This window comes from Achroia grisella, unplaced genomic scaffold (assembly GCF_030625045.1).
Source record: "Achroia grisella isolate CSIRO2021 unplaced genomic scaffold, CSIRO_AGI_Agris_v1 utg487, whole genome shotgun sequence".
Lineage (NCBI taxonomy): Eukaryota > Metazoa > Arthropoda > Insecta > Lepidoptera > Pyralidae > Achroia > Achroia grisella.
Window position 1 is genome coordinate 5,866,088 of NW_026712891.1, and position 144,179 is coordinate 6,010,266.

Consider the following 144,179-nt stretch of genomic DNA (forward strand, 5'->3'; position numbering starts at 1 on the left):
CAAACGCATTGTGCATCCAGTCACTTCAAAAAAGAAAAAATATCAGACTTGTGCAAGCAACCACCATGCACGCGGCATTAATCTCGAATTTGGATAATATTTTGGTGTTTGTGCTCTATATCTTGGTGAACAATGCGATATCCATTTAGAGGTGATCTCCAGGAGTACGTGCCCAATAAATTGTAGGCTTGTTACCTATTGCCTTGGATGATATTAATCAGTCAGCGAAATAACATCATATTTCTGAATTAGCGACCGCTCCCTAACGCATAGTGGTGAAACAAAATTTTTATACACGAGGTCCTGTAAGTTGTTCGAAATTTAAATTACGAATAACGTCGCGAAGGAATGGCGCGCGTGATGCGGGGCGACCAACAGTCTTTCGGAATTCAGTCGCCATATTGAGCGTTTCACCTGATCGGACTGTAATTTTTATGTCCAAGAGTTTTACTGCAAAGGATTTTATAGTACACCTGTTTATTTCCGCCGTTTCCCACCACCTCAAAAAAATTGTTTTCCAACTGCATTATAACTTATTTAGTATTCATAAGTTTCCAGTGTTTAAATACTAACGGTTTTGAACTTATTTACAATAGATAGATCATAATTAAGCTACATCATAATAATACAAAGCAAATTGGATTTTAGCTGCGAACAGGCTTTCACATGCTATTATTTTTTTTTTATTATTGAATTATTTACTTCTTTAAAGAAGACTATGCGGAAGATCATAAATTCACAAGTCTTATTATTTTGTCTCACTATAACGGAATAACTGTGCAATGTATATATATAATGCATAAATTTTCATATACTTTACCGAATTAGGTGTTATTTTACGGAAGTTCATTTTTTTCTTAATGGATTTTATATATTACGCAGAAAGACTCACTTATGAACGACTGTTATGATTAGATACAACGGCTTTTTTTCGAATTATTCTAATGCTGTTGGCTGCAGCTGGCCTTTACAGCTTCAGTGAACGATAGGGGCAAATGCAGATGGTACTCTAAACCCGCGGATGAACTTACACAGTGGCTGAAGGCCAACTCCTGCCCGACGGAAGCATGAACAAGCAAGAGGTATGAACCTCGACTCAGGCCATCATATTTTCAATCCCCGTTTGAATTCGACGAAGGATCTATCGGAAGGGAAATTCAACAGCATATTTTTTGTTTTAATAGCTTGTCTATTAATTCAAGCAAATAGCTTTAACAGTATTGTAATAGACATACCATGTGACTGATTGTTCTATCAGTAGTATAATTATTTTACGAATCTACAAGAGTTATTGCGCATAAATTTTTGTTTGTTTTTTCGGCAATTTTTAGCATTAATTATAGGTATATAAGTCTTATATACTAGACACATTTAAAATCACTAACACAGCGATAATAATATTGTCTAATTATTTTCATTCAATCGTTTCAATCATTTGCATCCAGTATTTACCCTTTAAATAACTTTTAGACTAGTATTTTAGTACCACGTGACTCGCGCAACAATACTTCGCAAATTCTTTTGTCTTGATTTAAATGGCCAGTAATTTATGAAAATAATTGTTCAATTATATTTGTTGTTCAATTATTATGTGTTCTGCTGCAAACTATACTGATGTTAATTTTTAACATTCTATTAATGTTTCCATTTAGTTTTAAATAGACACTACAAATTCTCTAATTTTAAAGTTACCAAGTCTTCTTTAAACCTAAATTTTATTTCATTGAAAGCAAATTAATATACAATATTTAGGAGTAACGTACAGCTCTCCCGAGCTTATTATAAAAACGCAGTGTTAAATTAACCAGAGATGTCATATACTTATTGGCCTATTAAAGAAATTACCAACTGATTTTAAAATGTAATATATATATTCATTTACTATTCCGATCATACTGCTTTCTGGACATAGATAATAATAATAAATAAACGGTTTTCAATAGACAATAATATTTCAATAACGACTACTTTTGTCGACTGTTACAGTAATGTACAAGAATATTAACTAGGTATCTACTCTAATTTATTTTCTATACAGGATTACAAAAAGCGATGCTATAAGTAGGTATTATATAGATTGTTTTTATATTATATGTATATCGATAAAATCGAAACACTACTTTTTAGTAGTGTGATTTTATAACGATATAAACTAAACATGTAATACTTACATTAAATACCATTTTATTACATATATGTATACTATTTATGAAGACCTCACGTTCGAATTAAATAATCATTTTATAATTATATTTTATAAATATACGACTTATTTATAGCATTATTACATCAACGTAGTGATTATTTACTCAGTGATTACAACTACATAAAGCATTTTATGCTTGTCATTAATATTCGAATTTCAAAAATATTATTTTAATATTATTGTGATATTTTTTTTAATTATCACAAAGCAGATATTTGTCTCTAAATTTTGAAATTAATAATTTGAATATTAAAATAATATACAGACAGCAGTGGCATAACACTATGAGTGCAACGAGGACAAAATACCTAAATACATGTCCTTTGTTTCTTTCTCATTTTTTTTTTATTATAAAGATAACATTTTTTTTAATAAAATTAGTTCTCTATCCGTCGATTTGGCATGGGCATAAGATTATAGACACGACTTATACACGGCACTAACATCAGGGACTGTATTTAAGTATTACGCCATTGACTGAAAATAATAAACCGTCCTTTTCTATTATAAATCCACTAGTATTCGCTAAACAGCTAGCCAAAGTCGTATAAATGTTAGTTATGAAATGCAAATGTTACCAATCTATTGGGCCAATATTATGATAGCGCCTTGCTGCTTGGCCTTAGCACAGTTAAGCAACGAAACAACACCAACTACATCTACTTACTTGTATTAATGCGACAGATATTGCAATAAACACATATAAATTATTTTTGTCTAATCATAATTCCCATTTTCCTGAGTCTTGTACAATGTAATAAAAAAGTTTAAATTCCATTTTTAAAAAGTCGATTGGAATAGGCAGTATGTTATTTTTATACAATTAAGTAATCTATAATCACGGTATAAAATATAAATATTTTAAGATTTTAATTATATTATTTGAGTAAAATATTTCTTTAATAAATAAAAACAAGTATATTTAGACAAATCCTCAAAAAAGTATTTATTATTTTTTTGTTTTACGTCAAAGTATGTGGTTATTTTTAATTTTATTTCGAGAATTAAAATGTTATGTAAATGCAATAAAAAGAACCTAATACATACTAATCTTGAAGAAAACTGTGAAAAGAACATCGAAATCATATAATTAGAATTAAACTTTCTAGACATCCCATTAAAACTACAATATTTTTTTAATAAGTACTTAATATAATTATGTATAATTTGTCGCTTCATTTTCTTCATTAGGCACCAAAAGTACAATTAAATAATGATCATTTGGTCTACATATATCTAACTGCCTATAATATAATATTCTTTCTTCCTTCTCCATTTCCCGAATCCCGATTATTCTTTTTCCACTGAATTACATACAATGTGTTTCTTGCAATATCTACCACTAATTTATATGACAAATATTATTATTACGTAATAATTGACCTCACGATTGAAAAGCCTAGTTGCTTTCTGATTTTATACTTTAATACTAATTGAATACATATTATACTCCATTATCTACCATAAATATATCCGTATATTTCTACAGAACTAATTGAAAAAAAGTTTCTAAGTAGTTGATTTCTGCGAGATGCTTACTAATATATAAATATCATAGCATACATATTCAATATCATATCCACTTAATATCTCTATTAGATCTACTGTAATTATTTGAAGTATGCTTACTTATTTTCCTTATGCTAATAATTATGGAGGGAACTTAAAACTTAATATACAAACAAATTGGAATCATAAATTAGGATATGAATAAATATATATAATACAATATTAAGTAAAGAATGTCTTAGTTATCAATTTATATCGTCGACCTGATGAGGCTACAGGCGTATGGGATAGAGGCAAAGAAATATACTTATATAAAGGTCATAATCGTCATTCCGGGTTGCATTCGGCTCAAAATTCTCCTGTAATTTAGCGCAGAAATTCTGTCAGCGTCATGGGAACCTTTGGGCCGGATACGAGACGAAATAATTTTGATTAGTCATTCTATTAATTATATCGGAAGACTTTTTCAGAAACAAAAATCATGCATGTAACTCAGAAAATATGGCAAAAACATTCCACATTTCATTTTGTGGATAACGAAACGTCTATGGACATATTCCTATTTTTTTATTTTATTAATCATTTAACCACAGACTACTTAGCCAACGCAGTTCTCTAAGTATTCTGTGATTAAATGCGTAATAAATTACTCTGTGGTTATTGCGAATAGGTCACTTAAGGAAAAGGATTTCTTGGTCAATTGTAAGTAAATTGTAAAAAAATATAATCTAAAATATTTTTTTTTAACAAAAGACATAATAAGAACTTTTTAAATCAAATTGCTTTCATATTTCGATTATGCCATATTTTTTCGGTACTGTTATTAATGTTTGTTAGTGTCTTCCGCTATATGTCAGTATTTTATATATTAATTAATTTAACTGTATTATTATTACATTATAATTATTATATTTATATTTAAACTAAAACTAAACATATTATAATTTATTAAACATATGATGTTGCTATTAGATATATAATTTGCAGTAAAAAATATAATTTATTTCTCACTAATTTGAACTTGATAGCTTGAGCTCAGCTTGTAGGTAGACGAGTGAGGCTATATAGTTAGTTATATAAATTATACTTTACTTAATTCTATATTTTATATATATATACTTATATACTTACATCTACACATTGCTTACGATCTCGTTGGTTATATTTTTATACTTTCTTTCTTACGCTGGTCCTTCCTAATTTTTTTTTGTTATTTTTAAATTTTTATTGTATACACCAGTCCATTTAAATATATTTTTTGAAGTATCAGTGAGATTTAAGTGAGGTAAGTTGTTTTTCTATTTTTAAGAATCTTCCTAAAACAGGAGTCGCAGCAGAAAGGATATCTTTAGTCCTTGATTTATAGCATTTTGTATGTACCTATATATATTATGCAATAGTGATCATACAAATCTAATAATCTAATTTTGCAGCATGTTTCTGCTTGTCATACATATCCATTTGGGGCCATTATAACTACCTTATATAATAAATATAATATAGAAATATTTCAGACTTAATAATAAACTGCATTATCTTAAGAAAATTATTACATTGGAAATCGACTTTATTATTGTAATTTTAAAGTTGTATTCCCATAATTTCTAAATTGTAACTTATTGCAGTTTATTAATAAGAATATTATGTAAATGTATATAAACTAGAAGGTAAGCTCAAAGCTTTCTCGTATAGAGTTTGTTTCATTATTAGACATACGAACTGTGAGAAGGTTTAGATGATACTTAAATTCCTATCAAATCCATAATTGCAATTAGTTCTTTTTTTGCAAGAAAATTGGTATGCTCAATGTTTTTTAAACATACAGATAAAATACTAGTAGTTTTACAGTACGGATTAGATATTAATTATAAATTAGAATAATTTTTGTTTTTTTCATATAGTATTTTCAATTAAAAAATAAAAAAAAAAGAACTGAGGCTGGTTTTGTGCCTAACAATTTTCTTCTCCATTAAATCTTTAATAAAATTGTCATCATGCTTATTTGCAACAGTTAAAGTTATCACTGCGAACTAGAGATGACTTCGTGGTTGAAAAGGTAACCAGTATTCACAAGTTTTTGTGGTTTAATAAAATTTATTTCCTCTCTCTATTTTACTAGTTCTATGTAGAATTAAAAAAAAAAACAATGTGGGACACTGCATATTGAATAAATATATGGCAAACCTAGGCATGTGCACAACAAAAATCTGCAAATTTAGCCAAGCTGAAGAGGAAACGCTACTACACATCTTATGTGGTTGTAGCCCACTTATGCATAAACAAAATATCTCCTTTGGAAAGTTTGCACTCTATCATGAGCAGAAAAACCATCGCTCCTAAGAATATTCTTCAATTCTTACCCCTAATGGGTTTAGGTAGCGAACTCTGAAAAAGAGCAAGCACAATAGATCTATGTAAGTCGTAGTGCTACAGGTCCAAGCACCTAACAATAGCCAAAACCTCCTAATAAAAAAAAGTATAAATGTCATAATAATACATTACTTATTTATATTAATTATGAAATATTATGGTAATCAAACATAAATTAATTCATTTTAAACTCGCAATGATAACTCATAAAATATTCAATATACAGGATCGCTTCTTTACGTATGGCTGTATATAATTCTTTCCGAATGCCATTGTGAAATATTAAAATATGTCGACATCTTTCAAATGTTGGTAGTTACGATCCCAGTATCCGCCGTTGTAGAGCCAATCCTCCTGTTTAGTGTACGGGTTTGTTCCCTGGCTGAACCATCTGGAAGTTATTTATTTTGATAACTTTAATATTATTTATGTTTTATGTAACAATATTGGTCCATATTATATATCTATATATATATACTAGAGTGTTAAAATACAGCAGGGGTTAAATATTGTCTACCTTAAATTAGGTATTGTAAACTAAAAGCATATTTAAAAAATAACATACAGACTGTGCGAATTGAACCTGCGACCATCGGGTATAAAGAGTGCTGAACTGTTACACCACTGAGGACGTCAATAACATATTTACCTGGCCTGCCAGCTCTTCTTGAGAGCTGCGTCGATGTCGCCCTGCTCCAGCAGCCTCACGTCGGGACGCAGCCGGCTGTCCGTCGGACACAGCTGGCCCTTCATGTCGCGCTCCAGCTCGTTCAGGGACATTGCGAATTGAAAAGCAAAAGATTTGGAGTTTACCGGATGAGCGAGATATTAAAAAAATGAGTATGAATATTCAAAATGGGTTAATATTAAGTTTTTTTGATTAATTAATTTTTATTATTATATTTTTTGTTACTAGCTTTTGAAACAAGAATGATAAAGACTTTCAGTATTCGTCTCGTCACTATTTTCTTTTATTCTACTCTATTCCATACTGCGTCTGTTCTACCTACTTTATTCTTCTATGAATTAAGGGGGTCTTCCTATGTGATGGGTTGAAAAAATCGATTTTTTTTTCATAAATTGCTCCCTTAACATTTCTAGAATACGGTAGTAAAGCGATTTTAGAAAATTCGAAGTCGTTTTAAAGATACAGCAGGTAAAAGTCAGTTAGAGACCGGGCCTATTGTGTACCGTCGGCTTTATACCTGGCCTCCCTTTTATTAATATATTTGTTTATACAAGTTTAGACACGTTTCTACAGACTTAAACAGAAATTTCTATTGTTATAATATTTTACCGAAGTTATTTTAGTCTTGGTTGAACTCGAAGAGAGCCTGCCAAATTATTTTTTTTCATAATGAGTGGACGGAAAGGAAGTACGAGTGGAAATGTTCATCCTGGTCGTAGTAAAAAAAGAAAGTTTGAGCATCAATTTTGTCCAGAAGGTGAAGACAGTTGGTGTAAATGGCGTAAGGCTGAAGCTAATAATGAACTGGACCAATTTCATCACGATAAACCACCTCTAATTCCGCAAGTCCAAGAAGCTATCAAACCGGTTTTCGAAGATTTATCGAAAGACGAATTATTAATTCGTTGTTTAGGAGCAGAGACACAAAACAATAACGAATCTTTGAATTCTTTGATTTGGACTTTCGCACCTAAACATCTTCATTCTGGTCCCAAAGTTGTTGAAATTGCTAGCTACTTAGCAGTTATTATCTTTAATGAAGGTTTTCAAGGTATTTTAAAAGTTATGTCGATTATGGGATGCCCTGTTGGTCGTGAAGCCCAAGCGTATGTTGAGAAACGGGATGAAAAGCGAATCTTACGCTCTGAGCGGCGCGTAAGTGATGTCGTTAAACAAGCCAGGATTGACTCAAGAGCTGAACAATCTGCTTTAAAAGAGTTTCACGAGGAAGAGGAAGGAATTCTATGGACCAGGCATCGCCGATTGAGAGTAAGTTGATATTTTAATAGTTTAGACTTGAAACTTTAAACGGTTTTTCTCAAAACTGTGTTTTTTGTTTATTTCAGAAACGGCTGGATGAAGCGAGCACACTCAATATATTAAAAAATGAACTATTATCAATCGAAAATATTCAAAATGATTTTTTTTAGCAAAAAACAAAAAAAAAAATAATTTAACTTTTTTTTGATCAAAAATAATTTTTTTTATATTTTTATTATTATATTTTTTGTTACTAAAAGCGTTTTTTTTTTTTGGATAACAAGAATGATAGACTTTTTTTCGAGTATTCTGTCTCGTCACTGAATATTTTTCTGAAATTTTATATTTATACTGTCCAAATATGTGTTAATAAATGATTCTACTCTAAATATTTATGGTCGTAGAAAAAAAAATCTATGAATTAATTTGCCAACCAGCAACATTTGTATAGAAAAAATAAAGTTTGGTTTTTATGAGCACAGTTCTTCCAATTATTCTTTTCATAATAACCTTTGTGAAACTTAATATAATACAAAACAAAAATATTTAATTTCGTCTCGTTCTCGCTTTTGCGCTTGCCTCTGCCTATCACAACTGGGATTGTGAAGATATATTTATTACTAGCTGCGTCCGCGGTTATAAGTTATTCTAATGTATAAGCTATACTACTAGTAAAGTTTCATTAAAATCCGTTAAGTAGTTTTGTGGTGAAAGAGTAACAAACATCCACCCATACTCACAAACTTTCGCGTTTATAATATTAATAAGATATATTATTATTCACAAAAAAAATTAATTGCCTAATATTTAGATAATAGGCATATGATTTTCTTACTTGTGCACTACTGCTGGGCCTGGGCCTGGCCTCCCACAGAGTGACAGAGCTCGGTATCTCGATGTTGAACGTGTCATCTGACTTGGGTACATCATCTGAGTTCTCAGGTTCATCCGACTAGAAAACGTAATTAATATTAATTATATTACAAAAAAATATATGCTGTCGAAGTGGAAATGAGAGGTATAGCAGCGAAATCTCTACAATCTTCTAAAAGATCTTGGCCTGTATAGAACTGCAGTAAGTTCTATACTAGAACGTGTATCTAAAGCTGCACTAGATGTTCCTATCAGATTTATCTGGGCAGGGAAAAAAATATTATCTATCTATCTATCTGTTTAAAAAAAACAGCTTCAAAAACCGTCGCGTAATTTTAAAGATTTAAACATACATAGGGACGGACAGACAGCGACAGCGACTTTGTTTTATACTCTAAATATAATAATAATAATGATATACATTTCATTCAAATGATTAAATTAACATGTGAATCAACATATGGCAGTGAAATTACAAGGTATGAAGTCATGATATCTTAGTCGCCTGGAATGATTGATTGACTGGCGTTGTATGATAACATGATATCCGTAGTGCTATTCATGTATATGGGAGATAATTGCCTCTTACTATAATGTGGGTCAGATTGTTTACCATTTCAAATCTATACGAAAAATAAAAAATAAAATAATGAGTAAAAATAAAGGGGCTTTTTTTGGCAGGCTGTAGACTCAATAGAGATCGTAACGCTTCCAGTAGCGGAATTAATAAACCTAATATAAATCCATTACGTAATGAAATAGACTTTCGCAAAATGAGATCTAAGATCTAATTTAATAATATATTAACACTTACGTCCTGTACTGACATGGAGCGTAGCGCCCCTACTTTGAAACTGTTTAGTTTGGCGAGCACTTTCTTGGGAGTGTGGGACGGAGTTTGTTGTGCGCTCGCTTCCTCTCCACGTTCTTTTGCCCATTGTTCATAAGCAGCCGCATTACAGCACTTTATGTATTCCGTCCACTTACCATATAGGAATCGAATGCGTTTCTTACTGTAAACACAATAAATTCTACCATATCACCAGTGTAAGACTGCGTCAGTAGTAGAGTTGCAATAGTTAAATTATACTACATATTAATATAGTTAAAAAATATTAACATGCAGTGAAGATAGGTGAAATGAAATTATTTCTCCATTATCCTTATGTTTTCCTAACTCCTTCACCCAATCCGGAGTAGCTCCTTAAATGTTGGTGTGATTAAAATTAATTTGGTATAAATTTAAAGTTAACAGATTAACCTTTTAAATGGTATATATGGTATTTTTATTATTCTTAACTAGTTATTAAGTACTCAAGATCGCGCGAAATGAATACCATACGTTTGCTTGCGAGCGTATATTTATTTTATACCAAAATTTAAAAACCTAAGTTTCTGCTTAAAACCTTTCAAGGACTTCCCTGGACTAAAAAATCTAGGACATGTCCAGGCAAAACAGGGTTGGCAACTCTATAGTACGATATAAATTAATATATTGCATTTATTTAAAAGAGCAACACGCTAGTTTCTTGACGTTCTTCTTGTGATGAATCTGCGTTCCATGTGAGAGGTAAAATAAAAAAATATGTTAATTAAAAAATGCTTATATTAAGTTTATTTCAATTTCTATATACTCTTAGTACTCACTTGGAGTCCACTATAAAGCCGTCAACTCTATGCAAGTCTCGATTGTTGAAGCCGGCCGGCTTGAAGGACAGGTTGGCCTTCAGTCCAGACCCACCATGGCACACCACTTCCATGGGACCATACTGCTCGATCCATAGCTTACCAACAATAACATTATGAACGCAGCAGTTTACGTTACTCCACGTGTAGGCTTCACCCCATCTAGAAGTTACATAGAATAAAATTAAATGTATTTATTTGCTTGAAATATGGTATACATATGAAAATAAGCTATAGAATTCAAAATTAAAAAATCATTTATGTATTATTCATGTAGAATATATTAGCAACTTCTGAACGTCAATTTTTTTTCATTATAATTTTAATTTTTTCCCTACCGTCCAGTTTATATATGTATGTATATTATATATGTTTGTACGTACTAACATTAACTATAAGAAAACTATAATACAAACAAAATAGGCAAGAAAACCTGATAATAAATTAATCATAAATAAATAAATTATAGGGTATAGTTTATTATACATTAAACATACGGCTTAATGTATGGTATGGTAGTGTTTTTCGTCATTACAAAGCGATCTAAATAAAAATGTAAGTGGTTATTTATGGTGTTTATGTAATGATGAATGAAATAAATTAATATTAAAAGAACGTCAGTATTATAAAGTAATCGACCTATTTCCCCATTGTTTAAACAATAACCCTATAATTGTCAACATTTTATACAATTTTTTTCTTTACTTTTCATTTATTTCTTAATTTGAAAGTGAGTTACAAACAATCGATTTAAAATAGCATAAGATGTTAGAGGGTATATACTTTTACTTTTCGATAATTAAAACTAAACAGTATGGTAGAAATTATAACAATCTTTCTAAAAGGATTGTTGCGGGTAAATGCTACTATGTTTGGTTGAGACGATGTATATTAAAGATGATAATCGACTGACCATATGCAGATAAAAATATTGATCATATATACTACATGACAATAGGAAAATGTAAGGTGGCGTGACATAGTTTAGACTCGGCAGTGCTTAGTACACAATGTTGGATTTCTCTTACTAGCCATTATTAAATGTAATTATTATTTTGATGTATCTTGGTAACTGTGTCCCATAAGGACCGATGTTGTTTCTAGAAAGATTAGCAAAATTTCAAGTACCGGAGCGGCGTAATCTTACAACATAACAAGATTACTCTTCAGGTAATTTCAGATGTGTATCCAATTAGATACTGCTCTAAATTACCGTAACTCGTAAATTATTACCTGGGCAGCTCCACAGTGACATGTCCCTTGGGTTGTATTTCGACGCTTTTGCCACAAAATTTGAGTTTGGGGTGAACGGACCCGTGAAACACGAAGTGAGGACTGTCCGCATGGAACGCTGATACTGGGGGATGGTGGGAAACCTGAAATACAAGGAAATATTTTTAATTAATAATTACAAACTATGTACATAATACTAATAGCAATTAATAATAATATTAATAATATAAACTACCTACATTTGTATAAAACTTGAAACCTAAAATATAAGAAAAGATATAACGCTTTTGCTTTATCCTATGATACTTTAATATTTAGTAGGTATTTGGTGTTAGTATTTATTTTATATTAATTTATCTATGGACGACCTCGGTGGTATAGTGGTTTAGCACACGCCTTACTTGGTCGCGGGTTCGATTCCTCACATTGCACAAACTTTTATATTCATGAGTATGATTGTTTGTATCGGTTTGGGTATTTTCTATGTGTAATATATATGTACTCATGAAAAAAAAACATATATGAATGATAGTGAAATGGTATTTTTGGCGTGGCACCAGTGGAGGATGACAAGATGAGCATGAGGTCAGGTCAGTTAGCCCATCGTTATGTCAACCTGACATAGTACATTGCTAGTTATGTGGTCATGAGTCCACATTACTAACAATCCCCTTTCCACCACCTATAGATATTAGATAACTGATACTAATATATATACATTTGTATCAGTTATATAATACCCACAACACAAGCTTTAGCTAGCTTAACTTGGGTCTAGATGGCGCTGTGAATGAATACACCTGAGATTATTATTTATTAGTGTAACGCCACAAATATCACAATATTACTTTTTGCGGCTACAACCTAAGCAGATCTTGTGTTATGTGTAGGTAGTGGACAACTGAATGATATAGTTAGATACTTTGTTTTTTGTAAAAACATTATATACATAGAAAATACTTGGACCAATACAAACAATCATACTCATGAATACAAATGTTTTTACTGTACGAGGAATTGCACCCACGCCCATCGGAAATAAAGCGATGTTTCAAACAGCTAGATCACTGACGCTGTCAGAACAGGCAGTGAAATTACAGGATAAGAGGACACCTACCCTCTGAAATGACAACGATTTCACCCTATTCGAACTTACGATTTTGTGACGTTTTGGTTTCTTACCTGTTCACAGACTGCTCTAAACTCTGGTCTCTCGAGCTCGTAAGTTTCACCAAGCAGTGGGTTGAAAGGTTTACCCAGGCGTTCCCAATTCGACGCCAACGCACTTACAGCAAAAGCTGCAATATAAAATATACAATATACCATTGGAAAAACATATTTAGATAGTTATATAAATTCATTATTCATCAATTACAATTAAAGATAAAGAAGAAGCACTTGATGATGAACAAGGTACAATTATTTACAAATTGTAGTGCTACACCTTAAACCTACCAGCTATGTACTCCATCCTGGCGACTGGATCAGTTTGTTCGGAGGCCATTCTGAGCAGATGCGCGTACTCCAGGTACTCGAGCATCCGCTGGAGGAAGGAGAGCGGCTCATTGAACACCACCGGCATCGTGATCTTGGACAGCTCCTTGCCCACGCAGTTCTTCAGCACCGACCACAGGGAGAAGTCGCCGCGGCTGAATTGGGCAACTGGCAGAGAGCTCCTGGTGAAGAAGATAAAATATGGTGAACTTCTAGATTTTCCTTTTTATTTACTTATTTATTAGGTACTACTTTGATATAGAACCATAGATCGCGAATTCAAATGTCGTCGTAATAGAAAAATGTGTCTGAATTTATATTTCTGATTCTCCGGTGATGACAAAACCTATATATAACAAACAAAATTATTCGAAAAGAGCGGCGGTAGGCCTGAGAAATATGGAGTTGTCACTACAACGTTAAACGATAAACGTCGTGAAGGATTCCCTCTGACCGATCCCCCGTCCAGTTCAAACGGGGATCGAAATCACAACGACCTGAGCCGAAGTTCGAATCCTTAGCGGTACCCTCAGTCTAACATCATATCCGTCATACGAGTTGGCTATCAGCCACTCCATAAGTTCTTCCACAGGTTTGGACTGTCATTTGCAGTCGCTCCCTATCGTTCAGTAAAGCTATAAAGGCCAGTTATTAGACTAGTTAAAAAACGTCGCGAAAACACTATTAATATTTAGTTACGACAATTACCTGCTTTAAATACTTACGTTTATTTTAAAATAAATTTTGTATATTCACTAAACGAAGACAAACATTGTTATAAGGTTTTATCTTGAAACATAATTTCCATTACAATTTTCGACACAAATTCTCACTACATCTCCAGACATTCTCAGATTCAAATTAGCAATAGTCTTCGTGAATAACGTATGAACCTGACTGAATCTGGTAGCTTAGTAGACGAAAATACTCATATTCACTACATTAGGCAGTGATTTGTCTATAAAACCTATTTTATTGTTAACATCATCATTACGACTAATAAAATCAACGACAGCACATTCAAACGACGATAAACTCTACGTGATAATAATTCCAAGCTTACGACCTTGGGTATCTCAATGTAATCTGGGGCCCGAAATGAGGGGTAGGTCCTATCGACCCGCCGAATTGGGCCAAGGCCGACCGTCTTCCAACTCTGTTCTTAATCCTGTTGGTTTCCTTTTGTTAATCTGTGACAAATGATAATAGGGCTATCATTTGTTGATTTAAACGGCATTTAAACAATTGTTTTATAGCTCAATTTGTTTGTGTGTTTTACTAATATAATACTTAAGCAAATTCCAGAATTACCTTTTATGTTCTAATTTTAAAACACACTTATTATACAAAACCTGTTAAGTATTCATTACTTATTACTTAATTGACAAGTATTCTCGCTAGATATAAAGAGATTAGAGTTTTTCTATATTATTTCTTTTTGGTGTATTTTATATGTATAATTTAATCCTTATATTTGGATTGATAAATTCTTTTGCTTGCAGGTTTCTGTTGTAATTTAATACAACGGAAATGTTATTATTAGAATATTTTAGAATGTTCACTGTACCTATGGTACTTAAATAGATAAACAATAGTAACATATTGACTTTAAAAAATATCAGTTGGGTTTCTTAAAATTATAATAGAATTAAAAAAATAAGACATACATAAAAATTATATATGTACTAATAAGTCCTCCACCAATTAGTAATGATAGTGTTTGTTACTAATCCTAAGTAATGGCTAAATTGTTAAGAATTTCTTCTCTGTCAGCCCGGTAACCATGCTGCCCCTTCTAAAAATTATCGTGGCTAATTTATGGGAATTCCACATGAAATTAATGTAAAATTAATTCATATAATACTGTAAAAGATTTACTTATTTACTTCCAACATATATACCCAGTTATATGTTGGAACAGCGAGGGCGGCATAACTAAGAGGGAAAATATAATTACATATTATGTACATAGTACATTAAAGCAAATATATGTTGTTTAGACACGCTTAGAATTTTGCTGGAAATAACTTGGCAGCAATTTAATCAAATTTCCTTCAAGCCAGAGTAGGTACTTATATCAAAGTTTAAATTCGCTAACCGGACTTTGAACGTTTCAAATTCTGTTTCAGGGCGGATTCGAGAGGTTGGATCGCGTTGGGAATAAATTACAAACATAAATAAAAAGTATTTTAACTTTCAAACTGTATTAAATTTACTTAAAAAATTATATCTCACCTTTTCGCCTGTACTAATTAAATGATCATTTATAATATTAAAATTATTGAGTAATTTTTATCTGCTTTTGTTTAGATGAAAGATAGACAACATTCGGGTAACGTAACTTCTCATTTATATTATTATAGTTAATAGTGTAGAAATAAGGTTTAATTTTCTGTACAAGTATAAAAAAATTTCACTGGGTAATTAGAAGAAATTACAGAAAAATGAAATGGTTCTTTTTTTACTTTTAATGCATTAATGAAGTTAGTCTAATGTTATTGAATAATAATTACGTTTATTCACTAACAATATCAGTTAGATCATGTATAGAGTCCAAATGTAATCAATATTTTAAAACACAATTATTATTGATCACCATATATTTTTATCGTTACTACTATTTATTACTGTACTAGTTTTTTTCGGAGACTTCGTCTGCATTTCTTGCCTACGTCTGCCATTGGGATATCAGTCTTCACATCTTCACGCAAAATTCAAGCATTTATACATACTGACATAAATAAACACTTGTGTTTATAATATTAATTTAGATTTATACTTTACTAGCTACTCGCCCCGGCTTCGGACTGATGTACATGTATTATTAACCTTCATCTATTGCTAAAAACTCTATTAAAATCCATTTAAAAGATCTAAACGAACAGACAGCAGAATCGACTTCATTTTATACTATGTAAAGATATTGTCAATAAAAACTGTGTTCCTACCGATATGCGACATATACAAATGAACGTATAATATATGACCAACAATCCAGTATTTCCCCGGACGAAACTTTCCCAGCTTGTAGACGAGACGAGACCGCACGGTATTGATCGAGTCTCGGTGACCTTGAACGAGTGTACACCCTACTCCAGCCAGAACGTACCCGCTCTAAAATTCCAACGGATTTGGATAGCACCTGTTGAAACGTAGGACTTATTTGAAATATATATTTCATGTAGGTGATATGTATCTTTTTTTGTTATTTAAATGGAACGCCAAACGAGTTGACGGACGGTGAGCGTCGTATATGTACCTATATAATAGCGTTTTTTTTATTATTTTAATTTTATTTTGGTAAAAAAAGTCATTATAATATATGTATACATAATAGGTAGACGAGAACCGAAAAGTATTTAATAGGATTAATAAGTGGTGTTCACATAATGAACTTATAAGATTTTTTTCTACATATTGTACTACAAACAGACAATACAACAATATGAAATATAACATAAAACAGGTATAACATAGAGAGTGAAGAAAATAGTGCGTGAAGAAAACATAACTATTATTAAGCAAACAAAGAATACATTACAATATCCAGAAAATAGTTAAGTACTTACCTACATTTCATTACGCAAAACAATAAATTGTCAACTGAGTTATCTGTGCGTTAAAGACATCATGATATCATGTGATACACATGCGTTTAATTTTTGCAGCCCGATAGTAGGAAAATCCAATTTGCATGAGATCACACCAACACACATACACACGTGTATTTTACATTTTCATACACCACAATCAATATAGAAAAAGCGTATCTTCTTTTTGTTTTGTGTGTGTTTATTTTATATTAAGTAAATTGTAATTATATTAAGTGAGTGTCGTGTGTTTAAGTGGATATCTATCTAATAAATACCATTCCTTAATTTCTTTTTTTACAGCTTACCTACCGCGAAAATACTGAAAATATTTACATAGTATAAAACAAAGTCGTCTGTTCGTTTATATCTTTTAAATTACTCAACAGATTTTAATATAGTTTTTAGCAGGGATGTTAGGGAGCTCCGTAACCGTAACCGAAACCATCGGATGTCCGATATAAAAAATATCCGTAACCGTAACGGAATCCGAAATAAAAGTTTCGGACAATATCAGATAGGAGCGAAGCCTAATTGAGATACGTTATGTAATAATTTTATTACCTGTTTGTATTTTACTTTTGAAATTCCTTAAAAGATTAATATCCGAAACCGAAATTATCCGAAACTAACGGATAATCCGAAATAATTTCATATCCGCATCCGTATCCGTATCCAGTATAATAATCATTCCTATATCCGAAACCTATCCGTATCCGAAATTTGACATTAATAACATCCCTGATTTTTATATAGGGTGATTGAAGATAAAGGTTTATATGTACCTATATGTATAATACATGCGTGTTATAGTATAGAACAATATATATTATTTATATCACTAATAATCTATGTATTAATATAAGAACTTAACATTATATCAATTTGAAATGGTCTTCTTTCTTTGAGAATATAGATTTAATCTAATTATATTACACTACCTACTGTTGATAATCTAATTTATTTTTCTGTATTCAGCTGTATTCATTTCTAATCTCCTAACTGAATCTACATTGAAAGCTTGGGATTTCCGTCGGTAGGTATTGATCGGCTGTTTGGTCAGACCACATTTCACTTCATTCTTGTTGATAAATCTATACCAATGTTGATCCAGCTGTAACAATCTATACTCTATACATATAAATAAAATTGGAGTGTCTGTTTGTAATATTGAAATAATCATTTTTTACTACATGCATATGAATATAAATACGATACTTACACGAAAATAACATTTTTTACAATTTTTGTCTGTCTGTCTGTTTGTTCCGGCTAATTTCTGAAATGGCAGGACCGATTTTGACGAGACTTTTAAACATTTATGAAGACATTGCAAACTGGAATATTGAAACACACTACAAACATATTCAAGTAAATAGTTGCATACATGATGATGATCACAATGATGATGATCTTTATTGTGATTCATAGGTCATATAAAGTTGTTCAAAAAATATATAGCGAAGTATCTACCTCTATTAACTTAATCATTAGTCATATTATATACAGTTGTGCTTGTTTTTAATTAAATATTACTTACACTGATGACTAAGATTTCTTCAATTATAAGCATACAATAATTGTTAAAATTAAATGTTAGTCACCAATAATAATTAAAAACAATTACAACTGTGCACAATATGAGTAATGATTATATTTGTCATTAAAATATTAATTAATATTGCAATACCATTAATAATAAATCATGAGGGCGATTTTTAAAAACATTTTTAATAAGTTTTCACACTTTGATTTTTGTATAATTTTACGTCAAGATAGACTTTTTTATGTATGATAATGGCATGATGCACCCGCCTGCGCTAACGGCTTACGCTGGCGGCGCACCAGTGGAGGGTGATAAGATGAGCGTGAGGTCGGGTCAGTTAGCCCAGCGCGACAAATTCACCAAGAATTTATCACGATGGTTTCCAGGGAACGGCGTGGAGGTCAACTTGCTAGCAATAAGATCATCAGTTCAGATTACTAACAATCCCCTTTACCCCCGTCAAGGTAGATTGCACCTACCTATCACGAAGACGTCATATATATGTATATATTATACTAGCTGTCCCGGCAAACGTTGTTTTGCCATATAAATTAATAACGCTATAAAAGAATAGGGGTTGATGATAGACGGGTGAAAATTTAGGATTGTATGTATTTTTGTATGTTGTATCATAAAAAAATAGAAACTAAAAATTTTGTCTAAAAAATAAAAAAAAAATTAGGGGGATGAAAAATAGATGTTTGCCGATTCTCAGACCTACTCAATACGCTCACAAAATTTCATGAGAATCGGTCAAGCCGTTTCGGAGGAGTATGGGAACGAAAACTGTGACACGAGAATTTTATATATAAGATATATAAGACGTCTTCGTATATATTTGCTGTCTTTTATATAAAAAAAGCAAACAAATTCGGGAAATCAGCCAAAACCAAACCAAACTCGACTTGTAATTTTAAAGATCAGCATGCAAACAAACCGTTTTTTTTTCTGATGTCAATTTAATTAACACAGAGACATCTTGGGAATAACTATGCACAGCTAGTGTTGTACGTTGTAGAAGTTTAGCGGGCACTATATCTTTGCTTATATGTAAATATATTATAAGGATAAACTATATATATTGTGTATGTATTTACAGAAAAAATGAAACTATATGTACTTAGATATATCAGTTGTCAAGTATCGTTTACTTGAAAACTTTATACTTATATATGTATGTGCATAACGTACCTTTTTTACATGGTAATTATATTTTTTAATACGATTTTTTCTTTGTTCTTTTATTATTCTCAATTTCGAAGTATATGTTTTACCATCATACCTTACTTTCTCTTAATACTAAAAATAAAATATACTAAAAATTATCTATATATTATTGTATATACTATATATAAACCTCAGTCTTTAAAAATATATATTTACATATAAGCAAAGATATAGTGCCCGTTAAACTTCCAGATGGGCAACAGCTCGGCCTGTACACATAATAACTTCCGTACAGATCGGCCAAGGGCGCGCTTAAAATTTAATTTCCTACTCAAAGTGGGTGGCCCCTATCCCCCCCTCCTACAGGTGAGAGGGGTGGGCGTCCCGCAACAGATGACTTGAACAGCTCTATATATTTACCTCATTTCAGCGCTTATAAAAATGAAGAGTTTAAAGTCGTGTGAAGATGAGTGACTCTTAAGTATTATAGATGCTGTGCCCGCGGTTTTACTCGTGTTAAATTTATAGCCTATATGTTATTTTGATGTATAAGCTATATTACTGTAAAGGATTTTGATAAAACAAAATCCGTTCAGTAGTTTTTGCGTGAAAGAATAACAAACATCTATCCATACTCACAAACTTTAGCGTTTATAATATTTCTTGTTGCCGTTTGATTTATCATCAACAGTGATTCATAACCTTTTTGTGCTATACGACATCTTTCTAAAGCCCCTAGGTATGTATGTAGCACACATATAATTTAATATTTATTAATGTAAATGAATGTAAAGTCATAAGAAACTTAAATGATATATTTTACAAAGAAATCACTAGGAAATTGTCAACGAAACACAGTAAGTACATTTTCAAAATACACAATGAAAAACTGGAATTAAAATTCTGACTAACTTCTAAAGATTCTCCTAATATAGGATTCTCATAATTTAGTTATGAAACAATTAATTAAGAATTTGCTTTTTCGTTAAATTTGGCATCGAAATCTAGTATTGCATTTAGACAGCCCAGAGCGAAAGAGTTAACCTCGTGTCGAGTCCATTTTCGAATTGCTCTCCTTAACAATCAAATTGACTCCCTATTGGGCATGGGCCCCAGATTTGAAAACACTGGCATAGACAAATGTACAGGCGGTGTCAAGTGAAGTCGCAAGAACACGTAGTTATTATATGAAAATTATAATAATATTGTTTCGCAGAGTTGGCTTCTGACAAACTATTAAACTAATTTATGTAGGCGAGAACTCGTGGGAGCTGGCTCTAATTTTAAGGTTAGAAATGAATGGATCTCGTTGGGAGATATTAAAACTACAACATTAATTTGATAAAGCATACCTACACAGAGGATTTTTATAAGAACACAATGAAGGTAAATGAGCGAAGAAAAATGGGCTTATTCTTTTTGTAAGTATCCAATTTCGCTTACGCCTACGTACGTAGGTACCTACGGCGCTATTTTCTCAAGTAAATTCTCAAATATATTTAACATACATATATCTGCTATATGTATATATCTGCAATCACACGCTGATTAATAAATTGCATCAACGTAATGAATAGTTTTTTTGTAGATGATAATGGAATTGTGTTCCTGCCTACGCTGGCGGAGTACCAGTGGAGCATGAGGTCAGGTCTTTTAGCCCATCGTGGCAACCACGTGGAGGTCAATCTGATATAGTAAATTGCTAGCAATGGGGTTATTAATCCACATTACCAACAATCCCTTTCACCCCTATTATCAGATGTTTAAACCTGTAGCACTGCGAGCTATGGAGATATAATGCAGGCAGACATATAGACTCAATTTATAATATTAGTATGGATTTTTCCCCCATTTGTAATATATAGTTACAATTTTTTTTTCTCTCTTCTTATCTGCAATCAGTCCCAGAACTATGAGCAGATTTTTTGGGTGTGGGATCTAAGAATGGAGTGTCCACCCCAGCGGGAGAATCTACTCCTTAAGCATGTTACAATTTTTAAAAAATATTCTTTAATGTTTTGTTTCAAGATCGATTTTTCATAATTTTTAATTGGTCATATTTTTTTCGTCTCAAGATGCAATAATTAGTTTGAAATATTTTAGTGTATAGGGATCTACCATCGTTTTGTATATAACTCAGGGGTCTCTAAACTATGGCCCATGAGCCAAATCCGCCTCACGCATTTTAACACTAGTGTCCGCTTAAATCTTCCATTTTGCGACTAGTCTTCAGAAATATTGTTAAGAGCAGAAATATTAAAACTCTTCTGGCACTAGAAACATACTGAAAAGTGAAATTATTTACTTAATATACATAGCTAATAATTAACATACTAAAACTTACCTGTATTTATACTGCCCGTCAGCATTATCTTCCATCTTACTCCTTCACGCCAGTGACTGCAGTTCCGGCTCCGCGCCCGAACACACGCGAACAACCCCAAACACACCCGCCGTTAAAATCACACCCCGAGCACACAAACGTCCCAAAATAACTCTCGTACGTCCAAAAGTCACGTTTAATGAGTTTGTATTCACTATTTGATATCCATTATTCTCGTGTGATTTACTATTTTCTATTTTCTTTTAGGTAGGATACTTAAAAAAGGCTTGTTTATGACATGGCTAGTTAATCCATTCATACATTTTATTTTATTTTATTTATATCTTAATCACTACAGATAAATAAAATAAAATTACATGTTTAATGTAGATATGTTTAATGCTTAATTTCCTTTTTAGCTATTAATAGTTTGAATTTACGTCTAATATCGTAATATTTTTTTACGTAATTGAAATGACAGACAAGCTGATGGTACACAGCTTCCTCACAGTAGAAAAATTGCATTTCAGAAAACTATAGTACCATACCTGTGGTCAGGAAGGGAAAAGTAATTTCAGCGATAGATAATAAATATTTTAAACATAGGCGAGGAAAAATGTCGGGACAATTGATACGACACGATGAAATTATTAAATATTATCGAAAGAAAAATAGAAGGAAGAAAAGGAAGGAGGCAAGGAAAGACCAAGATACAGTTATATCAAGCAGATCAAGGAAAAATAAAAGTCATGCCGTATTCTAATTAAAGATATTATGGGAAAATCGTGGGAAATTGCAAGAGCTCCGCAGACAAGAGCACGACTTAAATTACGAATACATTAATATAAGCCTTATAAAGACGCAGACTTACGGTCTTATTCATAAAAAAACTTATTGAAGGTTTATAGAGCTCATTAGTTAAAACATTCATTAGCGCTATTGAAGGTTTATAGAAGTGCGTTATTCATAAACCTATTATAAAGCCTCGCTAACTAATAGAGGTTTATAGGACTGTTTTTATCATTATGTTGCAATCTTGACGTTGGACTGTTTTACCATATACGCAGGTGACGTAATCAGTGTTGCTATTTTAGTTGCTTCACCACTAAATCTAGCAGAATTAACTCCTCCAGTATTGAACAAATTATGTAAATTAATACATTTTTATACATTTTCCTATTGAATATATATAAAATTGTATTTTATTATTGTAATTGTATTTCTATTTAATAAAGTTAAGGGAAGATAGAAGTATTTTTTCATAGTTTTTAAATATTACAATGATTTTTGGTTTAAATATGCATGTATTTTTAAAAATTTTTAATATAATGGTTTCAAGTAGTTTTATTAATTCATTAATATTGATTTAAATATTTTGTAAAACTCGAGGTTTCTTTGCTATATAGTGGATTCAATAAAACATCGTTGGCAACACTGGTTCTGTCAAAACGATTGTTTTATTTAAAATTGCATGTTATAATTTACGATTGTTTTAATATAGTTACAATTCGTTAGAATTAGAATTAACGGATTTATTACATATTACGGATTTTCATTGTCTAGTAAATTTTAAAATGGATAAACAAAAGAGAGCACGAAGCGAAAATTGGTTGGAAGACGACAAGGTAAGATTGTGTTTACTTATCAATATTTGTTATTTTTGTCCAGTTTTGGATCAAGTAAATTATTTTTTATGTACGACTTTGAATTTCACTTGTTTTAACTTTTTATTACATTCATTTAATGCATACCTTATTTTTGATAGAATTTATTGTTGGAATTGATCCGCGATCGTGTCGCCGTACTAGAGAATAAGAATACGGATACGAATACCAACAACTGTAAAAAGAAAGGATGGCTGGAAGTTATGGATAGGTTATTTATTATTTGTAGAAGCTAGCCCGTAGATTAGAGTAACTTGCATGCTTAGTATAATTTTATATGTGAATTGTTATTGCTCATGTACTTACACTTCAATATATTTTTCAGTTTTAATGCAATGTGCAAAGGTAGCAGACGTGACATTGCAACAAATAAAAACTCAGTGGGGAGTCATCAAAGTAAGTAAAAAGAAAAATTTAGCAGACCAGAGGCGATCTCTGAATAAAACTGGTGGAGGACCACCTACTGTGACTGTTCCAGTGGACAGTACAGACATATTGGCATGGTTACCGCAGGAGTTTTACGTGGACACCAATCTATATGACTCTGACGCTAAAACAGGAATTCCAGATGATCATGTAACCTATTTTTTATTTTTTCATTGCATATAATATAAAAAGTAAAGGTAGTAAGTGTAGGTTCATTAATCATTGTGTTCATATTTCAGATAAATGAAATAGATGTACCTGTTAGCGCTGTAAGTAATATATAATATGTAGTATCTATTATATCATGACATAAATGAACTCAGCATAATGTATATTATATAACATATATATATTATTTTTATAAAAGTACATGTTGTAATTAAAAGATTCCAGACAAACCTAGAGAACCAAAACTGAATGAAAAAGCACCGGAGATGCCAGAAATTATTTTGGAGATTGATGAAATTATTGAAAATGTAAGTAATATAGAACTTTTAAATATATTTTTGTGTGCTAAATGACTGGGACCAAAGATTATAAAGAGATGTTTGATATGATTGATTAAATTGGTTGGTATAATATGGTGTTTAATATACATAAATTTTGTTATTTCTTTTGTAGTCTCAAAGTGGCAGCACAAAAGAATATATTTCAAATGAAGGAAAGAAATGTAATGTTCGGGTTGTACCGAAACTATAAAGATTCTGATAGGTAAAACTGATAAATGATACTGATAGAAACTTGATTAAAACTGTATATTGAAACTTAAAATATAACTGATTAATGAATGTAATGAGTACGCGCGGCGTCCTTGATGACCGAATGCGAACTGATTTTAATGAAATGTGAAATGTAAAATAAAATGTTAATGTTGCGAAATAATGTACGATGCTAGCTCGTACATATTCCCGGGCGCGAAAGAAGATGTGAATGGGGATGCTGTGGTTGTGACCTTAATTACTACTTACAAGATGATGTACAATTGTTTCTTACAGATAGCATGCTAATGATTTTGTTAGTAAGTCGAATGATTTAACAAGATGATATAATACAATACACGAAGGCTTATTCTACACACACACGCGTTAGGGATGACGTACACTGATCTTAGCACAGACGATGTGCTTCTGTTTTGCTCTAAGACACGCGCACTTTCTCTCGTATTCACTGATATCACGGGCACTACACTTATTTTCTACACAGACACACACACTAACACTAACACTAACACTGATCGATGGCGGGGGAGCGCCCGGCTCCACCGCCGCTGGCACCATAGGCGCCCGCTTGCAGCGCCACCATCCAAGAACTGGAAATCCGGTCACTATCATAGCAACTGAAGCCATCCTAATTTAATTACTAAATTGAGGACGAAAATGTGGTGAAGTTGCTTTATTTTCCACGCACAATTTAGGACGTCCAAATGTCTTTTTGACAGTTTGATAGACTACACTGTCACATTCACTAACACTATCATTGTTTGCTGTTTCCATCGCACGGGGTTGGGGCGCGGGAGAGCTGGCCATGCCAACCGCCACAGTCGGCGATGCTGTGCTCGTCGAAGGGACCTTCCAATTGCGTAATCGACGCAATGTATAGATTACGCCGACTAACACCATCACGGCGATAATTATATAAATTAAAGTATAGTGATGTACGTCATGATAAGTTATGTGATCTGATAGTACGGGTTCGTTCTCTTTCATGAACTTAATTCTTTCTCCAATTTCTGTGAGTTGCTGACTTTCCGAATTCGATATGTCATTCCACTCGTGATGAGGAATATATATGTTAATGATGTGGTTTATCGGTGCGACTGTGGGTGAGTATATATCTGGTGATATCTTTAATTTATTTGAATGCTGATAATGTGATGTAACAGTGAAATTATCGGTTTTGATGATGCATCCACTGTCTATAGTGCTCAATCCCGCATAAGTGAGCATATGTACGGTAACCTGATCTCCACACATTGCTCGTACTTGACACTGATTGCAACAAAAATAAATATAATTATTAAGTTCATTGCTTTCTTCCCACATATTTTCGCATTTGCTAGTGATCGTTTTGCAAGTGGAATTTTCTGATTCACAAAATTCTTGATTTGTATTAATTTGATATATAGGTTTTTTAATATAACATAAATGTGCATCTACAATAAGGCATGATTTTATATCGAATTCCGACATTGTGATATATGTATCTTTCTTCAAATTTATAGCTATGTATTTTGAGATGGGTATAATTCTGATCATTTTGTTTCCTGTAACTTTCGGTATTGAGAATAAACTGAAAATCTCGAATGAATCTCTGCTAATTAGCGGTAGTCTTATTTCAAATATGAGGTATGATTGTAACATTCTTGCTTTAACTTTAAGTAATTTATATATTTGAGTGAGGTCAGTATGTATGCTTTCTGTTGGTAATATGACGTCATTAGACAAATGACTCGCTATAATGCTTAGTTCTTTCTGTAATTGTTCTGGTTGTAGAATATGAGGGTTAAATCGGCCATGATAGAGATCTGTCACTGTATCTAAGATAGTACCTTGTAAGGTTTTCATATTGCTGAGTAAGTTGCTTGCAATGACTGATGCTAAGGTAAACTGATTTACTATGAAATTATCTTGTGTCTCACTTTTTATGGTACTAATTTCGCGTTCTAAACTTATAATATGTTGATTTATCATTTTATGTTGCTGAGTCATAGTATTTTCTGTTCGCTTTAAGATGTTATACTCAGCCTCCATGATCGATGTTTGATTTTTCCAGAATGATGTTAATTTTTTCTGATTGTCTCGTAGTAAAGTAATGTCCATCTCATACTTTTCGGCGAATCTTTGATCCAATACTCCGAATAGGGAACTGGCGATGTAACCGACACCGTCGATAAGACCGCGGCGACGCCGCCTTGCGGATTGCACCTGCTCGTTATAATGCTGACTGAGCAACATATGATTGTAGTAATCGAGTTCATTGGACCCGTGACGTAACTGTAGTAGTAATGTGTCGCAGTGAATTTGATATCGTATTGTTTTGCATGTTTCTTCCAGCGACTTTGTATATTTTTCAAGAGCACTTATTCCTTCCCAATAAGGTTCCATGTTGTAGTAGATAATGAGTTTCCATTCATCTCGTATGATTTTCATGCTATTTAATTTATCGAAGAATAAAGCTTGATTTTTAGAAAATGTGGTAAAGTTGAATGTTGCATGTATATAATATTACAATTATTAAGACCTGATTTGATTTTTGTAATTAATTTGGAAAGTAAGACGGTGGCGCATAACTCTAATCGAGGTAGAGATGTGTTTTTATTTAAAGGTACTACTTTCGCCTTTCCGGCTACCAAAATAATTGTTTTATTTACTCGGCAATAAACAACGCAGGCGTATGCTTTTGTGCTCGCATCACAAAATCCATGTAACTCTATGCACTCATTTTCCTCTGTATGTAGCCACCTAGGCACCTTACAATGCTCTATCGAGTTTATATCTTCTTTGAATTTACACCATCTCTCCCAAATTTCATTAGGTACCTGTTCATCCCACTTTATGTTTGATTGCCATACATCTTGAAATAATATTTTTAGTGTTGTAGTGACAGGTGACAACCATCCTAATGGGTCGTACAGTTTAGATATATTTGATAAAAGAGTGCGCTTCGTGCGTTTCAAAGATGTCGCTTGTAATAAACTTGCTGAATTAAAAGTAAAAGTATCTTCTCCCGGGGTCCATTGAAGCCCAAGGGTCTTTGTTGACTCCGCTTGTTTGAAGTTAAAACTCTCCTGATTTTTGCTGTTGTTTTCTTGATCTAATAACTCAGACAAGTTTGACTTCCACTTCCTTAAATTAAATCCACCTGCTTTTAAGAGATTAATCATATCTTGTTTCAATTGTACTGCTTTCTGTTTAGAATGAGTGCCATGAAGAAGATCATCCATATAGAAAGATTCTTCTAGAATTTGTGGAGCGGAACTGTTGGGGTAGTGTATTTTTTCATCTTGCGCTAGACGTTTAAGTGTCATCATGGCGAGAAATGGCGCGGCCTTAGTCCCGTATGTGACAGTTGCTAAATTATATTCCTTTAACTCTTCTGTTTTGTTCTCCCTCCAAATTATTTTTTGTAAATTCTGATCTTTTAAATTTAACCAGATTTGCCTGAACATCTTTTCTATATCTGCTGTAAATGCGTATTTATATTGACGCCACTTAATTATAAGGCTTTGTAAGTCTTGTTGTAAATTTGGACCTCTATACATCACATCATTTAAACTGTAGTTACTTGTAGTTTTAGCGGAGGCATTAAAAACTACTCTTAATTGAGTTGTAATTGAATCCCGTAATATGCAAAAGTGAGGTAAATAATTAGCGATACTCATATTACCGACTGTGGTGGTCGCCGGTGTCATGTGACCGAGCGATAAATACTCGTTAATAAATAATTTATAATTGGATGCAATTTGAGTGTTATTATTGAATTTTCTTTCCAGTTGATAAAATTGTGCAATAGATTTATTTTTAGAATTTCCTAACTTTTCTTGATAATTTGATTTTAATGGTAATCGCACTTCATATTTTCCATCCTCCCGCCTCTTAGTTGTCGACTGATAATATTTTATACAGTTTTGATCCTCAATCGTCATATCTGACCGGTCTGAGATATCTTCTATCTCCCAAAAACGACTGATGTCCTCACTGTTGTGTAATATAACATTACATTGTTTATGATATGTTGTAGTATGGCCACTTAAAATCCACCCTAGTTGTGTTTGTTGTGCTACTGGCAATGTCGACTCAGACCGACATAAACCATCCATAATTATATTTGAATAAACGTCTGCTCCCAGCAATAAGTCCACTGGTTTACTGATAAAAAACTCGGGGTCTGCTAACTTGATATGATCTAAATACTGCCAACTTGGTTTGGTGAAAGTATAACTTGGTAAATTCTTGATTAGATTTTTCATAATATATACTTCTGTTTGAAATGTATAATCGCTGTTTAGTGAGGAACAATTTACTGTGGTTGCTCCTCTACAACTGTTTTCCTTATCACCTATTCCTGAAATTACCCCCTTGCATCTTTGACGTGGTATTTTTAATATCTGTGCCGCGTTTTCAGTTATTAATGATGTTTGAGAGCCCTGATCGAGAAGAGCACGCATTCTGTGGTATGTACCATCTGCAGCCTGTACCTTGATTGCTACAGTGGCAAGCAAAATTTCGGAAGTATCACGTTCTAGTGTCGCGTGTGACCTGCTTTGCACATAATTCGGTGCAGTCGTTGAACTCGATGGAGTAATGTTCGCGTCGGGTGTCTTGTTGCTATAGGTAAACGCGTGATGCAATAATGTATTGTGATCTTTTTTGCAATCACGGCATCTATTATTTGAAAAACATAATTTTCCATTATGATTATAAAGGCAATTATTACATAGATTTAATTTGGCAGCTGTTTTCCTTCTCATGTAACCAGGCATTTCTAAAAATTTCCGACAATAATAAATTCCATGGTCACTGGAATTACAGACTGGACAGTTGTATTTAGTATTTAAACTAACATGTAGGTTTTTATTTGATGAGGAATTTTGTACACTTGATGAAAAGGTATTTTTGTTAAAATTATGTTTCTGATTAAATGGATTTTTATAATATGCACCTCCTTGATTTGTGAATTGACTATTAGGTTTTGATGTATAGTTGTCTTGTTTTTTACGTGCGGTCTCCTTTTGTTTTTATATAAATAGCACAATAAAAATGTTGTGAATTTAGTTTCCAAAAATTTCAAAAATTCTTTTAATATAGGTAATTCTCTAGGGTTTTTTAATGACTCCATATAGTCATTGTATGTGTCACTATCCAACTTTTGTGCTAATATATGTACCAACAATGGGTCCCATGTTCCAGTATCTATTCCTAAATTTTTAATGGCATTCAAGCATTCCATCGATGTGTCATGAATGCGTTTAATATGGTTTAATGATTGCTGCTGCATCAATGGAATGTTCATCAATGTATTAATATGCGATGTAAATATTAATTTTGTATTATTATATCTATGGTTGAGTATATCCCAACACACAGAATAATTATCAGAACTGATCTGAAGATGTTGAATAAGCCTTTCTGCTTCCCCTTTTACTTTTCCCTTCAGGTACTGCATTTTTTGTGCGTTGGACATGGAGGGATTATTATGAATACTCTCCGTAAAGAGATCTTTAAAGGAAACCCAACTATTATAATTTCCTTGGAACGTAGGTATGTCCAACTGAGGGGTTGAATTTGCTGTGTGTACCATCGCCCACATTTTCTTGTTTAGTGCCTTCTTTATTTTATTAAACTCCCCTTCATAATTGTAAAAAGTCTGTTCATATTCCTGGTTAGACCCCTCTAACTCGCTTTCCAGTTCCCAGTGTAACGAGTCTATAGTAGCCCAACGACTCTGCAAGGTGCGTAATAAGTCGTCGAACTCCCATTTCTCTGTTATTGAACTTAAGTCTATGTTTGATATTGTACGTTGGAACGCTTTAAAATTAGCACATTGTTTTTTCAGCATATCTTCTGTTCTGCTGTTCGTTCCACGTGAAGATGTCGATGGTTGGTGCGACTGACCAGTAAAAATTGGTGCCTTTAATACCGGAGTTCTTGGTCTATCTGCTGTCGTTGGCTGATAATCTTGAATATACGTTTTGATTAGCTCATACCTGCCCCTCACCCTTTCATATTCTTTTTTAATAACATATACATGATTCTCTATACCCAACTCTAATAGCTTCTGATGGTTATTGTCAAATTCTGCCCAATAACTACTTAAAATATCTAGCCGACGTTGCAAATAATCTGGAGATTTTCTTTCAGTACTGTCTTTTTTAAAATTACTGTAAAGCTGTTCAATTGCGTTGGCGATCTGCTGTTGGTTGGTAAGGATGTCTTCCATTACGCCCATGATTAAAATAAAATAAAATGATAAATCTTACTTGAGAGATGCTGCTTACTAATTGGTATTTGCGTGAGCTTGTTCTCACGATACCTGATGACCACGATGCTTGCTGTCTCTGTGATACTTAACTGATGACTCAAAACCTTGTTGTTGTTCTGAGTTGAAGCTGTTCTTGATAGTTCTGCGTGGTGAAGTTATCTGGAACCTTGCTATTCCAGAACTTAGTACACAACACGTGTAGCAATGTACTTTGTCCAATAGGTTGCTGCGCGGAACCACTGACACGAATAAAGTTCACCGAACTAATCACGTGTAAAGGTCCCGCTTTTTCTAAAAGCTCGAAGGACCAATGTTCGGGTTGTACCGAAACTATAAAGATTCTGATAGGTAAAACTGATAAATGATACTGATAGAAACTTGATTAAAACTGTATATTGAAACTTAAAATATAACTGATTAATGAATGTAATGAGTACGCGCGGCGTCCTTGATGACCGAATGCGAACTGATTTTAATGAAATGTGAAATGTAAAATAAAATGTTAATGTTGCGAAATAATGTACGATGCTAGCTCGTACATGTAATAAAAAAAGAAAGGTACCCAAATAAATTTATACACCATAAAATACAAATATTTTTTATAATTAAATAATTGTTTTTTTTTTATTATACAGCTCACAAATACAAACAATTATATACAAAAAATAGCTGATACAGAGATCAAGAACAAAAATGAATTACATAATATACAAATGGATAATGAAAGAAAGAAAGCAAGAAATTTAGACTTGGAGTATGAAATTCTCCAACAAAAATTGATATTTTCTAGAAAGAAAAACAATCCAAGTATGTAGACAACTTGTAACAAGTTAAATATAAAATATAGTAAACAAAGTAAATTAACATAATTTATTTTATTAAAAATTATTTTGTATAAATGTATCCAAAATATATCGAGAGTGTCTTCTTACAGCACCATTGCCCATTCCTTCATCAATTTGATGTTGTGATTGAATGGTAACCTCTTCAAGATTCTCATATTCTGAAATTAATAATATTATTACTTTACAGGCCCATAATTTATTGAAAAATATAATGTATTGATACTTATCAAAATACAGCTTAAACAACAAGGATTAGAAACATGTCTGTATAACTATATTCAATGGATGACTGTGACTGCATCATATATCAGAAGATATAAATAACAACAATGTATAAACTACATTAAAACTTTGTCCTTTACACATAATCTGGATAAATAGTTTGAAAGTTACATATTCATAGCAGACCTGTGAGGCTTCAAAAATAATTAATTCTGGAAGATTTTTACAAAAATACATTTTCATATGAAGTCACAGGCAACCGCTAGTTGTAATAATTGTGTAACAGTGCAAATTATGAATGCACTGAAGTTGATAATCAAATATAGTAAACAAATTAGTGTTTGTACAAAAACTTGTATTGTAAATTTTTTGTAAAAATTGTGTTTATTAAATAATATTGAAATAAATAAAGTAGTGTTTCATTAAAAGAATTACCTAATATATCGTCATTCCTACTCATAGCGATATTGTGGAGCACAGCTAAAGCCACTATAACTGCCTTTCCATTTTCCAGCGATACACTTAATCCATGTAGTAAACATTGGAATCTCTGTTTCCACACTCCAAAACATCTTTCCACACTATTCCGTGTTTTGATATGGGCAGAGTTATACCTTTCTTCCTTTCTACATACAGGATGCAAAATTGGTGTAAAAAGGTAGGGCAGAAGTGGATACCCTGAGTCACCGAGTAAACATCCTCTAAAGTGACCATTATTAAACCTTTCTTTTATAATTGACTCAGTAAATATTCTACTGTCATGAGTACTGCCCCTCCATCTTGCTACAACATCTCTTATTACAAGTTTTGCATCACAGACAACCTAAAATCAAAATAATTAAGTACTTTATACATTACTAGTACATATATATATATATATAAACCTTCCTCTTGAATCTATTATAACCCCCCTTCAACATGCATTGTATAGTTTTAATGTGACTTTGTTTTATACTATGTAATGATAATTAGTTAATCAAACAATATAGATATGTTTTACACATAATACATAATTTTATCACCTGCACATTCAAAGAATAATATCCTTTCCTATTTATGTAATATTGGGCTGCATCACCACCTGTTTTTTTAATTTTAATATGGGTACAGTCTATAGCCCCTGTAACCCCTGGAAAACCAGCCAGACTTTCAAAATTTGTCATACAAGACCGTTCCTCTGTGACAGTTTCTGGCATTTTTATAAAAGTGGAAGCAAGCTGAGCAATTGCCTTTGCCACCCTACTACATATCCTACTAACTGTGGGTTGACTGAGTCCATGAAGATCAGCACAATCATCCTGAACCTATGAAATGAAAGATATCAAGATTAATTATGAGTTTGAATTGTATGAAAACTTACATATAAAAACTTACATTATCCTATATATATATAAATATATGATTGATGAATGTATTGTAAAAAAAACTTACCTCTCTTCGTCCCCAACACCTCAAAGCAGTTAACACTTGCAACTCTGGAGAAACGGCACCACCTCTGGGATCTTGTTTTAGTTGATCGTATACCAAGGAAATTATATATCGAGCAGTACTTTTATTGAATCGGTATTTATATTTAAAGCACTTATCTGGTAAAAGAAATGGATTGACTTTTTTTTTAAATGTTTTTTTTTGACGTATTCTTGACATATCAATTAAATTAATTGTAGAAATGGTCGTAATTGCTTCCATTTTATTAATTAACGGAATAATTATTTCACAATTTTTAGGTTAAAATGCCGCTAAAGTAGGGAGTCGGCTCTGTTAACTTTATAGGCTCGCTATTTGACGTTTTGACTTTATCGGACCGCTATAGAGCGTTTATGAATAACGTTTTTCACTATCAGAGGTTTATCATAGGTTTATAGAGGGTTTATAGAACTGATTGCTAATGAACAGTTATAAGAGCTTTATAGAGCGTTTATAAATAGAGATTTTTATAAAGCCTTTATAGCACTGTTATAGTGGGCTTATAAAGGCTTCTTAAGTTTTATGAATAACACTGTTAATGTTCTGTATTCCATACATTATATTATATAACCGACATACCTATATAAAAAATAACGAAAGAAAAAAGGCATGATTATAATACGCTACAGATACTAACAGAAAAATAAAACATAGGTAACTAATATTTTATTTTTTAATACTACGTAACTTGCTCCATAATAGACGCCGGTTTCATTGTCTATAGTTTCAAAGTAGTTTTAAAAATAAAACTATAATTGTGTTCTAGTTATTTACCACAAAAGTTGCGAGGTTTGCAACAATTTCTCGAAGGAATGGAACGAGGTAATACAATGAACAACTAGGCTACAATACCCGCAAGGTTTGTGTCTGAATAAATTACATTCTAATTTAACATAGAGGTTGGTGTATAAGTAAAATATATGATAAGAACTCGCATGTACCTACTTCGTTTGTCCTGTGTATAGGAAAGATAATATCTACTAAGGTAAACTGTTTACGATGAAGTCGATTGATGCCTTAAGATATATTTTAAAAATAAAACTATTCAATTTGAAAATAAACGTTACGCATAGAACATCGAATTTGTTTTGTTTCTTTTTTTAATCTATACATAATTTTCGAACATTCCGCGGCGTCATCAATACCTATTTAGAAAGATAGGTCACCATCTTTAGTGTACAAAATTATATTATATTACATACGAATATTTTTTTTTATTATGATACTAGCTATCCGCCCTGGCTTCATAGGGCTGTACTTGTATTATCCATATAAACCTTCCGCTTGAATCACTCTATCTATTGCTAAAAGCTGCATTAAAATCTATTGCGTAATTTAAAAGATCTAAGCGAATGGACAGCGGAAGCGTCTTCATTTTATACTGCAATATTTCTCCATGAAACATAAATATTACAATTAAACATTAATCAATTGTAATAAATAAGATTTTTATAATAAAAGTAGCCTAAGATATTCCTTATAAAATTAGCTAACTAATTAGCGGAACTCAGTCATAATATGTCCAGCCGTTTTAGAGATAAGCAAGACAAACATACAGACAGACAAATATTTTTAAACAATTTTTTTTATAAGTACCGTATATACTTTCATATACATTTAGTGAAAAGTTAATGTGAAATTGCACATAAATCAATCATCAATTTTACTTATTTGCAAAGATAGATGTATAGATATTGCGTTACGTTTGTACATACTTGTCCTAATAAAAATAATATTCCATCAACTCTATATCCCAGATAAGCTGTCAGTTATGGATTCTTTGCGTCACTATTAACTTGTAGATTGGCTGTATGCCAACTAAGTAGCGGGTCGATACTCAGTCGGTGTGTTTATTGAGATTCTATTGTATTCACAAACACACATATTAAAAATGTTATAATATTTCATTATTTAGTAAAAAACTAATTGTTATCAAATTCAAAATATTCATGTCAAATCTATCGTCAGTTCGGAGTGCTTTCGAGGTGAGAAGAACAGACATGAAACTCAGCTCTTATTCTTTTCGAATAAATATTGTAGGTACATGTTTACGATAACATAGATTCATTTTACATTTGGAAGAATAGAGTGACCACCAGCATATGGTATATTGTGTAAAATTTACTTAAAATTAAAGCTTAAGGTATACTTTATTATACATTAAGCATAATAAATAAGGCTTAATGTATGGTATGGTAGTGTTTTTGGTCATTAAAAAGCGATCTAAATAAGAATGTAATTGCTTATCTGTGGTGCTTATATAATGAAAAGAATGTATATTAAAAAATGATAGTTCACATATTTCGCCATTGTTTTGCAATGCAAAATTATAGTAAGCTAATGTAATTATTGAAGATTAATTGAGAGCCAAATATTATATTTATCTATCAAAATTAGGTACTCTGGAATACAGTTCACTTAGTCTATTGTAAGGTTTATATTTCGAATACCAAATTTTATATTGTAACTTCTTTCTATTGTTCCCCTCGGTTTCCCTTCCTGGCTCTAGTTAGAGGTGTTTCTTAGTATGATATATGTATATAATATACATATTACGACAAATCCCTGGTTTCCTTCATCGTCCACAGCTACAGAACACTTATTTCGTGTCTTTGTAGAATACAAATGTACTTTTCGTGGCTTGCTTCGGCATATCGAGAAACATCAGATCTCACAAATCTCACCCCCGGACAGATGGTCGAATCCACAGATAACCCAATATTACATACAGATACCCCATCCCATACAAGAAAATGGTTCCTTCCTGACTCGGGCTATTCTTCGGGCTATATTATTTCGCCGCCGTAGGCGCTAGATGTCGCTATATTTGAAGCAGTTCGGATTACTAGTGGGTGATTAGTAATAAAGCATGAAAATAGATGGCAGGGAATTCGGGAATTTTGTCCACGTTAAAAAAAGGTGTGGATTTGAATTATTTGAAGATTATTATTAATTTTATTAATAAATAATTTCCTTACTTTTAACGTAAAATTCATTGATTGTATAAAAAAAATTTAAATTAGTCAACTTCGGAATTGGTATTCAGAATTCATAGTGAATTCTTTAGTAACGGAGGTTTTTATCATATTTTTATAAGCATTAAATAACAACGCAATGAATGTATCTATCATCGTTAAAATAAATATATCATATGTTCTTGTGTTTTATATATGAGTACATAATATATTAATACACAAACTTGGCATGTATTTTTTTAACGAAATGAATACGTGTGATATAAGCGAGTAGGCAGAATGTAATTGGAACGTTGTACCGCTGGAGGCAAACATCACCAAATAGCTAATAAAACATAATATACCTTCAAGATTGATGTTCCACATGAGGTAGTCAGTTACTGAATTGAGGACGTCCCTTTGTCATGAACATAACACTGGACAAGCCCACATTAAAACTAAAAATACCTATCTTCATTCATGTAGGTCTACTACCTTATGATATGTCAAATCTACCGTCAGTTCGGAATGATTTTAAGATGAGAAAAACTGACGAGAAACTCGGCTCGTATTCTTTTCAAATGTATGTTGTAAATGTTTACAGTAATACAGATTCATTTTTAAATTCAAATTTGGGAGTATAGAGTGATCACCAGCATATGCTATTGCAAAAGCAAATAGTCTAATCAGTGTTCGTAACCTAAGGCGTTATGCCTTAGTTGTTAGGGAAGGAAAGGTATTAGAGATACAAGGGGTAGGTACTATACAATAACTTGATGTCATTAGGACGATTCGTCTATACGACGATTAGCATTTTTTTTCTAAACTAGGTACGTCGTTAAATTGCTAGGTATTTTAGTTATATAAAAACATAGGTCACATAAAAATCATAACTAATATTGGTCCTTCCACTAGGTACGCTAGGTATTTCAGTTATATAAAAACGTAGGTTATCTAAAAATCACAACTATTATAGTTTTTTCTCTACCAGTCAACCTTTGATGTTTATCCACTATGTCTTAGACGCCTTAAAATTGTAAGGTATAGTTATATAAATTATTAGGTTCAGTTATATAAAAAATCTAGGTTATATAAAAATCATAACTAGTTTTATTTTTATGGCTGACATAATAGCAAGCTGAACTTTCAAGGGCGGGCAAGATTTGTTTTTATTGTTGCCTCGCCTTTATTGATCCGACTGGAGGTCGCCTGTCCATGCCTGAATGTCTACCTATACAAATAGGTGTATATACCAATGTACAGGTTAGCCTGATAGCTAGGTATCTAGGTACCATAGACACAGATTGAAAGTCTATTTCTATTACTCTGTAAACAATGACAGTCGAGACGAGAGGTCGTGTTTTTATTATCGTTGTGTCTAGTGTTGGTTGCTTTTACGGCAATTTAATTTTTATTTATATTAAGAAGAATGTGTGAGTAATAATATTACGATGTAGGTATCCTTCAGTATTCATTCTATTTCTATTCAGAGACCTTGTAATTCCCCTTATGCGCGTTATCAATACTTTCAATAAAAATTTTGCCGTAAATATTTATATTCCGCGCTACACGGCTTACTCTATTGTTACAGTAAATATAAAAGTGTTTTATCGGTATTCTGCAAGTCCAATGATTTGCACATTTTTTCAATTTCATATAATGCCTTGGATTGTTCATACGAATGAGCTAAAGATAGATTCCTTTTTGTTGAAAATAAACAAATTAATTATCGGCTGATATTTGTTGACTGTTCATTTGAAATCATAGGAGCAAATCTATCGCCTTCTCTCGACTTAATTTGATTTGGTATCTATGTTTTTATGCCAAGTAGAAATGACGGACAAAGTTTGTAATGTCGATCAGATTAGAACTTATGACCTTTAAGTTTAAGATGGGATTATAAACCACAAGGCGAGGGCGCTTTCTATATAATTAAAAGATGTAAATGAATGTACATTTCACTTGGGAAATTCCGAATAACAGCCCGAGGTGACCAAGTAGGCATCTACCTAAATGTTAATAAAACATAACTTGATTTGCTTACCTACTCGTGAAATTTATAGCAGCAATTTGTTTGAGGGGAGAAAACAGTTCTCAGATTTGTAATGCGCCCATTTTCTACGAAATTACGCTCAGAAATAAATATGAATGAAATTCACAGAAATTCCAAACATTTCTCTAAGAATAATAGTAGGTAGACATTTTGTATATTGTACCTATGTTATTTGACATGCGACATAGGTGTAGTATATGTGGGAAAGAGATGAAAGCATTGTCGTCTCTAGCGCAAACTACTGGCGTCATGCTGGCATTAAGCTGTGAACGTCGAGTGAGAACAGTTATGTTTGAGACCCGATAAATTAGGAAGTCAAATAGTACAGTATCTATGTATTATTATTTATATATGACTATTTGAATGGCAAAAGAACTTGGGGGGAAAGCGGTAACCTACTACTGTTTAAAAACAACGATATGCCCGTTAAAATAAGAACAGATTATCATATTATAGTCCTTTAGTTTTTATCTCTCTCTTTTGCTATGACAATACGGACCACCTCGATATGGGCGCGCACGTTTCCTAGTTGACCTTAATGATTAAAGAAAGAAGGCGAGAACGTCACCTGGACCCTGGCTCGTGTTGAGGAGCCCAGAAAACCTCTGTGAGCATTGAGGTACTTGACTGTCCCTTCTTACCTCACGCTTGCACACATAGTATTTTGCCTGTCGCTTATATAGGAAAAGCACAACGGACATCACGATATCATAACTCTGATACAATTTCATTCTTGAGGACTAAGATCTCATGTTTCTTATACTTTATCATTTTTAGTTCATTGTGATATGTAGATATAGAAATAATCTTTATTCAAATAAATACAAACACTTAGGAATAGTCATATTTTTTATTCTACCATTCATTCGAACGCAGGCTCATTAAATGAAGAATCAGCAAGAAATATGTGTATTGCTCTTTTGAATAGATGTTTTTTTATATAAATATTTGCACAATAAAAAGAGGCATGCGATAATCAACACAGAAACCGCTACGCACTCATTCTTAGTGCAATCAGATAATATTGTTAGCGCTATGAATTTTAATTTTGTTAATGTTGATTGAATGAATTTTAAACAGTTAAATTCTTTATTAGTTTTCTATAAGCGATTATTGTTCTGTTTTGTGTTGTAATAAATTTATTCTATATTATTGGATACTCTACATAGTGTCCCAGATTTGAATTTAAAAATGAATCAGTATTATTACTAACATGTACCTACAACATTTATTTGAAAAGAATACGAACTCATTTCGAAATTCGAAATCATTCCGAACTGACGGTAGTTTTGACATATAAGGTTTTATCAGGATTATAATAAATTACTTTGTATATAGATATTTTCCGGTTTAATGTTGTCTACTTAAGAATGTCATTATAATGTTCCGCCATATTGCCGCTGGTCTCATTTTTACTTCAATGCAATGAGGAAAATATTACGACGGTTTGCTGAAAAAAGCTATTACGTTGCTGTGTAGATACGTAGGTATAAAAGACACTTAAACGTAAGTTTATTTGAATTAACTAACGTTATATTCTATTCCAATTAGCTTTATAAAATTTATTTCTGTTGGACAGTGGGATACAACAGTTAAGTTACAAGGTGTAGTCAATATAAAAATAGATATATATGTGAAAAACGTATATTGAGATATGTCAACGTAATGTTTTTTTTTTATTAGGAGATTTGGGCTATTGTCAGGTGCTTGGACCTGTAGCACTGCGACCTACAAAGATCTATTATGCTCGCCCTTTTCAAAGTTCGCTACCTAGACCCATCAGGGACAAGAATTCAATGATATATAGACGAAGACTTATCACATAATGTAACGTAAGACAATAATTCAAGTATTTTTTATTGTATTGTCTGTGTATTTGTGCATTAATCTTAGAAACGGCTTAACCGATTTGGGAGTGGTTTCCATTTATGTACCGTGGTAAGTTTTGCTTTGATGTTTATTTTAATACAAACGATTTACAATTAAAATGTAATAAATAGACTATTGTTATTCCGAAGACCACGACGAAAACGTACGGGGCTGTGGGTTCAGCTAGTTAAATAAATAAACAAGCCCATACAGATTCTTAACTTTCCTCTTCAAAGCGATTTATAAGTAATATTTATAGTCTCTTGTTTCTTGCCAAAGCGTAGGACGAATCCTACGCAATAGATTCCATAAACTTTTATGAAATTAATATCTTATGAGGAAAATATAAAAAAAAAACCTTAGGGATCGTATCTATGGTATTTCTAGGCAAATACCAATACTAAATTACAGAAGACGAATTTAAAACTATTTCCAGGTAGCATGCACAATATTTTTGTATTTTCGCTTATAATAATGAAACTAAATAGTTTAAACTCATGCTTTTTAAAGCGTGAAGGTATTTAAATATTTACCTACTGACTAAAAATTACTGTCATTGATTATACCATAGGAGTACATATATATATATATATATATATATATCTTTATAATAATAATAATAATCTTTATTTGTCTCAAACATAAACTTTTTACACAATACAACTATTGCCCATAGAATAATATCATTTAAAAACTAATTAATGAGAGTTTTATTACGTTAATTGTTGTTAATTAGGTAATTACGTTGTTTGTCCGTGATGGACTCTTAAACTACTGAACCGATTGCAAATTCGATTTGCACATTGTGTGCAATTTGATCCAACTTGAAAGATAGGATAGCTTACATCTCAATTTATAGTCGCAATATCATCTCATTCAAGAACCTTAGCTACAGCAACGTGTGACCGGGTCTGCTAGTATACATTATATATACTCAACTGTCAGTTGTATATACCAGGCGAATTGCTATCATATAATAACAATTATATGATAGCAATTCCTATATATATATTTATTTATGAACGTAAGATTCGTACGTAACTTTTGACGACGACCTCGGTGTTCTAGCGGTTTAGCACACCGCCTTACTTCCGATGGTCGCAAGTTGGATTCCTCGCACGGCACAAACATTTATATTCATGAGATTGTCTGTATCGGTCTGGTTGTTTTCTATGTATGTATGTACCTATGTACGAAAAAAATATATATGTATGTATTTGTATCAGTTATCAACTATCCATGACACGAGCTTTAGCTAGCTTAATTTGAGTCTAAATGACGCTGAGATTATTATTAAAAAAACTCTTACTAATCCATAAATTATACGACGTTTCTATTTTCATACCTAAGCAGCTTAAATTCATTATTCTAAATGCGTAGCAATCCTACAGAACGTAGTATTAAAAATAATTTCAAAATCGTATAAGTATGTCATTTGGATATAAGGTTAATTATATAAGCCTGTAGACCACTCACGATTCAACCGGTCCTTGAGTCATGTGTGGACAATTGTCAATCTACGCGAGAGCAACGCAGACGTGCTAACGCGACGAACGCTGCGGCGCAACTGGCGTTCATCGTTCTCGGTATATTGGACGACGCTACCCCCGCCCCTCACCCCGTCCGCGCCGCCGCATAGAGATGTGCAAGTTGGCGTATTGGCGCCCAACGTGGGACAATAGTGGTTACAAATATTGGAATAACTACAAACTAGTTCTTAATAAAATAGTTAGCTCTGTCTGTGATATTATGTATATATTAGTCAAGAATAAAAATAAAATTAGCCAAAATATTAATAAAACTGTATATGATTCTCGAACTGGTCTGTATTGCATTCGCTGAACTAAAAGTTCTTGTGCGTAATTTCTAGATATTTGTCGTCGATACATTTTATGAATATTTTGTACAGGCAACGACTGTAGTAAAATTATGTATGTATCAGTCTTAAAGCTGAAACTAAGTAGGTTGGCATATGGTGGGGATCAGTGTTATCCTATATATAATTATAATATTCTCAGATTTTTCTAATGAATACTACTCCACTAAAACACTAAATAAAGTTTTATAAATAATAAAGAGGACTTAACTAAAACTATACAATATAAAAATGTATTTTAATATTTAAAACAGTTATAATACAAAAATATACTTAGGTACAATAAATAAGTATCATTTATCACATTCGTTATACATTAACACTTTTAAAAGTCACTTTTGTAAACACAAAAACATTCAGTCAAATTATATTTTTTGGAATAAATTATTTGGTATTAATTTGTCATCACCAATAATACATTATTAAAGAAAATAGAAATAAAAATATAACTAGGAAGAATATAACTAGTAGATTATATATTTGCAGTCAATAGAATATACTGAATGGTTGAAGTAAAGATTAATAATAAAAAAATCAGTAGAGCATATAACTAAAAAAAAATTAAAGCAACATGTTTTGTCATTACAGCCTTACAATAATATAAAATTTGAACATAAATTTGTACGTCCTTTAAAAATGCATACCATTGTACTTTTTTAAGGAATGTTCAAAGTTTTTCGACATTCACGTCTTTGATGTATTTATTAATAGATTAATACTTGCTTTTATATTATATTTGTAATTAAATAAAGATTACTATTTATTATAAAAAAAAAATATAAAGTCCTTAAATTACAAAATTTGTAAAAAAAAATCACACGCATTAGTAAAAAATAAAATAAAAAATCTTATGGACTCTGCACACATTTTTTCTATCAAAGTAGAAAATCCAAACAAATTAGAACTCTAAATATACGTAGACAAATGTTTAAAATTAATAAATATTGTATATTCGTATACATCTGTACAATAATTATTATGCATAACTGTGTAACTAATAACTAGCCGAGCTATCGTCAGACCAATTCGAACTGAAACAAAAACAATAAAATTAATTAAACAAACAAAATAAAATAAATAATGATGATGAAACTTAAAACATAACACATTTATGAAAAGTAATAAAATAATAATAAATGAAATAAACTTAGAAAGTAAAATACAATTAAAAAAAAATCTTTACAGGTACACTCATTCAGTCTCTTTAGATTTTATCACTATACAATACAGCCCATCTGATGGTAAATATGTACCGTAGTCTACGGACTCCTGAAACACCAGGGGTGTTACGTGCGCGTTGTCGACCCTTAAGAAACCTTAATATAAAGGTTTAATTACCTTAATATAGAGATAGATAGATATATCTATCTCTATGTTACGGTTTCTTAAGGGTCGGTCTTGAGAAACCACATGCTGTAGTCCCGGGAGAAAACCTCGGCAGGTAGTTCATTCCACGATCTAATAGTACGCCATTTCCACAATCTCTTTCCGATATTAGGTCAATCGTAAAAATACGATAACACCGTTAAAATCTCATTAATTTGCCAGTTTATCTGTTTTACGATAAAACTAAAGACTTTATTAACCTTGTATAAGCTGTTAGCTGTTAGAATATTGCAGAGTCTTAATTGTCAATGGAGAATTTACTCACACGAGATTTTATTTTTATCAACGAATTTACTTAGATTGGAAGAACTGATTGCATAATAAATAAATAAAAAAAGGTATTTTGTCTTTGATATTACGGTTATTAGACATTTTCAGATACTAAGTTTTATTTTTTATTTTGCTAAGTTTATCTATAATTTTGAATACGCATCCTATTTAAAGTTTAAAGTTCAGGTCGAAGGTAAGGCTAAAACTACTATGTTAGTGATTGGAGATGCAGAAATAATAAATAACTCTGTTGTGATGGGGTTCTTTTTTGTTGAGATGGTGAATTTACTAATAAATAATATATACGTTTACAGCAAAATATGTATTGTCTCTTTTTATAATATATTTACACAGATGTCAATCTATATTTTGTATTTTGACAACTAAGCTATTATAAAATCGTAATCGGTGAGGAGGCCGTATATACTCGTAACATCCTCCCACAGACATGAAGTGCTCTTCAGGTAGCCTACAGTAAATGAGCTTTGAATACATTAGAGTTTATCTTATTTTGCCCACTCTCTCTATCCCGTCCCACCAGGGGTACCATCTTTCCCACCAAGCGTACCACGTTTCCACCCAACCTCCCCTCCGCCAAGTAGGGTCCGGTGGCTTAAATTTCCAGCTGATATGCTTGTCTTGAACTAGACGAAATAGAATTACACTGCTCCATGGCAATATTATTAAACATCTCATATATCTATTTTCTTCTTGGCTTAGAATTAGTTTAGTTTTCATTCTTATCATACCCTTTTCATCTGTAAAAATAGTCTTGTTTTTCAATTTCTTAAACTCGTCATTCACTTGAAAATATTTTCTTTGTATAATCATTACTAATTTATTTTCCACTTCTTCATAATCATAGTACGTCAAAATTGTATCTAGTTTTTGTTCTTCCTTCTTTTGTTTATAGTCGTAACTAGTCTTTTCATACATCAAAGAATGTTTCCTTACGTCTTTTTCTATCTTTTTATCTCCCTCGTATTTCTTACTCATACCCGATGAAATATATTCCATTGTCGGTTCATTTACTTCTTTCATATAATCTATAAACCCTGACATGGCTAACTCGACTCTTTCAACTCTTTCTTTATTTATCGAGTCTCTACTGACACTCACATCGTGTGAATTCTTTAGAATTCTCGTACATTTATAATTATTCACACTCTGTTCATTGTCATCTCTACTTGAAGTTCTTGGACTTATATCCTGTCTCTCAGGTGATACGACTGGTAACTGAGAGGCAGGTTGATGTTTATTCTGCTGTTGTATTAGTTCTTGGTACATATTATCTAGGGTAATCCATTTAATCAAAAATTCATCGGCCGTTTCACAATCTGCGTAAAATTCATCTTCATTTGTTTCGTCGTCATTCACCCATTCATTGTAAATATCTTTATCTATTTTAAATAATTCATCTGCTTTACCTTTAAATATTGAATGACACACCTTTATTTCCGCAGTATTTAGTATGGGTTCCATTAATAATTCTGATAACTGGTTCCCAGTCTTTGTGAATAGTCGGCGTAAATTAGTTCTTGATTTTTTTAATCTCAACATTTTAGTACGAAGTCACGGTCGCCAGATGTTGTGATGGGGTTCTTTTTTGTTGAGATGGTGAATTTACTAATAAATAATATATACGTTTACAGCAGAATATGTATTGTCTCTTTTTATAATATATTTACACAGATGTCAATCTATATTTTGTATTTTGACAACTAAGCTATTATAAAATCGTAATCGGTGAGGAGGCCGTATATACTCGTAACAAACTCTGTTCTTAATCGACAGGCAACTAAACACTGATCGAAACTTGGAATGAAAATAAAAAAGATTTGTATATGTATTTTGTTTGTAATGTTTTCAAATAAAACTTGTAATTCTTTTATTCTTTGAACTATAGAAAGATACATTATCAATGACTGAAATCACTTTATTTAATAAAAATAGATAATTCTGCATTATGGAGGGATGTTCCTTGCGACTCAACATAATAATCAGTTTAAAAAATCTTTCTTTTATACAAAGCTATTTCGTCAGCGAGTAACACAGGCGTATACAATGATAACCGTGGAGACGTCAACAACACTAACCTGACCTGACATACGCGGGTCCTGGGGGCCCCGCATAGACTGTACTTCACGTGAACTATAAAAAAAATCCAAGCTTACCTGAGTTTAGTAGTCTTCCTGTAGGGTCTGGCGTTTCTATACACGTGGCCACCTTGTGAGACCAGCGTGCCGCGGGAGCTGGCCGGACTGATGGCGGTGTGCAGGGATTGGGGGGAGCCGGTGGAGCCTGATCTTCGTCGGCAGAACTCCTGCTCTTCGTTTGTCGGCGTCTTATCTCCTGCAGGAAAAGCATTTGTACTAATACATATACATGAATGTATGTATGTATGTATTGTTCTTCTTCCACTCATATCTCAGAAATATATTCAGTTGAGTTTCTTGGTAGTTCTTCTCAATTGAACCTGTATACTGAACTGTACGATAGGGGAAAAAGTATTAATATAAAAAACTTGACGTTCATAAGCTCCTGAAATGTCGTACATGATAAATATTTATTTTATTTTATTTGGCGTTAACAACTGAGGCTGCACTATGCCCGGGGTACGGAGCATATGGCCGAGGCCCGCAATCACCGCTGTAAGGGCCTCCGGATGACCAGAAGCCTATAGAAGTTTCAGTTCAAAATATCAGACTTTGACTTTAGGTGACATGTGATGACAACGGGTATAACATAAGTGAGTGGTGTGGTCACCGTCGAGGCTGCCGATGGGCGTGAGGCGGGCGAGGTCTGGACTGCTGCCCCACGGACTGAGCGCGCCCAGCGGACTCGACAGCCCCGCCGTCACCAGCGTGTCGTCTTCGTCCTCCCCATCGCACTCGTCCCCTGACTCTGTCGTCACAACCGACAACAATTATTTTTTAGCAAACAAGCATACGGCCCATCTGATGGTAAACGGTTACCATTGCCTATAGTATAAAATATATGAATCTTCTTGAAATTCCCCTTGTGTTCCGGGTGGTCATTTGCAGTTATCACTTAGCAACGGTGAGCCGTAAATTCGTTTGTTACTTATACTAAAAAAAATGTCCTCTCAATTGAATTGTTTTTTTTTCTTATTACACCGTGATTAAATCAATTTGAAATCAGCTTAGGCTCTTTGTCTTTCATATAAGAAGAAATATAACTAAAAAAAATCAAACACAGCGTAGAGTAGGATTTTTTTGTACAAATGTTAGCATTTTTCACCGGTTCAATATACTTATTTATAGTTATCTGTCTCATGCTATACTCAGTTGTTTTTTAACACACTCAGTTGTTTTTTTAAGAACAACACAGAAGTTTCTTGCTTATTCTTCTTGTGATGAATAAGCGGTAGAATAAAAAAAACTTGACTATACAAAAATGCTTATATTAAGTTTATTTGAATAAAGATTATTTCTATTTTATTCTATAACCTTACTCATTGCATTGATATATTGATTGAGGTAAATATTTACCGCTAAATACATCAAAGAAATTTTCTTTCGAATCATTTTGGGAGGACGTCGCCTTCTTTTTTCTTTTACTCTGTAACAAAATTTTACCTTTTAATCTTTTAATGATTGGCTATCAATCTTATCAGATGTGAGTTAAATGAAAATATTTATATGTGATTGTTTTTGACTGAATTAAAATAGGTTAGTATAAGGAACAATTCACTTGTTCCACTAACAAGGCGTATTTAATTCATACAATTTTGTTCGTTAGTTAATTAACCATAGTTAAACTAAGTTAACCTTAGTGAGCTCCTCGGCGACGGACATCTCGAGGGCATGGTGCGTTCGAGCGAGCGCTGCCAGGGCTTCTTCCAACACGCGGTTGCGTTCAATCTGTAACAATATCCATGTTTATTTATTTACCTGTATATTTTTATGTAATTGGAATATCAAATAAGCTGATGGTCGACTGGATGGTAAATATAGCATAGCATACCATGAACAGCACTACGAATATTATATAACGCCAGCGATACCACTTTTGCGTTGCAAGTTTGGATGACTAAATTGGATAGCTTCTTAACTTGTAATTACATTGCTTTAACTTACCCTTCAACCAAAATGCTAAAATACAGAGGACGAAGACAGAGACAGAGGTACCTGCGTAGACGACTCTCTATCTGGATTGAACTTTTCCATTCTAATTGGAAATATACTCCAACCAATATAAACAGTCATCTTTGTGGTATGGTATAACTAGTGATCATTAGAAACCTCCCTGCTCAGTCTGGCGGAGTCTGCGAAGATGGCTACATGTCGGAACCTGTAGGTGCGGTGTACAGACCGCCCTGCTGACTCTGGAGGAGTCTGCAAAGATGGCTACATGTCGGAACCTGTAGGTGCGGTGTACAGACCTCCCTGCTGAGTCTGGTGGAGTCTGCGGAGACGGCTACATGTCGGAACCTGTAGGTGCGGTATACAGACCGCCCTGCTCAGTCTGGCGGAGTCTGCGGAGATGGCTACATGTCGGAACCTGTAGGTGCGGTGTACAGACCGCCCTGATCAGTCTGGCGGAGTCTGCGAAGATGGCTACATGTCGGGACCTGCAGGTGCAGTGTACAGACCTCCCTGCTGAGTCTGGTGGAGTCTGCGGAGACGGCTACATGTCGGAACCTGTAGGTGCGGTGTACAGACATGTTGGGACCTGCAGGTGTGGTATACAGACCTCTCTGCTCAGTGTGGTGGAGTCTGCGGAGATAGCTACATGTCGAGACCTGCAGGAGCAGTGTACAGACCTCTCTGCTGAGTCTGGTGGAGTCTGCGGAGACAGCTACATGTCGGAACCTGTAGGTGCGGTGTACAGACCTCCCTGCTCAGTCTGGCGGAGTCTGCGGAGATAACTACATGTCGGGACCTGCAGGTGCGGTGTACAGACCTCCCTGCTCAGTGTGGTGGAGTCTGCGGAGATAGCGTATCTGCACACCTCTCTCCTGCTCAGTGTGGTGGAGTCTGCAGAGATAGCTACATGATCTGCGGACAGGCCTCCCTGCTCAGTGTGGTGGAGTCTGCAGAGATAGCTACAGATCTGCACCTCCCTGCTCAGTGTGGTGGAGTCTGCAGAGATAGCTACATGTCGGGATCTGCAGGTGCGGTATACAGGCCTCCCTGCTCAGTGTGGTGGAGTCTGCGGAGATAGCTACATGTCGGGATCTGCAGGTGCGGTATACAGGCCTCCCTGCTCAGTGTGGTGGAGTCTGCAGAGATAGCTACATGTCGGGATCTGCAGGTGCGGTATACAGACCTCCCTGCTCAGTGTGGTGGAGTCTGCGGACATAGCTACATGTCGGGATCTGCAGGTGCGGTATACAGACCTCCCTGCTCAGTGTGGTGGAGTCTGCGGACATAGCTACATGTCGGGATCTGCAGGTGCGGTATACAGACCTCCCTGCTCAGTGTGGTGGAGTCTGCAGAGATAGCTACATGTCGGGATCTGCAGGTGCGGTATACAGGCCTCCCTGCTCAGTGTGGTGGAGTCTGCAGAGATAGCTACATGTCGGGATCTGCAGGTGCGGTATACAGACCTCTCTGCTGAGTCTGGCAGAGTCAGCGTCGCGTGCCTGCGCCACGAGCGCGGCGCAGTGCCTCAGTGCTGACAGTGCTTCCGCGCCCGACCCGCACGCGTGCTGGAACCGCTGCAACCGACACGTTTCTTTATATACACATAGGCACACACCCTTCCAATTGATTCCTCGTCAAATTCAAACGGGGATCGAAATTCGACATACTGAACTGAGGTTCAAACCCCTAGCCGTGCCTTTAGACTAAAGTCGTTTCAGTCAGGAATAAGTTGACCTTCAACCGCTCTATAAGTCCTTCTGCGAATTTGGGGTGCCATCTGCACTCGGCTGCTATCGTTTAGTAAAGTTGTAAAGACCTATTGTGTTGCCCTCGGCAGGTTAGTTCGAAAATAAAATTGAGTATCTAGTAAGAAATATGAAGTCTAAATGTGTGAAATAAGGAGAATGCCCTTATAGTGGAGAAACTCTTTACTGAAATGGTTAAAGGCTCTCTCTCCCCGAACCAAGACCGGCAATACCAGCAATTCCAAGACAGCTTTGCAATTACAGTACGTACCATGTACGCGGAGTGGTGCAGAGAATTGCCAACATTAACACTCTTGTCCAGAGCGGCGACAATGGCGGAGCACTCGCGTAACTGTGTGTCCAATAATGCTAAGCTATTTGTAGCCGCTGTTAAAGCATCTTGCATTGATCCTACAAATAATTTTATATAATTATTAGATGACCCAGTTATACGATAAACCTACCTATCTTTATATATATCATTTTCAGTATGTGTTTTGTCATCTTGTTCTACCCCATTTTATGACGTTCTGCCCATTTTATTTTATTCTTTTATTATCATCAGTTCAGCCTTTGTCTATCTACTGTTGGATATAGGCCTTCTACCTTCCAATACCATCTCCACCGACTACCTTCGCGATCTTCCAGGTATCTCTTTTTGGTAATAAATGGTACCACCATCTACCAGGAACAATTTAGTCCATATTCTTCAAAAATGAAATGTTTAAATTGAACTTTAAAACGTCTAGATATTGTTTTTCTAAATTGTTTCAAACTAGCAGCACTATCCTATACCTACCTAAAGGCTTGCATTCATCTTCGAGGTCTTCGGTGGCTTCTCTCGCAGTGTCAGGCGATGCCCCCGCCCACAGATAATGTCCCGAGTATTCTATATGCTCGTTGAATGCCGTTATCCACGACTGAAATACAATATTAAAAACATATTCTTTGTTAATCAAATGAATAGTAATTTTAATTAAAATACTGCTGAATAACTAAATCGAGACCAAATCGTCTCGGATGGCAAGTGTAGGAACCTGGTGGTGCAGTCATTTACCTGGCTCGTGTGTATAGCGTGGCCAGCAGGCGGCATGGGCGCAGGGGGCGCTGGCAGCGTGGCCAGCAGGCGGCACACTCACCTGGCGGGCGGCGGCGGGCGCGGGGGGCGCGGGCAGCGTGGCCAGCAGGCGGCACACTCACCTGGCGGGCGGCGGCGGGCGCGGGGGCGCGGGCAGCGTGGCCAGCAGGCGGCACACTCACCTGGCGGGCGGCGGCGGGCGCGGGCAGCGTGGCCAGCAGGCGGCACACTCACCTGGCGGGCGGCGGCGGGCGCGGGCAGCGTGGCCAGCAGGCGGCACACTCACCTGGCGGGCGGCGGCGGGCGCGGGCAGCGTGGCCAGCAGGCGGCACACTCACCTGGCGGGCGGCGGCGGGCGCGGCGGGCGCGGGCAGCGTGGCCAGCAGGCGGCACACTCACCTGGCGGGCGGCGGCGGGCGCGGCGGGCGCGGGCAGCGTGGCCAGCAGGCGGCACACTCACCTGGCGGGCGGCGGCGGGCGCGGGCAGCGTGGCCAGCAGGCGGCACACTCACCTGGCGGGCGGCGGCGGGCGCGGGCAGCGTGGCCAGCAGGCGGCACACTCACCTGGCGGGCGGCGGCGGGCGCGGGGGCGCGGGCAGCGTGGCCAGCAGGCGGCACACTCACCTGGCGGGCGGCGGCGGGCGCGGGCAGCGTGGCCAGCAGGCGGCACACTCACCTGGCGGGCGGCGGCGGGCGCGGGCAGCGTGGCCAGCAGGCGGCACACTCACCTGGCGGGCGGCGGCGGGCGCGGGGGGCGCGGGCAGCGTGGCCAGCAGGCGGCACACTCACCTGGCGGGCGGCGGCGGGCGCGGGCAGCGTGGCCAGCAGGCGGCACACTCACCTGGCGGGCGGCGGCGGGCGCGGGGGGCGCGGGCAGCGTGGCCAGCAGGCGGCACACTCACCTGGCGGGCGGCGGCGGGCGCGGGGGCGCGGGCGCGGCCAGCAGGCGGCACACTCACCTGGCGGGCGGCGGCGGGCGCGGGCAGCGTGGCCAGCAGGCGGCACACTCACCTGGCGGGCGGCGGCGGGCGCGGGCCGCGTGGCCAGCAGGCGGCACACTCACCTGGCGGGCGGCGGCGGGCGCGGGCAGCGTGGCCAGCAGGCGGCACACTCACCTGGCGGGCGGCGGCGGGCGCGGGGGGCGCGGGCAGCGTGGCCAGCAGGCGGCACACTCACCTGGCGGGCGGCGGCGGGCGCGGGGGGCGCGGGCAGCGTGGCCAGCAGGCGGCACACTCACCTGGCGGGCGGCGGCGGGCGCGGGGGCGCGGGCAGCGTGGCCAGCAGGCGGCACACTCACCTGGCGGGCGGCGGCGGGCGCGGCGGGCGCGGGCAGCGTGGCCAGCAGGCGGCACACTCACCTGGCGGGCGGCGGCGGGCGCGGGCGCGCGGGCAGCGTGGCCAGCAGGCGGCACACTCACCTGGCGGGCGGCGGCGGGCGCGGGCCCGCGGGCAGCGTGGCCAGCAGGCGGCACACTCACCTGGCGGGCGGCGGCGGGCGCGGCGGGCGCGGGCAGCGTGGCCAGCAGGCGGCACACTCACCTGGCGGGCGGCGGCGGGCGCGGGGGGCGCGGGCAGCGTGGCCAGCAGGCGGCACACTCACCTGGCGGGCGGCGGCGGGCGCGGGGGGCGCGGGCAGCGTGGCCAGCAGGCGGCACACTCACCTGGCGGGCGGCGGCGGGCGCGGCGGGCGCGGGCAGCGTGGCCAGCAGGCGGCACACTCACCTGGCGGGCGGCGGCGGGCGCGGCGGGCGCGGGCAGCGTGGCCAGCAGGCGGCACACTCACCTGGCGGGCGGCGGCGGGCGCGGCGGGCGCGGGCAGCGTGGCCAGCAGGCGGCACACTCACCTGGCGGGCGGCGGCGGGCGCGGGGGGCGCGGGCAGCGTGGCCAGCAGGCGGCACACTCACCTGGCGGGCGGCGGCGGGCGCGGGGGACGCGGGCAGCGCGAGGCGGTGCGTGTCTCCGTCGCTGAGCCGCAGCAGTAGCAGCGCGCGCTCAGCTGCGGGCGCGTGCAGCGTGGCCCCGTCGAGGTAGCAGCGCGCGCGCCACCGCCCGTCCGCACGCGCCGCCTCCGCTCGCGACGCGTAGTACAGCAGTACGCCGCGCTGCAGCACCGCCTGCCACACCATATTCACTGCCTAATTTTTAACTAACGATCCGCTACGACTACGCCAGGTGAAGTGACTGCTCATAAATTTGTCAGTTTTATTTAACTGTCTAAAATATTTAATGCGATCACTCTCTATTGCTGATCGCGCGTGATTCTTTCACGCGCCATTTCACTAGCGATCGATCGTGTCGTGTAAAGGATCTCGCATAGCCGTCTTTGAATCTGCGGCTATGACTAATGTTATAGATATCCGAAAGCTGCCAACCCAGCGTGGTTATCATACCTATTTAGTTCAGTTTTTGTAAGTAAACAAATGACCAAAAGAAATTATATAGCTCACCCATACTGGTCTCCAGCCCAAGAACCTGGACTTCTTCAGCAGTGGCCCTTCGAACCTGGTCGCTGTTCTCTTCAACCGCTGCACTGGCCTCACGCTCAACACTTCCCGCATGTCATTATCTTTGGCCAGATCTATGGCCAGTTGACCTTATCCAAGATAATATAGCTTTTAAACATTTTTATTAAGTAAAATCCACAATTTATATTATGTTGCTATCGCTCTTAATTCGTTACTCAACCAGTTGGTTGTATATTTAATATTTTCTCTATTTAAGTATTTAATTGAATTCTTAAATAGAGAAAATATAAATCTTCAATTTAAAACTGTAAAGAAACTTACGTATTGCTCTTTTAAATAATTCAGTTAAATTATTTAAAAGAGCAACACGCAAGTTTCTTCTTCATTATTCTTGTGCTGAGATAGCTTTCCAAATGAGCAGTAGATTGAAAAAAAAATGTGATAAATATTCAAAAGTGCATCAATGTAAGTTTATTTGAATATATGATTTTCTATTCTTTTCATACACTTGCACTAACCACTATTATTTCTGAGCGTTGTATCAACGCCGTTCTGTAGCAGGAGAACTGCGAGCCTCGCGTGACCTCTGTATGCCGCGCAGTGGAGACATGTATTCCCTTGAGCATCCGCACAGTTGATATTCGGGGGATATGGACTGCTCAGCTGGAAAAAATGTATGTTTAGATTTATACATTGTAAAACATTATATGGGACACAGTAACCTAGATACATCAAAATAATAATTGCATTTAATAATGTCTAGTAAGACAAATTCAATACTGTCTTACTAGACATTATATTTTCCTATTGTTATTTAGTATATAAGATCATTATTTCTATGTACCATATTGTCTAAACTGTGTCTCTCCATATATTTTCCTACAAAGTTGTATTGTTATTTAGACCCTATAGTTTGATGATAAGTCTATTTACACTATATTTTTATTCATATAAACATTCAACTTAAAGAAAAAAATATTTTCCACTTTCATCTGCTTACCAATTCTTGTATATCATCAATCTTGCCTTCTTTTGCAGCTGTGAGTAATCTCCTTTCCCTCTCTTGCCTTTCCACCCTCTGTGCTGCCTCGAGCAATCTCTGCACATCTCTTGTCTTGCACACATCACAAGCAGTTCTGCCCTCTCCATTCATAATATTCACATCAGCTTTGTGCTTGAGTAGGAGAATCACCAGCTCCTGTAGAAATAGGTTTTAATTGCAAATTATTTGTGGAAAATTATAAAGAACTATACCAGTAATTGTTGTATACCCTTCTATCAGTATGTATAATACTAAATTTATTATATTGAATATCTTTAGTTGCACCAATATAAAAATAAACTATATGAAATGCTGAAATAACTCTCTTATTATTGACATCATTATAATGTTAGTACTGTACTTATAGTTTTTTTTATTGTTATTAGTATATATTATCACATTTTTATTTCAATTTTAAAATTTGTAGTTAGTATTTTACTCCACTAGGCTCACTCTATGTTATTATCTAAAAAAGTTCTGCACTCAATGTCTATTGTAAAAACACATTTTTCTCTACTGTAGGGTGCTAAAACTCTTCTGCTAAATATGCAATTTTTTACTAAAGTAAGTAACTCTATATTATATTCAAATTATTGTTTGTTATTACTATAGTTAGTTATTATTATTGTTTTATTTAAACAGCTGACTCTTTCACTTATCTACAATAGTTGTTATGTAAATGTGCTTAAATTATATTTATATTTATTAAAATAACCATTATTTATATTGAATAGGTACTTAACCTCATTTCCAATAAAGGATGCCTTATGCAGTGGAGTATCACCAGTTTCATTGACTTCATCCACATTGGCTCCAGCTTCCAATAAAGCTTCTACAACATCTACATGTCCAAAATATGTTGCTAGGTGTAGTGGTGTCCATCCCAAGTTACTCTTACTTTTACCTAAAAGCATACAATTGTTTTCTTCTTATGGCTTCGGAATACAATTGTTTTAAGCAACTTAAATGGTAGGAACCATGACCTATCAATTCTAATATTAGAAATGTTAAAGTATGTATAGTTGTCTAGTTGTCTGTTTGTTAATTATTCATGTGACTAACTTTGATAACAGAAATCATGATAATAAAAGCAGATCATGGGTAATAGCTAGTAAAATATGAACAGCATCCTGGACATCAAAAAGTATAACTCATATACTCTTAATGCATTTTTTTAATGATTCCAATGGACTGGTGCACCTATCTGCATCTGTCTAAGCTGACAGAGCACCAATGAAGTATGGTAGCATCAACATGAAGTCACTTCATTTTAACTATTGTGGTGTCATTTGATTACAATGGTTTCCAGGGTTTCCACAATGGTTACAATGGTTTCCTGTTGGAGGTGGATCGGACATGGTATATCACCAGCAATTAGGCTATCTTCATTATTAACCATACTCCACCCCTATCCCTTAATGCATTGCCATTCCTATGACTAAGTTGCTATGCTACCACTCACTCATCAGACCAGTACACCGTTTATAAAAGGAAAAATGATGGCTTAAAATTAAAACGTAATTTATATAAACCACAATTCATATTTAGATGCATAACAACGCCCTTCTATTTATAGACTTTAAATTTACTTCGTTTTATCTTAGGTCACAAGTTTTTACACCATCCAAGATTATATAAAATTTGTAAAATACTAATTTAGACATACTCGTCGCAAGTTTATTCCCTACAGCCTAGGGGTTTTTAAAATATTCAGTATTTCGGTTATAAAAAGCAACGCCTTTTCGTGCAAAACATGAAAATACATTCTTACCTTTGCAATTGATATTTAAAGTTAGCTTTCCGTCCGATGATGCTTGTAATAAGGCTTTCACAACCGATAGCTCTCCGTGTCTCGCTGAATACAGCAGAGATTCCTGAGCTTCCATACCAGGAAGATCTTCTTGAGACATTTTAGAAGCAATATTTATATGTGCATTTAACACAAACTCACAACACGCGTAATACGGTCTTGCTCCAAAACCTTTCAAATGTATATTTTAACTTGAAATTTTACGAACTATTTTCCTCCTTGATCTATATGCATTGTTTATTTATTTTTTTAGTATACAATATTATCACTTCCATAATATTTATTTATCACCACAGACTACTTAGATTAGAGAACTACGTTCTTATCACTGGCTATAACATCAGTCAACTGTCATTTTTTCTTCATTCACAAAATATATTGCACATTAGTCAAGTGCTGATTCAAAACAGAAGTAATTATATAATCATATTTATCATCTAAGCTCTATTCATGATAAGATAAAAGACAGAAATAAGTAACCAAATAAAAGTTCAAAAATTGGTTTTAACCTGTAAGCAATCTTTTCTCATTCACTACAAACTGTATTTTATAAGTTATAAAACGTGACAAATATAATTTTAATTACTTTAATCAATTTTCTTAGTTCTTGATTTTAGCCTACTGATGACACTTAATTATTTGGAAGTCAATGTCTTGTCGACAATTTGATATGGAATTAACAGCATCAGTCAGCCGTCAATCAAGTCATATGTTTTATTTTTTGTTTATGTTTACATTGAAGTTTAATTTGAAAATTTTTAGACTATATATTTGAAATATATCCTAATTGTTAGAATTATTTAAATCAATTGTGCTATGCTTACTAGCTATTATAATTTTTTCTAGTTTCATCACTGTAACCTATTTATTTAAACTCTCAAAAATGGATGACGATATACAAAACTGTTGCAGAATATGTCTAGACGTTGAATCCGACCATGTACCCGTACTGGGAGATCCTACAATCCACTTGCATATGAAATCGTGCCTCGATATAACAATTTCTCAAAGCGATGAACTTCCTAAAGTTATTTGCCGGCGTTGTGAGTCTCAACTGAGCGATTTTTATAATTTCCAACTGAACGCTCGCTGTTCCCAAGACTGGTTAGAATCTTCAATTCAGGAGAAATCGAAGAAGCCAACAGAAAAAACGCAGTTGCAGCCTCTCCCCGACTCGGAGTACAACTCCGATTCTCTTCTGGAGTTCTTGAACAATACGGCAAATATAGAGGAATATTTAAATAACCTAGGCAAAGAAGATATACCATCTATAGTACATTTACTCGATAGAAATGCAAGTGAACTGGACGTGACGAATAAATCTTTTAGTGGGAAATTAAAAAAAATAACTACACCAAAGAAAAAGGAGCTAAAATCGAATTGTGTGAAAATGGAAATAGATGTTCTAGATTCGGATATTGAAATTGTTAAGGAGATACTAATGAAGGAGACTGAACCGAAAAGCAAAACAAGGAGTACGGATAAAAGTCCTTTGGTATGTTTTGGTTGTAAAACTAAGTTCGACAATGCACATAGAGTCTCACAGCATGTCAGTACATGTGATACTGCATCCCGTACATGCATAAATTGTAATATGTTATTTGATTCGAGACAAAAAATGTTACAACATGCCATTGTACATAATACATCTCTTACATGCAACTGCGGGAAACAGTTTGCTAATAAAGAAAAGTTGTTGTTACATCATAAAACATGTCTAATTGATTACGGAGCTGTCATGGGCTGTGTGTACCGTTGTAAGCAGTGTGGGGAAACTTACAATGAACGATTTCAACTGTACAAACATGTGAAGGAACATGTGGTGAAATCGGAAGAGAGGAGTTGTGATGTATGCGGTCACAAGTTCAATGGTGATGAAGCATTATTGAAACATAAAAAGGAGGAACATAAAACTGGTGATTTATACAGGTAACTATAATAGTTATTGCACTGCATAGTTATCTATTAATATTTTTTTAATAGGTGGTTATGCATTGGTCTTGTTTGTGATAATGGTATATGCTGGTGTGGCCCCAGTGGAGGAAATAGAAATAGAAATAATCTTTATTCAAATGAACTTAATATATATAAGTATATAGCACTTTTGAATAGTCAAGTTTTTTTTATTCTACCGCTTATTCTGAATGCAGATTTATCACAAGAAGAAGAAGGATGATAAAATGAGCATAAGTTTAGGACAGTTGTAAGAAAGTCACTGTTCTTTAAATATAATAAGTAGTTTATAATACATGGTGTATATAATTAGAGTAAAAAGTGTAATATTTATAAAGAAAATAAAAAATAAAGGTACACATATAGAAATATGATATGGCCAAATAGATGTCGCCACAAAATAGAGACAAAAAAAAGCTGTAGTGATTTCCTGGGCAGACTATGTGGAGGTCGACCTTCCATGGTACTTTGATAGTGATGAGATAATTTCATTAACAATTTCCTATTGATATCTTCCTAAAACCTATTATTTAAGTTTCTTAAGTGTAATTTTTTTTTTATATTATATATTATGTACGTGTATATGGAGGGGAGCATAAGAACTTTAGAAAGACTAAGTCGGGTATTGACACTAAAAAGTTTGGGAAACACCGCTGTAGACTGTCAACAACTGATAGTTATGATGTAATAACATTAAAGTTCTTATTCCAGGTGTAAAGTATGCAATTTAACATCAGCTGATCGCAAAGAAATATACCTCCATGTTAAAAACCACATGACGCTCCCTGAGACCAGTCGACATCTATGCGAATCATGCGGTCGCAGTTTCGCAACGCGAAATACACTGGCACGTCACTCCATGCAGCATGCCAAGTTAAAACACTGCAAATGTAACATCTGTGGTGAAACATTCTGTGATATTAAATCTAGAGATCAACACTTGTCCGAACATGTTAATATTGTGATGTGTGACCGATGCGGGCAAAATGTTGACAGTGGTAAATTGGATTTACACAAATGTGTATAAGTGTATTTAATTTGAATATAACTTTTGAGTTGTTTGTCGAATTTAATTTTGAAATTATGTTAAATACCGTTACCCATATCATTAATTGGGATGGAATGGGAGGGGATAAAAAAAATCATCTCGTTTCAGTAGTATACGGCCCACTATCCCCTTGTACTCAATAAGTTACGTACAGCCTTTGTCGGGGCTGCTTTGAACCCGAAGAAACGGCCGCTCACGTAATCCTAAAGTGGGGAGCAGTAGCCACACAACGAACACAAATCATCCAATCCTTGCAACGATGAGGTCGCTCCGTAAAGCCTTTTAAGACACCAGGAGGCTGCGCTTCTGGGAAGAGCTTGGCTTGGCTCAACACGTATACCATTATATGTCAAACTAGCTCTACCCGCGCTTCATTCGCGTGGAATTTTACACACTTTATATTTCTAAAATAAAAAAAAATCTAAAATAAAATTCCTCCTTATTACATCAGCTATTTGCCAATAAAAGACTCGTCAAAATCGGTCCAGCCATTTCAGAGATTAGCAGGAACAAACAGACAGACAAACAAAATACCAAAATAACATTTTTTACAACAAAAATTGTAAAAAATGTTATTTTGTTATTTATATTCATATGCATGTAGTAAAAACCGGTTATTTCAATATTACCAACAGACACTCCAATGTTATTTATATGTGTAGACGTGAGGGTAAACAATACAATACAATATATAGGTACCAGTACATACATACAGTACAATACAATACCATTTATATACACCGTAACATACCACACAAGTTATGCTACAGGAGCTAATGTTTTAATTAAATAAAACACTATTAACCTAAAATAATTTATTATTAAAATTAAACCTAAATTCAATTACTAAAAAGCAAAATAGTATAAACTTTTATCTAATGCATTCTGACCATGTGAGTATAAAAATATTTAAAATACATATTAGTCAATTATCGTCTATTGGGCAAAGAGTTAAAATTATGAATTAGCTTTCCTTCATACAGCTTGATTTTTTTAATGTTTACTTATGTTCATTTTTGCACTAAAATATTTGTAACAATGTACGGGAATTTAAAAGTTTTTAAAAGTTTTTTTTAACACCTGGACCAACTACTAGTTCCGAGCTAAGCACAACTTGTGTTATGGGTATTAAACAACTGATATGAATACATAAATGTATTTTCTTGTAGGTATAAACATACATAATATACATAGAAAACACCTAAACCGATAGAAACAATCATATTCCTGAATACAAATGCTTACACTGTGCGAGGAATTGAACCTGCGGCTATCGGAAGTAAAGCGGTGTAAACTAAACCTATATACTTCTGATGGAAGAATTCAATTATAAACCGCTACACCACCGAGGCCGTCAACTTTCTCTATTTCATCCTGAACTCTTCTCCAGGCTGAAAATTCGTCATGGCTTCCCGTCAAACACATAGTTTGATAATTAAAAAAAGATGAATACTAAGTAAGTTCATTAACTTCCAGTACCTAGTCTTCTAAATATATATAACTCAAAGGTAACTGACATAGTGATCTATGTGCGCACAGCCCAAACCACTGGACGGATCGGGCTGAAATTTGGCATGCAGGTAGATGTTATGATGTAGGCATCCGATAAGAAAGGAGTTTGATTAATTCTACCCCCAAGGGGATAAAATAGGGGTTGAAAGTTTGTGTGAAACTTTGTCAATTTAAACCGATCGGGCTGAGACTTTGCATGCATAAAGCTACTATGATGTAGGCATCCCCTAAGAAAGGATTTTGATAAATTCCACTCCTAATAAAATAGAGGATGAAAGTTTTTAGAAAAATAAAGTTAATTTCCACGCGGACGAAGTCGCGGCAACAGCTAGTTATAAAAATATTACTGCTATATTTATTTAATCCGTAATTAAAAAAAAAGTAAAATTATTGAGATAAGTAAACAAATTGGATCACAAATCGAAAATGTTAGTAATCTTTTTTATCAATAGCTGAAAATTGACTAATTTCCATAAAAGCGTCGTCTAAATTATTTTAACCATTAACAGAAACAAAACCATCCCCTGTGACCGAAGTTGAAGAAATCGGTGAAAATGATCCTTATTCTATACGGCATTAGGTTGTGGATATTGACGAATGCTTTCATAAGGGACGGTATGCATATTGTTTTGTGATTCTTCCGTATTCCTGTAACAAACCGACTGAATAATAACGTATTTCCTTTTCGTGTATAATGCTATTAGAAAAAAAATAAGCAAATAGTCTCTGGTCTAGTGTTGGCGCCAAACAATTGTATTCTCAGTAGATTTTTTTATTAACAAAATGTCGCTTTATAATACGAAAAAAGAAAAGCTAGGTACCGTAATGGGTATCACATCATCACTGTAACTCTATGTATTATATATGAGATGAGCCACTTATTTTGTTACAAATTAAATGAATATTTCGTCGATTAAATAGAAAAATGACATTTTTCAAAATTAGAAGCAAGAATTGCCTCCTTTTATATAAGTCAATTAAATTAACCACGCCGTCCTAATCAATATCTAAATACTTTTAAAATGATATATAATACTTCCGTATAAATTTAAAACTTTAAAGGGAAAAAAAATAAATAAATTTAAAAATTTTAAAGACAAAATGTACATTTTGAATACTACCATTTTTCTATTTAAACTACTATTTGTATTCCTGACTATTATTGTTTCGGTATCGATTGTATTGGTCTCGATGTTTGCTTTGTATATTACACCTATATGTATTTACTTATTTAAAAAATATATAAAGTATTAGAGTATTATGTTATCTGTGGTATTAGTATCAGCTGTCTAGTACCCATGGTACAAGCTCTGCTTAGCTTGGGACTAGATGGCGCTGCGGGAATCGTCCATAGCTATTATTATGTCTCTATAATTGTTCCTCTGTAATTTCACTGCTTTATCTCAGCCTACAATTAAATAAATAAATAATCCTGGACAACTAACACACCATCTAGTCCCATGGTAAGCAGAGCTTGTGTTACGGATACTAGATAACTGATATAAATACTTCGATATTTTGTTTTTGTTAATACATATATAATATATGTACGTAGAAAACTGGGTGTTTTCTATGTATATTATACCGATATAAACAATCATGCTCATGCATACAAATGTTTGAATCGTATGAGGAATCGAATCCGTGACCATCAGAAGTGTTAACCGCTGGACCACCGAGGCCGTTTAATATACACCATATACTGAAAAATATATACCATCTATGATCACGCTCGCAGCTTCTGCAGCTGTGACCTCGGAGTACCACGAGGTAAATCTATGGGACGGCATAGGGTACAGGCCTGTGGATACCGTAGCGAGGTATACAGACGTGGTGTTGATGTTCTTCGTCCAGGTGTCCAGCCTCAACTCTTCAGTTATGGATTCCATTAGCCCTGAAAATATCCATGGCTATCCTAAGTTACTCGTTATAGTATTACTTATCTAAGAGTGAAAGTCCCGTCAAAATCGGTCCATCCGTTTCAGAGATTAGCAAGAAGAAATAGCCAGACAATTTTTTTCAATTTATTTTATATTCAAATTATTTCAAAATTTTATTGACCGCCGATCTGATTATATACATATATTAATTAAAATGCTGTTAATTTGAAATTACGGACACATACATTTTATCTAAATGACGACCTCGGTGGCTAGCTGTATAGGACACTGCTTTTCTTCAGATGGTCGCGGGTTCGATTCCTCGCATGGTGCAAACATTTGCTTTCATGAATATTATTGCTTCCATCGGTCTGGGTGTTTTCTATGCATATTATATAATATATGTATTTACACAAAAAAATCTAAGTATATATATCAGTTGTCCAGTACCCTTAACATAACCGTCTGCTTACCGTGGGATTAGACAGCGCTGTGTTAATTGTCCAGGGTTATTTATTATATTTATTTATTTGTTTGTATAGATTACAAGTGTAATTAAAAGAATTTACACATGTCATGATTTCAATGGTGTACCTCTCAGTCCAAACTTCGCAGCGCAGTATGTTACCATATCAGCGCACGGCACCAAGCCTGCACTCGAGTTGATTGCTACGATGTGCCCGTGACGCCTCTCTATCATACTCGGCAGGAATGCTTGGATTATCTAGTCAAAGTAGGTCATTACATTAAAATAAATCACCACAAAATATTAGGATTCTAGCACTTGACTGCCTAAAGAATCTTTTGTAGGGGTAGAATGCACAGCGGCAGTAAATATAGTAAAGTAAGAAAGTAAAATATATATATTTGGTAAAAGTAACAAGGCTCACATACGATATGTCAATAGAAAATCTTACGAACAATAGAAGATATTTTCTTTATACAAAATTCAAATTATCTTCTACCAATAACGGCCAGATATAAATTTAAGTTCCAACATCTTTTACGCCCTAGCGATATTTTTTATGTTAATGGCTCCTTATTTAATTAAATTCACTATGACAACATTAAAATTAGTTAAAAAATGTCTCTGCTATATTTTATAGCATAGAGTAATTCGGCGTTCATGAAAATAATTGAAAATAATTTCTAAAATACCTAGTTTTTAAAGAATACTTTAAAAATTTCCGCCATTTTCTTTTACTTTGACATTACCATGTCATTCAAATAAAAAAAAAGTTTTGTTTATATCATCATCATCGGCTTCTTCCTTATCCCATAATATGTTTTTATTCATACAAGAATGAGAATGGTTTGATTATAATAATACAATAAATATCAAATATAAATAGAGTTACCCACCCAAAAATGTGCCAATAAATTGATTTCGATTAACCTCGTGACCCCATCAGGTCTGAGGTGGCTTATAGGGGCGCAGGTGAGTGCTCCAGCATTACTAATGACCATGGAGATGTCAGTCAATTGGCGGCGCATACGAGCTGCAAGGGTGCTGACCTGATCTCGTGCTGTTACGTCAATGGTGTACCCGAAGCACTGAAATGAATGATACGTATTTTAAAATGGTAGATTCTATACAAAGTCGTATATGTGGGTATCTCATTCCCATCTATGTCAATGAGCTTAAGTTTTTTTTTCACTGGATGATAATGAAATGATGTACCCTCTTGCGCTAACGGTTTACACTGGCGGGGCACCAGTGAGGGACGATAGAATGAGCATGAAGTAAGGTTAGTTAGCCCATCATGACAAATTTATCACGGTGGTTTCGAGGGGGAACCGCGTGGAGCTCAACCTGACATGGTACATTGTTAGCAAGGGGGCTACCGTTCCCCATTACTAACAATCCCTTTCCTCCTCCCCCCTCCCCCAATTGTCAGGTTAGAAAATGAGGTAGACATTCAAATTACAGGGTAATTAATTTAGTCCATCAAAAAATTATCATTTTGTTAAAAATTGACGGTCTAGCTAGTTTAGCACACCGCTTTACTTTCTATGGTTGCGGGTTCGATTCTTCGCACGATGTAAACATTTATATTCATGAGTATGATTGTTTTTATGATGTTTTCTGTATACCCCTACCAATACCACCAGACCACCGAGTCCATCAGTATAAGGCTAATACCTCTCCATCTTTCTTTCTGATCTCATCTATAACTGCATTGTTGCGTCCAGGGTCGACGTCCCAACACACCACAGTAGCTCCAAGCTCCGCCAACTGTAACGCCAGCTCTCTACCAATTCCGTGACCCGCTCCTGTTATCTGTACAAAAAAAAATCAATTAGAAGAATTTATTACGAGAAAATTTGGTTATGACAGTTTTGAACAATTTCTAGTTGCTCGATCGAGTTCCGCATTTGTTGTTAGTAGGTATTAGTTGTAAGGAAATAAATACAAAACTAACCTAGTATTTCTTACAATATTTTAAGATTTTAAGATAATTACTATAAGGTAGACTTATATTTATATACATCGTAAATAAAAATAGATTTATATCTGTTATAGTCAAGACTCTACTTTCGTTAGCTTATATTATAATAACGGGCGGAATTCTAATATTATCATTTCTACACAAATATGATATCCTAAATTAACACAAGAGATACTTTTTACTTGATTAACGGGGCCATGGGCTGTAACTTGTAAAATGCGTTTCTCATTTTAGTTCAATCATTTTGTTAATATAACATGTAACCCAGGGTTTTATAAAAATACTAGCTGTCCCGGCAAACGTTGTTTTGCCTTAAAATAAAAAAAAATTTAGGGGTGGACTACCCCTAACATTTAGGGGGATGAACAATAGATGCTGGCCGATTCTCAGACCTACTCAATAAGCTCACAAAATTTCATGAGAATCGGTCAAGCCGTTTCGGAGGAGTATGGGAACGAAAACTGTGACACGAGAATTTTATATATAAGATTCATAGATCATCATTACCAATACAACTCTCTTACAACACATAAGATGTGAGGGGAAAGGATCTCTTAGTAATGTGAACTAATGACCCCATTGCTAGCAATGCACCAAATAACATTGATTTCCACGCCACGGTTTCCACGGTTTCCAAGGGGACCCCCCTTGGAAACCATCGTATTAAATTCCTGGTAACATTTATACGGTGTGCTAACTGATCTGACTTTATGCTCATCTTATCATTCTCCACTGGTGCTCCGCCAGCGTAAACCTAGCGCAGGAGAGTGCAATATTCCATTATCGTCAATGAAAAAAAATACATTAGTCTATTTACTAACTAGCACAGTTTCTCCATGCAAACTCTTCATAACAGGCGGTATCAGTAGCCTGACAAGAGCTACAGCACACGTGGAAAACAACTTCACAACAAGCACCAATGTATCTAACGCCCAGAAGGGTGCGTTCGCTACACCTCCACTACCCCACCACGGCAGAATCCAAACCTCTTGGACAGCCCGAAATCTCCTCGCCGCACTTCGTATAGATCTTATAAAAATATTTTTTCTAGGCATTATCATAAAGTAAAATGATTACAAATCAAACAATAGTCATCGATACGTCGAAATGTCATGTTATAATACAACAAATTTTTAAATTATAATGTCTATGGATTCAATAAATCTTTATTCATTTGAAAAAGGTCTAAAGAAATAAAATCTACCTTTTATAGAGGTAGATTGTGGTCAAATGGAACTGAGAGATTATCGTCCACAAACTATAAACAAATTATATATTATTTTTGCAGGAACATATGACAAGAATACAGAAAATATAATTTAATATGTTTCATGATATTATCTGTAACTTGATAATTATTATTTAATAAAATATAATTAATTTCCGAACCTCCTTTTTTAAGTAAAGGACGAAATTCTTAATAGACAGATAAAACAATGTAGGTATTTTATTCTCTATGTTATCATTAATTGTTTTAGCTGAATATTTGATCTAATATTATAATATTGTTGGATTATAAATCGTTATGGCTAAACCGCTACAAAAAGAAAGAGAGAATAGGTCTGCAGACAAAAAAGATTTCAGTTTCCATCCTTATACAATCACGCCTGAAAGCGCCCACACTTCGATACTCCTATTAGAGTCTTCCGAACCTGAAATACTATGTCAGGTATGAAATTTAACTATATGCTAGAATATATTGTATCGAAGTAGGTGTTATTTTGCGCAAGTCCATTTCATTACTTAATGATTTTATATTTTTATTTTTAAGAATGGAGCTCGGATATAGTAGCCTTGCAGTCTAGTGTTAACTGTTCGGCGACCAAACTGCGAATAGTCGAACCTAGTGTTGCCTACATTAGGCTTCCAAGCTATATCCGAGCTCTATTCAATGCCTGATATGCCTAGAGGCGAAACATGTGTGTAGAGTCAATAACAGTCGGAGTTTGATCATCAATAAAGAAGGTCGTAATGCTTCCAGTAGCGGTGGTCAGGTTTCCAAACCAAATATTTGTAGTCTCACATATGCTAATGGTAGGGGAATTAAATAAAATAATATAAGTTCATTTAGTATACATCAGTATTTTTAATATGATAATGGAATGGCGCAGCTGCCTGCGCTAACGAAGAGCGATTTACGCTGTCGGGGCAGCAGTGGAGGATGATATAAAGGCAGAGTTCAGGTCAGTTAGGCCGATTAAGCTTTTATTTACCATCTACCTGCTGCTGTTCAGTTTGCCCGTTATCATGGCAGTTGTACCACAGAACTCGGTAATAATAAATAAAATGTAGTAAGATATCCTGTTTTTATCTTCGTTTTACGTACAGTTTGATTTGTTATCGGTATTTCTATCACCGGAATGTGATATGTATTATGATTTCCAATTTTTTTCTCTATCGTTCCATAGACATTACGAGCTATAACCAAATTCTCGGCACAAGAATTGCAGAATCGTCATGTCCTATTCAACTTGAACGCCATTCATTACATAATACCCCACGTGGAGCATCCTGAGATGAACATAAAAAGGTTTGCCTTAAAGGCCTTAGCACAACTGTGTCAGTTGCCACGCGGACCGGAGCAAGTGCTAGCAAATCCACAGAATCTCAGGAAAATTGCTTACATGTTGGTGAAGGTAAAGTAAAAGTAACTAAAAACTATTTAGATGACTCCGGAAAATTGCGTTATGCATCCATTTGTTTAGGAGCTTCAATGCCAAAAACTCGTGGATCAAAAATGGCTTTAGTTAACGATTCTAATATGCAAATTTAGTTTCAATAAAAAATCATGGAGTTTAATTATACATTAACCATGTTTTAATCATTAATTTAGCGATCATGTACATATGAACGATTTGAGGTAGACTGGTATAAATCTTCTGCTTTAAAAAAAAATAAACGGATAATTTGGAATACTGATGTGATCTATTAAATAGGTCTTTGCTTAGCATATGCCATGTCGATTGGCCTATTATCAAGAGTTAGTACGAGGAAATGTCACGAGCCCGCACATTATGGGGGACGCTAGCTCTTGTCTCTCTCAATTGTGCCCTCATCTTACATCCCTCAATTATCCAAAGATTCTGTTTTTACTTTTACTTTGTGTAATTTATAAATCGAATGTTTGTAAATGTTATTAAATAATTACTTATGTAATTGCTGAAATGAAAAATTCAATTTTGCTATAGACTCCGTGCTGTTAAGCATATTTATCATTATTTGTGTATTCTACAGATACTTTTTAGAATAGTACTATAATACTAACATACTACTTGTATGTAAAGGACTTTTAATTGTAGATAGAAGACATATTTGTACTCGAGTTCGCGTCTTTAGTCTTATCGGAACTGACAAGGGAGCCGCTCGGTTGCGAACAGCTAGTCTCGGCAAACATACTGAACAGTCTCTTCTCAAGAATGAAGAATAGTCTAGATCCTGATGTACAGAAAAATTGTTTGCAGGTATTTTTATTATAGTTAAATGATAGATACGACATTTTAAATTATGCATATAGGTAATATTATGGACGGCCTCGTTGGTCTAGTGGTTTAGTTCACCGCCTCACCTCCTATAGTGCGAGTTCGATTCCTCGCACGGTATATAAACTATAAAGAGGACAATTAAATATTGTAATGTTTGTTTTTTTAATTGTTAAATTAACAAAAAATGCTCTATATTATATCACCCTTACAAATATGTTGTTTCAGCAATACAACACTGGATTATATTTTCAAAATAAACTCGCAATTTTTCAGACATTAAGCAACTTACTGGATGATCCAGTTTGTGCGTCGGAAGTGACAAAAAACCACCAGTTTAGTTGGCCATCACTCCTCGCTCTGATGCAAAGCAAATATCTGGCTATTCAACACGCGGCGCTTAGAACTGTTGACCAGTTGATCTGCCGATACAAGGACCAAGTTGTTCAGAGGACTTTCAGAGCCTCCACTGGGGTATTGGATCTCTGCGATATTCTTGAGGTAAATTATATGCTTCCAAGATTCATTACGCCTCATCTCCATCAGATGAGGCGTAATGAATCTTGGAAGCAAATAATTAAACGGTTAAATCTGATAATAATCTGAAGCAACCAGATTTGCCAACGCTTAGGAAACCTTAATATACCCTTATTGAAAAACTCCGTGTTGTAGTCTCTCGAGAAAACCTCGGCAGATAGTTCATTCCATAACCCAAGTACATTCGGAAGGAAGCTTCTCTGAAGCCGCATTCTCCGAGAGTTGCGATTTAAGTTCCAGCATCTGGAGATGAATTCCCTGTGGATGGCGAGCGGTGTGATGGCATCATGTCGAACAATTCCTCAGAATACATTCCGTTGTATATTTGGTAGTACACATAAAGCGATACGAAGTCTCGCCTCAACAATATGGGAGTCATATTGTTGAGAAGAGACTTCGCATCGCTCCTCGCATACCGCTTCCCGCAACCCCAAGAGATCGGGATCCACCTAAATCAATACAATTGACACAGTATTATATAAACCCAAACTAAGCTATGAGTATTAAACAACTGATAGAAATAATGAAATACATTTATATATGTAAATCCTTACATAATAAAACATTATTATGAACTAATAAGACTAGAATCTAAAACCATTGTGCTAGCGGGGTAACATACCAAATAATCAGAGACAAGTCAATAGGGACGCCCACTGGAATGTCAACTATACAGGAAACGCGATGTGGTCTTCCTATCCCCATGGACAATCGACAAAATGGCTTTCTTGGACCGGTCTTCTCTAGTTTCTTGTGTGCTGTGCCACTTTACTTGTACCAATTTTGTTCTCAGTCGTACGAATTTCGTGACGTCCACACGCAAGTGTTGGGAGTTTTACGAAATTACGTCGAAACAGAAGAGAACGCAGCGCATTTGTACCAGTCCGGTTGTATTTTAAGGCTACTGGCGTACTTGGAAATGGCACTGCCTGCAATGAAGCCCCATTGTCTTGCGGTGCTGACCAAAATGTCGTTCACGTCCAATGGAAGAGATGTAAGCTATTTTTGCTGTTGAATGTCACGAATATGAAGTATTTTATTTTCATTTAGAATTAATTTCGGCGATAAACATCATCATATAATTATTATCAGATATACTTTCTTTTGAGTCGTATTTATGAATAAACGCATCAACAGCTAATAATGTTTTATAAATAATGCAATTGGGTTTTGAAGCATGGTCTCTTACATTTCAGGCACTGTTTGAAACAGGAACAGATTTAGTGTTTTGTCATCAACTTCTGAGTTCAAACGTGGAACTGCTCGCTGATGCAGCTATGGGTGTTGCCAACATGACAAAACTACTGCCTGCTGCAGTTCGTATGTCTGATACCAACATTATAGAAGCATTATGTGGTAAGAATCCTAGTTGTTTTAAATGATATTGAAGTTTTTGTGTCGTGCCGGAGTAATAATAAGGATAGAATGTATCTCAATGTATACTAAAATATATAGAATATATCTTATATATATATATATAATAATTAATACAAAAACAAATTTAGGTATATATAATAATCTTAAATAGTCCTAAATAATCTTCTGCCATCCTACAAAAATGCAGCAAATTACATGTAAATGTGTTCAGGTCTAGAAATCGACTAACTACACCGTTGAGTAGACTCAGTGCAAGATAAATAGGAGTCTGCTTGGCCAATTCTGTTCTTCCCTATGGAACATCAAACAAATTAATGTCTTCTGCGTACACTTTTGCTAAGGTTCTATCGTCTTTTTTAACTATGAAGACATACATAGATATGTAACCAAATAACAAATGTAATCTCTAGTTCATTTTTCTACTCTACTGCTTTGGTTCTCGCAATGCTTGAGGAGAATTACCTACCTTGTCTATTAATGGTCTATACTCTGATGCCTACGGTATGACTTATCTATACAAGCCATGGTTACCCACTCATCTGTTTGACACTGTCTGTGTGTAGCTCATTTTTCTAGAAAAATGCAACTGAAACGTTAGACCTGTTACAGTAATTGCATGAATCATTAATATTTTGCAGCAATTCTGGGTGATGACGCTGCAGTCTGGTTCTATAGTCGAATGAATGCTCTGAGAGCATTAGCTGAATTATGCCGCATTATACCCAAAGCTGCTTTCAGTCTTGTTGATCCGAAGACCTTTGCTTCCTTACGAAATATTAATAAGAAATGTAAGTGTAAAAACATTTAATGAATAAAATATTTACTGTACTCTGCAGCGACGGAGTTACTGAAAATAGCGAGTTCTACCACACATTATTATGTCGTTGTGAACGCAACACTTGTTCTCATTTCGTCCGGTATATTTGAATCCTACGTGGAAGGGGCGAGCCTACCACTGTCTCCTGGATAAATTATTGGTCCTACATTGGAGAGTCATTCAGTAATACAAATTGACACAAAATTTTTCTTTTACACCAAAAGATTTGTGCTCAAGACCTCTTGAGCGTAAGTCACGTTATTATAAAATCTCTGAATTCTCTATACCACCTATGCCACTGTTTTGGATCGACTGGAGGAGATCTCTTCTAGGTATAAGTCTACATTTGCTTACATTGTCTCTAAATTATATTATTAATGTATTATCTTTGCAATACAGAATATAGATTAATGCTAATATAACAATATTATTCTCAGTCAAAGATACACCAATAGAGGCACAACGATTGGCTGTCCAGTGTTATATTAATTTACAAAACTATCACGTCAGTACAAGAGCTATGCTTAATTCGGATTTTATGGAGGAATTAATAAATATACTACAGGTTTGTCAACAGAATTAAAAAAAAGATATACTCGTATTTATAAAATAAAATGTTTTTTTGTAACGTAATTGTTAATTTTGAACAATTTCAAACTTATCTAGAACTTAACGATGTCCATTAGTACAATTTTTTTTTTATTTCAATTTAAAATTATTGAAGGGTCTCGAATCACTTTTGGTCTTATGGTCGTTAAATCACGTTGCCCTGCAGCCAGGCAATCTCAGAAGCATTTTTGGGATAGTATAAAATGGTGCACCCGTCTGCGCTATAGTATACGATAGAGGGGTATCTGTAGAAGATGAGATGTGACAAATGAAGTCAGATCAGTTAGCCCATTGTGATGACGGTATGGTACATGTCATAAATGAGATCATTAGACTCCATTATTCATTATTAATAATACCCTCCCCAAGTAATTTGTAATTATACTGCCCTATTTCACCGAAACACACTTTAAATACAAGCTGCTTGACATCCAAATAGGCGAGATTCATTTTTAAGCCAATTAGCAACTTACATAGCAAGAACTTTGGAGATCTACATGTATATACGTGTTACCTTAATACCAACAGTATAAATACAATAGTTATTTAAATTAATGATTACGATTTAATAATTTCAACCTTCATTATGTTTAATTAATCGTTTATCAAACCTTTTATTATGAATTTTAATCATTACTTTTAATCGTTAATCAAATTAATTTTGGACCAATACTAGGCGATTGAGAAGTGCATACACATATTAAATTGATGTGTCATTTTTGCAGCGTATTGACACAAATTTGAAGATCATGACGTGTACTGTTCTCAATGGGTTGATGGTGGAAGAAGTGGCACGTGAACTGTTTACTCAAAAAAGAGGAGAATCGGTAGGCTTCTCTCTCTAGTCTCTATCAGCACAGTTCCTTGTTTTTATCGCGTACGTAGGTATTAACAACTGCTCTACGTAGACTCAACGTTCCTATAGGCCATTCGAGAACCAAGAAAGATCCTTAGTTCTTACCATTTTTAATACTTAACTTTTTTACTCCAAAAATGCCAAAAACTCCAAAATCATGCCTCAATGCTCCTACAGTCTGGTTTTATATGTTTTGTAGGTGGTATCTGATAATTTGCGAATCGAACATATCGGCCTGCGGACTGCTCTTTGTACATTGATTACGTGCAGCGTCACCGACGAGGGCGCTGATGTTTACTTGGAATTAGGAACTATACATTAGTGAGTTGTTTTATATAAAAGTTCTAGTGTTCCAGTTCCAGCTATTTACTGCGATTTCGTATGCTTGTTTGAAATAAATAGTAGTCTACGGATGTACTCGTATTAGGTACATCTATTTTTACGCCAAATTTCATTAAATTTCGTTCAGCAACATATAACGCGAGTGTGACCTACGCGTGATTCCCCCTGAAATCAGCATTATTAAATTATGGTGAATTTAGCTCGGTTAGCTAACGGACCTAACTTTAGGCTCATCCAATCATCCTGTATTTACTTATTTTTTATTTAAATCTTCTTATCTCTTCTTAACTCTGCGCCATTCACACGGGAAATCTCCCCTGACAATTCATGGTCCGTATGCACTCGGCGCTAAACAACAGTCGATCGAACTCTCTACTAGTAGTGTTACACATACACTACACTATACATCCTCCACTAGTTCTGGCATCCACCATAAGTGCAAACCGGAAAAAACTGTTACATTTGTCTCCATTACGAAAATCCTAATTCTAGACGGCAGATATATATTATTATATTTGATCCCGTCCGGCAGCTTTTACGTGAAAGAGCCACAAACATCCATTGATAGGGGGAAGAGAATTGTTAGGAATGTGAATTATAAAACTTATTGCTAGCAATGTACAATATCAGATTGATCTCCATGCGGTTCCTGGAAACCATCGTGACAAATTTCTGGTGAATTTTCCACGATGGGCTAACTGACCTTACCTCATGCTCATCTCATCTTCCACTAGTGCCCCGTTAGCGTAAACCGTTAGCGCAGGCGGGTGCATGATACCATTATCATCCATTAAAAATAGTCCATCAATCCATCGTCACATTCGTGTTTATAATATTGTAGGTTATAAATAATCTGTTTGCAGCATGGTTGAAAATAAATTAGCCAGATACGTTGTCGGCGCTTGGGAGCCCGCCATAGAAGCTATATTCCGACACCATCCATCTGCAAAGTTTGCCTACACCGGGAAATTGGATATTAACGATTTTACGCAGGTAACAACAGCGACTGGTGTCGTCATGACCTCGCTAGTAGACGTAGCTTTAGCATATGGCGACTTAATGAGAAGACTGCAATTTGATAGTATTCTTGGTATATATAGATCTCTGCCGGTGGCAATATTACAGATTTAAAGCACCTAGTTATACCCCAAACCCCTTTACAAATATCCCTTGAATAATATTTATTATGCATTTATATATGCGAATCTGTCAGGCCGATTATCCGGGATTGAGTTAAAATCTTTCAAATCTATTTACAGAGACTAGGCTCGTTTTGAGGTACTTTGTAAATGCGTTGTCATTATTTTCTGAAAGGCATATCTAATTACAAAGTTGTGTATGTGTGTGTGTGCTCCAGGAAGGATTCTACGTACAGAAAAGACTGGGCGACAGATTCTTAACAATTGAAGAGATAATGTCCCAGAAGCCCCCACACCGGTACCCTGTTTTTATATGCATGTTCCACCCACACGCCTCGTTTGATGCTACTTCTGGTTTGGATATAAGATCGCCACGTTAGTATCTATGTATATCCAGGGATAGTAGTGGATTCGATTCTTCACAAGATACAAACATTTGTATTACTGGCTGAAAACTATGATACGCATTTTCAAACAATACAAATTGATACTATATAAAGCAATTTATCCGGCTCGAATGACCAATGTTCACATCCCAAAATTGGACGTGAAACAAAAATGTTCTGCGAATTTAATTAAATTGAATAATGTCAATAATGGGACATTCTATCCCTGTGTCTCTGTCAAAACGCCATATAGTGGTAGAAAAATTAACACAAATGCATATTATAATGTTTCACAACAGACAAATCCTCAGTTGACTCAAAGCCGGCGATATCTCTATCTGGTCGGTTCCACCTGCCTCAGCTTCCAGACGATACAAATTTGCGCGCGTATATGCTGAAATTACGCATCTGGTTTGGTGATCAGTAAGTATACATTTTTTTTTCTTTTTCTACTGTTACCGTCAACGGCAACCGTGCCTCGCTAAAGCAGATTTCTGTGACTACACCGCCATCTAGTTTGAGTGAGGTAACCACCACAATATATTTTTCATTATTTGTATGATTATTATTATTTATATGATTTATGCTTATTAACTTGAAGTAAATATGTAAATAGTAAAGATTAAATCTAACTATAATTATATTATAAAATGTATGTTCTAGAAGTCTGATATAATCATATTTATTTTTGAATACAAGATATAAGTTCTGATTTGACCATAACAGTCCTACCTACCTACTGACTTTAAAAATAGAACCGCCATATTGTGTAGACAGCCCAGTTAGGTTTAAGTGCTCTAAATGAAAAGTACATACAATTGAATATATAAATGAATAATCTTTGTATATCTTTGCTGCTGTCGCTATATAAAACTACACATTTGCAAATTCTATATAAATATACATACACTTTGAGGATTTATTTTTGTAATTCTGATGTTTTGTAATAAAAATGTTTATTTACTAATCATAAGAATTCTTAGCTTATTTTATATGAAACTTTCGAGTAAAACATGTTACTCCTGGGAGTCCTGAGTGGAAACCTGTACTACAGATCACTGTTTAAAAGGTACCTATAGTATTTCGGAGTGAAGTATAATAGGATATAGTGAAGTATATACATAATACTATGATAGTATTAGTGAATCTGACAGAGGACGACCACCAGAAAAGTAGCGCCATCTACCGGGTCCAATAGTATTTTCAAACTGTCTAGGAATCTTAGTATATGTAAAATGAAGTCTGTTCGCTTAGATCTTTTAAACTACGCAAAGGATTCTACTAACTTTGTGCTTTATATATTAATATAAACATATGTATAATTCAGTAATATATTGTACTGTATTTAAATAAATAAAATATAAAATTCATTTAATTAATATATCCCGCCATTTTTACAATCAGGCTCTGTCAACTGCACAGAGTACGTTGTGAACAATATTAATAATGCCAAAGACTATATATACTACATATATACATAAGCATCTGGGCAAAGCTAGTGCGTTCCACTAGCATAGAATAGAATAGAAAATACTTTATTTACATAAACGTAAATTTAATTTATAAATATGCTTTTCGTTACAGTGCCAAATCTTTACTTTACTTTGAAATTGATGACGCGCATTATGAAGTGAGGTGACTATTTTTTTTAGTGTAGTTTTAAATTTAAGGTACTTAGCCTGGCGTTGTGTAAATTGTCCTCGTTTATTATCTTACTAATATTATAAACTCGGAAGTTTATGAGTGTGGGTAGATGGATAGACGGATGTTACTCTTTCATGGAATACCTGCTAAATGGATTTTAATGAAACTTTACAAAAATATACATCAGAATAACATACACGCTATGAACTTCATGCAGTTGAAACCGCGGGCACCGCTAGTTAATAATAACATTGTGATGCAGATATCGCGAGAAATGCAAAGAAGTATCGTCATCGCTGAAGCAAAAAGCCCAGCTGTTGGCAGAGTTTGTGGCGGAGCAAATGTCCGGGTTGTCCCAGGACCGTGACTGTACCATGCCGAGCGTTGACTTGCATTTGGCTGACTTAATGGTGACTACCATCGCAAAGGGAATTATATTTGTGACTAGCCGACCTGTGCCATTCCGTCTCTCTTCACACAACTCTTTCTTATGTGGCACAGACGAAGTTTTTTTTTTTGGATATGATAATGAAATGGTGCACCCGCCTGCGCTAACGGTTTACGCTGGCGGGGCACCAGAGGAGGATGATAAGATGAGCATGAGGTCAGGTCAGTTAGCCCATCGTGACAAATTCACCAAGAATTTATCACGATGGTTTCCAGGGGGAACCGCGTGGAGGTCAACCTGACCTGGTGCATTGCTAGTATGGGATCATTAATCCACATTACTAACAATCCCCTTCCCCCCGCACAGACGAAGTTCTCAAAATGCAGATAGATAAATAAGAAGTTTATTAAAATTAGAATAGAAAATCCTTTATTAAAGTAAACAACGAGGGTAATAATAGTAATATTATAAATACGAAAACGTATGTCTGTTTTTTGGTTTTTTACGAAGTAATGAACTTGACTATCTCGGTAGGTTGTTTTTATTTAGACAAAATGCAGATGATGTCATGGGTAACAGCAAGAGAATTAATATATTTTGTTACCAGATGGATTTAAACTCAAAGGTGATAGGGCTTGGCTGGGTGCGGTGTGGCGGAGCCCTAGAGCGTGCACTCTTGTACAAGGTGCTGGCGGACCGCGTGGGCCTGCCTTGTGCTTTGCGTAGGAGGAGTAGCGCGCATGCGTGGTGCGAGGTTGCAGTGCCGGAACCGAGCGTGGTATGTACTACCATTAATTATGGGAACGTTGAGGGCAATGTTGGGCACAATGGGAGAAATGGCGTGCTGGAACCAAGCGCGGTATGTACTACTGTTGATTATTCTCATTTCACCATGTAAGATGGGGTACCCATCACCACCTGTAAGCGTAATATTCTCATAATTGATTTGCCTTTATCCCATTTTTAGGGCTCGGCACAGACAGGCGGCCTTAGCCATTGCGAGGCTCTTTGTCCTAGGTGAAAAGTATGTGATACGAACAATTATGCGGATTTTTCCATTCATTCAAGAAAACTAGGTATTAAGCGACGCACCGGGCGATTGTTCTGTCCGCTACCCTCTAAGGTCTACACTGGGCGCAGTACGACCTCTTCTTCCACTGATCCCTATCAACTGTATCTCACTTTCCTCTCCATTTTTCCATCCTTCGTACTCTCATCATAATATCAATCTCTGTTTGTTTACTTGTCAGGGAGAAGTAGAAAACAAAGAAGAGAGTTACCCAGCGGGGTTACTGCGCGTCAACTACGTTGTAGATCTCATGAACCCTCCTGGTCAATTGTTGCCATTGGGTAGCTTCGAGGCGCAGCGGGTGTGCGGTCCCGTTTGTGCACCGCCTTATACCGCGAGAAAAATGCCCGAAGTTTGCAGATGTGAAAAATAAAACATTTTCTTTCTTGTCCAGACCTATCTAATGTACGACCGTTTGTTTGTGTTTTGAGTAGATACTCGTTTAGTTCTTTCACATACAACTATTTACCTTCAATTAGATTTGAGGTCTGGTCAGTTAGCCCATCGTGCTAATTTCACCAAAAATTTATCATGATGGTTTCTAGGGGGAACCGCGTGGAGATCAACCTGACCTAAGGTTATTAGTCCATTATCATTATTCCATTACTAACAATCCTTTCACCCCCTTTCAAATGGATTCTAGCTGCTAACTAAAAATGTAATAAAATCTGTACATTATTCTAATTATTTTGATTCTAACAAGAAAAACTATTTAAGAGTTATTATTTGATTTAATCTCATTAAAAAGTATAATGTAGGTACAAAGGCAGTTTCGTTTTACACTTCGTCACAATTTATTTTATAATAAAATATAATACTTATAATAACTTAATTGTAGGCACATTTTAAGACAGTGCACAATGCACGGACGGATGGACGATCACAACATTTATACTTATACACATAACCTATTTTTTAAATAGTACTTATCCAAATATTTTTAAATACTCGACCAAAAAAACATTTACTTTAATTAAGCAAAAAAATAAACATTTATAAAATTAAGAGCGTTTATAGAAAATTACAGTAGGTACATACAGAAAATACACTTTATTATAAAGCAACATCTTCTATTTTTTACTTATCGTATTGTTAAAATGAACTAAATATAAATTTTGGAAAATAATCTTTAAATTTTATACATTAAGGTACTTTTTCCAATTATTTACATTGCTTAATAAATCAATATCAATAAAGTAAAAAAATATTGAGAAATAAACTCTAAATTTTTAACCTTAAGGCAGATTTTCCAATGTTAATGTTAATTCACCGTATTTTAATAAAGCTGTCACCTGAATACACTTTAGCTGCAATAAAATAATAAAAAAAAAATATGGTATAGATATTTTTCTGGTCGAGTTTCATTTAATTATAATTTTTAATATTGCCAATAAATTTATCTAATTATACAATAATTTTAAATTTGTTCAGACTTGGTTATAACCAATTTCAATAATTGACTAATGTTATAAATGATGATAATGTAGAGTACATAGCTACTATTTTATACCCGACTGACTGTGCGCGATTCAGAGTAGGGTAATGTGTTTGTTTTTATATGCTAGATTATTCACTAAAACTATACATATATAATAACTGTATGACAATAGTATTGTCGAGAAAATGACCATAGATTAAAAAAAAAATAGTGAGCATTTGATTGGTCTATTACTCCATACACTGAAAAAGTAAACATATACAATGTTTATGATACCAGAATATATAGTAGGTAAGTCGAATAATCCTACAGATTATAATTGACAAACAATTGTTGTCTATTACACACAAAAATACTTTAAATTAAAATCATTCACCATAGACAATATTGTCATATAAAAAAATATATTTGAAGTCGATTGCAAATCATAAATACTATGATACTTGGTATAGTATACATAATATAATACTTATGTTTAAACACCTCAAAGGTAACGAAAAAATCCTAATAATAAAAAATCATATTGATAAACTATAACTAAAGGATATGCTTAGTTATCGAGAATTATTAGCCGAAAACGAAAAAGGAAATATTTGTAGTTTAACAGTACAGACTTCCTATTCCCACATGCTGCCAAAAGCGTTGCAAATGAATATTTGCAAATTATATAACGCATGTATTTTATAAGTTAGACTGAATCAGTCTAACTTAAAAAATACATGCGTTATATAATTTCAATTTAAAAAAATTATTTAATGTAATGATTAAAAAAAGGCGAATTTATTTAATCTTTGTTTATATTAATCAGGTATCATTATAATAATATACAATTAACATAATGCTACATATCCCGTAAAAATACAATTAAAGAATTTATAAGGAGAGAAAATTTTAAATGTATAAACATTTTCGGCTAACAATAAGCGATATCCACATATAACATTTAGACAAAATATGTCGCGTATATTCGACAATTTCAAACATATCTTGTCTTATGTAAAAATCAGTCTAATACGTAACTCGGTATCCAATATATGGCATTTACAAATAGTCAGACATCAGAGAAATAATCGAAAACTTTACGAATAAATCTGAAATATATATACTAGCTGTTGCTGTATATATATGCAATTTAGCAACTGTACTGCATTTTAATAAGTCGTAGAACAGAAATTCATTTTCATTCACCCTGTATAATATAAAATGGTGGTAATATACAGCTATTAATGTACATAAATATAATTCCTACTATTTTAATTAATAAAAAATATAAGGTACTATTACCAATATTAAGATATAGTTTTTAAATTAACATTACATATCACCAGTTTAAATGGATGGAATGTGTACTTTCTTATGTATATACTGCTATAGATATATATGTATATATATATTTAAGATGCACTTATTGAGCGCCGTTTTATGTGTAAATTCATATATAAAAAAAATCGGCGTTACAGCTTACGGCATTGTAAGTCTTTTCGGCAAGTATTATATTTAATAAGCTAAGTATTAAAAAACTTTAATGTTTATAGCCCAAAAATTAAAATTTTTGAGTTAATATTAACTAGTGATATATTTATCAATACATACGAAAACCATGCGCTTCAATGGACATAATTTCACAAACCAACAAATATTAGTTTGACTATTAAACATACATAATAAAAATAAGAATATCTAACCTTCATAGAGGTCTTAACATCCTCCGATGTCTATAGAAAAGCTTAGCAAGTCCTAAAGATCCACAGGTTAAAAACAAAGACTTAGGAAAAAGAAAATAATTTATATACTTACTTTTTCTTTGTCTGCTGCCAAATTTTCAAATCGTAATGTGTGCCGTAACAAAAAAATGGTTGACAATCACTGGCTTAGCAAAACCCGAAGATCACAGCTAAATTTTCATTGGTTTAGATGAAAGTAAATAATTTTTAACTTCTTTTTCGTGTATCAAATTTTTAAATCGTTAAACCGCAAGCGAAAAAAAAGTTTCACAATTAGGCTTAGTAGGTCTACAAGATTCTTGATATCGTTAAGTGTGCTGCACCAAAGGCTGAGAATCAATGGCTTAGCCTGTCCTGAGTCCTGAAGACAACAGGTTAAAAATATAGATTTAAACGGTAGTCTGTGGCACGCCCCGCACGATTTGCGTGCGACTGCGGGCGCGTGGCAGAGGCTCTGGTGCTCGAGACACTGTGGACTCCTTCAAAGACAGTGCAGAATCTGTGGACGCTCGCGATGTCGGTCTTGGTTGCAGAATAGACGGCTGGCTCGCCTGTAACACATTTATTTAACTTATTATATAATAACTAACTGGCCCGCGTAACATCATATGCATCGCACTTACTTGTTGTGTATTTACTATATTTCTCCCAATTCACATATCTGTTTAAATTATGGCCTATGTGTTAATCTAATGTATAAACTATATTACTGTAAAGTTTCGTCAGAACTGAACGGATCTGTAATTTTTCATGAAACTTTCAGGTTCATAATATTAGTAAGATGTGCCAAAGAAAAAAAAAAGAAAATAGAAGCATGCCAGGACTAAAAGTATCCAATCGAATCAGAAATAAAACTATAAGAAAGAGAACAAAATTAATAGAGATTTATTGAACAGAGTCAACCTTGCATGTTACTCTGGTAAATAAATGTTTGTTACACATTAACAAGTAAGTGGCATGCGAAAATCAACATATAAGCCGCTACGCACTCAATCATTTTTCAATCAGATAATATTGTCAGCACTAAGAATTTTTATAAGACATTTGATTCTATTTTCTGGGAGATTGGGGACAGATTCTCTTTGTTATAAAATCTTATGCAATTCCCATAAAACGAATTACTAACTTTCGTCGAACGGCACTTCGTTACAACCAGTTTGTTATTACGTAAGCTTTTATTAGTGTAATATAACATATTAATTTTCGGTAAATTATATCCATCTAAAACTGTCAAATTATTACATGACTACCCTGTGGACCAATCGCCTGTTTGCCATTTACGTAACATAAAAAAATACTAACCGCTTTACTGATTGTCTGTGGTGTAATCGGCCGCTTGATGGGCAGGTCTCTATACTCGTAGATGTTGTCTCTGGACGGCATTGTATTCTCTATGCCCGTGTCGTCGCCGCCCCGTAACGTGTAGATATCATCGTTGTAGTATCTATCTGTTTCTCTATACGATACAAAAACTATGATTAGGTTTTATTGCTACCGTTTCTTACTTCTTCTAAAACAAACATATGATATACACATAGTACAATAGCATGACAATCCAAAATATCTTTATTCAATTAAACATTTATTATAAGACACTTCCTTTTCGACGGCCTGTTTGATCTAGCGTGTAGCAGTGTTTTACTTCCGATGGTCTCGGGTTCAGTATAATTCTTTGCATTGTTCTGGGTGTTTTCTATGTATATTATATGTGTATTTACAATAAAAATATCTAAGTACATCTATCAGTTGTCTAGTACCCAAAGGACAAGCTCTGCTTATCTTGAGACTAGATGGTGTTGTGTGAATTTTTTGAGAAATAATATTAATTTATTTTACTGGACTTAAAAAATATATAATTAGTATAAACTGTGGAAAACAGATTAATGCGAGAGAATATTATTATTATTATCTTTTTAATTTATTGTTTTTTTAGATTTCAATTTCAATTTCTTAATGCACCGCCTACATGAATGTCTGTTTGCCCAATGGTTGACTGGGAGAAAATGCCTCAAGGTGTTAAGTCCGCCATGTGTACCTGTTATTTATGTATTTGTGCATTAAAGTTTTAATAAATAAATAAATATTAGCCTCCAAGTATCTTACTTTGTATGATGTTTCAAGCATTTTCCTTTGGAATGGGAATGCATAAGCGGTACTGGCTTCACATGATAACGTGATACCGTAGTGTTCATGTATATGGACGACGGTTACCAATTACCATCAGCTGGACCGTCTGCATGTGTTCCATTATTTATATTGTTAACAGGGTCTTAACACGAATAATGTTATAATAAACTAGCTGTATTGGCGACTTACAGTCTCCGCGTGGATTTAAGTTTATTATTCTAAAATAAAAGTAGCCTACATCAGCTACCTGCCAATAAAAGTCCCGTCAAAATCAGTTCAGCCATTTCAGAGATTAGCCAGAACAAACAGACAGACAAAAATTTACAAAAATGTTTTCTTTGGTGTACGTACAGTATTTATATTCATATGCATGTAGTAAAAAACGGTTATTTCAATATTACAAACAGACACTCCAATTTTATTTATATGTATGGATATAGTTATTTATCTCTTTCGACGTTTCGACTAGGTTGCATTAACCGTGGTTACGAGGTCACATAAAATTCTTCGTGTTAACACTCGGTTAACAATATAAATATGATAGTTTAAAATTAACTATTGCATTCCACTATAATTAATAAAAACCAACATATGCTACTACATATAAAAAATGGCAATCCACTTAAAAGATAAAACTTAAAATATAACAAAAGCGTACACAAACTAAAAAGAAAATGCAACTAAAGAAACGTATCTAGAAGCGTTTACGAACGAACGATCCCACAAACAATCGCTAAATTAACCGAAGCAATGTATATAATAATCCGTTAGTTGCACATACATTGCTGGTATCATTTTCCATTTCGGTGGTGCAGCCCTGTGGTAGAAAGAATTTTATCAATATTTAGAAGATAAGCTGTGCTCGTGGTTTCGACCGTATGAAATTTATAGCCTAAATATTACTCTTATACACAACATATATGACCAATAGGTCTATGCATCCCCTTCGATCGCCCCACTCCCCTGTCCATTACGACGGCCTGGACCGAGGTTCGAATCCCTAGCGGTGCTCTCAGTCTAAAGTCGTTTCTGTTAGGCGGGAGTTAGCCTTCAGCAGCTCCATAAGTCCTTCCGCAGGAGTGTCATCTGCACTCGCCCCCTATCGTCCGGTGAAGCTGTAAAGGCCAGATGCGGCCAACAGCATTAGAGTAGTCCGAAAAAAAAAGGTGCATATACCTTTTTTTTGGTCGGAGTGCCCAAAATTCTTAATAAATACAATACTCTGATGTATATGCTATATTACTGTAAAGTTTCATTAAAATCTGTTCACTAGTTTTTGCGTGAAAGAGTAACAAACATCCATTCATCTCTATACATACTCAAAACTTTCGCGTTTATAATATTAGTAAGGTAATAACAACATATTATCTCGGATAGAGTAGGCAGAGAAATTATCAATCAGTCAAGGAAAATCCCAGTGAACCCTTTTAGGTTTTTTTGATCCAATGTGATAGGGAACGGTTTACGCTGCCGGAGCACGGAGTGGAGCAGTCAGGTCTGGTAGGCCATCGTGACAAATTCACCAGGAATCACTAGTATCCAGGGGGAAAAGCGTGGGGGCAACCTGACATGATATACTTCTACCAAATCGGTCATCAGTCCACATTACTAGTAATGTGGTGTGGTGTGATGACCGATCCGAAACCCACTTAGTTGATTTTTTTTGTTGACTAAAATTTTTATTTTGTGTTGACTAGTTTTTAACTCACTAAAATTTGGGTTATAAATGACAGTAATAATAATTGCATTATCCTGTTAGTTTATTTTGTTAGTTAAGCTTGTTATTATTAGTAGAATACCAGCGCTGCGTCAGTTAGCTGTTAACCAGAAATTAAATATGTATTTGTAATTGTTGTATGTATTACTATGTATATGAGTGTGTGTGTATGTATATATACATATATAATATATATGCATATATATACATATCTTAATGTTTAGTTTATATAAATATGTGTATGCTCTGGTTGTCAATGTTTTTATTTTCTCTCTTTGTTTATTTGTACAGCAGGATAGTATTACCTCTTGGCATTCCTCCACAGCATGCAGCAGACCACCAGCAGTACTATGAGGACCAGGCAGGCGCTGCTCACCGTCCAGAATGCTATTTGCAGCGGCTGCTTCGGCTCCCACCAGTACTAGAAATATATTTTATTTATTTATTACTCTTTATTGCAACTTTAAAAATTACAAAAAAAAAAACAAAATATATAGTATGATCTCTTCCAGATAACTTTTGGGTAGAGAAGAAAAGATAGAATGTGGTGGTGGAAATACATATACATTATAAACACGTCTATGTGTTTGTAATGTATATGTATGACATACATTATACATAATATATAATAATCTATCTATTTATATATAAATGAATTGCTGTTCGTTAGTTTCAAAATTCGAGAACGCCTGAACCGATTTAGCTAATTTTAGTCTTGATATATTCGTGGAACTCCAGGGAAGGTTTAAACGGTGATAAAATATGAAGAAATTGCATAGAGAATAATAACATTTAATTTTATGTTCCTATACAAACTGTCAAGCAGGGTGCGTTCAGAAATTTATTACGTAACTAAACTTGAAAACTCCTTTGATTCTGAGGCGAAACAGAGTTCGCGGTATCAACTAGTATAATATAAAATTAAGAAATATTTATACTGACCTATATGGCTGTAGGGAATAAAAATAAGTGTAACATTTACCTCAGTTATAGGTGGGTAAGTGGGCACTAGACGTCCGATCACAGTTGGCAGGTACATGGTCCAGAACGCGAGCTCCGTCTGCCGGTAGTTGAGTTGTATCGTCGAGTTGTAGGTCGTATTTAGGTTCAAATACCGAAGTTGTCCCGCTTTCGCCATTTCGAAATGGACCCCGAGGATGCGTGATCTTGACGGGTTACTGAAACATACAGTTATTATAGGAGAGTCTACAATGGACGCTAAAATTATGTCACTGCTCTTAGTTGAAGTAATCAGAGGCATATAATTACGTTACGTACGACGTTATGGTTGATATAAACATGTATTATATATATATATCTTATATATAAAATTCTCGTGTCACAGTTTTCGTTCCCATACTCCTCTGAGACGGCTTGACCGATTCTCATGAAAATTTGTGAGCGTATTGAGTAGGTCTGAGAATCGGCCAACATTTATTTTTCATCCCCCTAAATGTTAGGGGTAGTCCACCCCTAATTTTTTTTTTTTATTTTAAGGTAAAACAACGTTTGCCGGGACAGCTACTATTATTTTAAATTGTTGACAATGGAATTGGTGCATCCGCCTGCACTAACGCTATATGAAGGATGATAAGAAGAACATGAGGTCAAGTCAGTTAGCCCATCAAGTTATATTTAGGAATTAGGTTAAGTTTAGGTTAACCTCCACGTGGTTCCTCATGGAAACTATCGTAATCATTTTATCATTATCTACTTGTGTTTTTGTTCAATTTTCAATTGATGAGTATAAAATACTAAAATTTAAGAAACACTTACCCAAACCTTGCGAAGTCAGAATACGCCTTCATAAAGAAATGGCTCATGTTCCGGTCGTTGGGCAGCCACTGTTGTCTGTCGATTCTCTGCTTCACGGGGAAGAACTCCTGGTCCATGAAGGGGGCGCCCGTGAGGAAGTACCGTTCGTTATCGTGCGCGTACAGCCGCCACTCCGGCCACTTGTACGCCTCCACCGTCGTGTTCAGTACGTACATGTAGACGGGCACGTTCTGTTCTAGTAGTGACTTCACCATTTTGTCGGTGGGTGCTCGGTACAGGAAGTCGGAGAGTAACTGCGAATGGTTTTATTTTATAATTTATTACAAGATCCGGTTTGGCGTAGATAGGTAGAAAGATAGAAGGTACGGACACCTTCTACGTTGTTGCAATGCCGACCACATTTATTCACATTTATTTACTCAATGGATTATAGTCTCTTTTGAAACTCGGAGACTAAATTCACAGGTGTAAATTACAAATTATGAAATAAAGTTACCTTTAGCTGCAGGGCATAGCTTACCTGTGATTCCGATTTATTGAATCGACATATGCATAGTTTATAAAATTTATGTACGTACACTACTGTTTCCATTAATGTCTTTGTATTAAACAACACAAAAATTATTGTTTGTGGTTTCGTTTCTTTCTCTCAAATAGCTAAATATTAAAAAATATGGTACAGTTTAGTTAAAAAAATATCGTGTTGGAATATGTCGCAGTCAGACTTTAAAGCTTCAGCAAACGATAGCGGGCGAGTGCAGTGGCACTCGTAACCCGCTAAAGGACTTATGGAGCGGGTAAAGGCCAACTCTTGCCTGACGTATGCGACTTCAGTCTGAGGGCAATGCTAAGGATTCGAACCTCGGCTCAGTCAGTCCTAATATCGATCCCGTTTGATTTAGACGAGCGATCGATCGGAGGAGAGAAAAGAGCGTAATACTCACATGTATGTACTGGTCCCTGATGGCGCTGATATTGTGTGGCTCTGGATGGTACGTGTACATATACCGGATGGCTTCGTAAACGCCGCGCGGGTTCAACGTGTAGTTGTACCGGAGTACTAATTCGGCTACTTTCTGGTTGAACCAGCCTTCGTTGATTTCGTATCTAGGTGCTAAAGATTGATTGTTATCTGCAAACACAGGCAAGAAAAGTTAAGAAGGGATCCTTACTAATATTGTCCTAGTTTATGCTTGATTACATTGTAACTGCTATTTAGTTTAATTTAATTATTTATTGCGTTGTGTGAGAAAGTAAAAATGAGAAAACGGGTAGGGTATGTAACAAAAATGAATCTAAAAATATACATATTAACATATATATAATAACAACATACTAATACCCAATAGTGCACATGCGGGGGGAAAGGGGATTGTTAGTAATGTAGAGTAATTACCCCATTGCTAGCAATGTACCATGTTAGGTTGACCTCCACGCGGTTTCCCCTGGAAACCATCGTGATAATTTCTTAGTGAATTTGTTACGATGGGCTAACTGACCTGACCTCATGCTCATCTTATCCTCCACTGGTGGCCCGCCAGCGTAATCCGTTAGTGCAGTCGGGTCCATTTCATTATCATATACAAAAAAAAAAATAGTGCACATGCATACATTTGGAAATAATGAAGGAATAGTTAGTTAAAAGGACAATAAGAAATTAAAGGAAGAATACTGTTTATAAGGTTAAAATTCGCTTACAAATATAATAGGCAGCCTCTTGAGTGGTCACCCCCGTCATATACTGCAAAGCGGGGTTGAACTGTCTCCGCTGGATGAGATCTTCCGCAGTTAAATCGAGGAAGTGCCAGTCTCGTTCCCTCCATCCCTCGTACCACTCATCGCCCGGGAATGTGAAATTGTTCTCGAGCACCGGACCCCATGGTATGAAGCCGACTTGTGGCTGCAAAACATATTGTTAGTTACTTTTGTGGTTTTATTAGCAACATTTTTTGCTAATTTAGCAACTTATTTGATATTTTGGCAACTTCAGAAATTTTTTGGCCTAATTGATTAAGTTGATTAAGTGCAGTAAGTAACTGCATATTAAGCTCACTATACTGTTTTATTTGGGTGGCAAAAAAAAGTGAGACTGTTCATTTTGCTTCAGGAAACTTCATATTGTTTATATAATAATATTGACCCATTTCACATATATCTTAAGGACTAACATATACATAAAATAAAAATAAATCCATAATATTGCCTTTGTGGTTACGACACTTAATATGGTAATCTACCACGGTAGCGCTGATAGACTCCCTTCGGCCAGTTGTCTTCTTAGTTTAGCAACATTTTTGCTTTTTAAACAATTTTAGACACTTCTTAACCTAATTGACAATGCAGTAAGCACTACATACTTACTGCACTGTCTTTTATTTGCTTGGCGGCAAAAAAAAGACAACTTGCTAAAAATGGTATTGTATTCGGTCACCACGATGGTAGTTAGTTCACTGCATATCAGTTAAGACCCAACTCTCAAAGGTATTATTTATTCCTTATTTCATTTCTTTCTTTCTATATAAAAAGACAATACGATCCGATTTGCTACGTCACATAGATGATATTATATGATAGTATTCGCATAAAGCGGTTCGAGTAGTAAATTTTAATATGCACTGCCAAAGAGAAATAGAAATTACTTCCAGCTTTCATGTTCCTGGAGAAATACAACCTCGGAGTGTATTGTGAATAGATGTTGATGTGAGGAACGCTACGTCCTAGGTCAGGCTATCATTTCCCATCGGATGAGGTAAGGCCAAGGGGAAACCCACTTATAATAAAAAAATAAGATGCTATATTTTTTTAAAAACAAATATTACCTGAAACTCTGCATTGCCGAGGTCATAAAAGCTCCTACTCTGACGGAGGCAGTTGACCAGTTTCCACGAGGAGTCTATAGGGCAGCCGAGTAACCGTCCGAAGACTAGTGAAGTGTTTTGTACACGAAATTTGTCCTCTATTAACGCCCAGTCAGCCATCGCCGAGCCACTCTGATGGGATAAAATAGTATTATCTTATTAATATTATAAACGTGAAAGTTTGTGAGCATGAATGGGTGGAAGTTTGTTATTCTTCAAGCAAAAACTACTGAACGGATTTTTATGAAACTTTACAGTAATACAGCTTATACATTAGAATAATACACAGGCTTTAATTTAAAAGGATATTATGTAAAGTGTGCGAATTACAATGATAAATAATGCAGACGAAGTTGTGCGTGTCAACTAGTCTGATATATTTTTTTATGGATGATAATGGAAGGGTGCACTCGCCTGCGCAAACGCTGGCAGAGCATCAGTAGAGGATGGTAGGTTTTATTTCCTCTTCTTTGTTAAAATCCATTCATATTTATTTGTGTAGAGGAGTAATACTCCAAACTTTCCAAAAAATCCATACTCACAAACTTTCGCATTTATAATACTACAGTTATAAGATGATTAATCATTACACTATAGTAATATTCCACTCACTTGAGCAATAACCCTAGTCACAATATCCCTGGTTTTCGGCGCGACAGCCAGCAGCCCCGCTGATGCTGCACCAGCTCCAGCACCGAAGAGTGTAATCGAAGACGGATCGCCATTGAACGGGGCGATATTATCGTACACCCATCGGAGGGCCATAGCTTGGTCGAGGAGCCCATAGTTTCCTGGCGAATTCTCATCACCCGTTGACAGAAAACCTATGAATGAACAGAGAAATTTACTTTTTTGATGGACTAAGGAGATTAGCCTGCATACCCAGTAATTACTGTAATTTTTTTATGGATGCTAATGGAATGGTGCACCCGACTGCGCTAACGGTTTATCTTGGCGGGGCACTAGTGGATGATAAGATGAGTATGAGGTCAGGTCAGTTAGCCCATCATGGTAAATGGTAAATACACCATGAGTTTATCACGATGGTTTCCAGAGGGAACCTCGTGGAGGGCAATCTAACACAAAACAAAATCTATTTACAAAACATATTTTTATTAGGTTTTATATTTTTATTAGGTTTCATTTTTAGAACGCATGTTCTTAATTAATCTATCTAGGGGGCAGTTTACCTACCCTCTTTACTCTGTATATTTTTATAAATTTTATTATAAAAACTGGCAATCATCTGAACGCATCAATAAAAAATATATGGACACTAAACAACTAAAAGGTAAATAACAGTCTTACCTAGGGCTCCGAGCCTGTAGTTTATTGAGACCACCACCACATTGTAGAAGGCTGCGAGCATGTGCCCCGGGAACAGGTTCGAGGCCCCGGACATGAATTGACCGCCGTGGATGTAGACCATCACGGGGTACTTCTGGGCGGTGGAGCCGGCCTCCGCCTGGATTAAAAAAATTATAATGTTAGGATATCATTCATCATCACTTCAGGTTACATTTATCCACTGTTGGATGTAGGATTTTCCTAAGGATTTAGTGCGTAGCGATTTCTATGTTGATTGTCGCATGCCTCCACATGGTATGATAATGTATTAGTATTTTTAGTTGTGACGTGGTCTGTTATGAGTTAGTCATGCTCACTTAAATGTCCGGAAAGGCGGTGGTATCGAGACAGATCATTGGATCATCCCTAAAATATGGTTCACTATGATAGAAACCGCGATCAACGGAAGTGAGACGTACTGAAAATACATAAAAATCGGTTGTATAATGCCCTTCCGATCGATCCCCCGTCCAATTGAAACGGGGATCGAAATTACTACGGCCGTGGTTCGAATCCCTAGCGGTGCCCTCATACTAAAGTCGCATCCGTCAGGCGGGAGTTCGCCTTCAGCCGCTCTATAAGTCCTTCCGCAGGTTTCGAGTGCCATCTGCACTCTCCCCCTATCGGCGAAGCTGTAAAGGCCAGCTATGACCAACAGTATTAGAGTAGTCCGAAAAAAAAATAAAAAATAAATATACCACTAAATTTTCTTACTTGTATGTAGCTCCTAAAGGAATGAACCAATAATGATGCGTTGTGATTTTATAAATGTTAATTTGATTAAAATAAAACTTTATTATAGAGTGATAAAGTTTATTAATACATGTCATGCATGGAAAAGCTATCGTTATGTAAATCACGTATGTATAGAGGCCATCACAATTAGGTCCGGCCATAAATATATAAAATAGTTGGAGAGCCTCGCTCGGCTGTTCTCCCAAGGGTGTTGGCGCCAGTTTACCAGATAATGACTGGAATAACAAATTGCAGGCCTTGTTAGTTGAATTATATAAACGTTTTATTGTATTAAATAACACGTGTTAATGTTTTATAGTAACAAGTTCCTTCAGAGTAGCTCCTATTGTAGAAATAGTGAGAGGAAATGGCTTGCGTTGATATGGATATATGCAAAGACGCGAAGTGGCCTATGTGGTTAAAAGTATACTTAAAATACCAAAATCGACCAGGAGTAGAGACAGGCCATCCGCTACTTAGTAGAAGAACATTTAGAAATAGATGGATCAGGACAATCTTAGTATTCAGGCCCAGGAGTTCTCAGGTCGGGTCTCACGCTCCGTAAACTGGGAACATGGGTTTTTTTATGGATGATAATGGAATGGTGCACCCGCCTGCGCTAACGGTTTACGCTAGCGGGGTACCAGTGGAGTATGATAAGATGAGCATGAGATCAGGTTAGTTAGCCCATCATGACATATTCATCAAAAATTTATCATGATGGTCTCCAGGGAGAACCGCGTGGAGGTCAACCTGACCATGGTACATTGCTAGCAATGGAGTCAACAGTCCTCATTACTAACAATCTCCTTCCCCCGGGAACATGGGTTGGACAAAGAAGAATATACTATAATAACACACGACATTTCGCTGGATATATTTTAATCCAAAGTATTTAATTTACGTGAAGCTGTAAGGATTTTAGGAGCTAGTGCCAAAAATGGATATACCACAAACTTTATAAAAGAAGGATGATTCGAACTCAATTCTAAACTTCATAAATTCCCTTCACAATCTGGACACAACTGGACTATTTTAATGTACACACGTGAAAAACATTATAAAATCCCATATTCCTATATTCGAAAAAATTAAACATGTAAGAGCTCACTGTACCATGGGAAATATATATACCTAATGACCATGCAATGAAAACAAATATTACGAACTATTAAACGAAAAAGCGAAAAATGGCCATGTGATTAATTTATATGCGGTCGAAGTGGGAGCGAGAGGTAATAAAGGTAACCAGTGAAATTTCTCTACGATCTTCTAAAAAGATCTTGGCCTGTCAAGTACTGAAGTGGGTTCTGTACTAGAACGTGTATCTAAAGCAGCATTAGTGGGCCAGACTTGGCTGGGCAGGGAGAGAAACACGGGCGGTGTAGGTGGATGACTTACGTTGGCACAGAGGCCATTTAAACCTACACCCGGGAACTGCCCTGACTGACAATTTGCCACCGACAAGGCCGCTTCCTGACATTTTGAGCAATGAGCTCACTTATCCCCATTTTTGCGATCCTTCCCCCCATATTTTTTAATGGATAATAATGGAATCGAACACCCTCGGCGGTTTATTCGATTGGCATGAAACAAATTCAAATATACATATTTATATTTTACATATTATACACATATACATGTATATATAGTAATGTACAATAAATACATATTGTTCAGTACATATATATATATAAATTTAATGAAGAACGCAAACAATATATATAAAGTACAGACAGAGTAATACGATGTAAATAAAAAAAAAATGCTGGCAGGGCATCAGAGGATGTAAAATGAGCATAGAAATAGAAATAATCTTTATTCAAATAAACTTTAACTTATTTTGACAAATACATTTTCTAATTCTACCACTCATTCGGAACGCAGACTCATTACAAAAAGACCGAGAAAGAAACTTGCGTGTTGCTCTTTAAAATAAATGTTCTGAGAGGTAAGTTATCCCAAAGTAGTAAATACACTATTCAACATATTTAATCATCTGTAATCGGGTCGAGTAGGTAATAATAGTTACAATTAAACTTGCAATCTCAATCAAGCAATGATTGCACAGGTCACTAGCCTGCAACGATTCATTAGTCAGCGTCATAATGGGTTTAATTGGCGGAATTCGTCATAGGCCGCTTGCATTTTGGCTAAAATGACATTTGTTGCTCAGATACTAAAGTCAAAAGTCAAATATGTTTTCTATATTCGACCTTATGGGGTTATCTATAGAATCTACATTGTGCACTGGCGAAGCTTCAATGGGAACGTGCTGGCCGGTGTAGCAACTATGTTATCGAGTAATTGGTGCGGGTTGATTGAGGTCTCGTTAATTATTAACAAAGACAAAGCCTGGTTGTTATTCAGATGGTTAAATATTCAAAATAGATGGAATATGTAGTACTTATAATGGTAAAACTGTTATTATATATTATACATACAGCTGAGGAATGAATTTAGAATTAAAGTCAATAATTTTTTTTTATATTAATTTTAAAGTTCTAAGGAATCTCAATATTCACAGACTATTAAAAGTATTATTCTACTTTTACTATTATATAAACTATAGGCTACTTATAATTTAGAAATTTTATTTATTTTAACAAAAAAAAAGAAAAGTCTATGCAAATGATGTCGCGGGTCACAGCTAGTAATTAATAAAAATAATGGTAAATATCCCGTTTATATAATGTGAGGTTTTAAACAACCATGAAAAACAGTTTAAAATCGAGTACTCATAATGAGTACTCGAATTTAAATTGTTTTTAAAAAAAAAATTCAAATCGAGTAATCATTATATGATTAAGCGAATCAAAAACTTTCGGAAAAAGGGGTCCTTTTACGAAAATTACGCGGACGAACGGTAATTTAAGACATTTCACACATTTATAGCTACTAGCTGTCCCGGCAAACATTGTTTTGCGTTAAAATAAAGAAAAAAAAATTTAGGGGTGGACTACCCCTAACATTTAGGGGGATGAAAAATAGATGTTGGCCGATTCTCAGAGCTACTCAATACGCTCACAAAATTTCATGAGAATCGGTCAAGCCGTTTCGGAGGAGTATGGGAACGAAAACTGTGACACGAGAATTTTATATATAAGATATAGATGAGTATAGAAAACTATTTTTTCATATTTATGCGAAATTAAAAAAAAACTATACATTACCAGAATAAAAAAAACCAAAAAATACCAAAACCATATATTTGACAGCCACACGTATACGTAGAAGACGTATACGTGTGGGTGTCAAATATATGGTAGTGTATGTGTATTTTTTTTTATTCTGGTAATGTATAGTTTTTTTTCGTTGTTCCTTGACAATAGAACCGTATAATGTTCAAACTTACGAGTTTCCACGAACGTGCGATATTAATATATACAGTAAAATATAATATTGGTCTATAATTTAAATATGATAAAGAAAGAATGGTATGGCCATACAATATATATACATATATATATGTACGTTTCTTCTTTTTATATACTCTGTTCTTTTGAAATTTATACTGTGTTGTAATATGTGTGTGTATCTATTGATGTAAATAATGTAAATATCTATCTATCTATAACTTACATTGGGCGAGAATATGTTCAAGTATAGACAATCCTCATCCATGTCCCGGACGCCCTTTGTGGCCCCTGTATAGCGCACGGGCTGGGGACATGCCGGGCCATAGTCCACCGCTTGTATTAACTGCCAACCGGGGTGCTGCCGTGGGGGCTAGAACAAAGATTATCATATTAGTATGACATATATCAGCTATGGCACAGAGGTCAATCGTAGAAGCCAACTCGGATGGGCAGCGTTCGGGAAACTCTGATATATCTTTCGTCCAAATTACCCCAGTATCTCAAGACGAAGATTTACGACTAATGTGTGTTCTCAGTGATGACTTACGACAGAGAGAAGTGGTCGCTAACTATTGGCTTCATGGATAAGCTCAGAGTCACGTAAAGAGCAATGGAGAGTGCTATGGTTGGAGTTTATCTGCGTGAATGAATCAGAAATGAGAAGATCCGCGAACCAGAGTGACCGACATAGCCCGAAGAATTGCGAAACTGAAGTGGTCGTTTGATCGTCGTGGGGATGCCTTTGTTCAGCAGTGGACGTATAGTGTTCTTCTGTACCCTTCTAGTGGATGAAGATTGGGGTCTCGGGGTGAGCCCCTTTGCCCCGGCATCGACTCCGGGGGCAATAATACCCGGGTAATTCTGTTAATAACCTCTTGGGGCGGGTTTCTAAAACTAACTTAAATTCTAAAATCTAACCTAGAGTTTCAATATATTTATATATATAATATATACATATATATGTTTAAATTAACTTATTCTAACTTAAGAGGCAATACCATACTTGGAGGTGCGGTTTTTTTTTATTACAACTATTCATTTATTGGTATATATTATAAAATCTCTATTACAGTATCAAAAACAGTAGACCTATGTGGTCAGGTGGTCATGCTTTGCTGCATGTCATTGACACACTAACATGTTTTTTTTTACTACACAAAATAATATATTCTTTCTTCTCACTTATAAAACACAGGATGTTGCGAGGCAACCTTTTTGATACTGTTTTACATCGGATGGTCACGGGTACGATTCCTCGCACGGTACTTTTTTATGTAATTTAATATGTGTATTTAGTAGAACAGAGTCTTTATTGTTTTTTTATAACGTGGCATTAAAAATACATACAATCCTAAATTTCACCCTCCTACCATCAACATTTTTTAATAGCGATTTTAATTTATATTGCAAAATGTTTGTCATAAAACCATGAGGTTTATATTCATACATGACCAGTTATCATGATTACAATATTGTTAGATTATTGCTTGTAGGACATAAACATACCTTGAATCTTCCTTCTAACACAGGAGGCCGTGCATAAGGTATCCCAAGAAATACTGATACTTCGCCCTGTATCCTCTCCACTGCTGATAACCATGGTCGATAACCAGAATCTGGGTCAGGATTATCATATAAATATACCTGTTAGGAAAATAAAAGTAAAATAAATTACGAAATCTTAATAAAATAGATTAGAAAATATATTCTATATTCATTGCGGCTAAGGAAATTCATTCACTGGTGAAGTGATGTAGTTATTAAATTCAATGGGTGCAATGGGACTGGCATGTTTTTTTAGTTTCTGCAATAGTCTCTAAATTTCAAATAAATGAAAAAACTAATTCTTTATTCAAATAGGTAAACTTAAATTTTAGCACTGTATAGTCATACTTATTTTTTTTAAAGACGAAGAAGTAAAAAACATGTTTTTTACTCTTTTAAATAAAAAACACCATTTATAGATCACCCTATTTCTTATAGAAGGTAATGAATACAAATAAACTTAAATTTCAGCTCTTCTGAATATTCCATTTCCTTGAGCATCATTTTGTATTATGTCTAATCAATTACTGCAAATACTTACTTTAAATCCCTGCACTTGACCAAAATTTGTAGTAACAAATATATTTTTGTTCAACAACCGTGAGTCCCTCCGCTCTCTACCCTGGAGGTCCTCTCTCCATCCTCCCAACACTCCTGGGAATAGTGCGTCGGGATTGTTTGGATCTCGATTCTGAAACAAACACAATTTATTGAGAATATAATAGAAATAATATTATAAATGCGAAAGTTTGTGAGTATGGTTGGATGCTTGTTTTCGTTATTTATGTTTTGTTTGAACTATGACTGATTATTATGTTTGAACTCTTTCACGCAAAAACTACTGAACGAATTTTGATGAAACCTTACAGTAATATAGCTTATACATCAGAATAACATATAGGCTATAAATTTCACGCAGATGAAAATGCGGGCACCGCTAGTAAATAAATACTTACAGCAAAGTCCTAATTGCTATGCATATAGTGTATACATATTGTGATTAGTACAATATATATTTATTTAAAACAACCTATATTGAAAAGAGCAGCAAATTTCTTGTTCATTCTTCTTGTGACGAGTCTCCTTTTTATTTTTACTTGGAGAATATCCCTCATGGAGACCCGCCGGCCCCGGGGGAAATGACAAGTCTCCTGTCCTAACCTTAACCTAACCCTATTGCTAGCAATGTACCATGTCTGGTCGACTTCCATGCGGTTCCCATGCCCCCTAGAAACCATCATTATATCTTCTATGAATTTGCCATGATGTGCTAACCGACCTGACCTCATGCTCATATAATCATACTCCACTAGTGCCGCACCAATGTAGACCGTTAGCGCAGGCACCATTCCATTATCAACATTTAAAAAAACAATAAGTAGGCTTCTGAAAAGTGCCTATATAATTTGAATAAAGATAATTTCTAATTCTTTATACATTACGTCACCAACAGGAAGTAACTAATTAAATAAACACTAATTATAAAAGATAATTAATTTAATTAAATCTAGTGTGCTGTACTAATATCATAACGAGAAATGCTCTGGTGTATTGTATGACTGTATTTATTAAATACTTGATTGATTTTGAAAAGACTTTCAGGCTTTGAAAGGTCTGAAATATACTTACCTTTCAAAACAACCATTCTAAAGTCATATAAGCTACAATGTAATTGAGCATATGTATATGCTATAATAATTTATATATAAAATTCACAAATATATGAGTTCCTAGTCGAAGCTAGGGAGGGCCACAAGTTTTTAATATATTTTAATGCAACAAGATATATAAAATTATATAACAAAATTATTATCTTTCTGTCTGCTTATAAAAATGTGTAATGTAACTCTTAAGGGATGTGGACTAAAAAAGCGTTGTAAGGGATTGATAGGGCAGAAGAAAGATTTTATGGAAGTGTCATCATTTTTTTAAAGCTAAAATGTCCTACATGAATAAATGATTTTTGAATTTGAATTTAAAGCTAGAAGCTTATGTCTTAGGCTGTTGATTAAATATAAATGGACATTCACAAACTTTTTCTTTAGTCTTTTTGGGTTTAATTTTTAAATATTTTTCTTTATTTAGTAAATGTCACTATTCCACACCGACAAAGTTGCAGATACAGCTAGTATTACATACTTCTTGCACTTGGGTAGATTTATAAGGTTTTTATATAAGACTGGTATAATATGTGATGGCTTATAGAGCATTGTGCATATTTCAAATGTTATTGGAACATACAGTGTACTATTAATGCTCTACCATTCTCCAGAATTAAGGTGTAGTACAGTCAAGTCAAAATTACAGGCCACAGACTGCATCCAATATAATTAAATAAATAAAATGTTATTATAATACACCAAAGCACATGTACACATTCTAAATTTAAAATATGGCCCTCTGTAAAATTGAGTTTGACATCTCTGTTATACCATCACATACTGTAATTTTACTATTATATATTACTTTTAAGATCAGAACACATATTGCAAGCAAGCAACTAACGATAGAGTTAGGTTAGACAAACGTTACTGTGTATTCTCTATATCTATACATATAACCTTCCAGTAACATGTTGGTCAGATTTAAAAAGAACTATACCAGTAATTGCTATATACCCCGTTCCATTAATATGTATAACACAAAGTTTGTTGAATTGGATCTGTTTGTTGCACCTTAGTTACATACAGAAAGAAACTTTTCAAAATACTAAAGTAACCCCTTTTTATTTTTATTTTTCTTAATATAATGTTTGTACTGTAATATTCTTATTTCTTTTTTCTTATTCATTTTCTTTGTATTTGTATTGTTTTGTTTTTATTTTAGTCCACTAGGCTCACTAAAAATAAAATTAAGTAAAAAATTTTCGGCACTCAATGTCTATTGTAAAAATTACTTTTATTTGTATAGTTATATGTTTTTATAACAAATGTTTATTGCCAAAATGAAGAGAAAAAAAATATAAATAAAATTGGAGTGTTTGTAATATTGAAATAACTGTTTTTTACTACATGCAGATGAATATAAATACATACACCAAAATAACATTCTTTTCCAATTTTTGTCTGTTTATTCCGGCTAATCTCTGAAATGGCTGGACCCATTTTGATGGGACTTTTTTTGGCAGGTAGCTGATGTAATAAAGAGTAACTTTAAAGTTAAATTCCTTCTTTCACAGACAAAGTTGCAGGAACAGCTAGTTTCTATCATTAAGACTACTTTATACACTATATAGCTCCACCGACAAGAGCGTCGCTCTTAAATTATGAATGAAATAAGCACCATATACTTACAATATTATACTTAAACTGTTCATCCAAAGGGTTTGTTTCTAATGGATTGTAAGGAAAGCCTCCTGGCTGATTTATATTAGGGTTGTAAGGGTTGTACCGCGTCGGATTCACCCCGTATCTCCTATTATTGTACACATATGTCCTATAACCACTATCCCCCGGGCTAGGAATATCAGTCACGCGGGATACCTGTTCTCCAGAGTTGTAAAATTCGTTGTTTATCTCACCATTATAAAGGTCTTTATTTGACTGACTTTGAACACTTGCGCACAGTAAAACTGTTAAAAAACTGTTCCTCAACATTTTCACATCACAATAGACTTCCCAGTTTCTTACTGAAGCGATTAATACTAATGAATCATAGGCTTACACTCATATGGTGTTTGTCTTTCTTACGACATTATTGTAATAAATTTCACCATTCTCATGACTTAAAATATGATTATCAATATTAAAAGAATGTTTCTGTTGTTTAAGAAATACTACACTCATTTATTTACTATAAATTTCATGTAATTTATTGTGTTAACAATACTACACTGTATCAACGGTATGAATTGTAACAATGAACTACATTTTTTATCTGTAGAGCCTTATTCCTTATCTTGTACATTATCGCGGTATTTGGAAGGGTTTATCTATTAAAATCAATGAATTATCAGTAAAATAAACGGTTCGGCAACGCCCTCGTAGATATAACAGTTTTGTTTACCATTTTAATTGCCTTTCATTCATTTCATTCTGATAACCTGTTAATCTGTAGCGTCAATCTAACTTCAGTTTGTCAGTATTATAGTCAACCATAAAATGAATGACAATTGAAATTGGCAATAGTGATTACTTGCTCAATGGTTGATACAGACAGTATCAACAGAACTCAGAACAAAAAAAAGCATAATTTTGACTACAAAATAATTTAACTTTGGAACGATATTGAAGACAACGGTTGTATGGGCTTTAGAGCTTGTACTCTTTGCCTTTCCTACAAGCATAAAGGAAACAAAAAAATTGAGAATCTTACGAAAATATATGTATGTTGCTAAAAAATTACATACTAAAACCAGTTTTTTTATTCTATTAAATATTAAAGGTTTATTCCTGAGAATATGCCACCCCAATCGGTGCAATACGTAATATTTAAATTATGATACATTTCTTTCTTCAATGCCAACTGTGAATATATTAATAGTTTTGATGGCCTATTCAGTTAATGGGTTATTGAGAATATTATTGCAGAGACCGATGCCGTTTCGAATAGAATGTATCAATTCGCATCTTTTGGTCCCGTTCCGTACACGTTCCATAATATATTATAGACATCTACAACTTTTCTACGTACCGTACAATTTGGAGTTAGGTATAGATTTTCTCATTAAAAATTCAATATTTTTTAAAGCAGGTATTTACTATTTAAAACATGTTAAAGTGGAAATGTTGTTTTAACTAACAAATAAAAACAGACAGGTTTTCATAACTATATCTACGTATGTTATGATGTTCTTACTTATTCAATTATAACTACTTATATTTTAATAAATCGCTAACTTATTTTCATTGGGGTGAGTAATTGTGATAATGTTTCTAACGGAATTTATTAATTATTTAATGACGTCATGAAAATAATCATGTACTAAAATAATTAAAGCTCTAAAAACGTTTTTATTATTCTTTTGAACTATTATATTCATAAATCCGCTGCTTGGGTTCTTGTGTTAGATTCTACTTACATATTTCGATCGACCCATCATGTAACATGCTTGATGATATGAACGCAGCCAACAACAAATATGGCGGGAATATAAATACAAAATGGTACATGTTGAAAATTGGAACAATTTTAGTCCCTGATAGGGCTTTTTGTCGCGGTACGAGTCACGACACAGAGTACTGAAATCAGGACAGTCTGCAATCCTATTTACTATGACAAGCAACATGATGAGTTATGCACGTTATGTTGTTCCTGTTACGGGTTAAGGTTGCTACTTACCATCAGATGGACCTATAGCTTGTCTGCCATTTTAAAAAACCCATATAGATGTTCATTTTTAGAGTATTAGTTAGAATACCTACTCGGGTAGGTCCAGGTCCTTACTTAATCTATGAACTAGCCAGAAACTAACCTTCTTACACGCGAATTTGTAAATACCTACCTTTTTTCTTTTTAATGACTTGGCACGTGGGTGTATTTGCCAAACTCAAAGTTAATATCTACTTTATTTACCACTTCACATGCACACATTTCACTGAGTCAGTGTGTATCCCCCGTAATTAATACTCACTTACAGAGAACCTTGCCACTGAATAAATTAATTTGTTTACTTTTTCCAAAGGCAATTGAAATGTATTCAGATTTCAGTTACCGAACGAGCTTTTGTTGTCGTATAAAACACAACGTTTGTCTATTTTGCTTCGTTATTTGCTTGACCCAATTAACTTTATTTGCATTTCCATTACAAAGGGTTACAACAAGCGCGGGCGTACACGCCGGCAGTTACAAGAATATTATGACAACAATTACAAAATTAAAATGTGTTACTAGATCACCTAAAAATTTGTATTATGATTTTGAGAGTTTTAAAGAATTGCCAATTTGTACGGTCGTACAGTTTCCGTGTTCAATTAACTAAGTGCATGTCATTCCCGCCTAAAGTCCAGTCGGCGGCCATTAGTTTCGAAAGCGCAAGAAACAAGCCCATACAGCTATACGCGACCTCACCGCTGCTCCATCTCTTTAATTACTCCCGAGCGATTAACATTATGGATTGCTTGGGTCAGAATACCTTCTACAGATTTAGTAACACACCGCTGAGGGAAAATAAATAATTTGTATTACACATGCAGCATCCTTTTGGTATATAATTTACTACCGAATTACTGCTTTTCAATTATTGACTGTATGATATAAATTGGTTTATAAACAACATTTTTATAATTAAGACTCTATCTAGCCTTCAACATAAACTTTTCTTTGTAACTGGCAAAAAAGTTGAGAGCACATCTGGTGGTAAATATCAATTCTTGGCTATAAACATGAGCATCAGACATATGACGTCAACATAACTCAACATATAACACCCTAAGAATAAAAACATACCTTACCTTACCGACCACAACATACAAAGCAGTAACTTTGTTGCTTGTTTAAATGGTATCTACGCAAACGGATTTGTGCAAAGCCTAGCTCTGTTAAATCCGTTCTTTGAAGAATGTATTCCAACCTTGTGATGGAAAAAGAATTGCAAAAGAAGATTAAGGCATCAGAGCATACGCGTCGGTGCTAGGGAAAGAGCACTTTGTATACAGTGCTAGACTATCTGGTTATCATAATCAATTAATATCAAAAATCATTTATTCATGTAGGATATTTTAGCCACATATGAACGTAATTTTTAATTATTGATTATATTTTCTTCCCTACCGTCCAGTTCAGTATACAGATTGAGAAGAACTGGCAAAAAATACAACTGAACTTCTTTTTTTTTTTAATTGTTCGAAGTGTATGTATGTGTATATGTATCAATATATGAACCAAATTTGACAGGTTTGTGTGATAGAGTTTTTGAGTTATGAGGGGGTATATGTAAATATACACACGGTGCTGTGTGCCGCGTGTCTAGATATATGTATATGAGTGTGTGTGCATATGTATATATATATGTAAAATGCACCTTTGTCAAATGTGTAAATGTAATAATGGTTGTCAATAAATGTTTTTCTTTCTTTCTTTTTTCTTTTTTTTATTGTTTTGAAAGACAGTTTATTTACCTTGTGTACTTATATAGGGTATCTATGTCTAAAATGAAAATCCTGTGTATAAACAATTATTGCCATGCACGCTCGTCATTTAAGCAATCGTTTAGTGAGTAATATATCGTTTATGAGTAATAGGCTTTGCTGAGTAAATATGATTTAAGAAATATTTTGAATTTACTTAATGGTAATTCTAGTATATCCTTTGGTATCTTATTTTAAATTTTTATACCTATTCCCATAAAAGAACCGCTGACTTTTTATTAACCGATACTTAGAAACAGCAAGTATGTCGTGGTAATAACATGCTAAAACTCATTGAGTTTGGAAGAGCCACAAAGTTCGTATAAAACTTTATGAAATCTAGGCCAGGTGTCTTACATTTTGCAACCAATTCTAACTATTAAAATATGTCCAGCTGTAACATGGGGTGGGGGTGAAATGACCGTAAATGGTGTGGCGTAATTTATAGATGGATGGCTCTTTATGTAGAAACCAGTGCCTAGAATGGAACAATAATGGATTGTTAAGACGATAGCTTATGAATAACATCTGTAGGTAGCTGAATTATTAGAGCTTGTAAGCATGCTAGCATTACGTAAGTGAATCTGCAGATTGGTATGCATGCTATGCGGGGCAGGACGACAATTTGAAATTGAAGGCATGCTTCAGACAGATTGGAATCGAACATTGTTTGGGTGAATTTAGCATTAGCCACAGATATGCAACAATTAGAGTTGCCTGCGTCAATATTTTTTTTAATTGATCATGGAATGGCGCACCCGATTGCGTTATCGATTTATGCTGGCGGAGCTCCAGTGGAGGATGATGAGATGAGCATAAGGTCAGGTCAGTTAGCCCATCGTGGTGAATTCACCAGGAACTTATAACAATGGTTTCTGGAGGGAACAACATGGAGGTTAACCTGACATGGTACATGGCTAGCGACGGGTTCATTAACTCCCATTACTAACAATCTCATTCCCCCAATATTAATTATAATTATAATATTACAATAATTGGAAATATAACTTTGTAAAGAACATATTATAGGCATATTAACAAACAATCAAAAAACTGCACCCGATCAATAGTATTAGGGATGAACGGGTGCTGTTTGTAAGGACTTAGAAGCATGTAAGATTGTTGTAGATGAAGAAATATTAAGAAAAAATGAGGTACATTGAAGAAGTTGCTATTTCAAAGCAACAGGCGTATCAGATTTGCTAATACGCCTGTTGCTTTGAAATAGCAACTTCTGGCATTTACTTGTTTCCGTGTTCAATAAGGCTTGCCGGATCATCGTTTGCCATTGCAATCCATTGCAATTGCAATAAACATAATTTGTGCTAATACAAATATTGTATTTTTTAGCATCCTTGAATCCTCTATTCACGTCTATTTATCTGTCTCGACTCTGAAATGTCAGAATACATTAATATTTGATTGTCAGAGATCTTCAAATATAGTCAGACACTCAGAACAATAAGTTAGACATCCAAAAGTCTTTGTCGGTGCGATCTCAGAATATTAATATATTTCTAAGGGTGTGATATTTTACTAACGTAGATACTAATACAGTTAAGAGGTAAAGGAGAGAGAGAGCGATACAAAGACAAGTAAAGAAAAGTCAGAGAACAAAGAAAATACACAAATACAGACAATAGCTGCTTTTACACGTACGCTCTTTCACGCAGAAAAGAATGTTCATGTACATGAAGACAAAGAGAACGAGAAACATCAATCGTGCATGGTTTAGCGCCTTTTTGTAATAATTAATTAATATTGCAAAATGGCGGGAATCCAATTATGGAGCAAAGACATAATTATAGAGTTATTAATAATTTATAAATCTTAAAAGCATCTTTGAAAATAAAAGCTGTGGACTAAAAAATATAAAGTTAAAAGTGAAATGACATGACACAAACGCGCTATTACGCGCAAAATAGTCAGAGTGAACACAAAAAATAGCCAAATGTGATGCAATTTATGATATAATAGTTATAAGTTATATACAGTTATAAGTTACAATTATTTCAAAGACGTAAACCTAAATTAAAAAACTAAGCGTAAATGTTCTGATATATTTGGAATTCCGGTAACGACACCATAATCACTCGCGATTGGCTTTCTCGCGTAAAATCGCGCGCGATTCCGGGCGAAAGAACGTATCGTGTAAAGGCAGCAAATATGTAGACATATAATTCTATCGAAATTGGTCAGATTGAGTGAGCTGCAGAAAAGCAAATGAAATAATATTAGTCAATGGGCAAGATTTCCCAGGGGAAGATCTCTAATTTTCCGCTGTAATCTTAAGGGATATGTGGGTGCAATTTTGCTAAGATAAACGGTAAGATAAATTAAGTATACCTTTTTATTGCTATAGATTCACAAGTCAACAGAGGTTCACTTCTGACATTGATTTGAAAACTGTCGGACCTATGTTGCGAAAATTGGCGATGAGATGTATTCTACACTGTGTACATGCGTATAATACAGGTTTAGAAAGACTTTGTATAAATAATATTAATATCTTAGGACAATTCACACAGTCCATTTAGTCCCAAGCTAAGTAGATCTTTTGTTATGGTTACTACACAACTTATAGAAATACTAAATACATTTGATATGGATGTATTTACGAAAAAATACAAAACATTCAAAACGATACAAACAAACTCATTAATACAAATGTTTGTAACGAGTTTATTTATCGAACCCTCGACCATTGGATGTGAGGCCGTGTGCTAAACTGGTACACAGACCACAAAGTCGTATGCGAGCTTGAAAGAAGATTCTCTTTAACTTGATTGGGTTGGAGGATAAATACATGTGTGTATTTTTTGACTTAGTATAAGCCTGTGTAATTAATGTTATTTAGAATTTTGTTATTAGGTACATTGGTAAGAAAATGTAGCAAATTTTTTTTATTTAAATTCATGTTAAATTTATAATGTCACCTCTAAAAATAGACGTCGGTGTTCCAATTCAGCGAATACGCCCGTATTGTCTCATTTCATCAATACAACTGTGATTTGCTTGTGATAAAATCTCTCTGCCAGCGCACAACCGATCATCACCATAGAAGCTCTATAATTGTCATCTGCTATTAATAGGTGTATTTTTAAAGACGTAGAAGGACGTGGTTCTAAAGTCCTTTAATTTATTGCGTTTCTTCCTAATATATAAAAATCAACAGCTTGTTGTTTTTTTTTATAGAATATTATTATTGTAAACATGTACAACATTATTTGAAAAGAACTCACAAGAAGCTCAGCTAGTATTCGAGCTGAGCTTCTTATCTCCGCAAAAATTAAAAAACATTCCGAACTGATGGTAGATTTGACATACCATAAGAGTCTGTAATAGACCTACATGTATAAAGATATTTAGATTATGATTTTTTTATTTTGAATAAGTGATAAACAAAAAGATTCATATCAAGAAGAGAAAAACCAAAGATAAAATAATTACATATTGAAACTAAGGAGATACGATAAATAGACAACAATGCAAATAAACGACTTACTTACTTACTTACTAGAGTCTTTATTGTAGTAAACGCGCAAACTCGTGTCTGCTTGTAGTCGAATTGAACAAGAGTCTTCTGATCCCAAACTGAATCTTGATGGAGTGAAGTTTCGATTTCAGGCATAAGTTTGTTCCCGCACTCTATAACTTGGTCGTGTTTGTTCATATTTAATGAAGTGTAACTTTTAGTCCTATTGTGTTAAAACCTGGTCAACCGTGATAGACTGTAAAATCAGGTATTTCTACTGCCAAGCAGCTTGTTTTGTAAGATTTCGGTCGAAGTGTAAGGTAGTGAAATTCCAGGATAAGAGGCATGACATCTTAGTCCTTTCGTGTGATATAAGGTAGTGAAATTACAGGATAAGAGGCATGACATCTTAGTCCTTTCGAATGGCAATACATGAGGGGTATCGCAGGCGTCACATAATATAGTAAGATATAAGATAAAATCCCAGTATTAGACACATGACTTAGTCCTTTGGAATGGCAATACTTAAGGAATATCAGGGACGTCATGCGATTACCTAATGTTCGTAGTGCAGTTAATATATATAGGAGACATTACCACTGATCAGGTGGACCGTCAGCTAGTTTGCAATTGAAATTTCATAAACGACGCTGAAGCACTTGTACGACGGTTACAGGTATTTTACAACTAACTCAATTGACACTTCCGTTATAAAATTCTATGCAATCAATGCATATTAGCAGGTAGAACCAACATAAAAAAAACCATGCACCGATATTTATTCACACTTCTCTCCGAACGTTTTTTAAAGAATCGATTTAATCTACATATACTTTAAATCGATTTTAAGGAATACTGCATTTACTTTAAATTAGATATGTATGTATGTAGATTTTCCTAAGCCTAAAATGAGTGTAATAACAAATTATATAGATGTATACATATACATATATATTTATACATATACATACACATATACACAAATATAGATTATACAACCTATTCGGTTTTAAAATCAAACTTAGAACTATAAAATAGTTTTAAATAATAGTAATCTAAATTTTCAGAAAGAGAAATATCAGATGTATACTTTTAATTCGTTTATTTGAATATTTGTAGATATAAGTAAATAATCATATATAAATAATAACAAAATAAAAGGTACTTAACTTCTCTTACTAATATATTAAAAGCACTAACAATAAGTAAATCCAGTGATCACGTGGTCCGTATAATACTTATTATTTGTGCAGAGAGCTCTGTTCTAGTTAACAGTTAGATCAACAGTCAATCCTTCCACCGAACAACGCCTTTTATATACCCTACACATCCGTAACAAACAAATCGGCAAGACCACGTGATTTTACAGTTTTTCTTACTTTTTAATATAATTATGATCACAACAACTTATTATAAACTTACTATAGGTATTACATTTTTAGGTATTATGTAAATTATTTATTAATATAATTAAATAACTTAAAATATTTACTTATTTTAGTAATCAGAATATAAAAAACACATTTTGACACAACACTTGTATAAAGAAAACCAGTACAATTTAATAATTATCTATCAAGTGCTTTACTTCGATGGCTTAAGGAAAATGGCGGTAAAATGGCGCACTTATTATTTCGCGAGCACTCGTAGTATCGAACGGGGTGGAAAGGCACTTTAATACTTGTCTTTTTTTAAATATTACATTATGTGATTAAATGTAAAGTTTTAGATAAAATTTAGCTATAAAGTCCACAAATTAGTATGTCCATTATAACAGTAGCAGATTCAATAATTTTCATTTATTGATTACTAAACTACTGTGTAGGTATCTATAATTAAAGAAAATGGCGCGAAAAGTATTTAACACAAGTAATTCAGCTATTATATATAGTATAAATATTACCATTTTTAATGCTGGATTAACTGGTTATAATCTACCGATAAGGTACCGATGCGCAGATTCCTGTTTATATTTATGTAGACAACGTTTACCTTGCTTTAGTTGCTTTGCCATTCCAGCTCCTTCCATAAAATATGCAGATTACATAATGTTTCTATATTTTCCGGTAACACCAGTCTGTAGCAATATAAAAATAACCATAGATTACCGTATTACTGGGATTTATTTTTTATCTTCATCTTAAGCCTTTCATGTTTACTCAACTATTGTGGCCATTGTTCTCAAATCAGCCTATCATTGTATTTATGTCACCAGATAATGCATAATTCAACGTTGAAAGAAGGCCCTTTCTTTCAAGTTCTCTAGACGTTCCCTTTCTGAAACACCCCCGAACTTAAGAGTCGTTGTTTATTATTAAAATCATCCCCTAAGCATGGAGACGGAATTCTCGAAAGTTGTGGAAGGGTCCTCGGTTAATCTGTCAAGTTATTGTCGGCCCAAGTTATCATTGAGCGAGTGAGCCAAGTGAGATGTCGTGTTGTAAAGTTTTTGTAAAGATTTTCTAAGTTGGCAGCACTGGCTCGTCAGAGCCCCGATTGGGGGAATAAAGTAGTTCCACACAAGTACTCTCGTCGAATAAGTTTAAAGAGTTTATAAACTTCAAGAGGCAACTGCCTACAAACATATTTTTAACAAAAAAATAAAAACTAATCGACACTACGATTTCTCGCTGTAATTCTAATTTCTGAGGAAGATTTTACCATTTCCAGTTTCTACAATAAATAATGAAGTTTGAGTAATAACGATGTTTTCCTAATTCTGTTTTAGTTTCCATGTGAACGAATTTTGGCGGTAATAGTCTATTGTAATTCGTAATCGTATTCGGTAAGATTTAGAAAAATAATGTCCCTAATAATACATGTCACAGAATTATAATATAACTTATATTCCATAGATAAAAAAATTGTGTATTTATACACTTACTTTGTTGATTTTGTTGAATTATTAAAACGAAAAAACACTATTCAAAAATACTTATACATATTAAGTTTACTTTAAAAGAGATTATTTATATTCATTATATGTAAGTAAATAGGCAGGCATCTGTCAATATAATGTAACTGCTATATATTGTATTGTATTATTTATAAATGAAAGTATTTAAATTCAAACACAATATTAGTCGACATTTTAATGCCTTACCTGTTTTATACAAATGCAAATATTAGGCATAAAGCCCCATGCCATATAAGCTTACATGCACAGTTAGTAGTCTAATTTGAATTACTGAATTCGTAACAAGCTGCCAATGTTATTGTGGTGGTACAATTTAATTTTCCAAATGAAACGGCAGCTCAAATTATTTGTCGAGCAAAGACGAATGTTGTTTCGTTTAATTTAGGCAAGCACCAGGATATTATAATGGGATTAAAATTGAAACAATGAAGCTGTTATAATATTTATGATACGAGGTCAACAGCAAGTCTTACATCGTTTTGTAAATGTCAAGTCTGTATGTTGCAGTACTTTTGTCTTATTGAATTTGAATAGCAAAAAATATATGCTTTAATAGTTTGATATTTTGAATAGATGTGGATTGAATTGTAGGTGTTTTATATTATAACAACAGTTTCTCCATTTATTATATATGATATGTATTGTAAATAACATTATAGACACATAAACATATAAACTGGAATGACAAAACAAAGCCTGTAATAATTGATACACTGAATCAATAGCTACGGTAATGTAAACACGTACGTATCTAAATAATCAAGTTTCACAACATTAATCTATTCAATATGGCTGTTGATTTTATTATCATATTTATAATTGTGTTTATAAATAATAAAAAATTGCTAATTAAAAAATTATCCTGATTCATTTTTGTTGAAAAAGTTCGAAACTGATTTCGAAACTTATAAAGTAGGTATGTATTTTCAAATATTTCAACCGAGAAATATTGTTATCCGAGTTTAATGTACTCGAAATACATTCTTTTTTTATACTTAATAATAAAAAACGAGAGCTAAGTAGTTATATCCTGAGTGCCAATAAAATATTGCCCCATCATATTGTCTATGGCACGTTTGTATCTCAATTTTTCTAGTCGTATTTTTCAACTTAGTGATTACTTGCTCAGTTGCTCAGTTCACCAACCTTGAGTTGAGTTGAGTGAGTTGAGATAATAAATGGCGGGAAAACATTTTTTAATAACGAACCACTGCTGTGCAATATCTAGATTGCACTTCTATTATCATGATACCGTTGAAAAATAGATTGCCCTTGAGATATAAATATTTATTAAGATAGATTTATTCATACAGGCTTTAGTCTCGAAACTTACTAGAAGGGATGAAAAATTTGCTACACTATTATTCATACTATACTATTATTCATTTATATCAATATATTTTTTTAAATTCAGAATTCCGTACATCTACGTAGCTACTATTCTGCTTAAAATATGTATGTTCTAAATTTAAATTCATGACTCTCATTAAAAATTTAAAAATTATTTGTTTTAAAAGAAAGTGTATTAATTGATTTAATCAGTATTATTATTAACTGTTATTTTGATTATAGGTTCTAAATCAATAGAATCAGGATTCAGATTATTATCGTATTCATTCTCAATCAAAGAAATGCCTAGTATGAGATTGAGACATAAGTATACGAACCAAAGACAATAAATAGTGAAGTAACCTTTTCAAGGATTACAGAGGTCTCATAGGGAATGTAATCGACTTATCTATATCTCTGTTTAGTAAGTATATTTCGTGATTTTATAAAATACTTTATATATTGACGGTTAGTTGGGGCCACCCAACAAGGAAGAAAATCAATGTCGAGTCAAAAGGAGTGATATTATTAAACAGACAGAAACTGCTATATAATAAAATAAATCCCTACTATACTTATCTATATCTATATAAAGTATGGATGTTTGTTACTCTTTCACTCAAAAAGTACTGAACGAATTTTGATGAGACTATAGTAATATAGCTTATACATCAGAATAACATATGGGCTATATATTTCACGCGGGTGAAACCGCGGCCCAACTAGTATACTAATAGTCGACTAAACAGATCTAAATGAAATTTACCATGAATATAGACTTTATTATAGGTATGTACTTAGACTATCGTTTATCGGAATAAATAATCTGAGAGAGAGTGAAATAGGTAATGAAAGTTTATGCAGACGAAGTCGCGGGAAATACATAGTATCGTAGATTGTCAAGAAATTTCATGCCATGAAAAAACTGAAAACAGTAGTTACTTCTGTCTGTCGTTAGAGTTGTGTTTTTAACAATTGTGTTAGTGGAAATTCCACTTACTCGGACCACAGATAACTTAATATTACATACTCGGACTGAGAGGTTCGCGTCGTCTTTTCTAATACGCATTGCTAAAGAGCGGAATACATCCAGCTTTCGTATTCCCGGAGAAATACAACCCCGGATTCTTCAAGTCCATAGTGAATAGATTTCTTCTAGGTAAGCGCGTTATTTCCTAGGTTTTGCCATTATTTTCGATCAGATGAGGTAAGACCAAGCGGAAATCCATTTAAAATAATTAAAAAAAATCTAACTCCAGACAGAAACGGAGCAGTGACATCTATTACGTAATGGATCGAACTTGTCTTCATTCTATCGAGTTCGAAAACGTTATGGCTTAGTGAAAATATAAAAAAGATGCTTAAAACAAATAAAAAAAGATTTATATATTCTAACATTTCGGAAAAAAGTTTTCAGGATAAAAATTATATTTATCTGGAAAAAAGATTATATTTCTAACATTTCAAAAGTTTTCAGATTATATTTATCTGCTTTTTAAAAAAGTCGGTGACCTTTCTGTACTTTGAAATATCTACTTTCTTATATTATAAAAATACTAGCAGTCCCGGCAAACTTTGATTTGCCATAAAATAAAAAATTTGCCATAAAAAAAATTGGGGGTGGACTACCCCTAACATTTAGGGGAATGAAAAATAGATGTTGGCTTATTCTCAGACCTACTCAATACGTTCACAAAATTTCTGTGTGAGACACGTGTGTCTGTGACACGAGAATTTTATATATAAGATATATACATTGCTATATGTAGTAAATTATTTCAGTAAATGCAAAAAAATGCACTTTCTCATTTCATCTCATATTGCAGATATCTTATTATATCTTTAATTTATATATAAATTATTAAAATTAACTTTATAATACTATTTTGTACTCGTAAACCTCCAAACTGGGTAGCCAGTTAGCAGGTTTTTGTTAGCTGGATAGTTATATATGAATACGAGTATGCGCTAAAAGTTTTAAAGTCGAGATACGTAGCTGCACCATATGGTGGGAAACTGGAATAAATCGTGCAAACTACGAGGGTGGCAACCCTGCTAGATGCCGAGCATGTCGAGCATGCCTGCGGTTGCAGGCACCCGCCAGGAATTTCTGATTACGATGTCGAACACCATGTAATATTGTCAGCTTGTATTTATTTCGAAAGAGACGACATTATATTGCTTTTACGCTATTCACATGTTATATTACATATTTTATTCTCTACCAGCAATCGCTCGGAATTTCCAAGTATGTAATAATGTTTTCTTTAATTTTTCGGAAATAAAATACCCTCTTTTTTATTTGCTAATTAAAATTGCTGTGTAGTGTTAAAATCGATTAATTAAGACAGCCTCGATTTCGCATACCGCTTTACTTCCGATGGTCGCGCGTTCGACTCCTCACACGATGCAAACATTTGTAATCCTGAGATGATTTGTGTCGGTCTGGGTGTTTTCTATGTATTTTATGTATATATTAAAAAAAATACTATGTATTTATATTGCTTCAAAATCCATTGCGTAGAATTAAAGATTTTAGCATACATAGGGACGGACAGACAGCGACAGCGACTTTATTTTATGTTATGTAATGATTAAGGTTAGTAGAAATATAAATAATCTTTATTCAAACAAACTTAATGTAAGCAGTTTGGAATAATCCTTTGAGTCTACCACTCATACAGAACGCAGACTCATCACTAGAGGAATGTGCAAGAACCTTTCGTATAGTATAGTGATAATTTTAGCATTTTTAATTTTATCTGTCAGTACCTACCATGTATAGCATACCAAACGCTCCACAATGCATGTTGAAAATGCAGATGTAATAAATTCAATTACATTGTAATTCTAAGTATTTTTCTCAATATCTGCAAATCTGTTATAATACAAAATCAAATATGAATAACCCAAATAGCTCAATGACCGCCCGTTCCGTGCAAAAACATACCAAAGCATATTTGTTACAACGCGAACAATACTCAACAAATGAAGTGAAATAAAACATTTATAGCAAACAAAAGCGAGAAATCTGCACAAAAAGCGTTTGAAAGGTTTGAAATGTATCAAAGAAAAATATGTGGGAGGTTCCAGAAAAAGAAAATGCGGAAATGAATCTGAATAAGTTACGTTCCCACACACATATAACCACTGAACCAATAACCATGAAAATTGAGAGGCTGATTGGTAATTTGAAGTCTAAAATGGGTTCTTTATTGAAACGCAACGGGTTCATATTCATTATTTGGTATTACGGAATTTATTTGATCGTCAGTTTTCTAAGATTTCGAATTAATAATCCGCGAAATTAGGATATCGGTTTTAAAATTTTATATTGTCATTACTCAAAATTAAAGTTAAAAGCATTTTTAGACAATTTCAATGTGAGTGAGTGAGTTTTCTATATAATTTTTTAACGGTCTAAGGGATAGTGATAAAAAATATGACGTACACAAGAAGCCAAAGGTCGTATGGGAATAAATAATTTTGTGTTTGAGTTTAAAACCCTATCGTCAGGTTAATTAATTTCAAATTTAAATGTTGCTTTTTTAAAAGCATATTTTTAACATATTTGAGTGATAGGTACATCTAACATATTCCATAAATTGAAAATCTCGTGCTAACCTAACGTCATGCATATATATATGATTATAAAGTCCAATTCCGTCTAATACAAGTAAACGTAGAAAGCAATGAACTCTTTCATAAATCTATGATTTATGTGCCAAATATAAAATTTACATCTTCGCCTTTTACAGACTTCGATTTCTTTTTGGAACGGAAATTATAGGGACTATCGAGATTTTATAAAATGTCAAACGAGTACAAGTTATAATTGGGTATTGAGAGTTTCTTAGCTAACCCCGACGTTAGATGTACCTTCAAAGGTTTGAACCATTTTTTTACCACAATTTCTTTGACTAATGTCACTTGTATAAAATGTAGAAAATATAGTCGATGTTGGATACTTTTGAAGTCGGTATTCTTTATGGAATGGGTTAGTAAAAAATTGTAATTGCGGATTAAAGATTTTTTAATGGATGACAAATGATATGGCATATCCGTCTGCACTACCGATATACGATGGCAGTGCTATAGATAATGACGAAGATGGATTACTTAGACCATAGCCCCATAGTAGACGGCCTCGGTGGTCTAGCGATTTCGCACACCGTCTTGCCTTCGATGGTTGTGGGTTTGATTCGATTTCTCGCACGGCATTTGTATTCATGAGTATGATTGTTTGTATTGGTCTGGGTGTTTTCTAAGTTTCTATACTAGCATTTGTATTCTATAAGTATGATTGTATGTAAATTGTCCTGGGTTATTACTATTTATTCATTTTATATTCTCGAAATTCTTCAGTGTTAAAAGTTAGAGTTGAGGGTCGTAGAGACCAAGTAATTTTAATATCTTTAATTAATTGTTCCTGTAACTTCATGTAAAATTTACTCACGATACGACAGGTAAATATATTCGGTGGGAGATTTTAGTTACGTATTATTGTTATAGTTGTAAAGTAACAAGGAATTATCCACAATGATTTCAGAACCATGTATTATTTAATCTACTATTATAAATTAAGGTTAGTAATGGGCTCAAGCTTCTTTTTAAGACATCAAGGATAATCTATCTTTAATTGAAATGATTTGCAATATTTTCGACGACTAATTATGGCAAGTCACAAATAGACCCTTTTACTCTTAAACAGGTGATCAATAAATAAACCTTAAATATATATAAAGAAAAGTCCACTTTCAAGTAACAATAGCTTAATTTACAGCTGCCGATTCTCTCAATTGTACTGATTAAAACAGAGCGCTTACAAATCTTTCCCACCCTTTTTTTCTCTCGTATAATCCACTCCTTTCACAAGTTCGTCTCAAATTTACGTGATTTAAGATTCCTTTTTTCTTGTAAAACTGTTTTATGTTGAGTTATTGCTGAATACCAAGTAGGTAGCTCACAGATTGTTTTGTTGGTAAGTATGAATTATTAATATTTGGTTGTAATCCATTAAATTGACCGCATGGCAAGTGCCTAAATATAATATTTTTAAACCAGTTGTGAGCTGAGGTTCGTTTTGTCTGACGATTTTTTATTTCTTTATTAACATAAAGCCAAAAGTGATTAATCAGAGTATTGAGGCATGACATTTTATCATTTGTAGTATAAAACAAAGTCGCTGTCGCTGTCTGTCCGTCGTAATGTATGCTTAAATCTTTAAAACTACGCAACAGATTTTGAAGCGGTTTTTTTAATAGATAGAGTGATTCAAGAGGAAGGTTTATATCTGGAATACATGTACACTCGTGTGAAGCCGGGGCGAATAGCTAGTAAATATATATATAGCATTTTATGTCAAGGGAATTTATTGATTAATCTATCTATGAGGCCAGTTCACCCTCTAGATCTACCTTTTTACCGTCTTCCATTTTAACGTCCTATTTATTTGTAAACCTATACATACAATCTTTTTATAACTACAATCACCTTTTTGTATAAATAAATTTCAATCTATTTTATTTTTCATTAATAATTTTTACGCCTCGGTGGTCTAGCGGTTTAGCATATTGCTTTATTTCCGATGATCGCGTGTTGGATTCCTCGCACGGTACTATCATTCGTGAGTATGATTGTTTGTAACGTTCTAGGTGTTTTAGACTACTATTACTAGCTTTCCAGTACGTTACGTTTAGTTTGGGGCTAGATGGCGCAGTGTAAGTTGTACTTATTATTGTTTATTTTGGTTTTCTCATATTACACACCTCCATAAAATAAAACCATTTTAGAATTTCTAAACTCCTAATTTCAAATTCACCTCTACCAGCGACGTCTTATTACTTTCATTCATCAATAACTGATGAATGGATATCGTTTGTAGATATTCTTTGGCCTGTGGTAATAGAATCAATCAGACTTCATTATCACTCGGTACTTCCAAGCAAATCGATTCAAGTATCGAATAATTGAAGCGGCAGTCGACAGGCATTGCAGCTCCATTAGTGATGAAGCCAGAATATAGATGGACTGGATGAGCTCAATAGTTGGTACAGCAGAATCATCTGATTTAATATGTATGTGCATATATGACTTGAAATTTGGAGAGTTCTTTAAACAAAGCTCTTATTATATCATCTAGCATGAAATGTAGCTGATAATATAACTTTCTATAATAGAAAAAAATGTTTTCTCTTCAATTAACTTATAATTTATACATGAAACTAATTATTACCTGTGACTTCATCCGCGTGGAATGTAGCTTTTTTATATTTAATATTTTTTGATGTAAGTACCGTATATACTTTCATATGTATTTGGTGAAGAGCTGTTTGAAATTTCAGAATAGTAAAGCTGTCAGCTACATGGTGACTCGATGGATCTGATGGACTTTAGTAACCTTTGCCTAAATAAACATGAACACTATATGTTACCGTTACTTAGGTTGAAGATTTTGTATCCCCGATACAGTCATTTTACTAATATTATCTGTTTCTTCTTTCGAAGCATAAAACAGTATGCAAACAAATCACTCGAATAGAAAAATAGCACCCGCAACCACGCAGTCAATGTATATAAAAATATTCCCTTTTATTAAACTGTTTGTCGAGTATCATAACTGTATTCATTTATCTATCGGCGCTACCGTGGCAGATTGCCGTCGTCAGTGCCGTGACCATAGAGACAATTTTATTTTACATATTTGATTATTATTTCTTATGTATGTTAGTTTATAAGGTATTTATAATATGGGCCATGTAGCCTGAATTAAATAAATAAATAAATTAATTTATAATTTAAGAGCTGCGCTCTTGTCGGTGGAGGGCTTGCCGTTTTCCACGATCTTCCATCAATATCTTTAGTTATTGATACGAGACGAGTCCAACTTTTTTCTTAATCTGCTTAATATAGCTGTCTTGGTATTCCCCTTCCTCTCTTTCCTTCTATTTTTCCTTCAATATTATTATTCTTATGTTCGTTGTATCGTATCAAGTGCCCCAACATTTTTTCACGCCTATTCTCAATAATATTTATGATCTGTTCTTTTTTCTTTAATCCTTTGCATACTGCAAAGGGTTTTTTTTTTTGAGGGATGATAATGGAATGGTGCACCCGCCTGCGCTAACGGTTTACGCTGGCGGGGCACCAGTGGAGGATGATAAGATGAGCATGAGGTCAGGTCAGTTAGCCCATCGTGCAAATTCGTCAGGAATTTAACACGATGGTTTCCAGGGGGAACCGCGTGGAGGTCGACCTGACATGGTACATTGCTAGCAATGGGGTTATCAATCCACATTACTAACAATCTCCTTCCCCCCACTGCTTAGGGTTAAAGTTCTTAATTTCTCGTTTTATCATAACTGAATACATATATACATATAACATAAATAAATTAAGATCTAGAAACATGGGCTAGTACATAATAATTTAATACTTTTATTTGCTTATCTAGTAAGTATAATTTAGTATGTGCCACGCTCCGTCCGCCGTCCGTGTCAATTAGCTCCTGCTGTGACACGATAAAATAACCAAATTATATCACCTTTAGGCTTAGCACTGACGATGTCACTCAACGAAAACCCTGTAGTATGATAATCGAACTCTTTACACACTAGTTTGATAAAATAAATGAAAAATACCATTATGATTGGGTCAACTGTGTACTACTTTATTAAGAAATATAAATACATTAATTATTCTATTCAACAACAAATAAATTTTATTTAAACTAACTTCGTATCCAGTAAAGGAAGAAGCGTAATGATTATTTGTAATTTAAGTATTTTATAATAAATTATTTATTGGTGTCCGTTTAAATGTATCGTCCATGTCAGACTTTAGTGACAAAATGTCAGAGAAATTCACTTTGATAGCTAAAAAGACCTGACTTTTATTTCTATTAAAAATTTATTATTGAACTTGCAAAAGGTTACACACACCATTTGTACCATTACAACAACTTTATTAAGAAATATAAATCGTTACCAAAAAATATAATAATCGGCATAATGATTATTTATAGTTACGTTTAAATGATCCAGTATATACAAAATGTCTGTGATGCTAAAAAGACTGACTTTTATTCCTGATTATTATTGAACTTGGTCTCGTTACCAATAATAATGCCATTTAAGGATCGTATATTTTGAGCCCTGTGGATTTGCATCCACTAACTACTTGCAAAGTTATAATACCTTTTGAGGTCTTCATTTGGTGTGGAATCATTATACTGTGCTTGTGTATTATTAGAAAATGTTCTAGATTTTATTGCCCATCTAGACTCTTTACGTATCTGATCCTTTGCCGTTAAACTATATAAAGTATCAAGGCAATAAATCGCCCCTTTTTTAAATAATTTGGCGTCGAATATTCAAGACCATGTTCCTACATCAAACTGGCGGCTTTAAAGTTTCATGCAGTTTAACCCAGTTCCAGACGCGATGATATCGTAGTAAAGTGTTTAAGAAGGTTAATATATTGCCCTATTTAACCTGTTAGTGTAGTTTCACAAGATTTATATTGTAAGATAAGTCGCAAACGCGGTGAGCACAATGATCGTGCATTTTGTTCAAGTTTTGTTAGCGGAGGGAACTTGGGCGATTTTAAACCTTCATGTATTTCAGCGTTAATGTCCCAAAGTTTGAAAGGGTTTGTAGAAACAGTAGCATTGTCGTATCTTAATCCTAACCAAATACAAAGTGTCTTTGTTTGTTATACCTACTCGCAGTGTTCGGTTCTAACATTGGATGCCTATATCTAAATTGAATATTCAAAGTACAAATATTCTAGATAGTGTAGTGTAACAGTTAAGGTAATCTGTACGTAATGCTGTATATAAGGAAATATATTAATTCGTAAAGAAACCCCTTTGTATACGCGATGTTACAAATGTTATAAAACGACAAAATAAAATATTGAATTGAATGTTCATACTGAAAACTCATATACATATTAATCTCTGTCAACAGTTGCACAGAGGACAGATTGTCTCGAAGGAATGTAATACCTACGTATAACTGAATATTAAATAAATAGTATATTATGATATATGTACGTTATGATGGTTATAATACACGATGTGGAATCTCAGCCTAAACCGAAGTCCCTAGCGTCTATCGTCATCGTTAAATGCGCACATATATCGTACGATGTTTTTCAATGCACTTGCGAGGAAATAGAATAAAAAAACATAATACTACGTTTTGTTCATTTTTAAATATTAATTTTCAATAGACTTGACCGTAAAACTATTACGTATAGTTGCTATTTTGCCATTTTAAAATCAGCGCGCTGCCTGCTGGGTGGAACCTTGTAGTGGTTAGTTTGAGATTGGATAATAATGAAAAATTGCAAATGGTGTGGTTATGGAATATAACTTCACTATTTGCGTTTATAACGCAGGCGTGTTTTTATAAACTGAATTATTTATCGAAAACTTGCAATTAGAAACACTTTACGAGTAAGTGTTTTGAAAAATAAACAAAAATCTTTTAATCTAAAAATGCGAAAATTTCATTTAATTTTAGATTTGAATTTCGAACATTGTGAAATCAATGACTCATTCATTGATTTCATAGAGTTTGAAATTCAAATTGACGCATAACGTGAAAGATTTAATTATCACTTATTTTTATATAAATGTTTTTGGCGTTGTCTTTGAGCCAGTACGTTTTTAAAGTGGTTTATTTGTTAAATAACTCGCATTCAAGTCTACCTAATAAAAGTTCGAATGTAACAAACAAAAAGAAATCACCGGTACCTACAGGGTTGACAACCTTATTATATTTACACATATAAAATCGTAATATGGACTTAATTTGGATGCCAAACCTCGTATTATTTTTATTATATATTCTTAAAGATCATGGTCATCAACCATCCGTGTGTTCAGTCATATTCTACATAGAATGTCAGCGCTGTAGCAGTAAGCTGTCACAGCACATGCTGAGTGTCAGCCATGTTGCCAACTAACAATGTAGTAAATTTGTGTAGTATTATTGTAATTTTAAGAATGTATGTAATTATAATTATCGTATAATTTTGTACGAGGATAAAAATGTTCTCGTACATATTATATTTTAACATATTTAGATTTTACCTAATAATAGAACCTGCTACAATCAGAAGTGAGGCGGTGTGCTAAACCACTAGATCTTTGAAGCCCTTTATTGTTAAGACTCGACTGTCATTTTACTAATACGCGAAGCAAAAACATTGTACACCTTTTTACAGAAATTACGCGAACGGAAGAAATTTCAAACACGAAGTGCAGAATACATAAATATTTTTTTACATTATGCATAATAAATACATTAAATCAATAAATAAAAATTAAATACACAACATAACAAAACACTACCATCATATTACACGAATGATAACAAAACGTCAATGTCAAATAGTATTTTTTTGTCAAATTAACGATTCGAGGTCTTTTTCTGTGTTCTTATCGAAGTAACAATAACAGTTCACAATAGAGCCTTAATAATGTTCAAACTTTTAATTTAAATTAATTATGGTCGAATTTTGGCGATTGGGCGACCACTAAAGTCCCCCAATCGCCGAAATTCGTCGAATATTCGTCGTTTGTCAAAATTATATAAACATAAATAGTGACACAGACTATGCACAAATCTACTCTGTACGTTTGACATCCCTACACAGAGACAACACTAGCTCGATACTTGACCGTTCTGCCGTGCCGGTGGTCGGCCTGACCCGGTTTGTCGACAGGTAATAAATAAATGTTTGTCCGGCTTCGGTTTGTTTGTAACTCATCAGTTGTTATTTGAACAAAGCGCGGATTGTTCGGTTGATTCGGCGTCTATCCGTTACAGATTTTTATGTTTCACTTTATTGCGCGTGCCGTTGAAATAAAGTTTTTGCGGATGCTCAATCGTATTTTATCTATTTAATAAAGGAACGAGGTCGTCTGCATTTTAGGCAATTCTTTCATATAAAGTAGAATATCGAGTATAATATACTGGTTTTTTTTTTATGGATGATAATGGTATGGTGCATCCGCCTGAAGTAAAAGTCCAGTTGTTGGCAGAGTTTGTGGCGGGGCAAATGTCCAGATTGCCCCAGGATATTTTGAGACTAGATGGCGCTGTGTAAAATTATATTAATAATACCTCAAAATATAATCACCGCCATCGGTAATTCGGTTTGCCTTAACACATTTAATACCTTCGAGGTGTTGCCATTTTCTTTTATTTATCCATTTAATATTTTAATTACAGTTGAATACCAAATAATGATTATTAATTTGTAACAGACTTAGAGCTTGTCAATTCCTATTCTAGTTATATACCATTTTGTTGGCAATCTAAGCGTGAAATTCATTGCTTTGGAGCCTCGTAAAGTAGGACAGGGGCTTACGTGGCCCTGTAATAATCGAGATAGATGGAGTGAACTAAACCCTGTCCGACCCTCTCTTCTGATATTGAGTTATAGGGCAAATACTAGAAAAATTGGTCGTTCTCAGAACGAACTTCATTTTTTGACCTGCCTTTGTGAATGACGTATCGTTTTACTTTCCTATTTGTTATCCTTACTAATATTAAACGCTAAAATAACTCTGTCTGTTTGTCTGTCGTGCTTTCACGTTAAAAATTTCACGCCAAAACTACTGAACCGATTTAAATGAAATTGTACTCAGATAGTGTAGATCCTGAGAAAAATATAGTGTACTTATAGGCTTATTAATGTAATAACGGTTCTAACGGGTTGAAAGGGAGATGAAAGATTATATGGAAGTATCGTTAATTTTAAAGCTTAAAACCAATTTTGTAGGCTGTTTGTTAAATATAAACAAATATGACATTCAAAGATTGTAAAAAAATACCTTTAAGGGTTAAAAATAAAATAGGGAATTAAAAGTTTGTATGGAATATCGACATTTTTGAAGCTAGAACAAACTAGCTAGAAGGAACTTTATTCTTTGGCTTTTTTGGTTTAGATTATTAAATATTGCATGCTATGCAAGGTCACTATTACACGAGGACGAAGTCATAGGTACAGCTAGTAATAAAATAAACGAAATCATGTAATAGGAAATATTTTATTGTGCTATATAACAAAGTTTGAATCTAAACTAATTACAAAGAGAGATGTACTTATCAATAGCTGGGTGGGTGTAATGAGAGCGATGTTACCTAATGTTTTATTTTGAATTGCTCCCACTCTACTAGAAATATAAATTGATACAATTTCTTTTCGTTTCATCCAGATTTGAACAACCTCTTGGGTGGAAAAATGAAAGGAGAACAAGTTTGTTTCAATGTAGCTTGATTTTGTGGTATATTATAAAAACTAACCAAAAAACCTTTGTGTCAATTTATACCTTTGACTCTGCATAACATAATATACCTGGACAATTCACACATCATCTTTTAATATAAACAGAGCTTCTTTTATGGGTAGTAGACAACTGATCTCTATACTTAGATTTTTTTGGAAATATATACATAATATACATAGACATCACCCAGACCGATATAAGTACTCATGAATACAAACGTTTGTACTGTGCAAAGAATCGAATCCACAACCATCGGAAAGTAAGGCAATGTGTTAAACAACTAGACTAGAAAGGCTATCCATTATTAGATTTATTTTACATATTCCCTGTTACGGAAGGACTGTATTAAGGCTGCTTAAAAATGAGACACGTTCCTAGATGAGATAAAATAAGTGTAATCAGCTCGATAGCAAAAATATAAAGACCATATGGAATAAGAAAACAAACGGTATATAAAAACAGAACGGCAAAATATAAAATTCAAATATATATAAAAAACATAAAATCTACTAATATTAATATATACATATTTCACAGTTTAAATTTCGAAAGAGCAATCGGAGTGTAGCAAAAACAAACTCGATTTGTAAAACGTAATACTTTAATAATAAAATAATCTTGAAAGCCTAAAACTTCGAATTCGAACTTAAGTACTTGACGGGGGAATAACGGAGGCGCGGTCTCCGAAAGAAATAATGAACTCAAGTTTCCTTTTAATGAACAAAATAAAAACGTCATCCAGACGTTATGAATTCATAAAACGCTCCTCTCAGACCATTCCATTTGCCTGTAGCTTATTTTCCTCGAGATTGAATTATACCAACGAATTTCTTTATGTTTTCTTTACGATTGCTTCGATGTGTATAGACCTAGGAGTTTGTTATGTAATGTAATTTGACTGATGATGTGATTGAGGGTTAACATCATTGTGGAACGCAATTGCAATAATTCCTTCATTTAAACAGATAAATAATTATTATAATAATATCTCAGGACAATACACACAGCGCCATCTAGTCAAATCAAATCAAAACAAGTAAAAAACTACCGTCAGTTCGAAGAGCATTCGAGTTAAGAATAACTGACGAGAAACTCGGCTCTTATTCCGTTTAAATGTTACAGATAGCTAATTTGTAGATGCTCACAAAAATACAGATTAATTTTAAACTCAAAATTAGGCAGTATAAAGTGACCACAAGAATATGCTATTGCAAATTTGTTGTGATGACTGGAGTGGTGAGTGGAAACACACACAGAAGGGTTGGAACTTGAGTTAAGTGTGCGAAATTTCATACTGCACCCTGCGCGCAATTTTTGTAAAAAGGGGTACAAAATTTTAGTTCACGTATTAATATCTATAAACCTTCAATAGCGTTTATGAACGTTTTAACTAATGAGCTCTATAAACCTTCAATAAGTTTTTTTATGAATAAGACCGATATATAATTAATACTAAGATTATACAGAGGTATAGTCTGTAATTTTGTAGGGTATATTCATTGAATCTACTGAAGCGATTTTTAACATTCTTTTACCATTACATCGTGATTTACTCTAATTCTACACTAATTATTAGGAAAATTAAGGGGGTCTTCCTATGTGACGGCCTGTTTTTTAGGGATATTTTAGGATTTTTTTTCTACGACCAGTAAATATTTAGAGCTTTAAGTTTTTTATCATTTATTAACACATATTTGGAAAGTATAAATATAAAATTTCAGCTAAAAATATTCAGTTAAACTAGAGTTACAGCGCTCTGAACACCCCCGCCTCGAAAAAAAGAGCTCCACGACTTCTGATCGGCTTATAAAAAAAAAAAAACGGCGTTTTAATTTGTAGGCTTAAAAGCACGGAATGACCTATAATCAAATGAATATAAAAAAAATTGGATTTTTGATAGACATTTGAAATAAAAGTTGCAAATTATTTTTTTAAATTTGAAATAAGTTTTAAATTTTTTTTTTTGTTTTTTGCTATAAAAAAATCGAAGTTTTGAAAATTTTCGATTGATAATAGTTCATTCCATGCGTTTACATATATTGAGTGTGCCCTGTAAATTTCAAGTAATTCGGTCCAGCCGTTTCTGAGATACAATGGAGGAAAGTTTGATAAACACAGTTTTGAGAAAAACGCGTTTAAAGTTTCAAGTCCGTTAAAAACTATTAAAATATCAACTTACTCTCAATCGGCGATGCCTGGTCCATAGAGTATTCCTTCCTCTTCCTCGTGAAACTCTTTTAAAGCAGATTGTTCAGCTCTTGAGTCAATCCTGGCTTGTTTACCGACATCACTTACGCACCGCTCAGAGCGTAAGATTTTCATCCCGTTTCTCAACATACGCTTGGGCTTCACGACCAACAGGGCATCCCATAATCGACATAACTTTTAAAATACCTTGAAAACCTTCATTAAAGATAATAACTGCTAAGTAGCTAGCAATTTCAACAACTTTGGGACCAGAATGAAGATGTTTAGGAGCGAAAGTCCAAATCAAAGAATTCAAAGATTCGTTATTGTTTTGTGTCTCTGCTCCTAAACAACGAATTAATAATTCGTCTTTCGATAAATCTTCGAAAACCGGTTTGATAGCTTCTTGGACTTGCGGAATTAGAGGTGGTTTATCGTGATGAAATTGGTCCAGTTCATTATTAGCTTCAGCCTTACGCCATTTACACCAACTGTCTTCGCCTTCTGGACAAAATTGATGCTGAGGGTTTTCATCAGAAGAACATTTGTGATAGTACGTTGCCCAAACTTCCTTTCTCATATCTTCAAGCGAATCTGGATGGCGTCGAATTGCTAATCCGTAGAATTTTGTAATTTCTTGGATAACTTTCTTGGATAGACTAAAATAACTTCGGTAAAATATTATAACAATAGAAATTTCTGTTTAAGTCTGTAGAAACGTGTCTAAACTTGTATAAACAAATATATTAATAAAAGGGAGGCCAGGTATAAAGCCGACGGTACACAATAGGCCCGGTCTCTAACTGCCAACTCACCGCTCCGAACCGCTCTTTCTTTTACCTGCTGTATCTTTAAAACGACTTCGAATTTTCTAAAATCGCTTTACTACCGTATTCTAGACATGTTAAGGGAGCAATTTATGAAAAAAAAAATCGATTTTTTCAACCCATCACATAGGAAGACCCCCTTAATATTAAACAATTCATGACTAAGTGACGTTAGATAAAGTTACTTACACGTACACTGCTACAATCTATTATCCTACGTGTTGAAATGCATCACTATATCATATTGTAAAAAGGAAATAGTCAAATTAATTGCCGTAATCAGAACAGGCCAGTTCCCAGTCCCCCTTTCACGAGTATGACCGAGCTCAGCAGTTTCTGCTATGAGTACTAGACAACTGACACAAATATCGATATTTGTTAGTAATGTGGACTGATGATGTTATTGCTAGTGATGTACTATGTCAAGTTGACCTCCACGTGGTTTCCCCTGCAAACCATCCTGATAAATTCTTGGTGAATTTGTTATGATGGGCTAACTGATCTGACCTCATGTTCGTCTTATCTTATTAATATTTTCTTTTTTCTTTCGTTTAATCTTAACTTAGTTAAACTTATATAAATTATACTCTGAACTATTTACATTATTTTTATTATACTCACACCGCACAGACAATCACCAGTAATATTGCTCTTTTTATTTTATATTTATTTTAATTATTATTTTCACGTACCCTCAAATGGGTTAAAGCTGAAAATCAGTTTTTTATTCCTTGAACAATGTTCCACGCTGAGCTTCGATATTTTTGTATTGCTACAGATCACACATAATAACACAATTACAACATAAGACTCGCAGATAACTCGTTGCGGATTATAACTTAATATAAATTTAATTATAAATTATAATAAAAATATAGTAAATTAATTATAAATCTTATGTCGTATTATGTACTGTCTATTCTTATGAACATGTTGTTATTAGTAACAAACAAATAAACGATATATCTATCTATCTATCTATATCATCCTCCACTGGTGTCCAGCGTAAACCCTTAGCGCAAGCGAGTACACCATTCCATTGTCATCCATAAAAAAATTTGACACAAATACAATGAAGTGTCTCCTTGTATTTGTGTATAACTACAGATTATAAAATGCAGAATAGAAAATTCTTTATTCAAATAATTATCTATTGATCAATTTTACAATGAAATTTCTTCTTGTATTTCTGTATATCTACAGATTATAATATACAGAATAGAAAATTCTTTATTCAAATAATTATCAATATCAATTTTACAATGAAGTTTCTTCTTGTATTTGTGTATAACTACAGATTATAATATGCAGAATAGAAAATTCTTTATTCAAATTATCTATTGATCAATTTGTCAACGAGCTAAAATGCTATAGATTAATGTATAAACAAGTACTATTTAAGCAGAATCGACCAAATTCAATTGACGACCGTTATACTGCCTGCACCCCACGATTCGCCTGCGGAATTACTAATTAGTAGTGTTTATTTGATTATGAAAATCAGTTACTACTGATTTCAGTATTCAACATTAAGGTTGTATATATTCGGACTGTCTCTATACAAAACTTGTTACTAACGTTTTAATGCAGTTTTCAGCAATAGGTAGAGTGATTCAAGGGGAAAGATTTATATGTATAATACATTGTACACCCATACGAATTCGGGCGAGTAGCTAGTATATTATAAACTGATACAAAAATTGCCTTATGTTGCTTGATTAGGACGACGTTATAGAAATTAACATATTATTGCTTCGAACAACACCTTCTGTTCTTCTGATCATCACAGACAAAGAATAATGTCAAGAGAGAGCTACGTATATAGTATTCACATTAAAAGTAAAGCTAGAACCTCATGCTAATAACGGAGAACTATACTTCTTTTTATTTATATGGACTCTACCATACGAGGTCTGTGATTTTATTAGAATTATTTGTCAAGAACAAATAATTCTAATTTTTAACCAAAACTATCATTTTTACAAAAGAATATCAACATACCTATATAGATATTATCTTGATATTATACTATATTTCAATTCATTAAGAATTTTAATCCTAATTTTATTCCCTTATTATTATAACTATCAATATTGATAAATGGTAAGTTAACCAATCTTCATGACAGGTGATGTATAAAAATATTAATAAAATGGCAACACGCTACTGACACATTTGTAAAACTGGTCTCATTTTTCTTATAAGTAATGTTTGTTCCTTCTGGACTTTTATCTTGCTCTGAGTCTGTCTTGTAATATTGTGGTATAAAAGTATAAGAATTGTATAAGAGGAACATATTAATCGAGTTTCGGAGTAGAGGTTGCTATGACAACGGCGTGACTACCTTACCGAGTCTACTTATTGCGGTAGTTTTGATTTCCCCCGAGTCTAGTGTACGGTCAACAAATTAAGACTAAATTTGATATGTAGCATAGCTCTTTGCTTATTTGTTTTTATATTATTACAGTATGAAAACATTTAAACCTAGATCGATTCAGAAATATATTATTTTATCCAGTACTTGTACTTACTTACATTGTTTACTGTACAGACCAATAGTGACCTGACATTGAGGGTGACGCAGCTGTAGTCGAGTCACAACGCGAGTTTCAAAGCGTTTGTGGCCCGGTTCCCCACCAACATGCTGCCCACCTTCATAAAGGACAACTGGCAGAAGGAGGTGGTGTATCAACGCTACCGTGGCAGATTTCCGTCGTCAGTGCCGTGACCACTGAGACAATTTCAATATATAAGTTTTATAATATCAATTCATATACATGTTAGTCTATAAGATATTTATAATATGGGCCTATTGGGGGATAGGGAATTGTATGAATAATGGGGTCTAACGTCTCCATTGCTAGCAATGTATCATGTTAGATCGACCTCCACGCGATTCCCCCTGGAAACTATTGTGGTTAATTCCTGGTTATTTAATCACGATGGTCAAACTGACCTGACCTCATGCTCATCTTATCATCCTATACCTACTAGCGTAAACCGTTAGCGCAGGCGGGTGCTCCATTCCATTATCATCCATGAAAAAAAATATGGTTAGTAGTCTGAAATAAATAAATAAGACCACTAGTTCCCATTACTAACAATCCCCTCCTCTGCATGTTGACAACCAGAGTCTTTAGAATCGTGTCTCATAACTGGATTTGAATAGACACGTGTATTTGCAAAATACACATACTCACGACTATCTAACTCGATTCATAGCTTTCAGTATGAATATCTGCAATAAGGCATCTCATACATTAACATACTTATAGGCGACTAACTATACAACATAAGACTCGCAGATAACTCGTTGCGGATTATAATTTAATATAAATTTAATTATAAATTATAATAAAAATATAGTAAATTAATTTTAATATAAAATTTTCTATTATACTGTATTTCGTTGCCTTAAATAAAGACGACAATATGTGCCTTTTATTAACCCTTAGGCCTTCGCTGAAAATCAGCGAAGGCTGCAGCAATATGATGAGCGGAGTCTTTTTTAGGATATATTTTGTATTGGTGTTTCTACGTACATGTACATGTAACTACATATATTCTAGCTGCCAATTAAACTTAATGTATAGTTATGTATAATGCATGTTGTCATATGTATGTACTGTCAAGATTTGCTAAATAAATAAATATTGTTACTATTATATATTATGTTATCTGTGCTATTATTAAATAGGTAAAACAGATAAGTATCAACACAGATGACTTTTTAATAAGTTTAAAAAAAAATTGGGTATTTTTTTAAATTCTTTAGTGTGTAATTGGATGCTTTGACACACACACACAGCAAAACGTGCGCGCGCACATATACGTAACTTTTAAGACACTATAAATGGCTTTCTTTTTGTAATTGCGGAATTGTTTTAAGTGTTTTGTTTTGTGTGCGTTTTCATTACATAGTATAAAACAAAGTCGCTGCCGCTGTCTGTCCGTCCCTATGTATGCTTAAATCTTTAATACTACGCAACGGATTTTGAAACGGTTTTTTACTTTTATAGACAGAATGATTCTTAATAAAGTTTTATATATATACTAGCTTTTGCCTCCGGATTCGATCGCGTTAATTACGTACGCCCTTAGGGGTGGAATTTATCAAAATCCTGCAAAGTCTTAGCCCGATCGGTTTTTAAATTGACAAAGTTTCATACAAACTTTCATCCCCTATTTTGACCCTTTGGGGGTAGAATTAATCAAAATCCTTTCTTAGCGGATGCCTACGTCATAACATCTACCTGCATGCCAAATTTCAGCCCGACCCGTCCAGTGGTTTGGGCTGTGCGTTGATAGATCACTATGTCAGTCACCTTTGAGTCATATATATTCAGATTAGTCTGTGAGGGTATACTAAGCTGCTAGGATATAAAGGTTTACCCGGGGTTTACGAAGAAAAGTTTGTACAGACATAGTCGCGGGTAGCAACTAGTATATTATAGGGGAGAAGGGAATTATCAGTAATGTGGACTCATAACCTCATTACTAACAATGTACCATGTCAGGTTGACCTCCACGCGGTTCCCCCTGGAAACCATCGTGATAAATTTCTGGTATATATGTCGCGATATGAAATTTGGCTGTACATTGATAGATCACTACGTCAGTGACCTTTGAGTTATATATATTTAGATTATATTACATGCGAAGCCGGGGGTAGTAGCTAGTATTGTATAAATTTCGACTGGCATTTATCGAATAAATAAAGTCGTGCACGATGTCCGAATGCGACATTTTAGTAGAATACCATTCAAATAAAGTGTCGTATAAGAGTGTTATAATGTGAGAAGGAGCTAAGACGTCGCTCATGCACCCATGGCGCTGTGTTTGAATTTCAAATTCAATAGTTGCTTATGTTAAGGCGATCTAATAATACGAAACTATAATTATTTATTTATTTAACAGAAAATGGTACAATAAGTTCTGTTTTATTTAACCGAATCTTTAATTGTTTGCTATAATTATTTAGATTTCATTTGTTTATCGTTCCATATTAGAATCTTTTGAAATTCTATCTATCGTAGACATTAAATGTTGCCCGTGAATTTATCTACTCCTTTTTAAATAATAGATGGGTTACAATCCTTTCCTAGATTGTTTTATTCGCAGACAAAGAAACAAAGTAAATTCGCGCAATAAACCATGTTAATATTACCCATATAACGGGTATATTATATTTGTGCAGTGTATATATTGTATTGCACAGAAATTATGAATAGCCTATTGTAAAATACAGGAAAAATCCAAATAAACGTAGCAATCCAATACAATAGCCTGTGTCATATCTCGATACATTAATATTAAATATCATTAATATAATCTCTACAGTTGTTGAAAAATTTTTTAATAGATGATAATGGAATGGTGCACCATCTGCGCTACTACTACTACTACGGTTTATGCTTACGAAGCATTATGGAGGATGTTAAGTTGAACATGACCAGTCTGGTCAGTTAGGCAATTGTAACAAATTCACCACGAATTTATCATGCTGGTTTCCAAGGGGAATCGTGTGTTTTTGGGGTCAATAATCCATTTTACTAATAAGTCCCTTTCCCCTAAAATATATATTAATTATTTCAGAGCTATAGTTTATATAATACTGTCGTCCGCGTGAAATTTATGTGTTATTCTGATGTATAAGCTATATTATTATAAGGCTTCATCAAAATCCGTTCAGTAGTTGTTGCGTGAAAGAGTAACAAACATCTATCCATCACCCATACTCACAAACTTCCACGTTTATAATACTAATAAATGAGATTGAAAAATCTCAGGAGGCCGAGTTAGTGATAGCGGTCAAATGTACTTCTACTCGTATTGTAATAGCGTGTTAGGGGTTTTTTCTATATTAGTAGAACTAACTAACTAATTAACTAACTAACTAGCTACACACTCTGGCTTCGCACGGGTGTACATGTATTATACATATGACCATTCCTCTTGAAGCACTCTATGTACTAAAAAACCGCTTCAAAATTCGTTGGTTAGTTATAAATATTTAAGCATGCATAGGGACGGACAGACAGCGCCAGCGACTTTCTTTTATACTATGTATATTAAAAAAACCGCTTCAAAATCCGTTGCGTAGTTTGAAAGATTTAAGCATACATAGGTACGGACAGACAACGACAGCGACTTTGTTTTATACTAAGTATATTAAAAAAACCGCTTTTAAATCCGTTGCGTAGTTATAAAGATTTAAGCATGTATACGGACGGACAGAAAGCGGCAGCGACTTTGTTTTATACTATGTATATTTAAAAAACTGCTTTTAAATCCGTTGCGTTGTTATAAAGATTTAAGCATGTATACGGACGGACAGAAAGCGGCAGCGACTTTGTTTTATACTATGTATATTTTAAAAAACCGCTTCAAAATCCGTTGCGTAGTTATAAAGATTTAAGCATGTATACGGACGGACAGAAAGCGGCAGCGACTTTGTTTTATACTATGTATATTTAAAAAACTGCTTTTAAATCCGTTGCGTAGTTTGAAAGATTTAAGCATACATAGGTACGGACAGACAGCGACAGCGACTTTGTTTTATACTATGTATATTTTAAAAAACCGCTTCAAAATTCGTTGCGTTGTTATAAAGATTTAAGCATGTATACGGACGGACAGAAAGCGGCAGCGACTTTGTTTTATACTATGTATATTTAAAAAAACCGCTTCAAAATTCGTTGCGTTGTTATAAAGATTTAAGCATACATAGGGACGGAGAGACAGCGACAGCGACTTTGTTTTATTCAAAATTCAAAAATCATTTTTCATGTAGGACATTCTAGCCGCTTATGAACGTCAAGTTTTTACATTATTTTTTTTTCCCTACCGTCCAGTTCGGTATATAGATCCAATTGAGAAGAAGCAAGAAACTCAACTGAAATACTTTTTTTTTTAAAGTCAGTAGTTATATATACTATGTAATGAAGAATACCACCCTCTCCTTATCTATAGTTCGTTATTAATTGAAAACCACTGACGGTAATAGTGTTCAATAATTCTGTTCTCTATTCCAGTTGAATTTCTATTGAAACAGCTCGCTGGTAGGTGCGTTTAGTTTGTCTTCATTTGATGTTACCATACTCTATTGCTTTATTCAATGACGTTACGAAAATTTACAATCTCAATAGATAATTTTGATTTGTTTTCCCTATTGAGTTGCTAATTTAAGATTTATGATTTCACCTTGATTGTATACCTCATTTATAATTTCATCTATACAAATTGAAGTCTCGGTTTGGAAATTAAAATTAACAGTTTTTCACAAAATGTATATGAAAAAATATATATGTATTTATATATATATATATATATATTTTCATATACATTGATATCTCATCATATACATTTAATTATTTTTTTGTACCTCACCTCAAATTGATTTTAAGTATAAAAAACATATCTATTAACCCAGATATATTATATTATTCAATTATACATATTTGTAAAAAGGCATTTTAAAGATTTCCTAGCTCCTAAAAATATTTCCCGTGAAATTCAAACATTGCGACATTTTAAATGGCATTATTTATTTATTTAATTAACACAATATAAACTTACAGCTAATTGCCAACACGTTTATATTTTAAAACTATTTATACTACTTAAAATTATATGATGATAAATATATTCTTATTTTAGTAATTATGGAAGGCAAGGCTTCTGTATAAACGTCAGCATCTTGGACCTTACCTAAAAATAAATTTAATAATTGTAATGCTCTCATAGTGGGAGAATTGCTAGCGTGGCTTGTGCGCACCAATGCGGTTGCAAACAGTCGGACATGACGACGGGTGACACTTCTCACGTAATTCGGAGGGATATTGAATCCTATCCTATCTACAACTGCGGGATTGTATATTTGGTTGCGCAGCAGCAAACAGTAATGGACAGCAAGTACTACTACTATAATTATATTATATCCATACCATTATTAAACGTTAAAATGGCTTTTAAAAAATATTATTGTACTGTCAATTTGAAATTTTAGGGCTTATATTTTAATGTAAATTTCTAATTGATAAAGAATTGTTTGCACACAACATGCCGTTTTACTTCCCATAGTTGCGAGCTCGATTCCTTGCACGGTGCAAACATTTGATTTCATGAGTATGATTGCTTGTATCCGTCTGGGTGTTTTCTATGCAGGTATGTATTTACAAAATAAATGCATCTAATTACCTATATTTATAAATTTTCTAGTACCTACAACACAAGCTCTGCTTACCTTGAGACTAGACGGCGCTGTGAGTATTGTACTGGGTTATTATTATTATATTATTAATCTTAAGTAGTAGGATTTCAAACAAGTAATCCATGTACTTATCAGGAATTTCCATTATACAGAGTGACAACTACACAAAGGTGGAAAGAAAGTGATTGATGAAGGCTATATTGCCTAAAAAAGGTACGAAACACAACTCAAAAGGTGTTGTCAATAAAAAAATTGTACTGGTGAGCGAACAGTCGAGCCACCTTTTTATAGTAACCGTCTCCTATTTACAGCATTACAGATATCACAATATTATATGTTAATTAAAAATAAAACATTTCATACCTTTAGTACCCGTCTAGTGTTGCCATAACGGAACATTATGTTAATCTCTTAATCATGTCTACGTACACTCTAATTTAACTGCCATATCTCACTCTTTGAGAGAAATAATTTTAAAAAGTAAGCTGTTTGGTTGCTGAAATAAATGATACAAAGGTGTCGCCACAGACGACCCTTTTGTACCCCTCTAGTGTTGCCATTCTCGAAGATTAGGTGTCATTGTGACTTTCCACAAGAACTAACTACGTGTGCTTAAATTGCAAGCTTCAAAAAGTCTAGAAAGAATCCTAGAAGGCCCTAGTATATATAGTAGTAGTATTCATAGTTCTTAAAAGACTGAGTTAAATGAACAAAATTTCCTTTCTTAAATGGAAATCTCGTTAAGTGCGATCCAATTTACGAAAACATTCGTTTCCTACATTGATGTAGCTAAACAGAGAATTTAGGGACTAATTCACAAAATGAAGTAATTCCTTTTATATATTACTAACTGTTCGCCCTAACTTCGCGCGGATATACATGTATTATATAAATAAACCTTCCTCTTGAGTCACTTTAGCTATTGCTCAAAACAGTATTAAAACCGTTGAGTAATTTAAAAGATCTAAGCTAACAGACAGCGGAAGCGACTCCATTTTATACTATGTAAAGATATTCATGTATGTATACACTATTATCTACAAGTCACTTTAAATAAATCCCTAATGACTTTAAATAAATAATGAACACGTTATCTTATGTATATATGTTTGGCGGAGGAATAAGTTTTGTTAAATTGTTTTGCGTACTCAATATATTTAAAAATGTAACATTTATATTATGCCAATAATAAATATTTTTTTTTAAATTATATATTGATTGATATCTTATGGATGTACTAAGGAAAAATTGTATACAAGTTATACAACAAAATATAATGTTAATAACGAAAATTCACGTTTGTTGTTCCATATTCAAAATTATGAATTTTATTTTAAAAAAAGAATTTATAGCTATTACAATCACAATCCTATGTATAAGAAATATATACATTTCTTATTTCACATAAATACTTTTTACTTAATTGCTTTAAGTTTAAAATATTATTTAAAATTCTATTGACAAGTAATCATGTATTAAATGAGAGAGGAGATGCACAAAGCCTTCACCCAAGTAGGGGTTTACGAATAATGTTGAGAAATGTAAAAACATACAATACGCTCATTATCTACAAAGTTCAAAATTGAACATATGCTATATAATAAGAGTTGATAAAGCAATATCAAAGAAGTTCGACGAAGACAGGAGAAACTGTTCTATGTAGTTGAAACGTTGTTTAAAAATATAAAATATAATTATAGTTTTTGAGACGTCATAAAAAATCGAAAACAAAGTATTTTTGGCATTTAAGTTGTCAAGGTATGTACGTTGAGGTTGTAAACACAAACAAACATATAATACATACGAGTACACTCAGATCGATGAAAGCGTCTCGCCCATAACCGTGATAACAAGCACGAACTTCTATCATTTACAAACTTCACGCCACTTTGTTCACTTATGTAATTTCCCGCTTTTTTCAGGGTTGCCAACCTTATAACATTGATATTCGTATGACGAAATAAAAATATTATAAAACTTCTTACCTTAGCTCAATTTGGTTCTCTAATCTTGTACATCATAGTATTTTCACCAATTTTCATAGGTCAAAATATCGTACAAACTTCTATGAGGATGATAGTGTCCTCGTACCGAACATTAAATATCGCGTATTTAACCATGATTCTGGTATAGTTGGCAACCCTGTTGATGCTATACAATATAATGTTCTCTCCTTAACACGTTTTTTCTTTTGATGCAAATTGAAAAGTTACTTGTTTTCAAGAAATATAATACGATAGAGTATTGAATGATGTTGATATTACAAAAACATATAAAGCGAGTATGAATGAAGAAAATGTAGGTAATATCAAAACTCTGGATATGTTTGCATATGTTTTTTTCTCTTGTAAATGTTCATAACGGGGAGACTTTGGATGGAGTCGTTTGCGTACCTTTTGCGGTACCTTTGTCCCACCAATTTCAGCAGTCGAGCAGCTTGCTTTGTAAGATGTATTGCGGTTTTAATAGGGTATAACGGAGAAATTACAAGGTGCGAAGGCATGACATCCTAGTCTTCTGGAATGGCTTCTCATGAGTACATGCTACTCATAAGAATGTGTACGTCTCAAAGTACTACAGGCGTCACATGATAACAGTGGTCCAATTCATACTTCATCGAAATTACGACTGCCTGAGGCGAGGTTCGAAAACCTAGCGGTGCTCTCAGACTAAAGTCGTATTCGTCAAGCGAAAGTTGGCCTTCAAATTGGGTTTATTGAGTTGGGTTTGGAGTGCCATCTGCACTCGGCCCCTTTGGTCTGGTGAAGGCCAGCTGCGGCCAACAGCATTAGAGTAGTCCGAAAAAAATATAACAGGTCTGTGGTATTCTTTACACATATATGTATAAGCGATGATTACCGCTCACCATCAGGTGGTCGTAGCTTTGCCATTTCAATGCATATCTTCAAATATTCACTTTTTGTACACACTATTACTTTTTTTAATATATAAAAAAAGTTTTTAACAATATAACTTTAATACCTTAAATACGAGTACATAACCATTTCAGTTAAATTAAAAAGGTAGAATAGTTCATGACTGTACAGTACAATATTTAGGTGAAATTAAATTGACGCAGTATCGATGCGCGGTGCATATAGGTACCAGTGTGCAATATAATCCATGCCATGACTTTGTGAATCGGTCAAAGATTAAGTAAGTAGAATAGACAAAATAATATTATCTGTATTAAATATTTAAGTATATCAATTTATTATTGTGATAGATGTCAAAGAATTAAAAGAGAATCACGTTACACTTCCCTTTACAAATAAGAGCGTTCACATGATAGAAATAATAATCAAATTAATTAATTACCAATAGTGTTTTTAGTACACCATACTGCAGAATGCGTACTCACTGAGATAACTTTCTGTTAATCTTTTGGAATCCGTATAGCACCATCTATAAAGGACACTGTCATTATATGAAATAAAATATATATCTATGTGATGTTTAACGATAATCTTGATTCGTGATCAATATTTTTGTTCCATAAAAATCATTTTTAACTAAATCATGCATTCTTGTCAAACTGTCAATAAAAGTTTTGATATTGCTGATAATATTAGAAATAAATATTTAAAAATTAGTTTATAATTTTGGAACAATAAAAGTAAAACACATAACTTAAATTTTTTGGAGTGCAATTTATTCCTATTCTTCTTTTACCATAATTTAGATCATTATTTATCTAGACCAGAGGTTCCCAATCTTTTTTGTGTCGTAGGCCCTTTGTCATATTTTTCGGTCTTGGGTAGACCCCTCATTCTTACCTGGTATTGATTTTTTGTAAATTTCTAACTGTAGTAAAGTTTAGTGTTAAAAACATAAAGTAAATACAACAAGGTGATCGCTGTCGTAGACCCCTTGCAGTTTGTCATAGACCCCTGAAGGTCGATGTAGATCACTTTGGGAATTACTTATCTAGACTATAGATTAGACTAGTTTGTAGACTGTTTCAAATATGGTGTCAATACTTTTGACTAAGTTCCGAAATTAGCCTATATACATGAACAGAATCTCCTTACTACGATTACCTAATCTTTGACATTTATAGTATTATAGCCATTGGGTTGCACCAGCAGCTTTACGTGATTGGTCCATCGAGTTTTCATCGCCGTTATTATTGTGTACTGGCTCTAACCTGCGGCTTTGCTTGTATTAATCATGATACAATACCATGCAGCACATTTTGTTCTTAAACAGTATTCTACAAGACTTTACTAACTTTACTTGACTGGGGGAAGGGGATTGTTAGTAATGTGGACTAATGATCCCATTGCTAGCAATGTACCATGTCAGATCGACCTCCACGCGGTTCCCCCTGGACATCCTGATACATTCCCGGTGAATTTGTCACGTTGGGCTAACTGATCTGACTTCATGTTCATCCTATCATCCTCCACTGGTGCCCCGCCTGCGTAAACCGCCAGCGCAGGCGGATGCACCATTCCATTATCATCCTTTAAAAAATAGTCCTGACATAAGTGGGGAAGGGGATTGTTAGTAATGTGGACTGATGACCCTATTGCTAGCAATGTACCATGTCAGGTAGACATCCACGCGGTTCCCCCTGGAACCCATCGTGATACATTCCTGGTGAATTTGTCACTATGAGCTAACTGACCTGACCTCATGCTCATCTTATCATCCTCCACTGGTGGCCCGCTAGTGTAAACCATTAGCGCAGATGGATGCTCCATTCCATTATCATCGATAAAAAAAAACTCCTGACATAAAACCAAGAGCGTTATAAGTTTGATGTAGGTGTTTGGCATCGTAGCTCCTAAATGAATGGACCAATTTAAATTTTCGGGAAATACTGCAGTATACTACCGTGGCCTTTGTAGCCTTGGCTCGACCTGCAAATGTTATGGATTACGATAATTGCTGCCTAGGAAATTAAAAAAAAGAAAAAATAACCAACATATTGTTTGCAACTTTCCAAACTAGTTTGGTAGAACACGGAACAAGTTGGTGCAGTCCGCCCAAGTTTTATGGGGTGCACGTTTATTTTTCGTCATTACTGAAACTGTTGAAAGTTGTTCAAGTTGTTGTCGGTTGTTCTACGATGGTATTATACGATGAGAACAACAATAAATTTATTTGTATCAATTTTGTGTGGAGACAGTTATTATTGTCATATTTTTCGAACGAAGTGGAGTTTATTAATTACTAACGCGGACGAAGTTGCAGGTACTAGCTGTACCCGCACTTCGTCCGCGTGGAAATTAACTTTATTTTTCTAAAATAAAAGTAGCCTAAGTTACGCCTTATTATATCTCCTACCTGGCAATAAAAGTCCCGTCAAAATCGGTCCAGCCATTTCACAGGTTAGCCGGAACGAACAGACAGACAGACAAAAATAGTAAAAAATGTTCTTTTGGTGTATGTGGCGTATTTATATTCATATGCATGTAGTAAAAAACGCTTATTTCAATATTACAAACAGACACTCCAATTTTATTTATATGTATAGATTATTGAGCGGAACATGAAGTGATAAGTGCGGGGCGATCTTAGACATCAGATTTGTAGTCTTTGTAACTATATTCTTCCGAAATGGCTTAACCGATCGAGACCAAAATTTCATAGAATGTCAATCTTCGACCCTCCATTGTTTACCACTCAAAAAAATTCCGATCGGTCAAGGTAGAGTTTTTAAGATGAAGATTAGCGAAGCGCGTTTACGCTTCGCTAAACATGTGACCTGCTGTGTAAACAACACACCGGTAACAAACCTAGTCTATGTATACTAATAATACATTAAACGGACAATAAATTGTAATTTTCTTGAATACAAGCTTTATAACATAATTCTCTATTAATACAAATTATTATTGTATAGTGTCATTTTGTGTGTAAAAAGTTATGTACTCTGTAAGATATCTATAATAGTTTTGTAGGCCTAATAAATAAAAAAAAATTCCGCTTTCAAAAACCGTTCCTTAAATATTAGAGATTATTTCAGGTAAATATTTTTTCCATGATATTCTAGTTGGCTGTTACGACATTCTGGAGACGGTAGGTGACGACACATTGTAGTCTTACTTTACACGTTACACTGTATTTTTTAATATCTTAGAGTATATAATTTAAGAGATACATACTTTTTAGGGTTCTGTGTCATAAAAATAATAGGGGAAACCTAGAAATATGTCTCCAATGACAATAATAAAACTCTTCGTTGCACACTGAGAAAATAAATACAATTAGAACACGCGAAGGGGATTCTTAGGAATGTGGACTAATAATCCCATTGCATCCTTATTAGTGCGAAATGTGGACTAATAATCTGTGACCATTGCTAAAACAATGTGCCACGTCTTGTGGCTCATACTCGTGAACCAGTGCTGCTTGTAGGGACTGGTCTGCTCTTATCACTACGACTGATTTTCCTTCTGGAAACTATTATATTACTATGATAGTTTCCAAAAGGAACCACGTGGTTGCTATTTGTCAAGATGGGCTAACTGACCCGACTTCATGCTCATTTATCATCCTCCACTGGTGCCCTGCCAGTGTAAATCGCTAGAGCCAAAGTTCCATGTGTTACAGAAATAAGTGAACAATATATTTATATGGATAGCAATAGCGATTTTATATATATTTTCGCAATTATTGTGTTTTTGTAAAGGGTGCAATTGCAAAAAATATATTACATTGCTCAAGAGTTCTGTTGCATTTTTACAAGTGTGGCCTCTATACTATACCTAAATAAAAATTACATAGTGAAATCGAACTTCTATAAAGTGACTTAAATAAGTTAACATCCAAAAATACTCAGCTTTTTTTCAGATAAATATGAATACGGAGCCCTTCGCGCTTTACTTGCAACTATCACTTGACCTGTATTATTTCACGAAATATTTCTGTGAGTTAAGAGGTTGGTAGTTTAAAGTTATTGTGCAATCTAGTAATATTGTCAACGAATATTTTAATGGAGATGTTACTTTGTTGTTATATGACTGTCATTTGAATAAACATCTAACATTATACTGGCGCATATCAACAGTCGAGTAATATTTTATTAAAGCTAGTTTGGGAGCATCCCTAGAATATTTAGTCATAATATTCATTCATGATCTCTGTTATAAACACAACAATACAATGTTGTAATAGTTGTTGTTTTGTTGTTGTTGATGGTGGTGTAACGGTTTAGCAAACCACTTAATTCCTATGGTCTCGCGGGTTTGATTCCTGACACGGAACAAACATTTGTATTTATGAATATGATTCGATCAGTCTGGGTGCTTCTATTTCCTATGCATATTATGTATGTATGTACAAAAACATGTATCTATGTATTTATATCAGTTGTCTAGTATATAACACAAGCTCTGTTTGGGACCTTTACCTTCAGATGGAGAGTCAGCTTCTTTGCCATTCTATAAAATATAAGTAATAAATATGTATAAATGTAAGTATATACATCTAGTGAAGTATTACAGTCATTTAAGTAATTCAATATACAAACCAGAGCGGAATACTCTCTCGTGACTGTTGCAGCCGCAAGCAGGCCACTAGCACGTAGCAACTTACCACAAGTATTACCAGATAAGACACTGGTGCTTCTCAAAATTCTGTGTAAATTCCTCCCAAAATTCAGGTCCACAAAATCTGCAATAGAAATAGAATTCGTCTTTATTTACATAAAATTACTATGAGCACTTATGTATAGTCATATTTATTTGATTCAACCGCACATTTGGAACCCAGATTAATCACAAGAAGAATGAGCAAGAAACTTGAAGTTTGAATAAAGAATATTATATCCTGACGATATTTTTTCTTTTTTTTACACCGTAGCTAGTCCGATGACCTTTGTTTTGGTTGGTTGGCTAAAAAAAACTAATGGTGTGGTAAAAAAAAGGTGTACTACATCCAATAGTACACCATTAGTTTTTTTTTTATACTTTAATCGTTTATATGAAAGTAATGAAATTTCTTAGGTCGCCTGATGCTTTTCTAGTTCATTTTCACCATTAAACTTTGGTGCTTGATTTTTACTCTTAATATACTCATATCTATTCGCCACAAATTTCCTACCTTCCCTTCAAAATCCCCCCCAAATCAGGGGAAAAATCCCGAATCAGGTATCACTACTCACCGCAGCAATTTCAGAAATCTTGACATAACTACTTGTACTTAGTTATTGATATATAGGTATTCTATTGCATTTAATTATTATTGAATAGATACAATTTCAATACAATTCTATCACGGTAAGTTTCGTGATCTATTCATTCATGAAAGGATTACAAATACAAAGATAGATGAGCAACATTATTTATGTTGTCACGGATCGTTTTGTGAATAACAAAACATGAAATATTGACCTCTCTCGACATATATCGACAAAATTGGATTATTTCGTTAAATTCTAATCACACAGACAAATGTAGATAGGTCGCCATCTTTTTGTTCTAGTAACAGACCCACCAACAGAAAGTTCGCAGAGACACACAAAGAACTGTGACATGTGTCCGTTGACTGAAAATATAGTTTTTGACACTTTTTTTTAAATTTCAAAAATTTATGACAAATTCCACGCAGATGTTTTTTCATTAAACCAACCTCTCTGTTGACAAATTGACAATATTTTTTTTAATTGTAATCCATAATATGATTTTAACGTACTTTTTTACTTATAATATAAATAATGTATATTATAACTAAACCGTTTTCTTGAAGAAAATTTCACATAGTGTATTATAAATATAGTTATACTAGCTGACAAATATTGTTTTACCATATAAATTAATATTGCTATTAAAAAATAGGTGTTCATAGTAAAATTGAAAATTTAGTTCAGTTGTATGTATTTTTATTGTCTTCAAAATAAAAAATAAAATGTCAGGAGTGGACAACCTTTAGCACTTAGGGGTATTAAAAATAGATAGTATTCGATTCTCAGACCCACTAAATATGCATATAAAATTTCATAAAAATCGGTCAAGCCCTTTCGGAGGAGTATGGTGACTAATATTGTGACACGAGATTTTTATGTATAAGATATATACATATACCTATATATAGATTACTTTAATCGTTTCTTTTTCTTTGTTTCTATTTTGATAGCAAGTAACAGTGAAATAGCGAGCAAAAGTGGAAAAGTGTACCGTATAACTTTTTAAACTTTATCTAAACTCCTAGTCTAGAATCTGGAGAGAATAACTCAACAGCCTTTCTATTATTCTAGCGACGAATGAGGTTGGCGAGGTTCGACATTCGATTCCTATTTCTAAATCCAATTTCGTAGTCCTTTTAACAGGTAGATTTACACTGCAGCAGTTCTCGGCACGGTCCAACAACCCTGATAGGTTTAATGTTTTATTCAAACGAGCAAGGGGTGCGGTGAGTCATTGGAAACTAATGTCATTTGTGTATAACAAAGAGGAAAGATTTCTCTTTTTATTAGTTTGTTTGTAATTGAAGAACTTTACTTTTTTTATTGGATTGTTTGGTATTGTCAGGTTCTTGGTCCTGTAACAGTGCGACCTACATAGATCTATTGTACTCGCCCTTTTTCAGAGTC

The 144,179-nt window shown here is 34.4% G+C and overlaps 7 protein-coding genes across 9 annotated transcripts; 2 read left to right on the forward strand and 5 right to left on the reverse strand.

Moving 5' to 3' along the window:
- Positions 1-6,333: 6,333 nt before the first annotated feature.
- On the reverse strand, positions 6,334-22,089 carry LOC131845957 (oxysterol-binding protein-related protein 2). Its single transcript, XM_059195127.1, has 9 exons — positions 21,967-22,089; positions 13,281-13,501; positions 13,008-13,123; positions 11,826-11,968; positions 10,554-10,754; positions 9,721-9,919; positions 8,869-8,985; positions 6,735-6,850; positions 6,334-6,476 (listed from the first exon to the last, which is right to left on the reverse strand). The coding sequence occupies exons 1-9, from the start codon at positions 21,999-22,001 to the stop codon at positions 6,368-6,370; spliced, it is 1,257 nt and encodes a 418-aa protein (XP_059051110.1). The 5' UTR covers positions 22,002-22,089; the 3' UTR covers positions 6,334-6,367.
- A 9,785-nt stretch (positions 22,090-31,874) lies between these two features.
- On the reverse strand, positions 31,875-33,850 carry LOC131846067 (putative nuclease HARBI1). Its single transcript, XM_059195287.1, has 4 exons — positions 33,515-33,850; positions 33,106-33,387; positions 32,519-32,906; positions 31,875-32,019 (listed from the first exon to the last, which is right to left on the reverse strand). Exons 1-4 carry the CDS (start codon positions 33,770-33,772, stop codon positions 31,895-31,897), a joined length of 1,053 nt encoding a protein of 350 aa, XP_059051270.1. The 5' UTR covers positions 33,773-33,850; the 3' UTR covers positions 31,875-31,894.
- Positions 33,851-42,768: 8,918 nt separating this feature from the next.
- On the reverse strand, positions 42,769-56,516 carry LOC131846068 (oxysterol-binding protein-related protein 1-like). The gene is made up of 14 exons (XM_059195288.1): positions 56,170-56,516; positions 55,142-55,302; positions 54,357-54,554; positions 53,875-54,019; positions 53,339-53,484; positions 52,796-53,005; positions 50,612-50,732; positions 50,084-50,223; positions 49,531-49,641; positions 47,750-47,842; positions 47,471-47,540; positions 46,725-46,862; positions 46,133-46,310; positions 42,769-43,333 (listed from the first exon to the last, which is right to left on the reverse strand). Exons 1-14 carry the CDS (start codon positions 56,306-56,308, stop codon positions 43,297-43,299), a joined length of 1,887 nt encoding a protein of 628 aa, XP_059051271.1. The 5' UTR covers positions 56,309-56,516; the 3' UTR covers positions 42,769-43,296.
- Positions 56,517-56,906: 390 nt separating this feature from the next.
- On the forward strand, positions 56,907-59,228 carry LOC131846004 (zinc finger protein OZF-like). Its single transcript, XM_059195202.1, has 2 exons — positions 56,907-58,137; positions 58,873-59,228. The coding sequence occupies exons 1-2, from the start codon at positions 57,092-57,094 to the stop codon at positions 59,186-59,188; spliced, it is 1,362 nt and encodes a 453-aa protein (XP_059051185.1). The 5' UTR covers positions 56,907-57,091; the 3' UTR covers positions 59,189-59,228.
- A 1,983-nt stretch (positions 59,229-61,211) lies between these two features.
- LOC131846015 (17-beta-hydroxysteroid dehydrogenase 13-like) lies at positions 61,212-66,146 on the reverse strand. The gene is made up of 6 exons (XM_059195217.1): positions 65,873-66,146; positions 64,745-64,882; positions 63,964-64,155; positions 63,196-63,325; positions 62,439-62,615; positions 61,212-61,369 (listed from the first exon to the last, which is right to left on the reverse strand). Exons 1-6 carry the CDS (start codon positions 66,110-66,112, stop codon positions 61,224-61,226), a joined length of 1,023 nt encoding a protein of 340 aa, XP_059051200.1. The 5' UTR covers positions 66,113-66,146; the 3' UTR covers positions 61,212-61,223.
- Positions 66,147-66,524: 378 nt separating this feature from the next.
- LOC131845977 (armadillo repeat-containing protein 3) lies at positions 66,525-78,173 on the forward strand. 3 transcript variants are annotated; one of them, XM_059195159.1, is made up of 17 exons: positions 66,525-66,720; positions 67,460-67,687; positions 68,351-68,512; positions 68,807-69,031; positions 69,861-70,061; positions 70,264-70,423; positions 71,083-71,232; positions 71,699-71,826; positions 72,596-72,697; positions 72,926-73,047; positions 73,932-74,061; positions 74,426-74,582; positions 74,893-75,016; positions 76,178-76,228; positions 76,500-76,647; positions 77,233-77,403; positions 77,876-78,173. In XM_059195159.1, exons 1-17 carry the CDS (start codon positions 66,577-66,579, stop codon positions 78,065-78,067), a joined length of 2,595 nt encoding a protein of 864 aa, XP_059051142.1. In that variant the 5' UTR covers positions 66,525-66,576; the 3' UTR covers positions 78,068-78,173. The 3 variants fall into 3 exon arrangements, with proteins under 3 accessions (XP_059051142.1, XP_059051140.1, XP_059051141.1); XM_059195157.1 differs by lacking the exons at positions 66,525-66,720; positions 76,178-76,228 and having other exon boundaries at positions 67,479-67,687; XM_059195158.1 differs by lacking the exons at positions 66,525-66,720; positions 69,861-70,061 and having other exon boundaries at positions 67,479-67,687.
- Positions 78,174-81,219: 3,046 nt separating this feature from the next.
- LOC131845808 (cholinesterase) lies at positions 81,220-100,316 on the reverse strand. The gene is made up of 14 exons (XM_059194931.1): positions 99,614-100,316; positions 96,862-97,011; positions 96,282-96,419; positions 94,999-95,145; positions 90,643-90,799; positions 89,947-90,158; positions 89,296-89,466; positions 88,175-88,376; positions 87,421-87,608; positions 86,477-86,769; positions 85,683-85,878; positions 85,006-85,121; positions 82,159-82,312; positions 81,220-81,407 (listed from the first exon to the last, which is right to left on the reverse strand). The coding sequence occupies exons 1-14, from the start codon at positions 99,914-99,916 to the stop codon at positions 81,246-81,248; spliced, it is 2,589 nt and encodes an 862-aa protein (XP_059050914.1). The 5' UTR covers positions 99,917-100,316; the 3' UTR covers positions 81,220-81,245.
- Positions 100,317-144,179: the final 43,863 nt, after the last annotated feature.

What these genes read in the sequence shown, in the direction of transcription:
- LOC131845977 (XM_059195159.1), top strand. Translation starts at nt 66,577, where the DNA reads ATGGCTAAACCGCTACAAAAAGAAAGAGAGAATAGGTCTGCAGACAAA. An exon ending in TCACGTCCAATGGAAGAGAT is followed by an intron (nt 70,062 to 70,263) that starts GTAAGCTATTTT and finishes CTTACATTTCAG; the next exon opens with GCACTGTTTGAAACAGGAAC. An exon ending in CATTATAGAAGCATTATGTG is followed by an intron (nt 70,424 to 71,082) that starts GTAAGAATCCTA and finishes AATATTTTGCAG; the next exon opens with CAATTCTGGGTGATGACGCT.
- LOC131846015 (XM_059195217.1), bottom strand. Translation starts at nt 66,112, where the DNA reads ATGATAATGCCTAGAAAAAATATTTTTATAAGATCTATACGAAGTGCG. An exon ending in ATTTATTGGCACATTTTTGG is followed by an intron (nt 63,326 to 63,963) that starts GTGGGTAACTCT and finishes TACTTTGACTAG; the next exon opens with ATAATCCAAGCATTCCTGCC. An exon ending in TGCGAAGTTTGGACTGAGAG is followed by an intron (nt 62,616 to 63,195) that starts GTACACCATTGA and finishes GGATATTTTCAG; the next exon opens with GGCTAATGGAATCCATAACT.
- LOC131846067 (XM_059195287.1), bottom strand. Translation starts at nt 33,772, where the DNA reads ATGGAAGCAATTACGACCATTTCTACAATTAATTTAATTGATATGTCA. An exon ending in ATTATTCTTTGAATGTGCAG is followed by an intron (nt 32,907 to 33,105) that starts GTGATAAAATTA and finishes TTTTGATTTTAG; the next exon opens with GTTGTCTGTGATGCAAAACT. An exon ending in TAGGAATGACGATATATTAG is followed by an intron (nt 32,020 to 32,518) that starts GTAATTCTTTTA and finishes TATTAATTTCAG; the next exon opens with AATATGAGAATCTTGAAGAG.
- LOC131845808 (XM_059194931.1), bottom strand. Translation starts at nt 99,916, where the DNA reads ATGTTGAGGAACAGTTTTTTAACAGTTTTACTGTGCGCAAGTGTTCAA. An exon ending in GTCAAGTGCAGGGATTTAAA is followed by an intron (nt 96,420 to 96,861) that starts GTAAGTATTTGC and finishes TTTTCCTAACAG; the next exon opens with GTATATTTATATGATAATCC. An exon ending in TCTGACTTCGCAAGGTTTGG is followed by an intron (nt 85,879 to 86,476) that starts GTAAGTGTTTCT and finishes TGTATGTTTCAG; the next exon opens with TAACCCGTCAAGATCACGCA.
- LOC131845957 (XM_059195127.1), bottom strand. Translation starts at nt 22,001, where the DNA reads ATGGAAGATAATGCTGACGGGCAGTATAAATACAG. An exon ending in TTAGAGCAGTCTGTGAACAG is followed by an intron (nt 11,969 to 13,007) that starts GTAAGAAACCAA and finishes CTTGTATTTCAG; the next exon opens with GTTTCCCACCATCCCCCAGT. An exon ending in GTCACTGTGGAGCTGCCCAG is followed by an intron (nt 10,755 to 11,825) that starts GTAATAATTTAC and finishes TGTAACTTCTAG; the next exon opens with ATGGGGTGAAGCCTACACGT.
- LOC131846004 (XM_059195202.1), top strand. Translation starts at nt 57,092, where the DNA reads ATGGATGACGATATACAAAACTGTTGCAGAATATGTCTAGACGTTGAA. An exon ending in AAAACTGGTGATTTATACAG is followed by an intron (nt 58,138 to 58,872) that starts GTAACTATAATA and finishes TTCTTATTCCAG; the next exon opens with GTGTAAAGTATGCAATTTAA.
- LOC131846068 (XM_059195288.1), bottom strand. Translation starts at nt 56,308, where the DNA reads ATGTCTCAAGAAGATCTTCCTGGTATGGAAGCTCAGGAATCTCTGCTG. An exon ending in TTTAAATATCAATTGCAAAG is followed by an intron (nt 55,303 to 56,169) that starts GTAAGAATGTAT and finishes GTATGCTTTTAG; the next exon opens with GTAAAAGTAAGAGTAACTTG. An exon ending in AGATGAATGCAAGCCTTTAG is followed by an intron (nt 50,224 to 50,611) that starts GTAGGTATAGGA and finishes AATTATTTGTAG; the next exon opens with GATCAATGCAAGATGCTTTA.